This window comes from Anolis carolinensis, chromosome 4 (genome assembly GCF_035594765.1).
Source record: "Anolis carolinensis isolate JA03-04 chromosome 4, rAnoCar3.1.pri, whole genome shotgun sequence".
NCBI lineage: Eukaryota > Metazoa > Chordata > Lepidosauria > Squamata > Dactyloidae > Anolis > Anolis carolinensis.
This window is the reverse complement of record NC_085844.1, coordinates 30,222,033-30,366,211: the sequence shown is the minus strand read 5'-3', so window position 1 is coordinate 30,366,211 and position 144,179 is coordinate 30,222,033. Positions and strand designations below refer to the sequence as shown.

Sequence of the window (144,179 nt, the reverse complement as noted above, 5' to 3'; positions counted from 1 at the left end):
GGTGACTTTGGGCCAATCACACATCATCAACCACCCCATGACTTAGGGTCATCATACAATGGAAACAACAACCAGGCTGTTTGGCCTGATCCTGTATGATCTTGTTTATCACACTTGCCTCTTTTTCTTTTTAAAAGAGACTCAAAGCTTGGAAGCTAAGCAGAGTCAACCCTGGTTAGTATTTGGATGGGAGACTGCCAATAAATAAGAGGTGCTTAAGGCTAGATTTCAGAGAAAGGAACTGGCAAAATCATCTTTGAGTATTTCTTGCCTCAGAAAACTCTATCAAATTGATAAGGTTACCATAAGTTAAAATATGACTTGGAGGCACATACACTTTATGCTCAATATTCTTCTACCTGTTTTGTTTTGCATGGGATGAATGAGCAGTGAGGTGAGAGACCCTCTTAAGTTCAATCAACTCTGCGGGGAGTGATTTTGACCAGACCAAAATATATTAAACTTGTTTCAGTCTGTCAGTGGCTAAAGAAAAAAGCAATGCGGGGGAACAAAACAAAGAGGCAGATGAGCTGCTTGGCTTAATGTTTCCAATTCAAGCATTGACCTGTATTGAACTGTTTCCTGGGACTCAAAGCACGCTTTGCCTTTTCTGGAGAAGAAAGAATCACTTCCCTGTGGTTTCAGCCATCAGTCTCCCAGCGCAACCTCTATTTTCCTTTGAAAGTGTTCAATAATTTGTTTGTTTCAGCACCCACAGAGTCATCATAAATCACGATATACTTAAATGCTGTCTTCCCCAGTGTGCTTTCTATGGGTGTTTTGTAATCAGTGTATGTAGGTTATCGAGACTTTTCAGTCCTCCCCGCCTTTTATAAGCCAGTTGGAGAGTTATTCACAGTGCTCACTGAAGAGAGGATAACGTTTGGGAGCTCATACTGGGAAAGGCTTGAAAAAGATAAATTTTCAGCAAAGGATGTTGGGCTTCAGCAAAGATTTAAGATACAAACTGGGTAGCTTACTTGAAACTTCAGATATCAAAGATAAACTTCGTAAGTGTACAGCCTTTGAGTAAACCAACATACATTACCAATCTATAAGAAGATTTTAAATGGTTTAAAAACTGCTATTAGTTTATCACACCAACAGAAGCAAAAATCCCTAAGCCTGCATAATGTATTTGCATTAAACAAGCCTGTAAATATTTGCTTAATGAATCTACTTCTAACATTTATGTAGAAGGTTAACTAATGTGTAGACTACTCAAGCTTCTGGAGGTCCTAATGGTGACCCCCTCATTGTAGCTTATTAGACCTCACACTGCTCCATTTTAAAAAAAATTGTAGTAAAAAAAAAAAATACTGCTGAGCGATTTCAGCTTACCACTAAATGGGGTTTTGGAGCGTGGCATGCAAGATGCAAAATGGGTTTGAAGGCAATGAATAGAAGTTTATTCTTTCTGGCCAGAAAGGATGTCAGTACCGAGTCTGCATTTAGTCAATTTAATGTAATGTCTAGTCCAGCTACATGTAAATACAAAGACACAGATTACTTGATTGAATGGGCTGGTCTCACCCACAGTAAGTTTGCTGATGCGTATCAGTCGATGGCTCCGATCTCATAAATGGAATCAAGGAAGTTTCCCAGCGTACGTAAATGGATTTATCAATGAAGAAAAGGTTTGCCAATGGGAGGGAGTTATGGTTTACTGAAACACAATGAAAATCCCATCAATGGGCCTGGGCACCCTCAGACTTGCATACATTAGCCCATTTCCTGTCCCAAGGCATGAGATTAAGCAAGGCAGTTTTACAGATCTGCCGTTTCAGCTATGCTTTAAGGCAGGTCTGCACAACCTACGGCTCTCCAGCTGTTTTGGCTTCCAATTCCCAGAAGCCCTAGTCTGCTTGTCCAATGGCTAGGAATTCTAGACATTGGGAGCCAAAACAGCTGGAAGGTTGCAGGTTGTGCAGGCCTGCTTTAAGGATGAATTCAATTTGATACAGTTTATACAATTTCATAAAAGTGGGTTTCATATACAAAGGGAAATATAGCTGGCTGGACTTTTCTGGAGTTGAGGGGGAGCGGTATTTCAGCATTATGAAATTGGTAAAAAAGGAAAAATAAAGTGTATTCATGTTTAATTCATCTCTGTTCATATGTTTAATTATGAGGGGAGTCAATTTTTCAATAGCACTACTCCAGAGCAGCAGAAAACAAGATTTTTCCTCCTCAATTGGACATCCTTTCAAATATTTAAGTATGGCTATCATGCCCCCCTCAACCATTTCTTCTCCAAGCTAAACACAACCAGATCCCCAAGCTATTCCTTATAGAACTTGGATTCCAGACCTTTGATCATGTTGGTCATTTCCTCTGGACACTTTCTGACTTGTCAATATCCTTCTTGAATTGTGGTGCCCAGAACTGGACCCAGTATTCCAGGTGAGGTCTGGCCAGTGTAGAACAGATGTCATAAAGATGCAGCTAATTACATTTGCCTCATTTATTTTTGTCATATTTTTTCCTGCCAGGTATGTGAAAAGACGTTGGTGGGATTTCCTGCTCCAGGTGCAAAAGCGACTTGGCAGGCCTTGAATACTCTATGCCCTGAATGGGGTGACAGGATGACATGTGTGGCACTGCAATTAGACGTTTCTGCTTTGCATGCATTTGAATAGGGCACACTTTGCAAAGTTAACAAAGAATATGGGTTAGAAATAGAACAAAATCTTGCTGAATTTCAGTTACGTTGTAACAGCTGCGTGCATATATGTAATGACCCTGAAATCTTCCATTGTCAGGTTTGGGTTTTTAAAATGAAACAGAAGGGCAAGTTTTGTCGCATCAAATGAAACTGGAACAAAGTAATATAATCCTATATATTTATCTTTGGCATAGAGAGCACTGAAGTTAGAATCACATTGCTATTATATATACTGTAGTTTCTTCTGAGGTGCATCTATACCAGGCATGGGGAAACTTTAGCCCTCCAGGTGTTTTAGACTTCAACTCCCACAATTCCTAACAGCCTTCCAGGTGTTAGGAATTGTGGGAGTGGAAGTCTAAAACACCTGGAGGGCCAAAGTTTGCCCATGCTTGGTCTACACTGTAGGTGCCCCCTTGTGCCAGTAGGACTGCTGACCGACAGGTCGGTGGTTCAAATCAGGGGAGAGCAGGTGAGCTCCCTCTGTCATCTCCAGCTCCCCATGCGGAGAGATGAGAGAAGCCTCCCAAAAGGATGGCAATATCCTTTCAGACTGCCAATTCTCTCACACGAGAAGCGACTTGCAGTTTCTCAAGTTGCTCCTGACACAAAAAGAAAATCTACACTGGAAAATTAATGCAGTTTAACACCTCTTTAACTCCATGGAATTGTGGGAAATGTAGTTTGCCAAGGTCTTTAGACTTCTTTCCAAAGAATGCTGGTGCCTTGTCAATCTACATGTCCCAGGATCCCATTGCATTGAGGCATGGCAGCTAAAGTAGTGTCAAATTGAATTAACTCTACAGTGTAGAAATCCAACTTTAAGGGTTTGTTTGTTTGTGGGTTTTTGTCTGTGCTTTTTTTGGTGCAGCAGGTTGAAAGAGGGTGTGCCCATTGGTTATATATCCACTTTTACAAGGATACCAGGTGCAAGATAAAGGGTGAATACAATAACAGTGCTTCTAGTGGATAAATTTGCATCCAGCGCAGACGGAATGGTTTTTACTTCATTTTTATCTGGAACATGTAAACACCATAAATGCCATTCAAATACTTTCTTTGCTCATTCCATCTGGTGCTTGTGGTTTGTCACTCCAGGCAACAAGATGGAACAAACTGCGTTCCTGGCAGTTATTATTCGGGGCAAAAAAAGGAGTGGCCCCAATGCTGTGGAATTTTTCTTTTTCGTTTTGTTATAAAAGTACTCCCACATTGCCATATGGCCAAGAAAAAGGGATATGTACCCATGTGTACTCCAGCAAAGGCCATAGGAAGCACACTGTGCACATCACTTCATAGCAGGACTGAGGCTCCTTCTACACTGCCATATAATCCAGTTCAAAGCAGATAATCTGGATTTTACATGGCAGTGTAGAAGAAGCCAAACAAAAGACCGAAAGGTTCAACTGGCTTAATTGGAAGTTACTTCAATTTCACATTTTTTGTACTGTATTTATTGCCATTCAATTATTTACCGTAATAGGAAATCAGAGATGTCTAAGTAAGTAGCACTACATCATTTTGAGTGAGCTGTCCTATGTTAACTCTCTGTATGTTGTTATCTTATGTTTTGGCTATTTATTTTTATTGATTGGAGAAGGCCCCGGTGGTGCAGCGGATTAAACTGCTGAGCTGCAGAACTTGTAGACCAAAAGGTTGACAAATTGAATTTGGGGAGCAGGGTGAGCTCCCGCTGTTAGCCCCAGCTTCTGCCAACCTAGCAGTTTGAAAACATGCAAATGTGAGTAGATCAATAGGTACTGCTCTGGCAGGAAGGTAACAACACTCCATTCAGTCATGCCAGCCACATGACCTGGGAGGTGTCTATGGACAATGCAGACACTTCCACTTAGAAATGGAGATGAGCACCAACTCCCAATGTCATGGGGAAACCTTTACCTCTATCTTGAATTGATTAGGTCAAATGTTGTTTTGTTGTATATTTTATATGTTCTGTTTGCACTGTTGTAGCCTTATAAACCGCCTTGAGCCCCTTTTAGGTGATGGGGTGGGATACAAATGAAGTTGTTGTTGTTGTTGTTGTTGTTGTTGTTATTACATGGAGGGTGCATCTACACTGTAGAATTAATGCAAATTGACACAACTTTGACTGCCATGGCTCAATGCTATGGAATGAGATTTCTAGTTTGGTGAGACACCAGCTTTCTTTGGGAGAAAAGGTTAAAGGCCTTGGAAAACTAAAACTCCTAGGATTCCACTGCATGGAGACATGGCACTCAAAAGTGGTTTATTTATTTCGTGTCAAAAGCACTGCATAAATAAACAAGTATAAAACTGATAAAATACAAGCAGTATTTTATACAATTTTTTAGGCTTAAAAGTGGTGTCAAAACTACATTAATTCTGCAGTGCAGATCAGGCATGGGCAAACTTGGGCCCTCCAGGTGTTTTGGATTTCAACTCCCACCATTCCGAACAGCCTACTCTTGAAGTCCAAAACATCTGGAGGGCCCAAGTTTGCCCATGCCTGGTGTAGATGCACCCACAAGTGCTACATTCCACTTTAATTGCCATGGCAGCTTCCTGTGGGATTAGCAGCTCAGGAAGGCGTATTTAAAATTCCCAGGAATCTCTCAAACATCACTAAACTACAAGTCCCAGAATCCCACCCAACTTTGCTGCGAGACTTACACTGGATTGACAAATGGGGGCAGAGCTTCCTGCGTAATCGTTCATTGGCTGGGGAGAAAAACAAGGGGCGCGGCCTGTCTGTGATTGACAGGAGGGGGCGTGGCCGCGAAGCTTGCATGGCGTCTGCAGTGAGGCCTGGCCTTCGCGGGAGGAGGCTGCTTTTTCCCGCGAAATATGTGGGGAGGAGGTTGCCGGCGGTGGCCGTGGCTTCCAACCGGGCCTCTGCGGAGGAGGGGCAGCGTTACTGCGTGGATTTGGTGCGGTGAGTTCAATGAGGATGGATAAGGATTCCCTTCCCCTCACTTTCCTCGGCTGCTGAAACATATCTCAGTGCTATGGAATGCAGGGAGTTGTAGTTTTGTGAGGCACCAGCCCTCTTGAGGAGCTTGTGAAACTACAACTCCTATGATTCCATAGCTTGAAACCATAGCAGTTGAAGTGCTGTCAAATTCCCATTCATTCTGCAGTGTAGATGCCTCCTAAGAGATATGGGGTGTTTTCATTCCTCTTTGGGTGCATCTACACCAAGCCTGGGCAAACTTGGGCCTTCTCTCCAGGTGTTTTAGACTCCAACTCCCACCATTCCTAACAGCCTCAGGCCCCTTCCTTTCCCCCCTCAGCCACTTAACAAAGGTTTTGCCATGTCATCAACTTTCCCCATATTTTTATGATAAAAGCAATGAAGAACAGACATGTATAACCCAGGAACAGCACCCCGTAATTCCCAGGCACAAGTACATGGCCAAACATGTCTGCACAGATGGCCAGGCATTCTCTATAAACCAGAAACGGAACTTATACAATGATTCACATATTCACATCTTGTTGTTTATTTGTTCAGTCGCTTCTGACTTTTTCTGACCTCATGGACCAGCCCATGCCAGAGCTCCCTAGAATCATAGAATAGTAGAGTTGGGAGAGACCTCATGGGCCATCTAGTCCAACCCCCTGCTAAGAAGCAGGAAATCGCATTCAAAGCACCCCCGACATCTCCACCCGCAGCTCCTTCAAGGTCAAGTCAGTCTATATGGCCATCTTCCAGAAGCATTTTCTCCTGACATTCTGCCCACATCTATGGTAGGCATCCTGTTGGTCTGTTGGAAACTAGGCAAGTGGGGTTTATATATCTGGAATACAGTGTTCACTACTTCACGGTTCACTTTTCACGGATTCGCTATTTTGCGGTTTTTCAATAAACTCTAAAAGAATATTATAAATCATAAAAAATTACAATTTACAGCCTAAGGAAGGGAGGAAGGAGAAGCCGAAGGGAGATAAAAGGAGCCCAAGCGGCAACAGAAGGAGAAGGAGGCAATTTATCAACACACAATTGGTTGATAAAGACTTAAAATAGTGTATAACTACTAAAATAATGTATAAATATTAAAATAAATATAGTGTCCCTACTTCGCGGATTTTCACCTATTGTGGGTGGTCCTGGAACGTAATCCCTGTGATAAGTGAGGGAACACTGTATTCAGGGTGGGAGAAAGAACTCTTGTCTCTTTGAGGCAAGTGTGAATGCTGTAATTGGCCAGCTTGATTAGCATTGAAAAGTCTTGCAGCTTCAAAGCCTGTTTGCTTCCTTCCTGGGGGAATCCTTTGTTGGGAGGTGTTAACTGGCCCTGATTGGCCAACAGACCTCACAACTTCTGAGGATGCCTGCCACAGATGTGGGTGAAAAGTCAGGAGATAATGCTTCTGCAACATGGCCATACAGCCTGGAAAACTCACAACTACCCAGTGATTCCGGCCATGAATGTCTTCGACAACGTAAGAAGGTTCTGTAGGTTTGTTCTTGAATTTATTTGTAAGTTGGAATATGTACATTTTTAAGTGTAACTCCAGCTACAAATATGTATATTTTAGCTTTGGATAGCATAGGGAAAGGTTAACCCCCCCCCCCCCCCCCCTGTACAGTTTTGAAAAATGTGGCTTGTTGTGGGAACAAGGATTGGTGATAAAGCTTCAGTGGAGGCACCTTTCCCCCATGAAAACTCTTTCAGGAGTGAATTTCCTGAGGGGTAGATTTCTCTCACTTCTTGTTGTCTCACCTATGTTCTAACTATGAGCCATTTGTAAATCGGATGTTTGTAACTCAGGGACTGCCTGTACAGTATATGTATGAGATATATATGTATATATGTCAGGCAGCAGTTTGGCTAATGCATATTGCACTACATATCTTCCAAGCCCTTTTCAAGAGCATCTCCATGTAGAGTGGATATTTGAGAGTCATTGAGGCTGATCTAAGAAGAAATACAGCAAGCATAACAGATGAAGCTAGATGACAGCAGTCCTAGCCATAGCAGCCCTATGGCTCTCCAGGATCTGGTCCTATGTTGAGCAGCATGAAAACTGTGGGAGCGATTAACCCCTACTTCTCCACTGCAATTGTTGTATGCCAGTAGCGAATAATGGGGGACAACGCTTTTCATTTTTTTTAAAGGGGCTTGGAATATATCTAAGTATTGGTGGGAGACCACTAATGAATATGAAGTGATGTTGGCTATAGTTTATGGATGCAACTATAACACAACTGGCAAAACCATCCTGAGTATTCCTTGCCAAGAAAACTGTGAAATGCACGGACATCATAAATCAACAGTTGTACACACATACTTGCACTTGCCTGAAACAGTAATAGTCATAGCACAGGGCTAGATCAACCAATGTTGTGACTCAATATAAAGTCACTTTCTATGTTGTAACATGCATGTTCTTAAATAGCATGTGGTACAGCAGTTTACTACTATCTCTGTAATGTAAGATCTAGTCAGTTTTGCTAAAATAAAGTTATTTATAAATATATTTATTATTTATTTACAGTATTTATATTCCGCTCTTCTCACCCCGACGGGGACTCAGGGCGGATTACAATGAACATATATATGGCAAACATTTAATGCCATCAGACAAACAACATACAGTATAGACACACACAGAAGCATTTAACACTTCCAGCCTTACGATTCCAGACACAGGGGGAGCTGTTGCTTCACCGTCCACTAGTGACTGTACTTCCTCATTCCTTTCCGGCATGTTGCTGGCAGTTTTGTGGTGTTGTAAATTAGTTAAATTAGCCTCCTGCATAAAGTGTACCTCAATTTCCTACTTGACAGATGCAACTGTCTTTCGGAAAGCCAGGCTATTTAATGGTCAGGGGCTTAACCCGACCCGGGTTTCAAACTCATGACTCATGGTCAGTAGTGATCTATTGCAGCTGGTTACTAGCGAGCTGCACCACAGCATATTTTAAAATATATAAAATTAAATATATATTTAAATTTTATAAATATACAAAACAGTAAATGTTATAGTCTTAAATAAGTTGTTAGTAAGCATCCTGTGTTCCCAAAGCAGTGAGATAAAGTTGTGTTTACTATGAAAATACAGTAGAGTCTCACTTATCCAACATAAATGGGCCAGCAGAACATTGGATAAGCAAAAATGTTGGATAATTAGGAGGGATTAAGGAAAAGCCTATTAAATGTCAAATTATGTTACGATTTTACAAATTAAGCACCAAAATGTCATGTTTTACAAGTCTGCCACTTGTTTGGGAGTGTGACTGCACTTGTGATGTTGTTGGGCATGTCTGTCCACTGTGCGTTGTTGCCTAAAGACAGCTGTGGATCCGGGCGAGAGGCAGACTGCGTTGGATAATACAGAACTTTGGATAAGCGAGACTCTACTGTAGCTAATCCAGATTTCTTCTCTACCTTAACATTGTTGAAATTTTACTTTTCTAGTGACATCATATAGGAAAACCATTATAAGCCTAAGAAGAATGAAAGGATGAGAAAAGAGGTTGTTTTTTTGGGGGGGGGGGGTTGTAGAAGGAAAGGTGGTAGTGAGTTATCTGTTGGAATCAGTGATGAAAAAGAATCAAGACCAGGGAATGTTCTGAAGATAAGGATTACGGAATGTTTGTGGCAGATACAGGAATTGCAGTAGAGTCTCACTTATCCAACATTCGCTTATCCAACATTCTGGATTATCCAACGCAGTCTGCCTTTTAGTAGTCAGTGTTTTTGTAGTCAATGTTTTCAATACATCGTGATATTTTGGTGCTATATTTGTAAATACAATAATTACAACATAGCATTACTGCGTACTGAACTACTTTTTCTGTCAAATTTGTTGTATAACATGATGTTTTGGTGCTTAACTTGTAAAATCATAACCTAATTTGATGTTTAATAGGCTTTTCCTTAATCCCTCCTTATTATCCAACATATTCACTTATCCAACATTCTGCCGGCCTGTTTAGGTTGGATAAGTGAGACTCTACTGTAATAAGGATTTATTGTAAGGGATTTCAGGCTCTGAAGTCAAAGTGTTAAATGATGGTAGTGGTGGAGTTCTGGTCAAAAGTGAAGAGGCAGATAGGAAATTCAACTGTAAACACTTCTCATGGTTCTACGAATTCAAACCACAAATCCCCATAGTGAGGTTTTAGGGAGGGAAGTGTACTTGAAATAACATCCTATATGCCTTGAACTGGAGATACTTTTTATTTACTCAATTTGGTTCAGTTTAAGTGTAGCTGTGACAAAAATATGTACCCTTGTGTCAATTTTCTTTTGTTTCTCGGTTTAGGAAACGTGACTATGAAGGTTTCCTCGGTTCGCTGTTATTGCCGGCAGAATCTCAACTATCTGCTTTTGCCCTCAGAGCCTTCAATGTAGAACTGGCTCAGGCAGGTATTAACATATCCACTGATAAACTGTTGAATTCAAAAAGCAAACAAACTCATAATATTGATTCTGTGTGTGCATGTGCCTTCAAGTCACTTGTCAACTTAAGGTGATCCCATAATTTTATGGTTTTCTTAGGGGAGGAATACTTTGTCCTTCTCCAACTTCATATTGCGCTGATCTATTTATTCAGCTTTCTATTATCTATTCCAAATTGTTTTCTTCGGTTCCTCTGGCTCCCAACAATGTTGAATCTGCCCACTTACATATAACATATAGCTACTTTAATTTTATATTTTGATATATCGCTTCATACTAGGTATGGGCAAACTTTGGCCCTCCAGGTGTACCGGCTCTTAGGAATTGTGGGAGTTGAAGTCCAAAACACCTGGAGTGCCAAAGTTTGCTCATGCCTGCTTTATACAGATTGGTCTCAAAGATCCAACCTCTAGGAATCCTATCATTCACTCTGCCCTTGTTTCTTCAGTTTTTCTGTTTGATTGTGTTACTGGGCTTCAGGGCGATCCCTTTAAAATGTGGATTTATGTTAGTGCCAATATGTGGATTCTTTAGTTTTTTTGTATGCATAGCCTGATGTCACTTCAGTCTAGTCAGCCAGCCAGGTTTAAAAAACAAAAACAAAAGGTTTATTAAACAATATAGAAAAGGATGATAAGCTACAATTGTTCTTTAGCTTCCCCAGTGACACAGGTTGTTAATTCTCCCTTTCTGTTTTTATTCAGAACCCTGTGTATCTAACTCCACATCCTGTCAGAGTTCTCCTCAAACTCTGGCTGAAATAAAAACCCTCTGCCCCTCTGCCTTTAAAAAACATGATGCACCCCCCCCACAGCCCCCCTTCTTAGCTTCTCTGGACTGTGATTGGCTGCCTTGAAGCAAAGTCTGCCTAGCAGCTCTTTCACAAAAAATCATGTTCACACCATTATAGAGCTTGAAAAAGTTACTTTTGTAGACGGTGACTTCTAGGCTCCCACAGTCAGCATTGTTACTAATCATGTTGGCTGGGAGTTCCTTTGACATGTAGTTGAGAGAAACAACTTTGCAAGCTTTGTGGCATTTTGTGGGTAGAAAACATGGGGAGAGACATTTTGCATTCTGCTTGTGAATATATCATCCTGAGTAATTTGGTGTTTTGGGCAGACTTGGCTATCTTGTTGTTTGCTCTTTACTGCAAGTAGTTTACAAACACTTTAAATAGCAGTGGTTCCTATAAATAGCCCTGGGGAATTCCATTCTTTGCTTGCATGACAAATTCACATTTAGCCCCTCCCTTCTAGACGATGCCTCTGAACAAAGGGCTTGCTCAGACATTTGTACATATTAAACTTTGCATTATTCTACAGCTGAAATCTTGTAGAGCCTCCATCTCCATAGTCTTGTTAAATAAATTTGTTTGATAACTCACGCTTAGGATTTTAAGTGTCTGATAAATAAGTGTTGTGTAGGTAAATCCTTGTTTTTCTTTTAGTGATTCACAGTTTTAGGACTTCTTTGCATGTAATTATATTTAAATATTTGTTGAGTAGCAATAGACTGTAACTTTGTAGAACAGGCTTTGAATCCCAAAACCCACTTGGTGACACTTTCTCAGCCTCAAGAGAAAGACAGTAGCAAACCTCCTCTGAACAAATGGTGTCAATTGGTTTTCCATAAATTGGAAATGACTTGAAGACACACAGCAATAATTTATTGAGTGCCATTCAGCCTGCCAAGGTGATGTACCACAAATAAAAACAGACATAAAAATTGAAAGCACTATTTTAAAACTGACTAAAATAATTAGTTAAAACTATTGTGTGTGTTTAAAAAACTTGGTACGCTCTCCCTGGACAAATCCTGCTCAATCAGTGATAGAGTTGCAATACATTAGAAATTATTTGAAAGTGTATACAACAAGAAGACTTTTTGAAAACTATCAGGAAAACCATCCTGGCTTTAAAGACCAAAGATAGCATGGAAGAGTACAGTATTGGCCACTTAATGGAAACTCAAAAGGAATGGAACCAGCTTGATCTCTCTTGGGAGGAAGTTCCACAACTGCCCTACTTTTAGTGAAAGTCCTATTTAATTATTCTCCAACCTAGCTTCTTGGATGATGGAACATATATCATCAACTCTACTGAAGAGTACAAATTCCCGGTGGATGATCTTAGAGCTTTGAAGGTCCAAACCAGTATATAAACTCAAGCTTAGAAGCAGATAGGAAACAATACAGTTGCTCCAAAGTCAGTGATCTGTTGTCTCTTCTAAAGCATAGATTTTACAACTTTCTAGCAGCTGCATTTTGCACTAGGTTTAGCTTCCCCTAAAATGTTCAAGGACAGTAACATGTAGAACACAAAGAGTTTGTTGCAGCCTGTCAATTTCTCTAAAAAAGGGATGAGGTAAGACAAGCTGCAACCAATTCCTCTGACCCACAGCAAAGCTTGTTTTTCTGTAGGCTTAGCAATTATGACCTTAATTATGAGAGTTCCCTATTTTGTATCCTGTCTTTCTGCTTGGTGGTGCTCCAGGGAACAGACACTAAAATGCAAACAGGCAAGTACACAAGGATAGATAGAACATCAGCAAAACCTTTTCTAAACAGCCAGCTGAACAAATATTAACATTTACAGTGCCTAGTTTGGAATTTACAGCCAATGAGTCAAAAATGCATTTCACAATGTTTGCTTGCCTTCAGTAGATCATCAGGACAGAGGGAAACACTTGTCCCAAAGATCTTAAAATTTGGTGAACTTGTGTAGGAGTATTGTCTTTCAGATGATTGTGCTCCAGAAATAGCCTAATAGCCAGTAAAGCCACTGTAATGTGTGAGTTGCTACTTGTTAAAACCATGACCAATTATGTTTTGAAATTGAAGTTTCTAAACTCTTTAAAGATGCCTCGCTTAAGAGCGTGTTTTAGTAGTCCAAACAAGATGCAACAAAAGCCCCGTCTGAAATCTCTGGAAACAAGTACACTTGGCACACTAACATTCACTGCTTCAAAGCCCTCTTGGTCACTGCCAAAACTGTATATCCATCTTCAATGCTGAATCCAGGAGTATGGCAAGAGTACAGAACTTAGTCTTCAAGAGGAGGGCAACTCTTTCCAAGAAAAATTATAGAGTTCTGTCCCTGGTTAGAATTTCTATTGACCAGGAAATTATCTGTTTTTCTTGTATTAAGTTTCAGTTTATTCACTCTCACCCACTTATTCTCTACATAAAACGAATTCAAACCATACGTGTCTTCGTTTGAATTAAGTGGAAACTAGGCATGTGCATACATGAGAGAGGATGATAGCTGTCATCATATTGGTGAATCACATATCTTTTAGTTTCAGTAGCCCAACACACATTTTGGTGCCTCAATGTTAGCCCTGTTTTTGGGTATATTTGAGCTGCTGATTCCAACCAGTTTTTTCCCTTTTCTAGTTTTTGAGATTCAGAACATATGGTATCTACCAGTCACCATCTCCTCTCCCATAGAAAACAATGATAATCACATCTAAGAAATTTGAGCTGGTGCAGTTTATCCAATGCAGTTTTCTGAATCAGCCTCCCAAATAGCCAGAAGAACAGAACAGGCCCACGGCTGAATGTATTTCCTCCACAACATTATAAATATGTCAAAAGCATTTGACTTTGATAATATAAATATTAAATAAAATAGATTGGATATCCATCATGATCAGCTTTACAATACAAATCTGGTATTGTAAGAGGACGAAAGGAGAAAAACTCTGTTTGCTTAACTTTATTCCTTGTGTCAAATGTTGTATAAAATTAAGAAATGTCAGTATCACTTCAATTTTTGCTCCAATTTCAGATTAAAGACTCCATAACTCAGAAGACCATTGGCTTGATGAGAATTCAATTTTGGAGGAAAACTGTGGAAGATATATACCATGACAATCCACCCCAGCAACCAGTTGCAATAGAGTTGTGGAAGGTATAAAATCCAAACTTGTATTCAAATTTTAATTATTGCTTTTTATCACAGGACAATGATGCTGGCAAGACCATACTTTCTGGGGTATTCAAGCTAATTCCGATGTTTTAAAATGGAAAAGACAAGACTATGTATAATGTGCTGCAGAGTAGAAGCTTGGATCATTTTCTGTAGTCAAAAGCTACGAAGAGGGGCATCCAAATGTTTTAATTAATTTGTTGAATTTCATGTGGATTTGATATCTAAATAATCTAAAGAATAGGGTCCTTGATCATAAAGACAGAGTGGGGACTTGGCTTCATAACTCCCTATAAAAATTACTAATCAGACTTCAAGAGAATTGGGAGATTAAAATTACCATATCCTATCCTTTTAAGAGCCAGTTTGGGTGAGCAAGTTATCATTCCAAGTCCAATTTAAAATGCTGAGATTATCCTAGAAAAAGAAATTGGGGCCAGGTTATCTTAGAGGGTGTTTTTTCCTATATACACTCATGCAGTTGCTGAGATAATCAAATGTTGACCAGCAGATAGCTTTCAGTTATAGGGCCTTTTTAGGGAAGGTGTCCTATTCAGAAAGGGTTGCCTGGCACCTATATTATTTTGGAAGGACAGAATCTTACTCAGTTTACCAATCTTAAAATCTTTTCATGCTGGAGTAAGGGAACCTTTTGCCTATTGAGTATTTTATGCTGAGAGATACATAACATCTTGCCATTGGCCATGCTAGGTGGAAGTAGTGAGAGTTGTAGGTTTGCTGGAAGTCTAATTGATGTGCACCTATATTGCTGCTTATACTGTGCTGTGTTCATTCTGATAGTGTTGCTGAATTTAGCTTGGATTGGTTTGATGTATTCTCTTTAATGTTTGAGCATTCTCTTAATCTTATGATTTTAAATAATTTATTGTTAACTGTGTAGGTAATATTTGCTTACTTCAACATGAAAGAAATACATATTTCCCAGAACGTTTTGTCTCCACATTCAAATTTATTTATATTATATTTATCGTGTTAGAAGCAAACCGAGGGTACAAATTGTAATGTATTTGAAAACAAATTTAAAACCACCACCACCACCACCACCACAACAACAACTTGGTATTATGCTAAATGTCCTTTGACCAGTAACTGGCCACTTGGAGTGCCTCTGATGTTGCTGTAAGAAGGTCCTCCATAGCGCAATGCTCAGGCTGCATTGTAGTAGGTGGGCTGTGATTTGCTCTTCTCCACGTTGTGGACTCCACTTTGTGGACTCCACTTTGTAGCCCCATTTCTTAAGGTTGGCTCTGCATCTCATGGTGCCAGAGTGCAGTCTGTTCAGTGCCTTCCAAGTCACCCAGTCTTCTGTGTGCCCAGGAGGGAGTCTCTCATTCAGTATCAGCCATGGGTTGAGGTTCCGGGTTTTAGCCTGCCACTTTTGGACCTTCGCTTGCTGAGGTGTTCCTGTGAGTATCTCTGTAAATCTTAGAAAGCTATTTCTTGATTTAAGGCATTGGCATGCTGGCTGATATCCGAAGGGGATGGGCCAGAGATGTCAATGGCTTGGTCCTTTCATTGCTGGCTGCTACTTCCTGGTGGATGTCAGGTGGTGCAATGCTGACTAAATAGTATAATTTCTCCAGTGGTGTGGGGCGTAGACATCCTGTGATGATGCAGCATGTCTCATTAAGAGCCACATCCACTGTTTTAACGTGGTGATATGTATTCCACACTGGGCATGCATATTCAGCAGCAGAGTAGCAAAGCGCAAAGGCAGATGTCTTGATTGTGTCTGGTTGTGACCCCAGGTTGTGCCAGTTAACTTTCGTACAATGTTATTTCTAGTGCCCATTTCTAGCAGTGCTTCTTGTCAGTCAGGGCAAGGTCCAGGGAAACTCACAAGTATTTTGGTGTTCTGCAATGCTCCAGTGGGATTACTTTCTACATTCAAATGGCCATTCTTAAAAAGAACGTTAAAGACAGCTGAAATAGTATTGATCAATGGCTTGAACAGAGATACTTAACACACTACAATCAGAATCTTCAGTGGTGTTAATGGAAATGCTGGAATTTTGGTGCCTTCTTCTTTATTTATAGTCTTGATTTTTCTATCCATACGGAGACTCAAAGCAGCTCACAACTAAAAGTATTTCAATACAACTTAATATATACAAATATACAAATTTTAAAACATTGTTAAACAACATTAATATTAAATGAGTCCTGGTTAAAATCATAAAAGCATATAAAATCACATCACAAAATCACAGCAGCCCTTGATAGTCTTAAAACATCTTTATTTGTAAAAGCCTGTCTGAATAAAAAGGTTTTAGCCTGCTACCGGAAGGACAGCAGGAGGAGGCCATTCTGACTTCCCTTGGAGGGAGTTCCAGAATCAAGGAGCAGCCACTGAGAAGGAAGGCTCTCTTTCTAGTTCCCACCAATCGAGCTTGAAATGGACCAAGAGAAGGGCCTCTCCTGAAGATCTCAGGGCCCAGGCAGGTTCGTACAAGGGGATGTGGTTAGCCAAATAGCCTGGACCTGAACTGTCTAGGGCTTTAAAAGTTGTAACCAGCACTTTGAGTTGTGCCTGGAAACAGACTGGCAACCAGTGGAGCTGCTGCAATAGGGGGGAGTTCCCCGCTTCCTGTAGCCAGCCCCAGTTAGCAACCTGGCTGCAGCTCTTTGGACCTGCTGAAGTTTCCGAGCAGTCTTCAGAGGCAGCTCCACCTAGAGTGCATTACAGTAATCCAGATGGGATGGAACTAAGGCGTGTACTACTGTGGCCAGATCCAGCTTCTCAAGGAATGAGTGTAGTTGGCGCACAAGTTTTAATTGCACAAAGGCCTTCCCAGCCATTTCCAACACCTGGCCCTCCAGGTTCAGTGCGGAGTCCAGGAAGACCCCCAAACTGCGAATCTATGTATTCAGGGGAAAGTAACTCCATCCAGCACAGGCTGAATCTTTATTCCCTGATCTGCCTTCCAACTGACCAGGAGTACCTCTATCTTGTCTGGCCTCATCCATGCCATTATTGATAACAGGCACTGGTTTGGGTTCAGGAAAGCTTCCTTAGTTTTAGGTGGAAAGAAGTAGTAGACTTGGATGTTATCCGCATGTAGGTGGCACTGCATTCTAAAACTCTGGATGATCTCTCCCAGCAGTTTCATGTATATGTTAAACAGAATGGGGGCCAAAACAGAACCCTGAGGAACCCCACAGGTCAACGGCCAGGGGTTCAAACAGGAGTCCCCCAGCACCACCCTCTGGGTATGGCCCTCCAGGAAGGAACAGAGCCACTGTGAAACAGTGCCTCTCAGTCCCATCCCAGTGAGACGGTCCAGGAGGACACCATGGCTGATAATATCAAAAGTGCCCGAGAGGACCAGGAGAACCAATAGGGACACACTCCCCCTCTCTATTTTTCTGAGTAGGACATGCACGAAGGCAACCAAAACTGTTCCATAGCCTCTGTCTCCTAATCCGGTGCCAACCACTGTCCCATGCTGGTTGTACGTGTTCTCGGTGTATGTACTGGTCTGCACTGTCCATAGGTGGCAAGAATGCCTTTGTTCTCTCCAGTTGCTGGGTTCTCCCTCCAGGAAGGGACTTGGATAGATGTGCCAAATTTCTTTTCAATGCCTACCTCAGGAGCTTGGCTTTTGTTCCCTTTTTTCTTTCCAAACAGCTTGTTTACTGTGCGTGTGTTGGCTATGGACTTGTCCAGACTTGTCCTTCTGATTGCCCCTTTTATAAGTCGTAATTTCACTCTTTGTGAGTCAGAAAACAAAGGGAGTCTCGGCAGAATGGTGTTGCTTAAGCAGTTAATTTTTTTTCATAAACAGTATAGACTATATTTTTATTCCTTGATTTCCATGTAAACCACACCAAGCACTTCAGTACTCCAGTTGATATTTGGGATAATGTGAAAGAACATTTTGTAGTGCTGCTTTTCAGGTTTTTCTGGCACAGAGTCACCTGGCTATTAAAGTGTGGGCTGTAGTGTGTTTATTCATTTTCAAGATTTCTGCCCCATCTTCTGGTAAAATCATACCAAAGTAAGATTAATGTATCTGAGTGGTGACTGGAAACAGGAGGCTATATTAGATAAGGTGGTTTCTTACATCCAGAGCAATAAAATGCAGAGTAATTAAGTTGTAATTAAGGGCCAATGAGAGAAATCTTGGCATAATAGGTTGGCTTTTCTGCAGATTCCAAATATTTTGCTGCCCTGGTGGGGCTTGTGGTACATCCAGAATAAATAGCCCCTTTTTCTTGGAAATATACTTCTAGTAAAGGGCAGTTTGCTATATGTAGAGCCTGGCTTCCTTCAGGAAAATTAACTTGATTTACATGAATGCCTATCAGACAAGTTTGCTTATTAGTATACCAGGCAGACATCAGCAATTTGGATGTAGTAATCAATACAGCTACTGTTTATCTTTTCTTGTTAAAGCTGTTAGTACTTTCATAAATACATGGGATCTATACTGTATTCAGATGGGTTAAACGACATCATACAAGTTCCATAGAATCATAGAATTCAAAGAAACCACAAGGGTCATCCATTCCAACCCTCTGTCATGTAGGGACACACCACCAAAGCATCCCCGACAGATGGCCAGTTCTTAATGAAGCTAAGGAGACTGCATTCACATTCCCCATCCAAGGGGAATCATGCCTGTAAAGATGCTGCTGATCCTGCTCCTTAGAGTCCTGTGCTTCCTTTCCTCTGTATCTTTCCCTACACATGCATCTCCTTCACCAGTTTCTTTGACATGCCAACCATACATAGCACCTTTGCCTTTTAGCTCCCTCTGGCTGCTTCCTCTGTAAAAGCTTCCTGCTAGCCTGAGTTGTGTAGTGGTTTCAGCATTGGACTATGACTCTGGAGACCAGGGTTCAGTTCTCTTCTTTGTCATGGAAATTCATTGGGTGACTTTGGGCAGAAAACCCAGTGATAGGTCTGTCTTAGGGCTGTCGTAAGTCAGCAACAACTTTTAAGGCACTCAATGTCCAACAATAAAGCCTGAGTGGACAGTAAGCTTTTGTCATGCAAGCCTGAACCTCTCACTCAGAGTCAGGAACACCGTGTTCATCTGTCAAAGGTCACATGCCTGGGTAGATGTTTGGCTGTGTGTCTATCTGTGAGGGCCTCTGTTTTTTCAGTTTCCAGTGCTCCGTTCTGTCTACTGGCTACTTTTGCATCCTTTTCTTCTTATTCTTTTCTACTTTGTGTGACTGCTGCTTTCAGTGTTGTCTTTGTGAGGTTTCGGGCTTGTACATTGAATCTTCAATGTGTAGTGCCTGCGGATTGCTTCTGGCTCAGCTTTGTAATGACATATGTTAATTCTCCCCTTGGAGCCTGGGCTTTGCTGTGAAGCTTCCATAATTCATCTTTAGACTTGGTAACAAAAATCCTGTCTTTTACTGTTCTCTTGGAGGCATTGTCTTTTTTGTGTGGTATTATGTTAGCATTTTTGTACTATATATAGCATGTCTTGTACTTTCCCTTGCACATGATGGACATATTGTTGGTAGCAACAATTGTATGTGGAGTGCATTCTTTAGTAACTTTAATGAAACTGGTATGTGTCTTTAGTGTTTCAGATACATATCACTATGAAGAAAAGATTGTTTATAAAACTAGGTTTTGTAAGTCTAAGGAGATATTCTAACCAATATATTCTGAGAGTTATTGTCTTAGCCATGTTTTCTCTTTTCCTCTGTCAACTTGTAGTGTCAGCTTTATGTAAATCCAATGTTTAGCTAAAAACCAAGTATTTTTCTGGAGCAAATTGAAGTAATATTTTTAGTCTTTTCTGGAAGCAGTTCTTACATTGCTGACTACTTTATATGGCATGACAGAAGAAGACTGTATTGACTGCTATAATGAAAATACTCTAAAAATATGATCCATTATTAATAATAGTTAATTCCAGAGCTTTGCTCCCCCTCCTCCTTTATTTTTTGTGTATGTCCTGTTTTGGCCTGATGATACCTTGATTTGATTTTTCATTGACTAGGCAGTCAAGAGGCAAAACTTGACCAAAAGATGGCTTATGAAGATTATTGATGAAAGGGTGAGTTTTGCTTTAGAATCCTAGGAAACCCGAGTATATTTTACTTATTTTTTTAAATCTTTTGTTCTATGAATAAAGACTAGGATCTCTTTGGTTCTTGCACTGACTGAAGAAACTCATCAAGAAAACATGTGTCCCCATGTGCTTTGTCCTCTCTGTTTCCTGTTTCCTTCCAACCTTTTGTGCTATTCAAAATTGTGGTCTGGAGAATTTCCCAGGTCTCCATAGCATAGTGGAAGCACACAAAGTCATTATGGTGAGAAACCTCCTCCAAGATCTGGCTTTTTCTGTCAGTGCAAGTAGCAGTTGGATCTTTGTTGTTTTTAAACCTGGAAAACCACAATTGGTCTTCATTCTGATATGCAGCTTTGTTTCCCCTCAAAAAGCCTTGCAAACTGCTAACTCCTGTGAAGTGATCTAAGGATTTCTAAAAGATGATTCTGAATATTTCCCAGTGTCATAAATTCAATTTTTTGGGAGGAACCATTAAAAATAAAAGTAGTGATCCATCTATCTATCCTTGATGGAAAGCCACTATAAATGCCTTCATTTACAAAGCTACTGCATAAATGGATGCTTGTAGATATTGACCCTCTATTGTCATAAACAACTTTCATGGTAAGTTGGTTTTGATGTATGAAGTTCATTCACATGCTTCTGTGTTCAAAATCTTAGGAAAAAAATCTGGATGACAGAGGATATCGGGATATCAGTGAGCTTGAAGCATATGCTGAAAATACACAGAGTGCTCTCCTTTATCTCATATTGGAAACACTTGGTGAGTATATGTTTGGAAAGTGTCTTTTAGTGATATATATACTTTAGATGTTTCTGGTTTTGAATGCAATTTCTGATGTGAGACTGCAGTTTCTTGAAATATTGCAAGCACGTCACTTGCAAATGCCATGCTGGAAATGGGGACTTGAAGCCTGCCTGAGATCTACTATTGTATCTCATTGATTTGCAATAGGAAAATCATTGATTTTTGGCACACAATTTTTTTAAGTACAATAGCAACAGGGAATGTACTATCTCTCTCTCCCTCTCTCCCTCTTTCTCTCAATGCTTTTTCTAAATTTGTTAGCTGGAACTTGGGGATACAACCAGGATCCTAATCATATTGCTTGTTGTGAAAAGAGTTTTAATTTCCCTGTCTGCAATAATACTTCACTTGCAAATATCATGCAAATATATACCCCATAGCATATATTTTTGCCCTCAGTAAGCTTACAAATGTGCAAAATAAATGTACTCATTTAGTATTGCTTGTAGTTTAAATAGTTCTTTAAAGCATTGACCATGTTTTTTCAGAGGATATGGATTACAGTAAGTGTATATAGGATTTCATCCATAGACCTTGGTACTTCTCAATGTCTTGCAGCTATGCTATTCCAAATATAACATTCTTCCATTCAGGCCAACCTGGATTGCTCTTAGTCCAAGAACCACTGAAAGCATGTCTGGTGAGGACATGAGAGAGGTCTTATCCAATGCACTACTTTTAAATTTTCAGATTTCCTGTTAAGGAGGGATGAGGTCACTGTTGTCTTTTTGCTGGCCTTTTACTTTTGACAGGCATCTGAGCTGATCTGTGACTGAAGGGACAGTTGGGTGTTGGCTTTTTTATTTTTATAGTTGCAGTTTTGTTTTCTTCATTCTGCAGTTGTGTCTTAATCAGTATTTGGTGTGTAATCTGTATTTTATAATTAACCAATCTGAGTTCCTTTCTGTTGGGAAAAATAAGTGAGAGAAGGGGCTAAATTACCATTTAAATATTTATAGTTTGTTGGAATGTCTGCTTCTGTAAATACAGGCGTGAAAGACATCCATGCAGATCATGCAGCCAGTCACATTGGGAAGGCACAAGGCATAGTAACCTGCTTAAGAGCTACTCCATACCATGCTAGCAGAGGGAAGATCTTTCTACCCATGGACATATGTATGCTGGTAAGACAATATAACTGGGATTTCACACAAAAACTTGGAAAGCGTACCTTTTGTATCAAATCTTCCAGAATAGGTCGACCATACTGACTAAGGGTTCTGGAGGCAGTAGTATAAAAGTAACATTCCCAAGCTCTGTCCAACTCTAAATAGTTTCATGTAGTTGCTACATAGTGTGTTTCCATCATCATTTCATTTGTCAAAAGAGCTTATCTTGAAGGCGTAGGTTAGCCTCATGATTTCAGTAAGACAAAGAAGCAAAAAATGGAAAAGATTTAAACCTAGAATTCAGAAGAAATCTTACTGTTGTACTTACTGATACAAGTGGTTGAGTGGATTCAAAGGATGTGATTGTGTGTTGACCGGGGGAGGAAAATTTGTGCGGAATAGTCAATGTGCTTTCTCCAGAAACATAAGTGAATCTCTCTTCTAATCTACCAAACTTTGTCTATATATGTATGTTCCTCACTTTTATTGTCTGCTGTGCTTAAAGTAGTTGGGTATCTTTACTATATACTCAAAGCCAGGCCTTCCATTAAACTGTGTGAGGAAGCTGCTGCATTTAGCAGGCTTTGAAGTGTAGGGAGCAGCCAAAAGATAGTGGAGAGCAAAGCTTTGGGCGTCATGCCACCTAACATATGCCCATAAGTGGGCTTGCCATCCAAAGATTCAAGGAAGTACACTATTCTGTGCCCAGTTTTGAAAATTCAACTGCCTACCCAATCAGTTTCAGTATGAGGAACTGTAGTGGTGCTGATGAGAGTGCATTATTATCAACATGGTTGTGCATGGTTGTAATATGCCTTTAAGGTAGTAGTTTATCTTCTTCCTAATTGATTTCCTATAAATGTTTTTAACTTCTATTTGTTTTTGTATCTCTTCCCTAATCACTTTCTTCTGGATATATTAGCATGGTGTTTCCCAAGAAGATTTCATAAGGTGTAATCGGGAGAAAAAAGTGCAAGATGTCGTATATGATATAGCTAGTCAAGCACATGTTCACCTGGAACATGTAAGTTTAAAGTTTTTGTTAAAATCTCTACAACTGTCTTTTTTGTTTCTTGACATAGTAAATGGCCTCCTTCATCGGGCTATAATGTTCCTTATAGTAGACATGATTGATTTTTTATTATTGGCTCCTTAAAGCTCATTGTTTGTTTTGCAGCCTTTTGTGTTCTCAAACACAAATTGTAACTATAGGGTTGAATGGAGAACAAGCAGAGGGCCAGGGGTTGCTCTGTCCACTTGTTTCTTTTGAATAAGAACTGCCTTCATATAATGATCTAAGGCAGTGGTTCTCAATCTGTGGGTCCCCGGATGTTTTGACCTTCAACTCCCAGAAATCCGAACTTCTGCTAAACTGGCTGGGATTTCTGGGAGTTTTAGGTCAAAATATCTGGGGACCCACATGTTGAGAACCACTGATCTAAGGGAATGGGGACAATTTTATCATGTTCCATACTCGCAGGAAGGAAGACGTTTGCTGGAAGTAACTTCTGATTCTGGAAAAGAACTCTTCTGGCCCAAAAGCAGCCCAACAAACACCCCAAAATGGCATAAACAGTATAAGGAATTTTTAAAAAATTCTCCCTCTCCCCCCTTTGGTATGTGTATATATGCATGCGAGCCCTTTGGACTCGTAAAAATGAAGCAAGAGAGCCACATGCAGCATGCGGCCAGCACTTTCTCCATCCTTTCCTAGGATAAGCTACTTACCCTCCGTAGATTACAACTTTCCAAAAGGAGAACATAGCCATGCTAATTGGATTGGTTAGCACTGATCTACTGAACTTTCAAGATTTGATACCAGATGTGCAAACCTAGAGCTTTTGATATACAATCCTCCATTTGTAAACAGTCGACGCATACTTATAAGTGGATGGAGAACACTAAACGCATTTGTGGCAATGGCAGCTGATGGTCCAGACAGTAAAATTAATTGCTTAAATACATGATAGCCTGGTCTACATGTGTATGTTATTTCAGGATGGCCAAGATTATACCCCTCTGTCTGCAATATTGTGAAAGTTACCCTGCGCTTACATGTTCTTTGCTCTCAAAGGTGCAGCTTACAGGAAACAGAAACTTAGGGCAAATGACAAGAAGGGGAAGGAAATTTGATGGGGGAACCGATGCAGGGTGCCAACCTATACTGTGGCCGTGGGCCAGACTGCAGCCCTCATGGTTTTTGCTTTCTCCAAGGCAAAGCAGCTAGTTTGAGCCAGCCTTTTCTACAAAGTGGCTTGTTATTGTGCTCCAATTAAAGGTATCCCTGAGTGACATCTGCCCAGATATTTTTCAGAGAGCCTGTCTGGAAGTTTGTTATAAACAACTGGTACTGTCTGAAATCCAGGCCAGGTGGTATTTCTTGTTTATGATGCTTTCCCACAAGCTTTGTAATTAAGATTTGAAAGGAATTGGCTCTCTTGTGTCTGGGCTGTTATTCTAGCCAAAGTGGCACACAAGCAAACTAGGAGGATACAAAATAATAGAACAAAAAGAAATGGGCTATATAACTGATACCCCAGTTCTGACATATCCTAGATTGCTTGGCAAAACCATACTCATTTTCTTTTGTCTTGTAGTCAGGACCTATCCAGTTTCTGCTGTAATGTGATGCAGTGTGGATAGGCTTTTGTTGCAAGCTCAGCTGTTTCTATTAACTGTCTGCCTGTTTCTCCCCCTTGCAAGCTGCTCTGCTGCTGATTATCTGCTAGGTGAAATAATTGTTCGGCAAATATTTATTAATAGGTGCCTTTCCTTGATGTGTCATTCTCATTTTAATAACTGAAACATATGTGTTTTAAAGGTGTCAGTTGTAGTTGAACAGATGCCTTACAAGAAGTGAACTTGTTCAGTGTTTTAGTAAACTTACACACTCAGGGCTAAGTCTGTATACCCAGAATGAGCAAAGTATTCACTTACTTAAGTAAACATTGGCTTGAAACCTGTTTCAAGCTCCTTTTACTAAGGAGCTTGAAACAGGTTTCTTTTCATTCATGGCCAGCAGAGGGCAAAATAAACCTTTCCTTAAGAACATTCAAATTTGCATGCATTTTGGCATCCTCAAAATTCTAAAGCTAATCTTGCCAAATGTTGCAATTTCTTATAATAATTTAAGTTTCCTTCTTCTTGTTAGGTTTAAGTCACTATCTCAGGGAATCTAGGAGGTTCAAGAAAGTAACTTCTGAGAGAGGGGTGGTGTGGATGCCATATTGCTGGGGCAGAGAGGTGGGCGCAATAGTCTTAGCTGCCTCCTGGTCTCTCTCCCCCTGTCTCTGGTATTACCTTGGCATTGGCTACTTAAGCAGGCCTGTCGTGAATTATCTGGATACCATTTCCTCAGCTTAGCATCTTTAAAGACCCCACAGATCTCCTTTACTGTGAAACAATCTGGGGAAGCAGCAGACAAATTCTGATCTCTGGGAATGTACATGAGTCTACTATTTCATCCAAACAGGGAACATGACATTCATATTTCAGTATTTTCACTGTCTTTCTATTTACACTGTTCTTGGATTCTCTACATTTGTCTTCAAAGGTCTCCATGGTCATATCCCCCTTTTTATTCCTACCTTTGTATCTCATGTGATTGCTTGCTTTTCCTTCTCTACTATCAACCATCAGCTGTCCAAAGACACCTCCTTTTTTCTTGCTGCCATCATCATCACCATCATCAGCCAAAATCATGTTGGGCAATTGCATGTTAGTAACCTATAGTTACGCCTTCACAACTGCTATGTATTCATGATCCCTGTGCAGTCCCTACTTTAGGGGCTATGAAGGGACCATGAAAGTTCCCTAAATCCCACTTCCCAATAAGTATCTACTGCACATGACAGGGATCCATACTCAAGTTGATCAGAAAGCAGTTGCTTGATATTCTCACCTCCACTCACTCAAGTTATCTTCAGCATGAGAGGGATTTGTCATTTTTCTGCATGTCGCACAGGAGATTGCTCATGGAGGGGATGGGAATGTCAGGCAGTTGCTCTACAGTAAATGAAAACAGATCCATGTCGATCCAAAGGCTGCTTACTGATAAATATGGTTTATGATTTGGGGGGGGGGACACACACACACACACTAGAATTCACTATATAGCAGTCATTACAGTGCTACATGGTATAGTATGGTAATATAGAATTCTGCTGCAATGATGACACTTCTAATTTCTATTTCTTCTTTCTCCCAATGCGATCAGATACCTTTGCCCTTTTATACTTGATGCTCCTTTCCTTGGAGATATTCCCCACAAATGCCCGTGTGATGCTACTTTCCACATTTCCATCACATCACTTCTCAACTAGAGTATATATTTTTCCCCTTTACTCTTGCCTTCGAGCTGTCATCCCTTCATATCGCCTTTTTCTTTGCCTAATTTTAGACACTAAGCGCCTTGGGACCAGGGACTTGTCCTTTTGGTGACCATTCAAAAATACAAATAATCGGATTTGAACTTCCACCTTTTAATGCACCTACTATTGAAAACTTGTCCTGCACAGGAATTTTGAGAAGCCAGAAAACTCAGATTCCATTCGATAACTCTCGGAAGTGATTTTCACTTCCGAGGGGTAGATTTATCTCACTTCTTGTTGTCTCACCCCTCTTCTTAACTATGAGTCGTTTGTAAGTCAGATGTTTGTAACTTGGGGACTGCTTGTACTTTTACAAAAAAATTAATGATATAGCACAAATGGGCAACATCAAAGAAGTCTAGATTCCCAGCAGTCAGTGGAATGAAAAGCTTCATCAGCTCAAGAATATTTTCTGAAATTCAAATCCATTAAATGTGGGTTGAGTAGAGACGTTTTCCTGCCACACTACACCTGTTACAGCTAGTTAACACCCCAGCCTCTTGAGGACAGTCTTGTTCAGTTTACCACATCTCCTTTCTGGTTCCAAGCCAGCTTTACACTACATTCCAAAAATTCCCCGCATCATCCATGTGGTTATCCACCGAACCTGGCCTTCAACAACATCAAGGGTGATCCTTAAAATTGAACTTGTCACCTCATCACCATATCCACAAGTTTTGTATTTCTATGGCTATCCATACATTCTGTCCATATAAGACCATTCTTAGACACCATGTCACTCTGTGCATCTGAGGAAGTAGACTGTCAATGGATGGCTTATGCTACAACCTCTTTCCTCTGGTTAGTTTCAAAGGTGGTCCATGATGATAGTCCAGGTTAACACAACAAGGCCTTTGAATTTTACGTCTCAAGGGTCTGTCACTTTCACTATTACTGGTCCTTACTTGGTGACTCCTGTGGGATGCGATCCAGAGGCTCCCTACTAAGCAACCTCAGTCTTGCCTTTCTTGCTCAGATGTGTACATCAGCTCTATCAAGTATGTCCTAGTGAGCAAATGTTCACCCCAAGGCTTTACCCTCTGCTAATTTTTAAAAAATGATGTTCCAGCATATGTGTGTGTGTGTGTGTGTGTGCGTGCATTTTGATAGTATGTGAGAGATGAAAGAAGGTACATGCATGGCACAAGGAGAATATATTTTGGGGTCAAAAATACAGATAAACTTGAAATATTGTGCTGCATTTTCCTAGTCTGTTGCTGACTCTTGCTCTGAAATACATTTTACATCTTACTGTAACATTAAGATGGGTTCCAGTTCATGACAAATCTTTGTAACTTATTTTTTAAATTAATATCCTGCATTCCTCTCAGAAGCAGATTAGAATTAACTAAAACACAATCTCAAAATATACTTGTCTGCGTTTGGTGCTTATTTACACTCAGTACATTGAAATTTGAACATATTTTCTGACCTTTTTTCTCCAGGCTAGGTCCTTCAGGAAAAACGTTCCTGCTAAAGCATTTCCTGCTTTTCTCTGTACAGTAAGTAGCCCTACTGCATTTTTAACTGTATAAAAATAGGTTAGATTGGCAGTGAAACATTGATAGCACGTGAACTCTGTAAATACTTCCTGCAAGTACAGGAAGTATTTACAAGAGTGCTTCCATCTAGATTACTCCTTTCTAACAGGTGTAGCCCTATGAAATGCAGATCTTTTTTCTCTATCTTTAGGTGTAAATATAAATTAGATAAGTTCCTTTCATTGCTACTTTTGATAGGATAACGTATTAGTGTCTAACAATGCGACATGCTGTTTTGTTTTGATCATTGTAAGTTTGTGTCTCATCTGTTCCTGTTTGTTAATACCTTGGCATATCACTATAAAACAAGATTTTTCCCTTCTTTTTCAGGTTGCTATTGAGGATTATTTAAGTCAAATACAAAAAGTTGACTTCAATGTATTTCATCCAAACTTGCATCGGAAGAACACTTTACTACCTTTGCATTTGTATATTAGATCATGGAAGAAAACTTATTAAATATTATTTAACAAGAGATTCCTGTTTATAATACCTTTTTGAAAACATCATTCATTCTGTCAGTTGTTTTGATATCATAGATGAGCTTACCTTACCATTACTCTATCCGTGCCTCTTATTCCTTACAATTCTGTCAGAAGTATCTTAAGATTTCCCAGCTGAGGCAAGATTTGAACCTGTATCTTCCCCTCCAAATGCACAACTATGTATTTAGCTTGTGGTGGTAGGGAGCTAGGTAGTAGGGGATGCAGTTTTTTGTGGACATCATTCCAATCATGTTACTTACACATCATTTAACCCTTGAGGCATTTAAACATGGGATACGGGACTGCTGGCTTTTCTAAAAATATGTGGGGTATCTATATGAAGCAGAAGGCCACACGTTGTCTTTCTCTGTCTAAAAAAGAGCATATGGCCTCATAGAATCATAGGGTTGGAAGAGATCACATAGGCCATCTAGTCCAACCCCCTGCCATGCAGGAAAAGCACAATCAAAGTATCACTGACAGATGACCATCCAGCCTAAGTTTAAAAGCTTCCAAGGAAGGAGCTTCCACCACACTCTGAGGCAGAGAGTTCCACTGCTGAATAGCTTTTACAGTCAGGAAGTTCTTTCTAATGTTCAGGTAGAATCTCCTTTCCTGTAATTTGAACCTATTACTCCCAAGTCCTAGATTCCAGGGCAGCAGAAAACAAGTCTGCTCCCTCTTCCTTATGACATCCTATCACATATTTAGACATGGCTATCATGTCTCCTCTCAACCTTCTGTTCTGCAGGCTACACATACTCTGTTCTTTAAGACGCTCCTCATAGAGCATGGTCTCCAGACTTTTGATAATTTTAGTTGCCCTCCTCTGGACACCTCAGAATTAGCCTCTGGACACCTCCGATACAGTACTCCTTGTATCTGTTTCTCAAAATCAGCAGTGAACTGTCAGCCACATCTAGTTGTTTTGGTGATGTTGTTTAGCTTTGTAGTGAATTTTTGACAGTCCATATTCCTCCTGGATGGTTCTAGGATAGAAAATTGACCCCTAAAGTGACTCAGCAAAGTTTCCCCACCCCCATTTAAAACATTCTGCCTTTCCTTTTGAAAACTAATTGGCTAACAGTAGGTTAAAATAAAAACAAAATTACAAAAGAAAAGAGCAGAATAAGAACAAAGGAAAGAGTCAAATTTTGTTAAACTAGTTGAACATTCGAGCAGAAAGAATTATGTGTAGAAGATAAAAAATACAAATCACTAGATAGCACAGCTGCTTAATACTATTTACCTTAAAAACTTCTGAAATTATAGAAGGTTTAATCAGCCTTCCTCAGAATAGAGTTCTAGAATCAAAACGTAGCAATTTGAGAACAAACTGAAAATCCAATAATACTTGTCCAGAAGAGCCTTTCTCAAACATCCAGTCTGGAATAGTCTCAGGGCAAGACACTTCATCTTCACAGCCATTCCCATTAGCTGGGGATGATGAAAATTGCAGCACAATACATCGAAAGGGTGCCATTTAGAATCTGTGCTCTGAATTTTTCTTAGAAGATAAATAGCAATACAGAAGTAATTTGTATATTTCTGGTTAAGCCTTATGGAAGTATTGGGTATTCAATTCTTGGTTCTAAAAGAAGCTTTAGAGGCAGCAGGAAGGGTACAGAAGTGTAGCAATGGCAGAATGTTTCTTATAGGCAGTTAAAACAACAGTGCTCAATTTGATGCCCTACAATTTGGACCAATTAGTTATAAGTGAGGATGCTGGTATGAAATAAAATATTCTTGCCGTGTGAGATTATAATTAATGACAAAATACATGTCAGACTTGTCTTAAAGTGTTTATGAATATATTTAAAGAATCTGCATGGATAAGAAGTATCAACTCCTTTCCTCAGCAAACTTTCAATAATAATAATAATAATAATAATAACAGTAATTAATAGCAATAAATATTTTTAGATTTATTACCCACATATCCTTTTGGCTTGGGGTGGAGCACAACAAAATAGATGACATTGTGTTTATTCAATTTCAACACATCATTGTCCTTACTATGTACAGTTGAACAAATTACTAGCAATGGATGTGGATATTGTTATGGGAGAAAGAGAAGCTGTTTCTGTGAAATCCAGTAAAAAAGAAAGATCCAAATGCACAGAATGGGTTAATTTGATAAAGTGGAGTCCATTTAAGCCTTTTCCAGGCTACATACTATGTTTTGCAGTCATTCTCATCTTGCTGAATGAATTTTAGCATGCCGTGTCCCCACTACCACCAACTTAATCAGGATTAATCTCCCTGACTGCTTTGTTGTGTAACAGAATCCTGGGCTTTTAGTGCACTGTATGCGGTGTAATGAGTTTCATCTTAGAGGAAGATCTATTTTGCCATTTCAATCAGATGATCTGTTACTGTGCAGAATGAAACTTTGTACGTCCAAAAAGAATTCCTTATTGGGAAAACCTTTATAGGCTGTGTTTTATTAACTGAGGCTTTGTTTAGAAGACACACATGTTGAAGCAAAGTGGCAGGTTGCTGTTTTAATGATTTATATCTTACTGAAGGGGCTAATTCCAGGAGTTCCCTTCTGCTTCCTCAGCATGGTTGAGAATATGGCAATCTTTGTTTTCCTTTTTGGGTATGGTGAAACTGACCCCACATTTGATCCCCTATATTAAAAACAGAAAATGTATTGAAACACTGGCAGTGCAGTCTCAGGCATGTTCCACTGATTCCTGCTGTGTTTAGTAGGATTTGTTCCCAGGTGTATAGGATTGCAGCCTTGGTCTTTCTACCCAATAAGGTCTGGTTTCCATTAAGAGTGGCTCAGTTGTTTACATGCTGAGGACTATAAAGGTTTTGATTCAGGGCTGGATTTCTTTGTCTCTGAGCAACAGCCCTGTTTTCTTTTAACTTCTGCAGTGAACTTCAGGCTTGTATAACAATACACACCCTATCGCATCTGTGGTCATTCTTGGCACTTGTTCTGTTTTGCTTAGGAAATAGACCTTTTTAAAAAATACTGCAGCCTTGGTGTTCCATGATCATACAAGCAAACCTTGGGCTGTCAGTTGCACAAACAAGATCAAAGTAGATCAGATGTGCTGGTCCTGCTAGTCCTAAATGAAAGTGAAGGAATTCCAAAGGACACCATGGAGATATTTAGTCTTCTTGAGAGGGCTTTACTAACCAGAGAAAGCTCTTCAATATCGGTAATAATAACAGTAGCAGCAGCAACACAGAGTAATAGTTCTAGCCTCCTCGCTTTTTCCAAATACTGTACTGATAATTCTTGCTGATGAAACAATTTTTTCTTTAAAAGGGGTGGATTGCCAAAAACTTCAGTTGAGCTTGAAATTAATCCTTCATTTCTCCCCACATTTTTTAAAAAGCAGTTGATACATATATGATGTTTTCACTGCTGATTGGTCTAGATATAGTCTAAATAGTAATATTTACTGGAGAAACAGTATTTTTATGTGGAAGACCTTGCACATAAACATGTCCGGGTTTAGCTACAATTAGTACTGCAGTTTATATTGATGAAAACATGTTACAGCTGCAACTAAATCTGAGCACCTGCTCCCAGCTGAGCACCTTTCATGTTTGCTACGTAAGATTAAAGTACTGATTTAAACTAACGCTATTTAACTGAATGACTAAATGAGTGCTGATACAGTAAAATAACATAGAAAATTGCACAGAACAGAGATGTTCATAAAACATTAGCTCAAATATCTAGACTCGAGAGCCTGTCGAATCAAGTAAAACATTAGACCAGCCTTTCAACTTAAAAGTTGGGGTGAGAGGTGAGGTTGGGATATGTTTACTGTTTGTCCACTGTTTGTCTCTTGGTTCTTGACCAAGTTTACAGGAGCAGTAACCAAAACTCAGTGGCAAAATATATGGTTCATCCAGTCACATCTCTGGTGATCAGGATGATGTTATATGAAATGTGTTCCTTGCCTGAGACCCTGGAGTAACTCTTACTAATGAGTCCAGTTCTGGGCATTACAATTTATGAGAGACATTGACAAGCTGGAACGTGTCCAGAACAGAGCAACTGAAATGATCAAAGGTCTGGAGACCAAGCTTTATGAGGAACCTCTTAAAGAGCTGGGTATGTTTAGCCAGCAGAAGAGAGGGTTGAGAAGAGACATAACTATGTTTAAATATTTTAAAGGCTGTTATAAGGAAGAGGGAGCAGGCTTGTTTTCTGCTGCCCTAGAGACTAGGACTTGGAGCAATGGGTTCAAATTACAGGAAAGGAGATTCCACCTGAACATTAAGAAGAACTTCCTGACCGTGAGCTGTTCTACAGTTGAACTCTCTGCCTCAGAGTCCGGCAGAAAGTCCTTCTTTGAAGCTGAGGCTGGATGGCCATCTGTCAGGGGTACTTTGATTGTGCTTTGATCCTGCATGTCAGGGGGTTGGACTAGATGTCACGTGGTCTCTTCCAACACTATGATTTCATTATTCTGATTCTAACACCAATCAATACCAGAAAACCACAGCACACATCAACTCCAAGATTACTCTGCTTAGGACTTTCCTCAATTTCGGATGCAGTAGATTACAATTCCCATCTGGTTCAATTTGAAAGGAGTTGTAATCCAACACATTCAGAGGGCACTTGTTAAGGAAAGCTGCGTTGGGGGCAGAAGTGATGTTGCCCATCACTATTGGACTGTACAGATAATCTGTGCTTGAATAAGAGCCTCCTGCGCTCTCATCCTTTACTTTCTCCCTTCTGAAAAACAAAATCTTCCCCTTTGAGCAGAAAAACAAATAGGAGAGGCAGCTGTGATACTGTAGATGTGACCAACTTTAAATTCAAGATAAGGTTCTTTGCGGTTCTCAGGAATCCCTCAGAGCAGATTTGGAAAAAGCGATCCAATACCCCACTAGCAGCTTGCAATGTTGAGAAGCAGGAGAGGGAAATCTCACCAGAAACTTTGGGGGGGGGGGAGTTTTCTTATTGTACTTAATAGGTTTCATAATGTTCCTATGCAATTGCTTTGGAAGAATCTTACTTGATTAAGGTTAGCATCAAGCATTTTTTTAGGCAAAGGCTGTTGCTTTGACTACCAATGCCTGAGGAATAGGTCAGTGTAATGTGGAACTAAAGAGTGCTTTGATGACACACAAAAAGCATGCTGTGTTTTCTGAACTGAAGTTTATCCATTTATTTTGGTAACAGGCAAAATATCGTTTAACATTAATAAACAAGATGCTTTTTTTAAAAAAAGAGAGAAGTTGGCATGCAGAAGTTTGAATACAAGGTGGTGTAAAAGAATTCTTACACTACTTGCATGTGAGACCTAAAGGATATCTAATTATCATTAGGAGACTGGGATTCTGAGATGCTGCAACTCAGCAGCAGTCCCAGTATTTCACATACTGCTATACTGAGGATTTTGTACTATAAAAGCGACATTGGGAGTTATAGTTGATTTCCTCAATTTCCAGGTAGAGTGCATGTTTTCCAGGTGAAAAGGTTTCAGGTTCAGTCTCCACAGGAATGGGAAATATCCCTGCATGAAACCCAGCACAGCCATTTCCACTCCCTGTAGATCAGGTTGGGCAGGTGCTGAGGAGTTAGAGGAAGTTTTCACTTCCCTGGAACTTTAAAGGACACACCTTCCTAGCTAGAATATAGGTCAGGACTGTATCTTTAATAGTGAAAGATTCCTGGAAAAGGAAGATGTAACATGAATGGGGCTACATGGGGCTGCCTTTCAATATGAAGTAGAAATGGTATAACAACTGGATAAATCCAAGGAGTTATATTATAAGAACTCACACTTCCTTAGATCACTCTGAAAGAACCCAGTTGAGCTATCAAAGGTCTGAATTAGTATATAGGGACTCCTAATGCTTTTATTGTCTATAGTAGTTTGATTTGTGAAATCAGTGGGGGAAAGTATGGAGATGCTATATGATGGGATTGGAAAAGTGGGAATATATGATTGTGTGTCTTCAAGTTGTTTCTGACTTAATGTGGATCCTAAGGCAAATCTATCATGAGTTTTTCTAGGCAAGATTGTTTGGGAAGTGTTGCCTTTCTTTGAATCTGAGAAAATGCTCATTCTTACAAATTTGTGTAACCCAGTGTGATATAGTGGTTCAAGTGTTGGACTTGGATTCAGTTGGAAGAAAACATGAAATAACAAAATATATGCAGGGAAGAGGGTATATCTTGTGATGAAAGAAAACAACGATGGTGTTGGCAAGAGTGACAGAACAAGAGCACATGCTTAGAAATGAGTTAGTAAACAGGATGTGAGCTCAAGGACTTATGCAAGTTTCTAGTCATGCAAGATCACGTTGTCACAGAGACTCATAAGTTACTGTGCCAAAACTTGATAGGGTCTGGGGCTACCTAACTCTCACATGTATTTCTTTCCTCTTGGGTTATCTCAGAAATCTTAATATTCAGTTATATCTTGGAAAATTATAATAATCATCTATATCCTGCCTTTTCTTCAAGATTGGGACACAAGAAGACATACAATTTAAAATGATTACAATATAATTAAAACATACAAAAAGTGAAGTATTAAAACATAATTAAATATTAAAATGATTTTTTAAATTCATAGTACATTTTAAAACAATACATTCCCTGCTAACAAATAACCTGCCTGAATAAAAAGGGAGAAGTTCCTTTTGGACTAAAACTCTCAGCATTCCCTAGTCAATATGGCCAGTGTTTACCATTCCCCATCTGGTATAAGAGAGCCAGCATGGCATAGTGGTTTTAGTGTTTGGCTAGGACCTTTGGAGAACAGCGTTCAAATCTTCACTCAGTTGTGGAAACCCTACTGGCTGATAGGAATTGTGGGAGTTGAAGTTCAAAATACTTAGAGGGTCGAAGTTTGCCCATGCTTGATCTAGCATGTCAGCATTGACAGTAATCAGTGGAACCTCAGAATTTCAAGGGGAATTTTTTCCTGTCCTGTCTAGAGACGGGATCATATTCATGCAACATACAGTCTAGAACAGAGGTGCAACACTCCCTGCACCTGGAGAGGAGGAGCTGCTCATGCTACTTCATCCCATACAAATATACTGAGGCATTGAACTCTCAATAATATTTCTTAGTCAATTCATGAATAAATTCAATTCATCCTTAAACTGATGAACATAATTCCGCCTTCTGTTCAGGCCTGCATTCTCCCATCTTAATTTCTTATGCCAATCTTCCCATCTTTTATGTTTTTAATTTTTATTTTGTAGTGCCACATTGATAAATCTCTCCACCTGTGTTTTCTGTATTGGCAATCTTTAAAATGACATTTTTTTAATGAATAAAAATATTGGATTATACTCAGCACAATATTAGCAGTATCTGAATATCTACAATACTGACTAGAGATTAGTGTTAGTGCTAGGAAGCCAAAGATCCACTTCAGATGAAGTCAGTACCCCAAATCAACTTCTGTTTTTGAGAAACACTTCCACACTCCCTTAAAGTGGACATACTAGAGAGAAACTGGTGTACATAGTTTAGTGACAATAATGCTTTTAGTTGGGCTTTTTCTTTACTGAAGTAGATCTATATTTTCAGCCCATTATTTCATTGCAGCAGGACATACTTTGAATCTGCTTTTTGTTTTTGCAGGTTGAACTACCCAATTGTTCTATAAAATTAGTGTGATGTTTATATTACACCATACAGTTAATTTGAAACACTGTTCTCTGAACATATGTGTATTTTGAGGAGCTGCAGTTCTACATTTGTAAGAGGTGCCATTTAACACTGTATCCTGTGTGTAATTTCATGCAGTGTTTAATGGCATCTTGAGGCATCCGCATTCATTCAGCTGAGAATGTTGCACTTCAATAAGCACGCTAGGAATGTAGGAGTTCAGGGTAGGAGTAATTAAGGTATAATTGCTCATTTTGTGATTCTGAAAAGATCTCAAATGCCACTTAGCATCTCTATTTACAGAAACCAATCAAGAAAATTCATACTTTTGAAAGAGCTCTGCTCTGCGATTCAATTTAAATGTCTGGTTGCTCCCTTGGAAACATAATTTAACCTGCTTCATCATCTCATATTCTTTCTGCTCATGCCTAGATTAATTTTTATATATATTATGTTGATTCTCTCCCTCTATATGATTTAACAGAAGGCATTTGCTCATTACATGCAAGCAGAGAAATCCTGTTTCTGAATGAGCTCTATGACCCAGACTTGTTTTCTGTGCCCTATGAGACCACACACCTTCTTAATTTCAGTGAGATCAGCTCATTTGTATCAGGAATTCAGAGAGGTGTGTGGATATAATCCCTGTATGAATGCAGTGAGGCAAATTAGAGGGATGGGAAGTTAACACAACCTCACCCATCCACACCAAAGGAGCACAGGAGGGAGGTAGAGTATCAGGTTCATAAGGTCAAATCCCATTTCTGGTATATGCTATGGGCGTCTGGGAGGTCAGAAAGAGCAGAAATAATTCTCCATCACCTACATGTTTACACGGTTTGTGGAAGGGTTTTTCGTGCATGTTGGTGATTGGATATAAAATTTCTTCCATATCTTGGAGGGACTCTGGTCCATTTGAACATTAGGAAGAGCATCCTGACCATAAGGGCTGTTCAACAGTGGAACTCATGGTCTCGGAGTGTGGCAGAAGCTCCTTCTTTGGATGCTTTTAAACAGGCTGGATGGCCATCTGTCAGGGATACTTTGATTGTGATTTTCCTACATGGAAGGGGGTTGGACTAGATAGCCCATGTGCTCTCTTCCGACTGTGTGATTCTATGTTGGGCCCTCAGATTGAATAGCTTCTCGCATATACATTATTACACAGAGAAAGTTACTTCTCATCCACACTGGAAAATGGTGGACAAGTATTTCTCTGTGGCTATCAGACAGCATATATGGCTGCATTCTTTTTTTCTTTTTTTTTTTTTTTTGGGGGGGGGGGGGTATGCTGAAAATAAATTTCAAGTGCTTGTCTGAAGGTTATGAAGTGAGCTATCCTATATACTCATGTATAACTTTAGAGACATTAGTAAAAAAAATCAACTCAGAAAAACCTGTCGGCACAGGTCAATGTGAGTAGTGCACCCTAGCTCACAGGGAACCATTGTCTACTTTGAGTAGAGCAGCAAAATATGAGTCTCTTGTCTATTACAAAAGAACCTAACAGAAGCACTGATTTCCCCTATTCCTCCCACCATGTCACCACTTCTGGCCTTTCTGAATGCGTGGGTGGAGAAATGGCAGTGTCCGTAGCCAGGGGTGGCTGGCTCTCTGAGGTGGCACTCTCTGTGGAATGATCCTTGACTTGTACATGGCTCATATAAAGATCCATAATATCAGCCCCAAAACCTGCCTTCAACTTATACATGAGGTCAACTTATGCATAAGTATATACACTAGATCTTTCACCCATCTAGATGATCCTCTGCCTTAAAGGGAGAAATTGAATCAGCAATGGGGTAAGAGTGTGTGTAACAGGAAGAGGCCATAATAGAAAACGTCTGAGACAATGAGGTACAGTACAAAGTGACTTCAGCAAGTTGACATTTGCATCAGAAATTGAGAGCAACCTATTTATTCACAGCCAACTGTGTGCTTGTGTATATGTAAATATGAGTAATTGTAATCTTTATCAATGCATGGATGGCATGGAAGTACTTTCTGTGGTAGATGGTTTGTCATTTTTGATAATGGATGAGTGAGAATCTCCTTTGATTTGTTTTTGATGAGGACTCATTAAACTTTGTCAATTTCTTCAGAAACAGGATGGAAAGAACTCCAGGTTTAAAATACTGAAATGCAGGCAAAAGCAAAGCTGAGAGTTCAACTTAGAAATAATGTTTTTAGTATTTTGCCCTTAATAATGGCTTTAATCAACTGTGTCTTTAACCCTCTCTGTGGTACTGATTTAGGGTTGCCAAGGTTTTTTCTCTAGTTGGACCCTTAACAGCTACAAGGTCTAATTAAGTCTTCAAACTTGATGGGACTAGTTATACCTACTTCATATTGTTTGTGCTGTTGAGGGAAAATTTTGCTTCAGTTTGGTCTAAATTCAGATTTGCATAGATTGCTTCCTCCTCACCATCAGCCTGTATTATGCTCTATGTTCCTGGTAATAATGCCAGAATATAATGTTAGAGAATTATATTCTATATTTCTGGTAGTAATGTGAGAATGTAATGCAAATATTTCTAATTAGAGACACAGAAATTCTGTTGTCTTTGTTCCCGTTCCATGAATAACTTTTCTTTAGTTCATATGACTTTTAGAACTGCTAAAACTGTGGTCTCCGCTTTCCTTTTAGGAATTCTATAAAGGGGTTGCACATCTAGATTCCAAGTCTCCAGATTTAGGAGATTATTGTGGGGATGATGACACATGTAGTAAAACGGAAAGAAGACAGGAGTTTTGCATTTGCCCACAGACCAGGTGTTGAGAGCCTGTAGTCTTTCTTCTCCTTTCTTTTTCTCTCTTACTCTTTCCCTGCCCGTCCCCCCTTCTTCCTTTCTCCCAGCCTGGCACTCAGCATGGCATACAAAAGTTAAAATGCATACGGATAAAAAAAAATGTTGTACAAAAGTGTGAAACATAAACCAGCGGTATCAATAAAACTAAAAAAACCTGTTAAAAACAAACCATTAAAAAGAACAATATAAGCAATCCAGCACTCAAAAACAAACCTTCCAAAACATCAAGGTAACCAACTGCCTCTGAAAGCACAGTCAAGGACACCAGTCTATCCTCTCTGAGAAGGAAGGTCCAGAGCCTGGGAGTAGCCACTGAAAAGGCCCTTTCTCCTGTTTCCAACAGATATAGCTGTGAGGCTGGTGGGACAGAGATGGCCCTTCATGTCATTTCTTCATCAAACAATTAGCCCAGAATTCTGGCAAGAGCAATGTGAAGATGGGGAGTGAGGGTGAGAGCAAGGTGGCTGAAAGGAAAGATGGGTCCACCCGCTTCCGATTGGGAAATGAGATAGACTTTTGCCGTTTCAGACCTTAAATGCTGCTGTCCTCAAAATTTGTATCTGGTGGAATCCATTGAAAATATATGTTCCCCATCCTGCTGCTGTAGAGATGAGGACACTGAACATTATGTATGTATGTATGTATGTATGTATGTATGTATGTATGTATGTATGTATGTATTTAATTTGTATATCGCTCTTCTCCCCCAGGGGGATTCAAATTTCAGGGAAAGAGATCTCACCTAAATATTAGAAAATACTTCCTAATGGTAAGAGCTGTTCAACAGTGGAATATGCTGAGTCTGGTGGAGTCTCCTTTTCTGGAGGTTTTTGGACAAAGGCTGGATGGCCATATGTCAGAAGTGCTTTGATTGTGTCTTCCTGCATGGCCAGGAGGTTAGACTGGATGGCTCTTGGGATCTCCTCCCACTCTATTATTCTATGATATGTAAAGAGAAATCACCACTTGGCAATGGTACAAAGGGAGACTTACTGGGGGGGGGGGGGGGTAAGGATATGGAACTGAGGCTTGTCTCTGGAAAAAGGCAAATAGTGAAAATATGACATAGAAATAAGGAAAAGTTTTAATAGAGATAAACCAGCCAACCAAAGGGACGACATTAATATGGTTTAGATAGCTGTGAATGATTAAATGGTCTGGGAGTTAATGTATGATTTAATTGTGTACTGATAAACTTCTTGTTTGTTCTTTTTTTACAATTGTGTCTGGCTGTTCTTATTAAGTTTTGATAGAGGGGCTGGTCACACTTACCACAGTGAACCCATTGAACAACACAATTACTGGTTCATATGGAAATCACCTTGAGGCCCTTGCATCCTCCAAACATTTTCAGATGTGAAAAAGCTCATTAATAAAGGGAAACTCATTCATAAAAAGGGGAGCCAATTCATCTGTCAGAAGGGGAACCAGGTCCGTTGCGGCAAAAAGCAAGGTGGCAGTTTGTTTTAAAAGGTATTCTGGAGTGAAATGGAGTTGGTCTGGAGCAAATCTGTGAGACGTGGATAGTGGGACCCTATGGGTTTCCGTATCCATGGTTTGCGGGACCGCATTCTCGTGTTCCCAAGGCGGTCCTGAACTGCCCCGGCCAAGTCGGCAGAGATCCGCAGCTCGGAAAGGGGTTTATTGTCAGTTTTAGGTTGCAAAAGGAACCTGCATAAGGAGCTCTTTTGCAGGCTGGAAGTAAAAGCAGAAAGCGGATACAATTTATTACTCTTGGTTAAAATGTAGCGAAGGACAATGGAGCCTTGACTGAGAGTGGCTGCCTGCAGTTTTCAGCTACTGTAGCTGCTTTGAAGAAGGGATATAATGTTTCTGAGTGACTGAAGCTTATTTGGAAAAACAGGGTTTCTATGAATCTGTGGAACTCCTGGCAGTAATCAGCTGAGTGTCAGAGCACTGTGAGTGCGGGGGGTTGTGTGCTCGACATCAATGATGCCTTTTATTTGATTCCAGAAGAATTTGGGATATAAACTAGAATTGCTCAGATCTGAAATTATGTGGTATGTTAAATGCTCTAAAAATAACCAAGGTTATAATTGCTCTGCTCTCCCCACAATAGTTGCACTGCTAGCCTTCTCAACCATTATCTTCTCTGACTGTTACAGCCAGCAATATTTTCATTTACCCAAGTAAAGAGAAAGCTACTGGGAACTAGTAGACAAATGAGACATAGGAGGTACAGCTTTCTCAGTGATTCAGAGAACACAAAGACTAAATTAGTTCCATTTCAGTGTAAGGTTGAGGCAATTCATATAGTCAGAATTTGGCAATGGGATGTAGATTATTGATTAGGTATGACTTCTTCAGTACATTTCTGAGAAAGTTTCTTGTTTTTACAAATGAGCAACTTGGTTGCACTCGCAAACTCTATTTCTGGCATGGAGAGTAAATGGGAGTCCATTAGATCTTGGGCACAGGCCAAGGTTCTGCTGACATACAAGGGCTTGCTGTTCTCTTTCTTGAAGGGAAACAACCTCATGCAGCAATTCTGTACTCACAGAAGAGTGTGGGGAAGTCCCTCTGGACACAGTGTAATACATGTGCTGATAAGAGCTTCTAGATCACAGGCGTATCTTTTCAAACACTTACTACTGGTGTTATCTATTAGAGCTTGGAAAAGTTATTTTGGACTACAACTCACAGAATCTAACCGGTAGTCCAAAACTAAGTTTCAAAACTTTATTTTGTAGCAACTTGGTTTCTAAGAACATTGATCAACATCCTGCTCCCAGAAATGGTTAAAGAAATGCCTCTAGGTAACCTGCAAGTAGGGCACTGGAGTACTAGCTCTCCCCTGTTGTTTTCTATCATAACTGGTGTTCCAAAGACTTAATCTAAATGTTCTGCCTATGAACACTATGGCCACTGTTTAACAATGTATATGCTTGAAAATGTGGATGTAAATGTGGATACAGCATTGATAGATTTTGCCACTTTGTATTTATCCAACTTTCCTTTAAAGCTATCACCATGTTTACTGCTTGCAACTCCACAGAGTAAGTATTTTCTTTGGTTTGTCCTGAATATTTAGATTTAGAAGTAATTTTACTGTATGATTACTTTTTAGTGGGCCATGTCTTTGAAAAGAGTCAGTGTGTTCTAGTGGACTAGGACTCTGGTATATCAGAGTTCGAATCTTCACTTGGCCATAAAAATTCACTGGGTGACCCTGGGCAAGTCACATTCTCTCACCCTCAGCAAAGTGATAACTCTCTGAACAAATTTTGCCAAGAAAATCCTGTGATAGGCTTACTGTAGGGTTGCCACAAGTTGGAAATTGCTCAAAACCACACAACAATAGGCTTGTCTACACCACCAACATAAACCAGCTGTAGTTCACACTTATTTGTGATACTCTGCACTGCTGTCCACATCTCAAATCGAAATCAGCACCGCTTTGCTGTCCCCTTCTCCAACACAGAAAGATTGGAGTAGGGAGCTGGATTGGGTTTAGAAATATGGCTGTGGAAATCAGAGTTTGGTTTTAAGTGATGATGTGAATCCTGTCAATTTCCCATCAAAATGTAAAATGGCAAGCATACATTTTGGCAATGCAGTTATAATGGCAAAACTGGGGCTCTGATTACGATGTCCCCATTCTTTGACTAGAATACAACATACAATGGTTCTGTAAATATTCCTATAATGGATTGGGCGATATCATACATAGTGTCAGGAAGGTAGGTTTCATTATGTATTTAAGAATTTATCTGAAAAACCTCCACATCTACTCCTACTTCACATCCTGTCCCAAGGAAACATCAATAAGACATCCTTTTCCTGCTATCCAGATCTAGCAGCTTCTCCTTAAGACAATTTGTTTTTCTAATTGTTACAATAAAACATACACACACACTGTGCATTTCATTAAAAAAAATCTAAACCACAAAACAAATGGCTCTTGGTCATTTATGTTGTGCTTTTGCTCAGTCTGGTTTACAGTTGTCTGTTTTTATATTTATTTTGTGGAACATTGGAAATGATGTGTTGTAGCCAATGGCTGTGTAAATATTTGGTTATGGTGCAAACTCTTTTTGGCCTGACATATATAACTGAATTTACATTCTGCATATGTTCTGCTGTACCAGATAAATTACTCTGATAAATGTGTTTTTGATAAATGTACTCTCATAAAAAGATTGTTAAAAGAAAAGCCCTTACAGAAGATAAAATATATCCGACAAAAAAGATTCTAGATATCTGAATACTGAACTTGAAATTACTGATATAAAACCAACCAGATTAATGACACTATATTAGTAAAAACATGGCATGAGTTTGGATGGATTTACAGCAATGTGTTGTTGTAGTGATGTTTATAGTCGCTTGAAAATTGCTGTGAGTTGAGAGCTAGTAAAACGAAACTATCAGAGGAAGTCAGAAGAGAAGTGAAAAGGAAGAGACAATAAGATCAGAGAGAAAGAGAGAGATAAGAATACAATATATGATACGTACCTAATATTGGAATACAGTTTGAAATGTAGGTTTCATGCAAAAGAATCCCTTATATAAATTAAAGCCATTTTATCCATTGTAAATTAATTGTCAGAAGTAGGACACATGCTAAAATATTACACTGCAGAGTGTTTAGGTACAAGGTTTCACTTACGTTATTTCATTTTCCCTTACTTCCTGTTTTCTAGCCCATCACCCACCATTTCACGCTCAATTCTCATTATACTCTTTTGGGATTTCTTTTTGCTCCCTCGGGTCCTCTATTTCCCACTTCTAAATATTTTTCTACTTTTGCAAACTTTGGCTTTCTCCCAAGCAAACTGTCACTTTGCTCTTGTACTTGGATAGTGGCGTTTTGGTTACATAAGGAAAAAAGACTTGGAGAACCGAGTTTGTTAATAATACTCATGACGACATCTGGTTTAGTCAGATATTAAGCTGGAAAGTCAAGCATTGAGAATGTTTCTTATGAAATACATTGTCTTGCATAAATATACTGTCTTGACACAATGCAAGGGTGCATTTTAACAGAAGCAAAAAAGCACAACTATGCAATTTCAGAAACAATTTGATTTATTGACAAAGAACACAGTGGTGATAAACATCATAACTACTGTTTATGACTATCATAAAAAACAAGATAAATGTATACCATAGTATGAAACTGCACATTTGTCAAAGAATCAGACTTTCAAATAAACTAGACTTGCAGCCGACGCGAGGAGACAGGAATGTGCATATTTCAAGGATGAACTTAATAACCATTTTAAGGAAAAGGCCAAAGGGAAGTGATGTGTGATTAAAAGGGGCTCAACTGAAATGGGATTGGATGCACTGAAGGGAGCATGTCTGAATGATTGGTTGCATTGATATAAAGGAAGCCTTACTCCGGTTCAACACTATAAAACCAAAAAGAATGATTAGAGATACTTCTGTCCACAAACACTTACAGAAATAATGACTGTATTCTTCACGTGTCACACCCCCATACAGTCATCTCCAAAAAATCTTTATACTTAAAATATATTGTTATTAGAGACGTATTTTGTGAGCGGTCCATATATGGCAGCATGCCGCCGGTTCTGAATGTGTTTAAAGTGGTTTGAGGTTGCAGGCATACTCTCTGGGTGTGGCTTGTCATTGTGGTTGCTGGCTCTGTGATGTGTGTTTGTGGGTGCTACATGGACAATTCAAACACTGGGACCGAAAGCCTAATGTAAAAGTACAATATTTCTGTTGATATTTCAATTAGTTGGTCACTTATCATGCTATAGTTCTGTTGTCTGTCTATCTATTTATCTCTATCCATCCAGTATTTATACCCTCTTCGTCAATCACAAAATCTCAGAGAAAAAATATTCCTGGCAATCTAAATAGGACAGGACACACAAGGAACAGAGGATGGCAGTGGGGAAGGAGTTTCAATCTATCAGATGCTGCCTATTACCATTATCCATTTCCTCCCTAACTCTGAGCTCTTCCACACTGATCCTTTATCCCAGGATCTGATCCCAGATTATCTGTTTACCAGGTTATCTGGCAGTGGGGACTTATATATTCAATTTTAAAGCAGATAATCTGGGATCAGATCCTAGTATAAAGGGCTGAGTGGAAGGGCCCTCTATTAACAATCAATTTACAGCTAACCACTGAACATGGCTAGTCTTTACTGGGTTGCTTTTAGCATCTACAGCCCCTTCCACACAGCTGAGTAAAATCTCACATTTCCTGCTTTGAACTGGAATATATGGCAGTGTGGACTCAGATAACCCAGTTCAAATCAGATATTGTGGGATTTTTTGGCTTGATATTCTGGATTATATGGCTGTGTGGAAGTGCCCTTAGATAATCCAGGTCAAAGCAGATAATATAGAATATCTGCTTGGATAATCTGGATTATATGGCAATGTAGAAGGGGCTTACATTTTTCCAATTGTCTATGGCCCCTTCTACATTGCCATATAATCCAGATTTTCCAAGCAGATAATCCACATTATCTTCTTTGGATTATCTGAATCCACACTGCCATATAACCCTGAATATCAAGGCAGGTATCAGGGCAATATCTGCTTTGAATTGAGGGCCCTTCCACACAGAAGGAGCCCCGGTGGCGAAGTGTGTTAAAGCACTGAGCTGCTGAACTTGCAGACAGAACCCCGGGAGCGGCGTGAGCGACCGCTGTTAGCTCCAGCTCCTGCCAACCTAGCAGTTCGAAAACATGTCAATGAGAGTAGATAAATAGGTACCGCTCCAGCAGGAAGGTAATGGAGTTCCATGCAGTCATGCCGACCACATGACCTTGGAGGTGTCTACGGACAACGCCGGCTCTTTGGCTTAGAAATGGAGTTGAGGACCAACCCCCAGAGTCAGACATGACTGGACTTAACATCTGGGGAAACCCTTACCTTTTTACCACACAGCTGTATAAAATCTCACATTACTTGCTTTGAACTGGAATGTATAGCAGTGTGGACTCGGATAACCCAGTTCAAAGCAGCTATTGTGGGATTTTGTGCCTTCATATTCTGGGTTATATGGCTGTGTGGCATGTCCCTGAGTCCACACTGCCATATATCCCAGCAGATAATGTGAGATTTTATTCAGCTGTGTGGAAGAGCCCACACAGCTCTATATCCCAGAGTATCAAGGCAGAAAATCCCACATTATCTGAGTGTGGACTCAGATAACTCAGTACGAAGCAGATATTGTGGGATTTTCTGCCCTGATATTCAGAGATATAGGGCTGTGTGGACGGGTCCTGGGTCTATGCTGCTATATAATCCAGTTCAAAGCAGATAATCTGGATTTTTAGTCTGTGCGGAAGGGGCCTTTATTTCAAATTTCTGTAAACTTTGCCACTCACCAAAGCCTGCTCAGCCTGCTCTCCAGGACTTGGGTTCTGTTTTGGCAACAGAAGGAAAAATATTGTGCAAATAACAGAAACAGAAGACATTCAACTGGAAAAGAAAGTTAAAATTCAAGTTTAGTGTTGACATTCACTTACAGTCATGGGGGGGGGTCATTTGTAGCAAATTACAAACTTGAGCCCTCCAGATGTTTTGGACTGCAACTCCCACAATTCCTAACAGCCTACCGGCTGTTAGGAATTGTGGGAGTTGAAGTCCAAACCATCTGGAGGGCCCAAGTTTGCCCAGGCCTGGCATAGAGGCGCACAATGAGGGAGTTTCTGAAGTGCTGGTGCTTCCCTCTGAGGGGACAATCCTTGGGGCGGCCTACCTCTCTCCCAAGATGGCGGCGGCCCCGCCTCCTCCACTTCTGTGGGGCGGGATGATGGCGCCTCCTCCTCCTCCTCTCCCTCTCCTTCTCCGGGCGGGGCAGCGGGACTTCCAGCAGCAGCAACAGCAGCACCCGACGGAGCGGGAGGAGAGGAAGGAGAGCCGGGCAGGAGGGCGCTCTTCGGCTTCTCCGTAAGCAGCCTCTCGGCGTCGCCTTTTGTGGGGGAAGAGGGAGATGAGGGAGCCCTTCTTCAGCCCAGGGTCCTTCCGAGCTTCGCGGGAGAAACTTTCCCTCGCGCTCCCTGGGGAACCCGCGGCCATGTTGGGATGGGATCCTGCCGCTCGGGGATCTCTTCCGTGAGGAGAAAGCGAGGCCGGTTGGTTGAACGACGCTTTGGCCCAGGCATGGGCAAACCTGGGCCCTCCAGGTGTTTTGGACTCCAACTCCCACCATTCCTAACAGCCGGTAGGCTGTTAGGAATGGTGGGAGTTGGAGTCCATAACACCTGGAGGGCCCAAGTTTGCCCAGGCCTGCTTTTGGCCGAACCAGTGCCCACTTCCGCGTGTGTTTTCGAAGTGTGATAAACTGAGGAGGGAGGGAAACTTCTGGCCCCCAGGAGATGTTCCCCCAAATAGGCACAGCCTCAGCAAGTAGTAATTCTGATAGGTGTGTGTATGTATGTATATGTGTGTGTGTATATATATGTGTTGAAGAAGGGATTGCAAACTTCACTTTCACAATTTCTCTTGCCATTTTGCCACACCTCGCTTACTGCCTCGAAGCTTTATTCCTGTCAGTGTTGTGTACAAAACTAAAGAGGATTGATTTACACACACACACACACACACACGCACGCATATATACAGTAGAGTCTCGCTTATCCAAGCCTCGCTTATCCAAGCTTCTGGATTATCCAAGCCATTTTTGTAGTCAATGTTTTCAGTATATCATGATATTTTGGTGCTAACTTCGTAAATACAGTAATTACAACATAACATTACTGTGTATTGAACTACTTTTTCTGTCAAATTTGTTGTATAACATGATGTTTTGTTGCTTAATTTCTAAAATCATAACCTACTTTGATGTTTAATAGGCTTTTCCTTAATCCCTCCTTATTATCCAAGATATTGGCTTATCCAAGTTTCTGCCTGCCCGTTTAGCTTGGATAAGTGAGACTCTACACATGCATCACACTTCGCTTACTCCTGGGAAGCTTCATACCTGTCAAGGGTGTGTACAAAACTGAAGAAGAGGTTTTTTTTTTCCGTGTCAGGAGCGACTTGAGAAACTGCAAGTCGCTTCTGGAGTGAGAGAATTGGCCGTGTGCAAGGACGTTGCCCAGGGGACACCTGGATGTTTTAATGTTTTACCATCCTTGTGGGAGGCTTCTCTCATGTCCCCGCATGGAGCTGGAGCTGATAGAGGGAGCTCATCCGCACTCTCCCCAGGTGGGATTCGAACCTGGCAGCTTTCAGATCAGCAGCCCAACCTTCAAGTCACAAGGCTTTAACCCACTACTCCACTGGGGGCTCCGTCAAGAGGAGATTCGTAATATGTGTGTATATATAATGTGTGTGTGTGTTTGTGTGTGTGTGTGTGTGTGTGTGTATATGTATATATATATATATATGTTGAAGAAAGGATTGCAAACTTCACTTTCACAATTTCCTTATGCCATTTTGTCACAGCTTGCTTACTACTAGGAAGCTTTATTCTTGTCAATGTTGGTTGTGTAGAAAACTGAAGAGGATTGATTTACACACACACACACATATATATACACAGTCTCTCACACACACACACATACACATAAATACATGCATCACACTTTGCTAACTACTGGGAAGCTTAATTCCTGTCAACCTTGTGTACAAAACTGAAGAGGAAGAGATTCATAATGTGTGTGTATATATAGTGTGTGTGTATGTATGTAATGCTGAAGAAGGGATTGCAAACTTCATTTTCACAATTTCTTCTTGCCATTTTGCCACACCTTACTTACTACTGGGAAGCTTTATTCCTGTCAACCTTGTGTACACAACTGAAGAGGAGGGAATTGGAGGCTCCTTCTTTGGAGGCTTTTAATCAGAGCCTGGATGGCTATCTGACAGGGGTGCTTTTGAATGCAATTTTCCTGCTTCTTGGCAGGAGATTGGACTGGATGGCTCACCATGTCTCTTCCAACTCTATGATTCTATGAATTAATTCACACACACACACACACACACACACATATATAAACAATCACTTATATATACACACATGCACACATCCATACATCACGCTTTGCTTACTACTAGAAAGCTTTATTCCTGTCAAGAGGAGACTCAGAATATGTGTATAAATATAATATGTGTGTGTATGTATCTATTTGTGTGTCTTCATAAATACGTATAATATGTGTGTGTGTGTATATATATATATGTTGAAGAAGGGATTGCAAACTTCACTTTCAAAATTTCTCTTGCCATTTTGCCACACTTTGCTTACTACAGGAAGCTTTATTCCTGTCAATGTTATGTACAAAATTGAAGAGGAGGGAATTCATTTACACACATACATATACACAATTACTTAGATATACACACATATGTACATGCATCAAGCGTTGCTTATTACTGGGAAGCTTTATTCCTGTCAAGATTGTGTACAAAGTGGATTGATTTACAAACACATACACAGTCACATATGTATACACACACATACATGCATCACACTTTGCTTACTACTAGGAAGCTTTATTTCTGTTAACATTGTGTACACAACTGAAGAGGATTCATTTACACACACACATATATACATAGTCACATATATACACACATACATACATGCACCCACCCTTTCATATACACCTTTGACAGGATAAAAGCTTCCAATAGTAACAAAGTATGGCAAAAATACAAGGGTAAACTTGAGAGAGGTTTGCAGCCACCTGCCCACCCACCCCCCATTTAGAACTTCTAGCTGTTGTGGAAGGCAAACCTCACTTTGGGTTTCTCTTGTCATTTCGCCACACTTCATGTACTTACTGGAAGCTATATCTATATCTGTCAATATATATCATATATACACACATAGACCCCTCTTCAATTGACTGACAGGGCTGTCTGGAAGGGCCGCTAGAATTGTAGTTTAAGATGATAACTCTGGCAAAAGCCTGATTATAACGCTTAAATGTTAATGTATTTACTTAACTTTTGAATAGTCACCATAGTTCCTATGTTTGCTGCTAGAGAGCATTTACATTATGGGGGAGGGGGGGGAATACCCTGTACAAAAGAGGCAGGATGTCCTGTATTGCTGTTGTACATAGACGACCATTTAAACCTCGACTTAAAATTGTAGTTTCAGGTTGAATTTGTAGCTCTGACGTAAATCCTTATTATAAGTTTTAAATATGAATGAGCTTACATAACCTTTGAATAATCACCAGAGCTATTATATTAGCTGCTAAAAATTGTGTACATTTTTGGGGGACATTCTATATTAAGGAGGCTGGGCATGGCTTTGCAGACCTCCTCCTCGGAACAGTAAAGAAAATGGTGACAGAATGTGATGCTTTTATCTCATTGCTTTTCCTCCCCCCCTCCCCACTCATTTTGGAGCCTGAAAAGTTAATTTGAAGCAAGTCCTCCCCAGTCATGTTTCTGTTTGAAAAGCAGTGCCTCCCACTTTCCACTCCTCAATGTCATTTTGTCTGTATTTGGACTGAAAACCAAGTGTCCTCCCCGCCCTTAGCAAAAAAGGGGAACCCTTTCCTCATTTTCCAGACCTCAAAGAGAATTCCCGCTTAGTTTTATCCGTTCTCTATATTCCCCATGCCATGGCTTTTCTTCCTTGTTATTTTATAGCCCTGGAACACATATCACGTGAGACTGTTTGTGGTGGAAGTAAAAGTGAAAAGAAAAGGCATGTGTATTGGCTTTCTGCTTCCAGGCTAGAGAGATTTCATGGTGGTGTGTGATTGTTTTGCATCAGAAGAAGGCCGGGAACTTCCTGAGCCTGTCAACAAGATTGGCTAAGCAAGTAGATTCAAGTTTGAAGGAAGTTAGCTGTGTAATGTCTTGGGCCTGCCCTAGGTGATGTTCACATCCTTGCTTTTTTACTCCCTTTTCTTTTAAATATTTTGTTTGCATCCTCATGCTAATGAGTTAAAAAGTGATCAACTTTTAATAAGAAATTATATTTATTTTTAGATCTTCTTGTTGTCTGCTTTTAAGTTGTTTCCAACATGGCAACGAACCTATCATTGTTCTTTTTTCTGGTAAGATTTGTTCAAAGGTTGAGAGAATGTGATTTGCCCCAGGACTTCAGTGGTAATTCAGTGCTCAAGCCACTATCTATCTGTAATTTAAATTTTATTTACTTCTGAATGTAGAAGAGTAATACCTGCTAAAAGAAAACTTAAGATTGTTCCTTACATTACTATACAAATGCACACTTTAAAAAGTTTGTATTATTAGTGTGATCATGCCAGGAACAAATCCACAACATGATAAAAGTGCAGGTATAATCCACACATTCAACTGAATTCTAAAGAGAACCCCAGATTTTGTCATTTTATATAAAGGACAACACTTTAGTAGTCATTGAACATAATGGGTTTTGGGCATGGTCAGATTTGATATCCATGGGGGTCCAGGAACCAAGGGCTCTCATGTTTGCTTAAAAAAACACAAAAAATAACATAAATGGGTCAGTCTGTTCCAGTTTCCTGTTATTGTGATAATCAGCTTCTTTTAAAATGTTGCTTGGCCTGTAAATAATTTTCTTTTTCTGTATTTACTGTATGTGTATATATTTCTATAAACATATATAAGCAGACAAATATATTCCTGATTGTTGTTGGTGTTGGTGGGTGTTGATTTCCAAGTCACCTACCCTAACGTCAGCAGCTCAGCTCAAGCCTTGCAGATTCAGAGCTGTGGTTTCCTTGATTGAGTCTATCCACCTGGGATGCGATATTCTTTTTGTGCTGCCTTCTACCTTGCTGAGCATTATTGTTTTTTCCAGTGAGCTGTGTTTTCTCATGATTTGACCAAAGTGCGACCGTTTCATTGTTCAGGCTAGAATTGCTTTTTTTTTTTCTTTTTTAACAGTCCACAGTATTAATCTGTAGTACTATTCTCTGCAACTGCATTTCAAATTAGTTGATTCCTTCCCTATCTGCTCTTTTCAACTTTCTTGCTTTCACAACCATACATAGAAATGGAAAGTATGATGGCTTGTTTTCTTAATGTAAAATTGTTTTTGCACTTTTTTAAACAGTTATTCCAAGCTTAATAGTTTCTGCTAGTAGAATGGTGTCATTTACATATTTTAAATTGTAAATGTTCCTTTAATTTTCACACTCTTTAATCATGCTTTACATATGATATATTTTATTAAGTTGTTTTTATTTAGTTATTTGCAGACTTGTGAAGCTATAATTGGTTATTTAATCTCCAAAAAGTGTATTTTTCTGCAAGGACTAGGATTCTAAATGTTTGGTTAGATGATGTCCAAGTCAGATAGTTGTGTTATTAAGACAAATAAAGTATACCCTTGAAGTGTTCAGGAAACAATGACAAAGTTCCTTGAGTCAGACTGTGTAGTACCTACTTATCATAGCAATAGCAGTGATATCACAAATTCGGGTAGGCTGAAATTGCAGTGGGAGACTCAGTGATTTCATAGGCTTAGCATATATTGGTCCTCCCAGGAAGGAGGAATTGTGAAAGTGTGGGTGACTTACTGAAGCCCAATGTGGGTATTACTTGTCCAGCAGAATGAATTTTAAAGTAACCCATAATCTTTTCAATTAATGCTATTCCCTTCAAAGAGTAGAAAACACATATTGGAGCTTCATGGGTATTTTTGAAAAAGTTTCACACACATTTTAAATTCCTACCAAGATCTTACACTATGCATTGTGTCCTTCGCTATGCCCCAAACATTCTTATGCAGGTGCATATGTGAAAAACTTTACTAATTCAATCACAGTAAATCTATTTAATCAAAGAGACCCGTACAAGTCTCAATGTCTCAGGATATAGGGCAGTATAGATCCAGCCTAAGAGACCAAGGATCAGATCTCCATTCAGGCAAAGAGACCTACTGGCTAACTTTGGGCAAGTAACTCCTTCAGTCTTAGAGGAAAGCAATGGCTAATCTCTGAATAAATCTTTCAGAAAACCTATGATAGGGTTTCAGTAAGACAGAATTATTTTGGAGGCATATAACAAACAGTAATGGATATGTATGTGTAATGCACTGTGGACTAGGACAGTGCTTCTTATGCTATGTGGACCCTCAAGTCTGTACCCATTGGGTACAGTTGTTTCTTTCTTTTCTAGATACTTGTTAGAGACCAGCGGCCAATTGTGCAGGTAATAACTAGTGTTAGTCTTAAGAGAACTTTAAATAATGCTGTACTAGGATATTGATACTGGCATTAAATAAGGGAAAACATACAATAACTTCCATCCTTCCCTAAAATAGGCAGTCAAACTGCATTAGTATAAATCTGGTACTATTTGTGAGAGGAACTCACAGCCCAAACTTATTTTATTGGAGCTGCTTTGTTTCTTATTTGGAACAATTTGCAGATCTATAAAAGCTTGACTCACCTTTTACTGAAGTAGATTTTTCTGCTTAAATTTCCTTTGGCATTGAACAATCCTTGTGCAGAAAGGACAGTTCCATTGTCTGAGAAAGTATATATATATACAGTGTATATATTTGTAATTGGATGCTGTTCTATTCTGCTTTGGTCAGACCTCTCTTGGAATACTGTGTTCAGATGAAGGTGACTAAAAATCTAGAAATGGTGCCCTTTGAGTAGTAGCTTAAAGAGTTGGGTATGTTTAGCCTACAAAAGATAAGGATGAGAAGAGACATGATAGCCATAGTTTAATATTTGAAAGGCCGCCATAAGGAAAAGGGAGCAGAGCAGACCTGTTTTCTGCTGCCCTGGAGACTAGGACTTGGAACAATAGGTTCAAATTCCAGGAAAGGAGATTCCACCTGAACATTAGGAAAAACTTCCTGACCGCGAGAGCTGTTCCAGAGTGGAACTCACTGCATCAGAATGTGGTGGAGGCTTCTTATTTGGAGGTTTTGAAACAGAGGCTGGAGGACCATCTCTTGAGGGTGCTTTTATTGTGCTTTTCCTGCATACGAAGGGGTTGGATTGGATGGCCCATGTGGTATTTTCCAACTCTGTGATTCTATGTATACTATAAATACTTTTAATAATTTCCTTATGGATCTTTATTCACTGGATAACAAAACAAAGTTGAAATATTTTCCTTGGATCTGTTACATGGTTTATTTTTCTTGAACTTTATTTTGGAAAGTCAAACTGATGCTAACTCTATTAGTAAAACGTCCATTAATTGTGTTACCATTTTTAAAAAGCCACTTAAATTAGCCCTTGTATGTGATGTCTGTTTGCATTTTTTCATATGCATTGTTTGTATGTGCTTTGAAATTGTGAGTTATAGTGACCCTATGAATTTCCTAGCTTCAGACAATAGTTTTTCTGGTTCCCAGTCTTTTGATTTGTAATACAAATCTATTTTCACATTGTCCCTAAATTATGCAGCATGTTCTTCAGATCTTATTATGAGACTATGGTTAGTTAATTTTTGATTTTAGCACTTACCATTTTTTTTCAAATCAGCAGTCAAATTGTGACATGATTTGTGTCACAATCTGCTTCTGGTATTTGCAGAGAGAATGAAGTTTCTCCATCTTCTTCCCATTATACAGTCTATTTGATTTCTGTATTGACTATCAGGTTGTGTCCATGTGTATAGTTATCTCTTTGATTGCTTGAACAACTGTTGGATTCACAAAATTAACTCAGTCTCTCTTCTGCTTCATGTTTTGATCCTAAGCCAAATTTCCTATAACCTTTGATTCTGTTTTGTTTTTTACTTATGCATTCTAATTGCCCATGAGTCACAAGTCCGGTTTTGGCATGTATCCAGTACAGAATATTTCAGTTTTTTCTGTCTCTGCAATTGGAGAACGCTCATCAATTTGGGCAAACTTTTGTTGTATTTTATGTGTGTTGTGTTGCACTTTTGTTGCCATGTAAGCCGCCCAGATTCTCTTCTGGGAGATGGTGGTGGAATATAAATAAAGATATTAACTTGAATTATTATTGTATTGATTGGTTTTTACTGAAGCCTTGTTATGATTTAGTAAGACATTGCATTATATCCTTTGACTATTTTTGTTACATCTCTACCCACTATTAATGCCATGCCATTTACTGAGGAAAACACTTTCCTTGAAGTTTCTAGTCTTTGAAGTGTCTTAGGCTAAAATGTATGTTTTTGTGGTTTTTTTTCCAGTAAAGTATATATCCCCTTTCCCAGTTTTCACATCTATATTTAAGACTGAGGTGTTCCTTCAAGCATAGTTAAAAGGTTCAGTTTTAACTGTGCAAGATAAGGGGATATAAATATGGTATAGAATGCTTTGGGATCACTAAACTGAACCAAATAGTGTATATTAACTTGGAGTCTTTGGCTAAATTTTTCAAATTCTCCATGCCATCAAAAAATGAGCTCAGTAAATTATATTCATTCACACACACAAGCACACACAGGATTTGTTTGGCACTTTTTCTAGAACAGGGATGAGGATTGTATTCCCTTCCAGATCTTGTTGCAGTTCTCATTAGGGTGACTCCCACTTCTGGGGAAAATATAGGATAGAAATAAAATAAATAAAATTAACTGTCCTAGCCTTCAAAGCCAATGTTGAAAGATGATGGGAGTTGCAATTCAATCTATGATGGCATTTTGTCTTCTTTCTTTTAGAGAATAATTCCATTAGTTTTTATTTTAATGCCTACTATTTACCAAGTTACTATAGCAGCTTACAAAACTTAAAAATTAAAACAAGTTATAGTGAAAGCATTAGATACCACATTTATGTGATTCCATTTTCAAATCCAGTTTGTGAATGTTTCAGTAATGGCATCATTTGTTTCCATAACCTACTTAAATTTGTTATGATGATGATACTTTGTCATGTAATTATTTTTCTTATAAGGACTCTAATGAAAATGTATTCAGGTGAATATGCTGCACCTACAGTGATTAATGTTGGAATGAAATGGAGAATATGTGTATATACCGTATGAAGTCCCTATATGTTTTGATGGCTTTGTAAGGGCGGCATTTTTGTCTCATGCTGGTGATAGATATATTGAAAAGGTTTTAGCAGTCACATTGTAGGTGTGACAGATTTTTACTCTTGGAGTGACTATTCCTGCCATTAGAGGGATGTTCTGAATGATCTTTTTGTGAAGTATTGGTCCTTCTCTTCTACAGATAAAGAATTGAAGGTTACAGACTACTTTCTTTTTCAGTGACTATTAAAAGCTTGGTTGAGTTTCTGTAGTGAAACATTAAACCTATGAAATAGGATCTTTCATGATCGTCCCCTGAGAGTGTTTCAGAGCCATGGAGAAAGCAGATGTCATGGCTATGAGTGTTTGTGTGTGACTTCAGGTTGCCTGTTGACTTGGGGTATTTGAGCCCATGGCTATTTCCCTTTCTCTTATACTGGATAGGCCAAAAGTCACTAAAGGATTTCAGTATTAATAACTACTTTATTTTTTGTTTTTAATTTACAATACCATAGTATCATATGCATGAAATACATTTACATTATGTGTGACAAATCAGATCTCATCCAATATTATTCATCATATCTATATATATAAAAGGATAAAAAAAATTCGGCCTAGGACAAAACAACAAAACTACACATCCCAGAAACACTAAATTTGGCAACACAACCCCTCATCCATGCCTCTACGTTCATACAACAAAAAGAAAAGAAAAATAAAGTCCTAATTAGAGGTAGAGGAATAATTGTTTTTTATCCAATTGCTGCCAGTTACAAGGCTAAACTCTGCCCACTTGGTCTCCTAGCAACCTACTCAGCCCAGGGACAGGCACAGTTAGTCCTCAGGCCTCTTCCACACTGCCTATAAAATACAGATTATCTGATTTTAACTGGATTATATGGCAGTGTAGACTCAAGGCCCTTCCACACAGCTATAATACCCATTTATAATCTTATATTATCTGCTTTGAACTGGATTATCTTGAGTCCACACTGCCAGATAATTCACTTTAGTGTGCATTTTATACAGCTGTGTAGAAGGGGCCTCATATAATCCAGTTCTAAGCAGATAATATAAGATTATAAATATACAGTAGAGTCTCACTTATCCAACATAAACAGGCCGGCAGAACGTTGGATAAGTGAATATGTTGGATAATAAGGGATTCAGGAAAAGCTGATTAAACATCAAATTAGGTAATGATTATGCAAATTAAGCACCAAGCATTATGTTATACAAGCATTATAAGCACCAAGCATTATATTCTACTGTAATATGAAATAATTACTGTGGTAATCCAGTCCAACCCAATTCTTCCATGGAGGACACAATCCAAGCACGCCCAACAGATGGCCGCTCTCAATAATAATAATAATAATAATAATAATAATAATAATAATAATAATAATAATATCATACAGTCATATGGTTAGGAGACACCCCTAAGGATCATCCAGTTCCACTTCCTTCTACCATGCAGGACGACACAAACCAAGCACTCCTGACAGATGGCCATCCAAGGTCTGCACAGTAATAATACAAATCGAATAATAGAATCAGATAGTTAGGAGAGACCCCTAAAGGCCATCCAGTCCAACCCAACTCTGTCATTGGACGATACAATCCAAGCACTCCCAACAGATGGCCAGCCAGCCTCTTAATAATAATAATAATAATAATAATAATAATAATAATAATAATAATAATAATAATAATATCATACAATCCTAAGGTTAGCAGATACCCCCCTAAGGACCATCCAGTTCAACTTCCTTATATCATGTAGGAGGACACAATCCAATCACTCCTGACAGATGGCCATCCAATATCAGCACAATAATAATACACATCGAATCATAGCATCAGACAGTTAGGAGACACCCCTAAAGGCCATCCAGTCCAACCCAATTCTGCCATGCAGGACACAATCCAAGCACTCCCAACAGATGGCCACCCAGCCTCTCAATACTAATACTAATAATAACAACAACAACAACATCATACAATCCTAAGGTTTGGAGTGACCCGTAAGGATCATCCAGATCAACTTCCTTCTACCATACAGGAGGACACAATCCAAGCACTCCTGACAGATGGCCATCCAGCCTCTACATAATAATGATGATGAAGATGATGATGATGATGATAATAATAATAATAATAATAATAATAATAATAATAGAAGCATAGAATCCAAGAGTTTGGAGAGATCCCTAAGGGCCATCCAGCCCAACCCTTTATACTATGCAGCAGGACACAATCAAAGCATTCACAACACATGGACAACGTATAAATACTATACAATACTACACAGGGACATAGACCCCCTCTACCCTCACCACTTTCACAGTACACAAACAACCAAATGCATACTAAACATAAAGACAACCATACAATAGACATTCAATACCACCGTTACCTCAACAAGTTCTCACCAATACCACCAGACAATACCACAGCAACGCGTGGCCGGGCACAGCCAGTACAATATATATTAGACCCCCTTTAGCCCACCCTGTACATATGAGACCTTCAGATGTTTTTGTGTGTTCAGGATTGTTTTCATTTCCTAGATTTTTTCGCCTGTGGTAACATTACATTCTTGTTGTGTTCCTGTAAAGCTCTGCCTTTACAAATAGTTGACATGCAGTTGGATAAGGATTTATAATTCAGAAATAGCAATTTCTTTAAAGGAAGGCTGGATCAATTCAATCTTTCTTACGAACTATCAGACTGTATAATACTATGCAGCACATCATTAAAAGAAATATGGATAAGGTACAAGTGCTTTGAGGACATCATTAGGACCAGATGGGCAGTGGTTCTTGCTTTTTCAGAATTCTCACAGGAGCAATACAGTCAATCTAGCATGAAATACACATGGACTTTTCTTGCTCTACAGTTAGAATTGTAAGATGCCTTACCTTACTTTGTTTCAAAATGGATGAGGTAACTTGGAATTAAGCTATGTTTGTGGGCTTGTTCGTTGGCCATCTCTACTCTGTACCATATCCCATTTTTGTTTTTGATTTGGTAAAAAGGCTTTTAAAAACCCCACCATGGAAGAAATAGCTAAATCAGCTGAGAACCATAAACTTGTTGTAACACTGGAGAGTTTGTAATCTTGTAAAGTCTTCAATGCAAAACAATTTTTTGTGTGTGAATCTTTCCAGGAATTTCCACAGCCAAATAAAGGAAAGCTGCTTCCTTGAAAATTCTTACGAATAGGATATTTTGTGATACTGAGAAGCTTGAGAGAATTTGGCTGAAGTATGGTTTACTAGTACAAAACAATCAATAGAAATTGATTGAAAGCCCCCACATGCGAGCTGCTATTACTGCAAAGAATTTTTAAAAATTAATTGTGCTAAATGTATGGTATTCTACATGATGATTATTCCATTTAAACTGGCTTGTGTATCTTGTGTATCAACAGGTCTTACATAGATCTTTGGCATAGTAGTTACTTAGGTGATCTCTTGTTGTCCGAGCATGATGGCCCTCCAAGTGTAGTGTTTTGGTGGTGGATATGTAGGTGACTGTAGAGCCCTGTTCTTGACCCGCATATTCTTCCACAGTGAGGGCACCAATTTCCAGTGGAAGGCGGTCTCGGTCAGGTTTGGTTTGACATGCCTTCCTCTTGGCATGTTTCTCCCTCTATTCATGCCTCTTCAAATTCCACAGCACTATACACACAGACCTTATATTGGTGTTCAGTCTGCTGAGCTGAGCTATGAAAGTGGGAGTAAGGGTGTATGGCTGCAAATTGAAACCTCAGTCCCACTGTTTCTGATTTGTCCTTCAGGACACTTCAAATCAACTTTAGGGAGGGGGCTTTAAATGGTTCAGCCAGACAGGTCCTGGGCCTTACCAAACTACAAACCCCAGAATTCTTCAGGAGGCAGAAACCGGATTTGAAGTGGATTCATGTTCTTGTGTGATGAGTCAGTAAGTCTTTGATTTGCCTGTACTGAGTCAGGAGATTTGAAGTGGTAAGTCTACTTTTGTTCAATCAAGTTGAATTGTAGCCCAGGTACATAGAATGCTACTTAGGTATTAAAAAGAAGAATACATGGATTGTACCCTCAGACTAATTTTGGAGGATGTATATATTATAAAGTGGCATAGGGTTTAGGATGTGTTGTAAAGATTTTCATTCTATTGTTTCTCTTAGTGGTATATATAGTATGTCTTGATTTCCTTTGTTTCTTCCACACACTGGTGCATTGAGCTGAGTATTAGAGGTCCAGCAAGGTCACTCAGTGAGTTTCATAGTTAAGCCAATATTTGAACTTTCCCCTCTTCTGTTAATGTAATTTTAATCTTGTACTAAACTAACATGCTATTATCATTATTTAAATTCGTTCTGCAATCCACCTGCATACTCATGCATGCCTAACTAGTATATTTGGTATGTACTATGGCAGAGAAAAGAGACAGGAGCAGTTTTGGAACATTGTTTGTTCTACGGTACAAGTACAGCAGATCTGCCATATCTGTTGACTTAACTAACAGTGGATCCATTTTTTTAAAATACAGGGGTATTGGCATTGGATGTTCTTGCTCATTTGTTTTTGTGTCCTCTGGAAGCTATTTTCTATCCTGTGATTGGTGGCTGAGGCAAGCAGCTTCTTCAGGGACACTCCCAATTGAGAATGAATGAACCAATAGCTCCAAGCTGTGACTCCCTTTCCATTTTACTCCAAGATGAAATTTTCCAGAGAAGATGAGAAGAGCAGAATTATTGGGTGAGAAGATGAATCGGGGCTTGGAAATATAGCTGGGTTATCTTCGTACAGTGTGAGGAGTGAAGGCCTGGTGCAGGAGAAGATACAGAGAGGAGCAGGGGAACAGAAAGAATGCATTGATGAGACTTTGAAATGTGTCTGGGGCATCTTGGTGGAAGGTGGGAAGACTTAAGGCCAATTACTGTGTTCCCAAAGAAGCTGCTCACTGCTGAATGAATGATCAGAAGTACCATTGCCTATGATGCCCTGTCCCCAGTGTTCAGGATTTGTTGTGCTGCCTCCTCTTTTATCCTTCACCCACGTTCACATAGGGATTTTTTTTAACAGTCTTTTATCCTGTTTCCCCGAAAATAAGACATCCCCAGAAAATAAGACCTATTAGAGGTTTTGCTGAATTACTAAATATAAGGCCTCCCCCGAAAGTAAGACCTAGCAAAGTTTTTGTTTGGAAGCATGCCCAACGAACAGAACACCAGAGCATGCAGAATCGGGAAATGTATGTATCATAGATTGCTGTATATGGAAATAGTGGTAGTAACAAGAATATCTTGATAGGATTCACAGTTTGTCTGGTTATGCTGGTTCGTGTTGACAACTACTGAACAGTGTATAATAAATGTTCATTTTTTTTGGTTCAATAATAAATATGAATTCTTCTTCATGGAAAAATAAGACATCCCCTGAAAGTAAGACCTAGCACATCTTTGGGAGCAAAAATTAATATAAGACACTGTCTTATTTTCGGGGAAACACGGTAGGGTTTGGAATTTGGTGCAGGGTAATGAGACAGGGGGAGCCAAACTGTCGTGTTTTTGTGGCAGCGCGAGTGTTTCCCCATACTTTTAATGCCTAGGGCTTGTGAGGCTGGCAAAATAGGTATTGGAGGGGCCATTCATTACTTGTGCATTGCACTTTCCCTGTCTCAAAGTTAAAGAGGAAGACAATGACAAGTTCAGGAGTATGAGGAAGAAGTCCTTTGGGATAGGTGCCAAATATACATAGTTAGCATAAAGTAGATCAGATTGGGAATTCAGACTGAAACAAGATACAGTAGAGTCTCGCTTATCCAGCCTTCACTTATCCAATGTTCTGTATTATCCAACGCAGTCTGCCTTTTAATAGTCAATGTTTTTGTTGTCAATTTTCAATGCATTGCAATGTTTTGGTGCAAAATTTGTGAATACAGTAATTACTACTAACGTTACCATGTATTGAACTACTTTTTCTGTCGATTTGTTGTAAAACATGATGTTTTGGTGCTTAATTTGTAAAAATCATAAAGTCATTTGGGCAAACAGAAGGTCAGCTGCCTGTCCTCCCATCCTTTTTGCCTTGTTTTTATTTATGTTGCACTTTGAAATGGTCATATGACTGGTCAAACAAATAAATTATTATTATTATTATTATTATTATTATTATTATTATTATTATTATTATTATGTCATTTGATGTTTAATAGGCTTTTCCTTCATCCCTCCTTATTATCCAACATTTTCACTTATCCAACATTCTGCTGACCCGTTTATGTTGGATAAGCGAGACTCTACTGTTCAAATGGGCTTACAAAAGGGTAAATTTTGGAGAAAAAAAGATAAATAACAATTCCTCATTAAAACCAATTACTAACGAACAGTTTCATTGCTAGCCATTTGTGTTCTCTGCTGCTGGAGGTCTTCAGAGATTTGACAGATGTTCTAGCTTTGGATTTTAGTACTGAACAGTTGTACCAGGTTACCCAATCCCCAGATGTTTGCCTGCAATCCTCAGGAAGGATGTTCTACAAATGTTTGGCTACAACTCTCTTACGGTGGAGATGTATATATAGGACATCAGATTACTTTGCTTTATCTAAAATTTATTTGATGATCTTCTTGGGCCCTTTGAACTTTTTATTACAACATTTGAGAAAGGAATTTTAATTTTGAGGATAACGAATAATGAATTTCTTTGCCCAGCTTAGCAATTTTTCTCAAACAAATGTTTTTCTTTTTCATGTATTTCATTCAAATTGAGAATTTATTTCAGCAGAAAGTTGTTGCAAGCTGTTGCAGAAAACAAACTGATAAGTAAAGTTTCCCCACAGAAACATCTTCTATTTAAGTTAGAAATTTTCATACATTTACCTCTGGTACCTTGCATTTTAGTTTCTTCCTCAAAAGACATATAATGACAAAAAGTTAAAGTCTTTTCTATTCTTTGTGTATTGCAGATAAACAAACAGATAATCAGTTTCTTGTTTCGTCTTCCATTTTTAATAGGACATTATCCTCAGATCAAACTTTTTCATTCTCCTAGATTTCTACATTTTGGCTACAAACTACTATGAAATCAAAACTATTCACGCATATATACAGATTTAATGTGTTTAAGTCCTTCTTCCACCAGTGCCAACATAGTCATTTTTTAAAATGTAGTTTAAAGGGTTGTAGAATTCAAAGACATAGCTTTCATAGTTTTCGAAAGCAGATGCTACCTACTTCATTCTATCAGTCTACAAGATCACTTTTCACCCTTTTAAATGATTGTACTAGTAATGATTACATTTTCTAATAAGTAACTTCTATTCCTCCTTTTTGTTCAGAGAAAATTTAAACCTTTGTTCAGGGAAGATTTAAATACAGACGTGTATAATAGATGTTTTGTGGTTTGGGGATGAATGTATAAGACTAGTGGGACAGATATAAAATTAACTGTAGAACTGTGATAGTAACATACAGTATTTGGGAAACAAACTCATGGTGCTTGGATTTCATTTTTATGTGCATTTTGAAATGTTTGTATTAAATTCCCCCAAATATTTTGTGCCCCAGTGTTATTGAAACATGTTTGTGATTTGTTTGTGGGTATGTAACTTGTATTTTTAAAGATTAACTCTAACTATAAATCCTTTGTATTGCATTAAAAACATAAGGCTATTCCTGAAAAGGAATAAGACCAGGTGACTTCACAACCTCTGAAGATGCCTGCCATAGGTGTGGGCGAAACGTCAGAAGAGAATGCTTTTGAAACATGGCCATACAGCCTGGAAAACTCACAGCAACCCAAAGACCACGTTGCTTTGTAGAATCCATGCAGTATCCAAATTGTTTCTAAATTGCAGCTTAATTGTTCATTAGTGTCAATCTCTTAATGATTGTAGGAAAGCAGGATCAGAAGGGTAGAGTAACTTGGCTATGTATTCAGTCATTTTAAGTTATTAGTTAATTGAAAACCACTAATCAGAGCTATGTGGTCAGTGATTTGTGTTAAAAAGTAATGGATATTATGGGAAGATGGTTTTCAACAACATGCAATAAGTGGCAACATTTGGGAGGAAACGTTTGGGAGGAAACATAGCTTCTCTTGGCTAAAGGATTGCAGTGATCTAAAAGTATTTTCCTTTGTTTTAGGATTATAAAAAATGGTGGATCGCTTGGCAAACAGTGAAGCAAATACAAGGCGAATAAGCATAGTGGAAAACTGTTTTGGTGCTGCTGGACAGCCTTTAACTATTCCTGGCCGTGTACTGATTGGAGAAGGAGTACTAACAAAGCTGTGTAGGAAGAAGCCCAAAGCACGGCAGTTCTTTTTATTCAATGATATTCTTGTCTATGGCAACATTGTCATCCAGAAGAAGAAATACAATAAACAACACATCATTCCCCTGGAAAATGTAACTATTGAGTCCATCCAAGATGAAGGGGATCTCCGGAATGGATGGCTTATCAAGACCCCCACTAAATCTTTTGCTGTGTATGCTGCCACAGCCACTGAAAAATCTGAATGGATGAACCACATAAATAAATGCGTCTCCGATTTGCTTTCTAAAAGTGGGAAGACTCCCAGTAATGAACATGCAGCTGTCTGGGTACCTGATTCCGAAGCTACTATTTGTATGCGCTGCCAGAAAGCAAAATTTACTCCTGTCAATCGTCGACACCACTGCCGAAAATGTGGGTTTGTTGTATGTGGGCCGTGTTCTGAAAAGAGGTTTCTTATTCCCAGTCAATCTTCCAAACCTGTGCGAATCTGCGACTTCTGCTATGATCTCCTTTCCACAGGAGAGATGGCTACATGCCAGTCTGGGAGATCAGACTCTTACAGTCCATCACTGAAGCCTCCTTTAAATGATATATCAGATGATGACGATGATGATGACAGCAGCGACTAAGCCATGAAAGAGAGTATTTTCATGTTGCAACTGGTATTTGAACTTGAATTTCTGTATGAGGAAACCTCTCGTAACAGACTCTTTTGAAAGAGGCCAGCCTAGCCATAAAACTTGCCTGAAAAACCTTCAGCTCAAATGTGCCTCAATATGAGAATCTCTTAGATCTATCATTACTTTTTTCCCCAGGGACAGACAGTTGTGAATATATCATTTTCCAGCATTGTATACTTGATTTCCTCTGTAGGGGTGAGTTAATCATTTTTCCCTTCCCCCATTTTTCCCATGAAGCAATTGAAAAATCAAGCACAAATTTTGTTTTCTTTTTCTACCAAGAAACAATTCCTTGCTGTTTGTCAATGTCATCTTACGGTTTACTTTTCATATTAAGGTGGAACTAAGCCTGCTCAAAACTGTGGTATTTTGGTTAGCACATTGAATAGGACATCTTAACGAGATTTTGAAACTGATGACCCTTTGTAAAATAAATGCATACTGTAATGCCATTAACATTTTAAAATATTATGCAAGATGTCATACACCAAGCAGTGCCTTGTAATGACTGCACTGTTGCAGGAAGAAACTAATGTGTTTTACTCTCTGGCATGCAGCAAACTAAGAAATAGTTGGTGCTATTGACAATAATTGTCCCTTGCACACAAAAAAAATCATCAGGATGTTGGATTAAAACAGATATAGCACTGTTGTGGAGTCCCTATTATGAGCTCCCATAAGTGTGGTGCATCCACAACAGGAACAAAACTTCTGGACTTAATGACTTATAAGAAAGTAGATCTCTTTCAAATAGTTCTGATATTTTACTACTTTCAAAATTAAGTGTTTATAGTTATCAGGTATTGGTGATTGAGAACTGTATTGCTTTGGATAATGGTATGTGCTGTAATGTTTTTGATTTCATATTTATAAAACCTAATTTGTTGAATATGTCACTAACCTTTTAAGCTTGAGGAGCGGGTTTTTTTAAAACAAGCAGAATGTGTTTTTAAAGCACAACATGAAAAAATGTCCCAGTCATCCAGCCGAAAAAGATGCTTTCAAAACGTCCATCCTCTGTACACAACTGACCTCGAGATAGAAATGAACTGCAGATGACTTCATTTAAAATATATATCCAGGAGCAGGACAAATAATGCAAAATGTGTTTCCAATAAAGTATTTACTTTTTACTTTTAACAACATTCTTTTCTATGATGATGTTAGTTTTAGAGAAATACCAATTTAGCTCTGTGAAGTTTTGTAAAACCTTACCTGAGACATATCTATATTTTTATATAACTATAGTATATTCAATCAGTTTATGTTCAGTTTCCTGTGATAACTGTGCAGGAAGTCAGGAATTTATATCTGAAAATTTATAAAAAGTGTTGAATGTTGTTTGTACAAAAAAAAGAATAGTATAGACAGTTTCTGCACTGTGTGCCTCATCAGGCAGTAGTTTGGGTCTATTTATTGAATAAACAATAATTTCTGCATCTTGCACTAGTCTCCCAGTCTGTAATCTGGCTGCTGTAGTACAGATGTCAGTGTTGGAAAAAAGTGAGGTGATTGTATCGGTGATGTGGAACAATTTGCATTTACGTTGAGTGTATGTTGGGAAAGGTTTTGTACAGATTGTGCAGCAACAGCGCCCAACAGATTATGCCTGCTCAGAGCAGTAGGACATAAATTCAACAATTATTTACCAACTAGATTAGTCAATTGCTGAATGTTAAGTCAACATTTATTAAAATCTCCTTTAGCTGGGACTAACAACTAGATTTTGATCTGGCTGTCCAGCTGATATTCAAATATCTGCATAGTGGTAGCATCGGAGGGACTATAATTAGTTCACATGGCAGTTCAGAGAGGAATATGTTTGATCATATTTTCTGAGAAATTCCATGAACCCACACAACTGGTCATATGACCTATTCAGACAAAGCTTGTGAAAAGACAGTGTTTTAAATGAGCCATCTAAAATGTGATAAAATGTTTTGATTAGGTTGACCATTTTACAGTATGCTCGAAGATATACATAACAGTAAGCCATGGTTGCATTTTACAACAAACCTTGGTTTTTCATACTCTCCTTTCTCCTTCAATGCACGCATTGACTGGAAGGTTTATTTTTAACTTACATGAATTTAGTGTGCTGTTTTATTACCAAACCTTGATTAACAGGGAGCATGCAAGTCTGAATCTTACTGAGGCTAACCCATGTTTTTGGCAGTTTCTCTAAGTTTCTTTGCTTTGTTCTGCAACAGGCATAATCAAACACTAAAAACCAATGGAGCAATTATTTGTAGTTGATGTCTGGAAATAGAGGATTTTAAAGAAAACCACAGTATGCAGTGCTTTTTGTGTTTTTTTGGAAGAAGTCCACATAAATAATTGAGGCTTCCCATCCAAGTTAGCATTGGTAGGAGTTGGCTATAAGGATAATCAGTTTGTTTTGCTGAAGGGATTAATTTGAAGATCTTCCCTTAGCCATATCACAGACATGAATTATGCTGAGGTAGTTCTGCTTTCTTCTACTTATCTTCTATTTTCAGAAGACCGAATATTCAGTATTGAATGTCATGCTTGTAATTGCTCAGTTATCTTTTAATGCTGCACAAATGCTTTAGCACTTTCTACTTGCAAGAAAATTAATTCTTCATTTGGCAAAAAATTTTGCCTGTTGACCTCTATCTCCATCATTATCTGTGAACTGAATTCACACTATAATTCAATTGATCCTTAAAGCTGTTACCAAATTGGCATCATAGGACAAAATAATTCTAGGAACCAGAGTTTGGAAATAGGTACCGCTTTTGTGGTATTGGTCTGAATTTCATTATGTAAGATAAATGTTTTTCTTCTGTGTTAGTCAAACTATTAAAAGGGCTTAATAAATGGTTTTATAACTTGCATTCATCAGGCTGAATTGTTTTCTTTGTGAATGTTAAACATGTTTTTCCTTTAACCCACATAATGTCTAAAGAGCAAGAGGCGTTTGTAGTGCAGCATTGAAAGAAAGACACCAGTTTAAGTAATGCTTAGGAATAGACTTGTAAATGTAAACCTTTCCTTGGAAAGCTTTGATTCAGAATAGTATAATTTTCATATAAGATGTTCATATTTATTCCTAAGAAGAAGTTGACTATGGGCTTGGAAAATTGTCTAGTAGTATGAGTTGCTGGAGGTAATGTAAATTACTGTAATGTGACTTGCCTTACTGTCCAGAACAGTGGTTCTCAACCTGTGGGTCCCCAGGTGTTTTGACCTACAACTCCCAGAAATCCCAGCCAATTTACCAGCTGTTAAGATTTCTGGGAGTTGAAAGCCAAAACATCTGGGACCCACAGGTTGAGAACCATTGGTCTAGAGCAGGGGTCCTCAAACTTTTTAAGCTGAGGGCCGGTCCACAATCCTTCAGACTGTTGAGGGGCCGGATTATCATTTGAAAAAAAAATACAAACAAATTCCGATGCACACTGCACATGTCTTATTTGTAGTGCAAAAACAACAACAACAACAAGAACAATGAAAGAACAATACAATATTTAAAAATAAAAACAATTTTAACCAACATACATTTATCAGGATTTCAATGGGAAGTGTGGTCCTGCTTCTGGCCAATGAGATAGTCAAGTTAATTAGGATTGTTGTTGTTGTTGTTGTTGTTGTTGTTGTGTGCCTTCAAGTCATTTCAGACTTTGGGCAAGCCTAAGTCTAAAATTTATTTATTTATTATTTATTTATTTACTACATTTATTTCCTGCCCTTCTCACCCCAAAGGGGACTCAGAGTGGCTTACAAATTATATGTACATACAATATATTATATTATTAGCGTAGCACAATATTAGCATTATATATTACTATATTGAACTATACCACTATACTGTAATATTATATGTAATATAGAATATATAATTAATATTATTATATGGTATTATTATTAGTGTTATATTGTATTACATTATAATATTATTATCAATATTATATGTATATACAATATATTATATTATAAAACTGAGGGCGGGGGCCAGGTAAATGACCTCGGAGGGCCGCATCCGGCCCCCGGGCCTTAGTTTGGGGACCCCTGGTCTAGAGAATCCTATCTTAACAGATAATCTGTGAGGATCAGATCTGACTGAAGTAAAACTAGAAAAGAGAACTGAAAATAACTTTTACTGAAATTATTAGGTCATTGTTAAAAGATACTGAGATATTAATTATGGAGGTGGGCTTTTAGAAACAATATAATAAATAATAAACTATTTCTAGACAGCCCTCTCTCTCCATTGTATTACATGCATATAATATAATTTGTATTGCATGCTGCACACTAAGTAATTTGTCTGGGAAAGAACAATCCTAGAAAGACTCTTGCTCTTTGTTTTAGCATATTTCACAATTACAAATGTTCCAAAGGGTATATGTCACAGAAATGAAGTTGTGTAAAAGCTGTCAAAACTACTTTTTAGCTCAGCAGGAAATAACAAAAAATGCCATGTAAAAACCCAGCAGAAACTACAATACATTTAATGCTAGAGTTTTTTATTGGGAGAAAAAACAGAAACGCAAAGCATAGTATTTTGAAATTAGGTTTATAAAACAAAGTGTTTATAAAGGTTAGTTCATAGTAATAAAAAAGATCATTGTGCTTATTTCTTTTGTGGCGGGGGGAGGGGGGAGGTCCCACAACTGTCTAGAAGCTGTGAGATAACTTAGTCAGAAACTGATCTTCTTCCCTAAGAGAAGGGGAAAGTGGAACTTGGTGGTACTTTTCTCAGACATTCGGTTTATTTATGTCCCACAGTGTAGCCCAGGGGTCCCCAAACTAAGGCCCGGGGGCCGGATGCGGCCCTCCAAGGCCATTTACCTGGCCCCCGCTCTCAGTTTTAGACTTAGGCTTGCCCAAAGTCTGAAATGACTTGAAGGCACACAATAACAACAATCCTACTTGATGATCTCATTGGCCAGAAGCAGGCCCACACTTCCCACTGAAATCTTGATAAGTTTACAGTATGTTGGTTACAATTATTTTTATTTTTTAAATATTGTATTGTTCTTTCATTTACCAATATTGTAAATGAAATATTGTAAATGAATGATATGGTAATAATATATTGTGTATACATATAATATTAATAATAATATTATAATGTAATACAATATAATATTTATTTATTTATTACAGTATTTCTACCCCGTCCTTCTCACCCAATAGGAGACTCAGGGCGGCTAATAATAATAATACAATATAATAATATTGTATAATATAATAATATTAATTATATATTATATATTAAATGTAACATTACTAATAATATTACGGTATAATGGTATAGTACAATATAGTAATATATAATGCTAATATTGTGCTATGCTAATAATGTAATATATTGTATGTACAATATATTATATTACTAACATAGCGCAATATGCTATGTGGGGTATAAATGTAGTAAATAAATAAGTAATTGTTGCTATTTTTTTTTTTGCACTACAAATAAGACGTGTGCAGTGAGCATAGGAATTTGTTCTTTTTTTTTTCAAATGATTATTCGCCCCTCAACAATCTGAGGGAGTATGAATCGGCCCTCCACTTAAAAAGTTTGAGGACCCCTGGTGTAGCCTTTATGAAGTTAGTTCCAGGCTTGAAGAGCAATCATTTCCCCCCACAGTATCTTAAAAATTGTGAAGATATGAGAGAGGTTTGGATACATAAATAATTGCAGGAATTGATGCAAATCACAAAATACAACTGGCCCTCCACATTTGTGAGTGATATTTACGAATTTGATTATTTATGGATTTGATTACAATGTTCTTCCTACGAATATCTAAGTTCTTCAGTACAGCTTTGTGGACAACTTCCACTGGATGCTGGAGGACCTGGAGATTCCTAGAGAGGTTTTCTTTTGGGTAAAACAATTGTTTTTTGTTTACATTTCCCCCTCTTGTGGGGGCTCTGCACACTTATCCCTGGTGAATGTGGCTAACTGTATTGTGCAAAATATTACCCTGCTGGTTGGAAATTGCTCTATGAAGTCTGAGAGGAGAGTAGGAAGCGGCTAGATGTTTGAAAGATGGTTGATCACCAATATTTTTCTTCTGCCCTTGTCTTTAGGTGCCCAGATGGAAAATGAAGCATCTTGTACTTGGTAAAATTTCACTGGAATATCTGTTCCCCCTTTCACTTTCATTTTAGGATTGTAATGTAATGTAATCTACTGCGCTTTAATATTCAGGTACTTCCTTTGGCTTTCAGTCCTGTTTTGTTTTCTTTACTATCTTGCCTTATGGAAAGTTCTCATAAACTTGGACATTTGCACACTGATCTTTAAGTTCACCCAATGAAGGTGTTGTGGTGATGAAAATTTTACCATTTCCTTTGGCCAACATGATTATCTTCTCTTTTTGAATTACAGCTAGGTGTGTCTCCTCCAGTCAGCTGAGCCAGAACAGAAACAGAATTTAATTAGGAATTCAGTGTGTCCTGCTAGTACAAATATGAGAACACAACATGTGTCTTACTTGCACTGTTTAGTTGGAAATTTTATATTAAAACTCTGTAGCAAGATGTTGCTCTTTGTAATCAGAGCATTCATAGAATCCCTTCCCATCAAAGAGAAAGGAGATTACATTTAAAAGGGGCCGGGCTGTGGCGCAGCTGTTGAGCAGCTGCCTTAAATCACTCTGACCATGAGGTCATGAGTTCGAGGCCAGCCCGTCGCGGGGTGAGCACCCGTCAATTAAAAATAAAAAATAGCCCCTGCTTGTTGCTGACCTAGCAACCCGAAAGATAGTTGTATCTATCAAGTAGGAGATAAGGTACCACTTATAAAGTGGGGAGGCAAGATTAACTAATTTACGACCTGGAATGAGGAAGTGCCGTCAGTGTGGATGATGAAGCAGCTGCTCCCCCCTGTGGCCAGAATCGAACATCCCCTCAGAAGAAGGTTAACTTGCCTCTGCGTGTGTCTCTCAGTCTCTGTTTGATGTGTTCATAGAATCATAGAATCATAGAATAGTAGAGTTGGAAGAGACCACATGGGCCATCTAGTCCAACCCCCTGCTAAGAAGCAGGAAATCGCATTCAAAGCACCCCCGACAGATGGCCATCCAGCCTCTGCTTAAAAGCCTCCAAGGAAGGAGCCTCCACCACAGTCCGGGGAGAGAGTTCCACTGTCGAACAGCTCTCACAGTGAGGAAGTTCTTCCTGATGTTCAGGTGGAATCTCCTTTCCTGTAGTTTGAAGGGCATTGAATGTTTGCCCTATGTGTGTTATAATGTGATCCGCCCTGAGTCCCCTTCGGGGTGAGAAGGGCGGAATATAAATACTGCAAATAAATAAATAAATAAATTTAATACATTTTTTGTGTGATGCGGTGCTATGGGTTGAACCCTTGTCCCAGCAGGACTGCTGACTGAAAGGTTGGCGGTTCAAATTCGGGGAGAAGCGGGTGAGCTCCCTCTGTCAGCTTCAGCTCCCCATGTGGGGACATGAGAGAAACCTCCCACGAGGATGGTAAAACATGAAACATCCGGGCATCCCCTGGGCAACATCCTTGCAGACGGCCAATTTTCTCACACCAGAAGCAACTTGCAGTTTCTCAAGTTGCTCCTAACACAGAAAAAAATGGGAGTGGGAATTATGTGGTTTGCAATCTGCATTCAGACTGGGCGGAGGTTCAGTCCTGGATTTTCACAGGCCTCTGCAGCTCCTGAAATACCGCTACCCATTTTATTTTTCAGACATATATTACCTCTGTGTGGTTTGGTCTCTAAATCCTATTTCACTGATGACTGAAACAGACGAGATCACTTTGAAAAATGATCAGAACTAACTGGAACATCATTTCTAATTTCCAAAAATTGTGGAAGTGTGGTACACGTGGGGCTAAATTGAACTGAAACCAGTACTTTTGACCCTTAACTCATGCTCACTCCTCCCTTTTTTACAAAGATATTATCCCCCCCCCCCCCCCCCCCCGCTGCCACTGCCTCCTCTATTTATTTGTTCCTTGCTTTTCTCCCAGGACTGTGAACCAATTAGGCAATTTGGCCAGCACTAGGCATGTTGGAAGTTTTACTGAAAGTAAGGAAAAGGGAATAAGTTGTACATCTAAACTGTGTTAAGTTGCCCTTCTTTTAGATACTTCTAAAATTCAAACATTTTTTTTGTTTCTGACATGTATAGACCAATATTTGGGTTGAAAACAAGTCAAAACGTCTCTTTAATGTGAGTATGCATTAAGTCCCAACCAAAAGGCACAATGTTGAGCTATTACTATAATTGTACCAGTTCCATTTTCCAGTGAAGAAACAAGAAAACAACAATTTATATACACAGGGAACAGGCAGAGGATTGGGGTATAGTTTGGTTAAAAATGTGTGTGTGTGATTATAATTACAAGAATCACCCAGCCAGCATTACTATTAGAAATTCTGGGAGTTATAGTCCCCAAAAGTAATGCTTTCAAGCTTTTGGTTGGAGGAAATAAACTGAGAATATTAGTGTCTAGAACTTGTCCGAAGACAAACTTCCAACCCAGATCTCTGCTGTAGATTTATTTCTTGACCAGATACATAAATCATAGGGAACTGCAGTTATGTGTTCATAAACTCCTTTTGCAATCCTTACAGACAGCCTAGTTTGGGTGTGTTTAGAGTCTAGTGTCCTTTGTGTAAACAGGGAAGTCACAAGAACTTGATCCTACAAGCATTTTCTGGGGCCAAATTCCATTCTCTTTCGTCAGAGAATACTGACAAAGGAGAAAATATGGAAAAGTCAAGCTGTAACACTTAGGGAAAGACTACAGTTTGCTACTCACTTTTGAAAATTGTGTTATGAAATTACTATCCTGCTTTACCTACGAAGACTTGGCCACCTTTTCTTAAGCTACTAGTTTGCTTGTAATGAGAAATTGCTGGTGTTGCCTCAGACTGGCTTAAGAGCTAGTGTGATTTGAGTCCTGGGCTAAGAATCTGGGAGACTAGGGTTCAAATCCCCACTTGGCCATGGAAACTTGCTGGGTGACCTTGGGCAAGTCACATTCCCTTAGCCTTAGAGGAAGGCAATTGCAAACCTTGTCTGGGAAAAACCTGCCAAGTAAATTCAATTATAGGTTCACTTTAAGCTTACTAGAAGTTGGACTTGGAAACACACTGCAATAACAACAGATAAATCAGGGGTCCTCAAGAATCTGCTAATAGTATGTTCTGCTTCTGATGCTACTGATAACAAAGCTAATGCAATTCTAGGATGCATCAATAGGAATATAGTGTCTAGATCAGGGGTCCCCAAACTAAGGCCCGGGGGCCGGATGCGGCCCTCCGAGGTCATTTACCTGGCCCCTACCCTCAGTTTTATAATATAATATATTGTATATACATATAATATTGATAATAATATTATAATGTAATACAATATAACACTAATAATACCATAAAATAACATTATTATTCTATATTACGTATAATATTACTAATAATATTACAGTATAGTGGTATAGTTCAATATAGTAATATATAGATGCTAATATTGTGCTATGCTAATAATATAATATATTGTATGTACATATAATTTGTAAGCCACTTGGGTGAGAAGGGTGTGATATAAATGTAGTAAATAAATGCAGTAAATACATAACTAATAAATAAATAAATTTTAGACTTAGGCTCGCCCAAAGTCTGAAATTACTTGAAGGCACACAACAACAACAACAACAACAACAACAACAACCCCCCTAATTAATTTGACTATCTCATTGGCCAGAAGCAGGACCACACTTTCCATTGAAATCCTGATAAATGTATGTTGGTTAAAATTGTTTTTATTTTTAAATATTGTATTGTTCTTTCATTGTTGTTGTTGTTGTTGTTGTTGTTGTTGTTTTTGCACTAAAAATAAGACATGTGCAGTGTGCATTGAAATTTGTTTGTATTTTTTTTTTCAAATGATAATCCGGCCCCTCAACAGTCTGAAGGATTGTGGACCGGCCCTTGGCTTAAAAAGTTTGAGGACCCCTGGTCTAGATTGAGGGAAGTCATAGTACCACTCTGTTCTGCATTAGTCAGTGCTCACCTATAATACTGTGGCCTTTTCTGGGCATCAAAATTCAAGAAGGATAGTTTATTTATTTTTCTATCATGTCAGAAGCAAACCGAGGGTACAAGTTGCAGTGTATTTGAAAACACAAACACAAAGTTTAAAAACAACAACAACTTGGCATGATACTACATGCCCAGTAGCTGGCCACTTGGAGTGCCTCTGTTGCTGTAAGAAGGTCCTCCATAGTGCATGTGGCAGGGCTCAGAATGCATTGTAATAGATGGTTTATGGTTTGCTCTTCTCCACACTCGCATGCCATGAACTCCACTTTGTAGTCCCATTTCTTAAGGTTGGCTCTGCATCTCATGGTGCCAGAGCACAGTCTGTTCAGCGCCTTCCAAGTCACCCAGTCTTCTGTGTGTCCAGAAAGGAGTCTTTCATCCGGCATCAGCCACTGATTGAGGTTCCATCCAGGTTTTAGTCTGCCACTTTTGGACTCTCGGTTGCTGAGGTGTTCCTGCGAGTATCTCTGTAGATCTTAGAAAACTATTTCTAGATTTAAGGCATTGGCATGCTGGTTGATACTCAAACAGGGGATGGGCCAGAGATGTCAATGCCTTGGTCCTTTCATTTCTGGCTGCTACTTCCCGGCGGATGTCAGGTGGTGCAATGCCGGCTAAACAATATAATTTCTCCAGTGAGGTGGGGCATAGACATCCTGTGATGATGCGGCATGTCTCATTAAGAGCCACATCCACTGTTTCAATGTGGTGAAGAAGGAAAGAGAGAGGGTGGAATGTGTCCAGTGAAAGTCAACCAAAATGGTATATGGAATGGAAGCCAAGACCTATGAAGAACACCTGAAGGAGATGGGCATGTTTAGTTTGGAAAAGAGAAGTCTGAGAGAGGGTATGATAGCCATATTTACATTTACTACTTGTAAAAGAAAAGAAAAGAGGCTGGACATGACTCTTTAGGAACTCATGGTGTAAATACCTCCAATTCTGAAAGAATGATTTCAGTTAGTGTCCAAGTTGCAGTGCGGGCTTTCAAATAAAAGACGGTGAAGCTTCAAATAGGATTAGGATTAGGGTTCAATAGAAAAAGCTATTCTTGCCATGGGGAAGGTGCCTTAAAATTGGACAAGAGTGTTTTTGGGTTGCTGTGAGTTTTCTGGGCTGTATGGCCATGTTCCAGAAGCATGCTCTCCTGACATTTTGCCCACATCTATGACAGGCATTCTCAGAGGTTGTGAGGTCTGTTAGAAACTAGGCAAATGAGGTGTATATATCTGTGGAATGTCCAGGGTGGGAGAAATAACTTGTCTGTTGGGGGAGAAGAGTGGGATACTAAATAAATAAATAAATAAATAAATGGTACAATTAATCACCTTGATTAGCATTGAAAAGCCTTGCAGCTTCAAAGCCTGGCTGATTCCTGCCTCTGGGAATCCTTTGTTGGGAGGTGTTAGCTGGCCCTGTTTTTTTATGTCTGAAATTCCCCGTTTTCAGAATTTTATTTATTTATTGTCCTGATTTTAGAGTGTTTTTAATTGTTATCTACATGCCAGTGGCCAGTTTCAATTGAAATTCAAAAAAAGAGGAATTTCTGAGAAGTAAAAAAGGGAGTTGCTATGACTCACCAGAAAATAATCTTTTTACATCACAACTGAACAGGCCAGACCTCCTTAAAGCACTGTTAAAATTCCTGATATGGGAAACAAAGGTGTGAAATTGGAAGAGGGCTCTCTAAGGTATTACTTGTAAAAATTAAGGGAGTGGCACCATGGAGTTCTTGTGTGGTATTAATACTCACTTGGGCAGTAAGTACTAGTTATACTGCAGTTTCTTCATATATTACAGAGACAGTGATATGCTGTACTTATCATGCAAGGGAAATGAAACCCCATACTGATGTGTCATTGCTTGAGGAAGTGGCAAATAAATGGAATTTCATTTTAAATTGCAGGATGAAAACAAATATGAAACTGTTAGGGCATCTTGTGATCATGCATATTTGCCCAAGAGGTGCCTCATCTTGTATTAAAAGTTAACAATGTGATATTCTATCCATGCACATTTGCTGAAAAGGGAAATATTATTTGAGATCCTGTATCATGGAATCGTAGAATCCTAGAGTTGGAAGACACCTAGTTCAGCCATCTGCCATGCAGGAAAAGCACAATCAAAGCACCCCTGACAGATGGCCATCCAGATATATGTATTGCTTGTCTTGTATGGAATTCTAGTTACAGCTTAATCCAAGGTTGTATAAATTACTTCATGGGCCAAAATACCCAGAATTCCTCAACCAGCATGGCCAATGAATGGAGGGGGACCGGAAAGCATAGCTTGCCAAGGCGCTGATTGGCGGTATGGAGAGTAAGCTATAATTGGGGCTCTACCCTTCTTGCTATTTCAAAGGCGCCATCTACTCTGACCATTTAATGCAGTTCGAGGCTAACTGCGACGGCCAGACAAGAAACTCCCACAAAAGCACACAAAAGACATGCCTTTGTGTGCATCTATGGTTTGTGTAATCACCATCCAGGCTGGTTCCAGGATTAATAATCTCCCCAGTAAAACCGTTTTCTTCAATACTGGTTTGTAATTGCATTAAATGGTCAGTGTAGATATATTCAAAGTTGGTTTTTTTGGACATTTTTAGATATTGTAAAAGTTTCGTATTTGAACTTCAACCATCAGAATCACTCGGCCAGTATGATCAGTGTCGATGCTGTCTGAGAAATTCATCATGTTGTTTCCCAGCAAAGTAACTTCTCCAACCTCTTTTAAAGAATTATCTATTACATTTTGATGAGGAATTCAGTCTCCTGATTTCAAAATCCTCAATTGAGTGATACATTTGTTGAGATTAACAAATGAAGTTATGGCAGCCACAGTCAATAAATATCTTTTCAAGCTTTGTCCCTGCACCAGAGATTTATTCAGTCTTGAGCTGACCTTTCAGCATTGTTTTGGGACTCTTCAGTTTCTTCCCACATCAACTACTTTTTTGGAATTACCAAATACCCCGAAAACTTTTGTTTCTGCCTGATCTTGAAAGCTGAACAGACCAGCCTTGGTTAGTACCTGGATGGGAGACTACTAATGAATATCAGGTGCTATATTTCAGATGAAGGAACTGTCCAAACTAGTCTTCTGAAATTTTGAAATTCATGGGGTTGCCAAAAATCAACACACATTCACACACACAGCTCTGTGTAAATAATCTGGGGAATTATTTTGTGACATTGTGGGTAATCCTAATAAATATATTGCCCAGCTGTAGATTTTGGTTTGTTTGTTTTTGGCCTCATAGACTAATCTGGATATCTATGTATTTTGAAGCAATATTTTCTGGGTTTTTTTCATGTCAGGAGTGACTTGAGAAACTGTAAGTTGCTTCTGGTGTGAGAGAATTTGCCATCTGCAAGGACGTTGCTCAGGGGACGCCCAGATGTTTTTATCATCCTTGTGGGAGGCTTCTCATGTCCCTGCATGGAGCTGGAGCTGATAGAGGGAGCTCATCTGCGCTCTCACTGGGTTGGATTTGAACCGGCAACCTTCAGGTCAGCAACCCAACCTTCAAGTCATCAGTCCTGCTGGCACAAAGGTTTAACCCACTGTGCCATTGGGGGCTCCTAGTATTTTCTCTTAAGGAAAAACAATGTCAGGTCTCAGTCTGTAGAATAAGATATTATTTGTGTTCTAAGTCATTTTCAAACTTTTCAAAGCCAAATCAGTATCCTAGCCAAATGGATTTTGTTGAAGCTAATGGGATTTGTAGTGAGATTGCTAGTGAAATTCTGTTCTCAGTTACACTAATGTAAACTAAAACTAATTCCAAAGGATTATATTGGATTAATTTGAATGTCCGGCATTTCCCTTTCGCACATGTCCACCGCCATAGCAACCCCCTCTCCTTTTTGCATAGAAGCAGCATTGTTAACCCTCTGGTTTTTTTAAAAACCTCTGATAAAATTTAAGGGATCTAGCCAATTCTTTACATACTTTGATAAATATAACCTCTACCCCAATTCATAGTTGTGCTTTTTTTTTTTTTTTTTTTTTTTTTAGGAAAAGGCCATTAGACGAGATTATTTAAAACATGCTCTAATGCAGGGACTATATTCTTATCTGTTCATGCATGGGGATTTATGTCTGTAAACTCCCTGCACATCTGGATGACGAGAAACATAATAGCGGTTGGGTTCCCTGGCCTTAAAGATCCTAATACTTTTTTTACAAATTTGGTCCTGAAAATATCCTAAAAACAGAGCGATGGTACAGAATTAGGGAAATGGGGTATTACACAATGAAGTGTGGAATACAGTACTTTCAAAATTTAGTGCCTTCTGAGATAGGAAACTCATTTCACAACCATGGGCTAATTGCTCTTTCTTTACCTGCATTCTACACTGTAAAATTAATGCAGTTTGACACCAGTTTGACTGCCAGGTCAAAATATTGTGGAATCATGGGAGGTGTAGTTTCACAAGGTCTTTAGCTTTCTCTGCCAAATAGAACTGTTGCTTCACCAAACTACAAATTCCCAGATTCCATAGTATTGAACCCTGGCAGTCGGATGGCATTTTTGCAAGTCTTACTTAAGACAAACCATATGCAATATAAGATTTGATGTATCAAATCCTTATTCTTACTTTCATATACACCCTTAAAATAATCAGCACCTGGGGGGAAAACTAGAGAATCTATCAATAAAGAATTGGTTATCGGAAAAGCTAACCTATAAATTAAGATTGGCAAAAGGAAAAATTTTAAAAAGATATATTTGGTAATACATGGCAGCCATTCATCAGCTTCACATGTAAAAGCCATGGTGAATCCAAACCATCAAATGGCTAAGTAAGATTGTGCATGAATAATTAATAAAGTATTATCCATTGCATATAATTATAATAATTATATGCAACTGATAAAATTAGAATAAGTAAAAGTTATAGAACGGACAGAACTGTATTTCTTTAATGCTACATGAAGAAAAGGAAAGGAAAAAAAAAACTCCATTATTTCTATACTGTAGACCAGGCATGGGCAAACTTAGGCTCTCCAGATGTTTTGGACTTCAACCCCCACAATTCCTAACAGCTGGTAGGCAGTTAGGAATAGTGGGAGTTGAAGTCCAAAACACCTGGAGGGACGAAGTTTGCCCATGCCTGGTGTAGATGCACTTTTAGTCAACCCTTTGTGGGCATTAAGTGGCCAGGAGGAAAAACATGTATGCCACCATGAGATCATAAAACACGTGCTATATAACTACTGTGTAACTAATGCATAAATATATGGAAGTCTACTTTTAACAGTGCTCTCTCCCACATATTTATCTCAGTCCATGTTTTAATTGCTTGTTCCTCTTTATTTATCATATGCATAAATGCAGTAGAAGTATAGACCAGTGTGCTGTAGTAGTTTGAATGTTGGAGATCAGGGTTTGAATCCTTCCTTAGCTGTAGAGACCGACTGGGCAAACCAAACACTCTTGCCCTCTGAGAAAAGTGATGGCAAACTGACCCTGAGCAAATTTTTTCCCAGAAAGCCCTATGATAGATTTGTCTTATCAGAAACTACTTGGAGGCACACTGTAACAACATAATCAGAAAACATGTGAGTCATATTCTACAATCTTCTTTGTTTTGGACACTGTGTTACTTTTGAATGTGAAAGAACTGAGCCCACACTCAACGCTTTACTACTGATAAGAAACTGCAACTGTTGAAATGAAATAAATGCTTCTTTCATTAGCCGCTCATTTTCTAGTCCTTTAGTAGTTTTGGCAGGCTGACAGGCCAACTATGCTCTGCATTTAGCATAATAGACAGAGAATCACAGAATCATAGCATTGGAAGGGGCTTTGTGGTATTTAAAGAGTGCAGTCATGTCACTCATCAATCTTTTTACCAAGCTGAACAGGTCCAACTTATTCAAATCTTTCTCATATATTTTGTTCTCGATATCTCTTATTATCCTTGTTGCCCTTCTCTGAACTTGCTCAACTTTTCTATACTTTTAAAAAAATAAGGTGCCCAGAACTGAACACCGTACCGCCTCACCAACACAATACCATGTATCAGGGGACTTCTACTTCCTTTAATTGGAAACTATGTTTCTATTAATGCAGGTTAAGATAGCATTCGCCTTCTTTGCTGCAGCATCACACTTCTGACTCATGTTCAACCTATCGATAATAACCCCAAAGTCTTCTTCATACTCAGTACTGCTGAGCCAAGTATCCCCCATCCTATACATATGGATTTGGTTTGATGGATAAGGGTTCAAATCCCCACTCAAGCCATGGAAACTCAATCCAACCATAGTTTGCATTTCTTTTTGTAATAATGTTTTAATTCAACAGGAACTATTTCAGCACACATTTTAATTGTTCTGCTGAAGGCAGCGGGACTTCAAAAGACTTTTGCAAGGAACCAGTTATTCATTTACATTATTTAAATGAGACTTTTCAGAAGCCCAATTGGTGCTGATAAGATTCCCAGAGGCAGATGAAGTAGCTGGAAAAAAATTGGTATATTTTTCAGCAGAAAAATATCTGAATTGGAATGAGTTAGAGCAGCCACTCCTCTCATCTTCCCCTTTCAAATTGTAGCCTCCGCAGCTGTGTTGCATTAAAGTCCCCAAAGAAAATCATGGATTTATACATAACATGTAGTTGTAGCCCAACAGTCTGTAATTTCTGTTCTGCGGGACCAGCCTATTCACCATGGCTTTGATTTGTGCATTTGATTTTTCTGGCTACAATACTATATCCATTTACTTAAAAGAAATCTGTGTTAAACTCGGGGAAGAGAGCACTTTTGGAAATAAATAACAGGACTGTGTTGCTGAAAAACAATGCAGATTATCCTGGATATTTCTGAACTGGAAAAATTTCCAGTGTCCTAAACTGATTGAAATCTGATTTAGTACATTTAGATGGTATGAAGTTTTGGTTTAAAATTTGCCTCCCTGTTTTTACCCTATTTACATAAAAACCCAACAACCTGACATTTCTGTGTATGCATGAAATTTACTACAGGTTTCCTAAACACAGTTACTTGAAAATAGTTAATTAGAACTTTGAAAACTTTCCATTTGACAATTATTACATATTCCAGGGTACATATTAACAGTGAAAAAATTAGATTTTTTTTCCATTTGTAAACATGGAACCCCTGGTGGCACGATGAGTTAAAGCCTTGTGCCGGCAGGACTGCTGACTTGAAGATTGGATTGCTGACCCGAAGGTTACTGGTTGAAATCCAACCCAGAGAGAGCACGGATGAGCTCCTTCTGTCAGCTCCAGCTCCATGCAGGGACATGAGAGAAGCCTCCCACAAGGATGGTGAAACATCAAAAACATCAAGGTGTTCCCTGGGCAATATTCTTGCAGACAGCCAAATCTCTCACACCAGAAGCGACTTGCAGTTTCTCTAAAAAATTGAAAACATGGTAATTGACAATGTGTATAATACTTTGTAAAACTGTGCTGTTCTTTTCTGAGCAGCATGTATATTCATATATTTGTTAATTAAAATATTTGTATCCACAACACACATTAAAGTCTTCAAGGTGTTTCGTAAAACATAACTAAAATAATAAAATTCAATTTAAAAGGTTTCATCGTGTGAGAAGTGACCTGAGAACATACTGCAAGTCACTTCTGGTGTGAGACAATTGGTCGTCTATATAGACATTGCCCAGCTGTGTTGCTGGGAGTGTCAAAGACGGAACGCCACCAGATAAAGTTCAACACAGTTTATTAAAGTTACAGAACTAAAAAGTGCCCGTATGAAACAAAGGACTAGGCAAACACTTGCCTTCAGTGTAAAAGATACACAAAAAAGACTCTGCTAATACTAAAAGCGGTTCAAAAGATAAACCGGATTAAACAGGAGTTTAATCCGTATTAAACAGAAAATGCTTACTTCAGCCCGGCAATTTAAACAAACAAAAGTTGATAAACAAGGATTCAAAGAAACATAAATAGCTGGCAGCAGATTCCTCTCTGCTACTCGAAAGCTGCAAATGAGTAACTAAGGTTGTTACTCCTCCGTGCAACAAACGGAATCCGGATCCAGGCACTTCAATCAGGGTAGCAACGGTCAGCAGGGTCCCAGTCCGGTCCGAGGTCGAAAGCCAGGTACAGATGTCTTTGGTTCACCAATTCCACCGAAAGCCACAGAAGGGGTAGTCCGAGGTCGTAGTCAGTCAGTCAGTCCAGCGTCAATCCAGAATAGGCAATTAATGTCCGTCAAGAAGACGACGGAGGTCCAAGCTAATAAGATTAAACACAGGTTGCACAACAAAAGCCCACACAGTTCCTCCCGCCGTCTATGCCCAGTGTCCTTGGTAACTTACGTATTCAGCAAACGAAACACACCCGTCTTCAGGAAATTCCCAACAAGAGCCCAAGCGTTCGTCCAGATCACCTTGCCCAACGCAATTAGCCCTGGATTCTAAACCCCATTTTATGCCAGTTTACAACTCCTCATCGCTGTCAGCTGTTACCCTAATTCCAGGTGCCTCATCATCATCATCCTCATCAGAGCTAAAACACCTTTGACTACGCCCCACAGCATCCCCAGCTGTGGATCCCGTTCCATCCCTCCAACTCGTCCACGGGTCCGATCCTGCAACCCGCCAGTCGCCTCCCACACTAGCATTGCCGGTGACACCCAAATCCTCCCTCACACGAGTCCATTCCATGTCATCCTCCTCTGAGCTAACCACCTCTTCCTCCATTCCCTCGGTAAAACCCTCAAAGGAGTCTTCGTCTGTTGGTTCTGCAAATAAGTCCCGCAGCCGTTTCCTTTCTCGCTCCTCAAGAGAGTCTGACTCTCGAGGAGTCTTACGACCACGTCTCCCAGTATCGGAGCCATAAGGCTCAACCATAACAGGGAGGCTTCTCTCATGTCCCTGAAAGCTAGAGCTGACAGACGGGAACTCACCCAGTCTCTAAAAAAAGGTGAAATAGTTTTTAAAAGATAAAGTTAGAACCAGCATTGCATAGCACTTTAAGTGTTGGATAAATCCCTTCTTAAGCCATGGAAACCAATGGATGACCTTGGACAAGTTACACTCTCTCAGCCTCAAAGGATGGCAATCCCTCTTTGAACAAAGCCTGCCAAGAAAACACCCCATGATATGTTTGCCATAAGTTGGAGTTGACTTGCAGACACACAACAACAACAACAATAATACATGGATTCAAAAAGGACTTTATATTGTTGTTTGTTTTTAAGCTATTTGACTTCTAGCTCTAGGGAAAAATATTGGATATATCTCTATAGCTATATCTATATATCTATTTTTAAATAAACACACATACAGAGAGAGAAAGAGAGAGATTTAGTGTCAGGACAATGAACCCATATCTGTTTTAACTATAATAAATTTAGTATTACAGGTACTTTAAAGGAACCTGAGCTAAGGTAGAGATAAAGAAAAACACTCTGTTGTTTGTATAATAATTGTATTCCCCTTGGAAAAAAATCAGGACTTTATATAAACACTATACACTTGGACCCTATGATGGGAATCTTATTTGTGGCTGCTCAGAAATACTCTTAGCACATATAAGCTTGCCTGCTAAGTTGTTCTTTTCTATTTTTGTGTTGGTGGGTCTGGCAACTCTTCATTCACAATTCCTGCAACATGATCCCAGAGTACTCTCACCCTATGGAACAAGTACCACCAACACACTTCTAAATGTTTATAACTCGGACTTTATAACCTTATTTAAGGGGGGTTTCCTCCACATGTTGCTGCAGGAAATGGAATCTGGGGCCCTGGGCATCTGCTTTACAGAGTTACTATGAATCCAGGGTTGAACAAAGGAAAGAGGAAGCAGGACAATCATAGGTGCATCTACACTGCAGGATGAATGCAGCTTGATATCACTTGAACTGCCATGGTTCAGTACTAAGAAATCACGGGAGCTATAGCATTAGCCTCCTCTGCCGAAGACTTCTGGTGCCTCACCAAACTGCAACTCCCAGGATTTCAGAACATCAAACCATGGCAGTTAAAGCGGTGGTCAAACTGCATTCATTCTGCATTGTAGATGTACCCCATGATAGGGTAACAGGAACTTTGTACACACAGAAGGGAAATTGAGACTGCAGGTGATTTCATGATGGAATTCGTGAGAAGCCAATCAACGATGTAATATGAGAAAACGGAAAGGAGCAGGCCAAGAAGTGAAATGGAAGAGAGACCTATAGTTTGACGTATGTGTTGCACAAGGTAGCTATTTATATATTGTCCAAAAAAAGAATGACAAGGTGGGAAGACAGATTTGCAGGAAAATTAGCATGTGCGAGTTTAAATGCACAGATTCAAATTTAGGAATTACTGCAGGAATATAAATAGAAATATGATAGTACTCATCATGCCACCTGTTTGTCTATTGCTCAGTCTGCTTTCATGCCAGTAGTTGTTGATGGGCAACTTTAAACTTTCCCTTCTCTCCTTTTTTGGGCTTTCCACCTATCAATTGAATAAAAATCTGATCTTCAAATGTAGGACAGTTCTGTATACAGTTCCAAGTTCTCAAATGTGAAGGATTTGCAGCTGTCTATTTAAATGTTAGCCTGCCCTCTACAGTATTGAACAGGATTTTCTCCCACCAAGAGCTGGTTTAGCATCAGAAAGAGGCTGTCATGCATGAAACATTAGATGCACCTACACTGTAGAATTAATGTGGTTTGACACCACATTAATTATCATGGATCAGTGCTATGGAATAATGAAAGTTGCAATATTTTCTCAAAATATTTAGCCTTCTCTGCCAAACTACAGCCCCCAAGATTCCATAGAATTGAGCCATGGCAGTTAAATTAGTGCCAAACTGCACCAATTCTCCAGTGTAAATGCACCCTTTTGTTGTTGTCCTTTGTCTTCAAGTCTTTTCTCACTTATGGCAGCCTGAAAGTGAACCCATCACAGGACACAGGACTTTCTTGGCAAGATTTGTCCAGAAACAGTTTGCCATTTCCTTCCTCAAAGGCTGAGAGAATATAACCTGCCCAAGGTCACTCGGTGGGTTTCATGATCAAGAGGGAATTCGAATCTGGATCTCCACAGAGTCTATAACTCAAGCTACTACACTACACCGTTATGTTTTTAAGGTGTCACAGTACAAAAAGAAGAGAAGGGGAGGAGGGAAGAAAAAAATCTCGTGACACTTCAAAACTGATTGAATAAAGTAATATTCAAACCTCAGGTGTAAATGCAGTTACAATACACTGGAAATTGTCTCCAGGAAAGGGATTCAGCTGAACGGATATACAGTCACTTGTTCCAATCTATTAAGAGGAGTTTGAATAGAGTTGGTTTCTTATTACCGTTACTAGTGTGGTTTTCATTACCATTATATGTATAAGCCTTTAAAAAAAAGGGGGGGCTGCTTAAAAGCAGAATTTATTTCTTACACATATCAGAAACAGGTAGCCTATCAGCTTTGTAAACATCTGTTAGATGCTTTTATATTTGTGTATAATATAACATGAATCTAATGGTGTATGGGCGCATGTGCCAAGTTATGTTATTTTTTATAATTGTTGTGATCCTATGATAATTTCATTCTTCCTTTTCTCTTAATTTATAATCTGCCATTCCTTCCGAACTGAGATTAAAGGTATCTGCTGATGCCAGAATGCTTGTTAACCCATTTGAACCATGACAATTGTCTGTTGGGGTATCTCATTTGACTCTGATCCCACCTTCATAATGTTGTTATGGGCATTTATACTTTGTGCTTTTGGTAGTAGTCCCCCGTCCAAGTGCTAACCAGAGCTGACCCTACATAGCTTTCAAGATCAGATGGAATCTGGTGCTATACTGAGAACCAAATTGTAACTCTGAACAAATGTATTTAGCCGTTACAAGCTATAATTTTCAAAAGAGGTGAGTTACTTATTAAAAATATTGTTTCAGATTGTTTAAAACTGTCTAACTTTAATGTATGTGGCCTTGGAATTTTGGGATATAGGGCAGAATAAACAAAAGAAGAACCACAGAACTGCAGCACTATATATATAATATATCTTGAGTGTTCATCATGCTCAATTATATTATACTGAGCCCCATCTATAAAATATGAGGAATAAATCTATTAAGAAAAAAACATTCCTAACTATTAGGAAGAACTTCCTGATCATAGGAGCTGGTCAACAGTGATGTATATTGCCTTGGAGCGTGGTGGAATCTCCTTCTCTGGTGGTTTTTAAACAGAGGTCAGAGGGCTATCTGTTGGGAGAGTTTTGATTGTGTGTGCCTGCATGGCAGAATGGGGTTGGACTGGATGGCCTTTATGATCTCTTCCAACTCTATGGGTTTTTTTTCCATGTCAGGAGCGACTTGAGAAACTGCAAGTTGCTTCTGGTGTGAAAGAATTGGCTGTCTGCAAAGACGTTGCCCAGGGGATGCCCAGATGATATTTTTACCATCCTATGGGAGGCTTCTCTCATGTCCCTGCATGGGGAGCTGGGGCTGACAGAGGGGAGCTCACCCCAATCTCCTCCAATTCGAACCATCAACCTGTTGGTCATAGTCCTGCCAGCTCAAGGGTTACCTACTGCCCTAACTCTATGATGCTAAGTCATTACTGGGAGCAATAAACAAATATAGTAAATGAGATATAGAACCAACTTACCCACAAATAACAAGAATACTGATTTTAATAATTGTAGCATTACAGAAAAATAAGAAGTAATAGTTTCTGTGTTGTTTACTTTCAGATTCCAAATTTTCATTTTAAAAGACATATCAGAAATATTTGCATGTCAGTTCTGATCTGTTACATAGCATAAAATGAAACTAAAACAAATGGAACTTGCTTGTATGATCTTGCTATTCAGCTTCTTGCTCAGGCTGCTAGTTTTATGGCTTCTGCTAGTACTGTGCTGGAACAACACTAATTTGACTATAGACGTCAACCCCAGAATGCTAGAAGCTGTTTTATTCCCGTCACTACCTCATCATTAAAATCTTGAATGGAATACGATAATGCTCAACTATGTTTCAAACATACTCTACAACAGATTTTTACAACAGGCTCATTGTAAAAACTGCTCCAGTCAAATCATTAGCTTTGTTATATTTTATTTCTTCTAGATTTGAGATGCCTTCTATGACTGTCTTCATTTTCTTTCAGCTCTTTTTATTGTTATTTAGTGGAGGGTGCTGTGAAAGTTAAAGATTTTTATGCATACTTTCATCCCAAATCCTTATGTGAACCTGTTCTTGCCCATCTCGTTTTCCAGGCAGCAGGACCTCAAGTCTTCCACTTGCCATTCTTCCCAGTTAGGTTAGTTCACAAAGGAACTGCAGACAAGGCAAAGTGCTCCATCTATATTTGGAATAGCAACAAAGTCTAATTGTATGAAGAACACACTGCATTTATCACACAATAATACTGAGAAGGAGCAGAAGTCTTCGGAGGAAAATGGCTGAAAACGACATAATCATTGAATGTGTTCGCTGCAAACCCAGCGGAGTTGTCTGTCTGTAGAGAGGTCTGTTAGTCCGTCTATAGATCTCCAAGCGCACTGGCAAGCATAGGCCCGCGATCCCTTCTTCTTTAGCATCTTTGCTCTCAGCTTGCTGAATTCAGGCATATTATTCCTAAGAATCAAGAGCATTCCACTTTAACTCTCTTAACATTACTAAAGTATCACAGATATCTAGAAACAACCTAATATTAAACACAGTGCACTTCTCTTCATGCAAATAGTGTGGCTCTGATTTCTGCCTGTTCTCACTGTATGCCACATTACAGTTAGGTTTTTGTCCAAGCAGCTGCAGTGGAAAGGGCAGAGAAAAGCTCTCTTCTGCAAGCAGAAGCTGATTTATGAATTCTTTAGGAACAAGTGCTTGAATCAATATTTCAGTATTAGATGTTCACACAGCAATGAGGGTATAGGTGACTTTATTTGGTGTTCTGAAGGAAAGCATGAAAAGAATAAATCCATGGTATGTTACAGACAATCTAATGTGCATGTTTTTAAAATATCTGAAATATTTTATTGCTTGTGTTGTCATATATTGTAGTGAGTCACTTTGGGATTTTTGGATTTGAAAGGCAATATAGAAATGTCTTAATCAAAACAAAACACAAGAAGTCATCCAGATTTTATATTAATAGCTTATCCTCCTTTGTTGCCATGGCCCATATATCTGCAGTCAGAAATAAACCTCTCTCTCTCTGCTTGATATAATGTACTCTTTAGTATATTTAGGACAGTATTGTAGGGAATAAACAGCCAGAAATAACATGGCCAGATTGCCTTTGCCTACAAACATCCAGGTGGGTAGCATTAATCATTTTTCTCCATTATTTTCCTATTAGAACTAGCAATCAGGGCATGAAATTGGCCACAGATAGAAACAAAGATAAATATATCTTACCTGAGCCACTGCCATCTAAGCCTTTGAGTCATTTGAGCCATTTTCCAAATCCAATATATTACCAAATTTCCACTATTTCTGTATGCCAGTCTTTCCCAACCTGGTATTTTCTAGGTGAGTGGGTTACAATTCCCATCCCCTCCACCCAGCAATGGGAGTGGTATCAAAAAAGAAGAAGAAAAGCTTAGAGCTGTATTATGAAGGGCACCAGATTGGATAAGACAGCTATATACTATGAAGGATTAAACTGAGATATAGACTAAATCATGGAAACACCGAGTGTCTACTGTGTCACATGGTTTCATGCAACAAATCCACAAAGTGCCAGTGGAAAACACACTGAATATTCCTAACAATATTGTCAACAAAGACACACCTGAAAAAGAGGTAATCACATGATTTGTCCCACTGATAGTCATCATAATGTGAAACACGGAAGTCACAGGCAGTACAACGTAGCCGATCACATGTTCTGTTGAAAGGATGAAGAGGTTAATGTAATTGATGTCTTCAAACAACACATATTTTTGAAAATATACTGGCATGTTAGGAATCTTGTGACAATTTTTTCTTAGGAAACAGGGCACCGAATTTCACAATGGAAGCACTTGGAGACAGAGGCAAACCATGGGTTGCAACTGCTAGAACTAGTCTCTTGGGCTCCTTCCACATAGCTGTATAAATTCCACATTGAACTGGATTATATGGCAGTGTGGATTCAAATAATCTAGTTCAAAGCAGATACTGTGGATTATCTACCTTGATATTCTGGGTGATATGGCTATGTGGAAGGGCCCTCCTTTCCTCCCTTCCTCTGCCTCTCTCATGCAGCTGCAAGATGACTGGAAGCTTCTAACCATATTAGTGCTTCTTTCTTCAGCACTACTACTTTTCCTGATATGTGCATATAAGTGCATTGAATATACTAATCAATCAAAACTTGTAAGAAGAAATAAGAGGTTTTTTGTTAACTAAGTATTGGACCTGATTCTTTATGTCCATATTAAGCTGCCTTCCCTAATTTTTCTAATACTTGATAGCTTTAGTATACTCAGGAGTTTTGAAGTTTTGTCTCTTTTGTAGTAAGTCTATACTTTTTGTGCATTCTCTTATTTCAATTTTAACACAGTGTGACTGCTAGGTAACTCCAATGCAAAATAAAAACAACATGAACACTAGTTACTGTAAATAATTCCCAGTTTTAATGTTTGATCTTTCCTATTGAATGTGGCCCCCTGGTGGCCTTCTCCTTTAAAAAAAAAATTCAATGTTGCAAATTAATATGTAATATAACCATTTCTTAGCTGCATCAGAAGGAAACAGAACGAAGGACAGATGGTTAGGTTCATGTCAATTTCCTGTTTGTTTATTTGTAGAGCCATTCAATCTCTCATTTCTATGTTAATCTCTATTACATTTTAAAATAAAACACCACAAAAGTAAATTGAGCACTTTTTCTATGAATTGCAGTAGTAGTACTGATAACCTGTTTTTTCTGTCCCAAAGGAAACTCAATGTGGCTAATACTAAAAATCATAACAATGTACAAAATGAAACCTAAAGCATATACTTAAAACCTAAAGCATATAGGCTTTAATAATGATGATGATTTGTGATGATAATAATGATGATGATGATGATGGTGATAATAGTTATCTGCGTATCCTATGACTTAGGTTTTAATTGACATAGCAAAGTATATATTAGACATTTTGGTATGTTTTAAGTCAAAAACTGAATTAGATACATACAGAATTAGATAGACCAGTGGCTCATCTGCTGCAGGCAGGTTTCCATGCCATGCTAGTTTAACTAAAATTTACTGGGAGTTGGATTTTTGGATCTATAGCCCGCAAAATAACTTTCCCAGCTGGAAGGGTTAATCAGTATTTTTTAATTTAAAAGACCCTTACCTCTGTGAAATACTTGTTCCAATACCATACGGTGCAGTGCTCCCGCCAAGGTACACTGGACAACATCTTCAAGAATTAAAAAGGAAACACAGTAAAAACAGTTTTATTTTGGGGGATTTCGGTAACCTTGAGGACATATCTACCTTTTCAATGAACCTTGTACTTCTGGAACAATTAGGAGACGTGCCAACATCAAACAGAATAAATTGTGTCACAAAGGTAATTACATAGTTCTGGATACAGATCATCATTTCTTTCTTTATTGATGCTTCATAGTGGCCCCTTCCATACAGCTGTATAAAATCCACACTGAACTGGATTATATGGCAGTGTGGACTCAGATAATTCAGTTCAAAGCAGATAATGTGGATTATCTGCCTTGATATTCTAAGTTATATGGCTGTGTGGAAGGGCACACAGTTGCTGAACTTAATCCCTGGACATTTATTTACTTCTGTCCCCATTACTTACCTTTTACCATGGGCTTGAACAGAAGTAATATTGTTTCTGGATGCAGGGCTGGACAACTCAGATGTTTGTTTCTAACAGAAAGAGGAAGATGGGAACCTGTTAACATGAACCTGTGATTTATCAAAAGAAAAGTTATGTTCAAACAACTAGAAGGTGGGAGAATTCTAATGACATCATTATTAATCTTGTTAATCTAGTATCATTATTAGCTATTACATATCTTGGAAAACATTTTTTGAAAAAAAAAACCTGAAGGCGTCTGCCAGTGAATCAGCTCAATTTGGCTGTAATTTAAAGACAAACATTGTCTTGGAAAAAAACAAATGGACCCACAGATCTGAATACTATTTATTTGTCCCACTAAAACACATCTATTGAATCAATGAAATTAATGTAAATATTATCTTAACAACTCACATTCACCCCACTGGGAGCTGAAGGCCAAAATATCTGGGGACCCACAGATTGAGAACCACTGGTTTAGATCAAAGATGGGAAACTTCTTGCAGTTCAAGAGCCAAATTTAATTTCAGAACTTATTCTAATATAGGGGAAGTCAAAGAAGAAGACGAACAAGCACAGTTAAGCTTAGAGCTCTTGACTGTGAATAAAAGAAACATTTCAATATTTCTGAACGGGGGAAATTCATCGAAAAGCTAGGAAATCACCAATATCAGTGTTTTAAGAGGTCAGAATTGGAACTCCATTTGTAGTCCTTGGCTTAGAAGCTGCCCATCCTTATATAGGGCCCTTCCACATAGCCATATAACACAGAATATCAAGGCAGATAATCCACAATACCTGTTTTGAACTGGATTAACTCAGTCTACACTGCCATATAATCCAGTTCAATGTGGATTATATATATATATACACACACACACACACACACACACACACACACACATATATATATATATATATATATATATATATATATATGCATGCCACTCTTCTCAAAATGCTATGACCTCTTTCCCTTTTTTTCTGAAGTATAGTGTTGACTTACCACAAGACTTTGGGCAGAGCTCTTCTCATCAATTATATCTTTAATTATGTCATCTAAATCTTCTTCTTCACTAGCATCTTTGGAAAATCTAAAAAAAGGAAGAGAAAAACATCATAATTGTCCAACTCCAACTAATCTTGATCTCTGTAGAGGAGATGAAGAACACCAAGCTATATAGTGAGATGTTCTAGGTTTCTTGGCAAACCAGGGGCATCTCTACACAGATGGAACTCTTGGTTAAGAAATATAGAAATAACATTTAGTATCCTCTCCATTAATATTGTTCTAGGCATGAATCCAGATGATGACTTTTAGTTTCTTGCATGTAGGAACCAAAGGTAGCTCCCAACAGTTTTTATGAAGGCTGATTAGACTTGTAGGGTTGGAAAGGCATTTATCCTATATAGTCATGTAAAAGTCAAGAACATTTCATCAAAAAATTAGCCCAAAAAACCCCCACAGCTGGCTTATCCATGGGTCAATTAGAGTACTGTATCTTAACTCTTACTTAAAAAGGAACCATTCCCTCCTATGAATAGAATGGCCAATGTCAAGAGATCAGTCTTGTCCTGGAATAACCTAAAAGAAGTACTGTAAACACCCGAAACTGTCTCCACTATGGTAGCATTTCTGGCTTTTTTGAATGCCTGGTTGGGAAAATGTTGGAAGCAGCCCCTGAGACAACTCTGATGCTTTCCTCTCTCCGTTGAATGTCAACACAAGTCATATCATACATGAAAGGAGATTCCACCTGAACACTAGGAAGAACTTCCTCACTGTGAGAACTGAGACAGTGAAACTCTCTGAGGCTCCTTCTTTGGAGGCTTTTAAGCAGAGGCTGGATGGCTGTCTGTCAGGGGTGTTTTGAATGTGATTTCCTACTTCTTGGCAGGGGGTTGGACTGAATGGCCTGTGGGGTCTCTTCCAACTCTATGATTTTATCAAAATCTATAATTTTGTCTCCCAAACCTTTCCTCAACACATATATGAGTATACATGGTAGTCATGCACAGCATACCTAAATCACATTGCATTCTGCAGCTGTCACTTGCAATGCTTTTTTCCTTAGGTTTCAGAAACTAGGTGAACAGCAGAAAAGCAGCGAAGAAGTAATTTGGGAAGCAGCCAGATGGACTGGAGGAGTGTGTGAGAGAAGGACACATGGTATGCCTGAAATAAGTGAAGAAAGGAGATGGCAGTGTTTCTACATAGAGTGAGCACAGAGATCCAATGCACTGCTTCTTCAACTGTGGGTCCCGACCATGTACAGTATCAGTTTGTTACACTTCCTAGTCCTGGTTTCCTTCCCTCATGCCTCCTTGACTCAATGGGGAACTAAACAGAAACAACTTAAAGTTCTCTGTTTTAGCAATATTTATGGTTTCTCTTGCTTTTATTGGTTTTGGTTTTGTTTGTTCCTCAAACTTGCAAAATCAGAGCTTCCTTGTGGCTCCTTATATTTCAGGGCTTTGTAGTCCATTTGGAACAATTGAGTCCTCTCCCGGGTGAGAAAGGCAGGGTAAAAGAATCATAAATAAATTAATTAAATAAAAAGAAATAAAATTTGAAAAGAAAATATAACAGTTCAATCTGTAATTACATTTTGAATAAAGTATACTTTAAATATGTCAAACATAATACTTTTATGTCAAACCAAGTTATATATACTGTACCCACAGTTTCATTTACTCATATCCAACAAAGTATGTCTTCTGAAGACGTTTTCTGGGGTTTTCAGCATGATTCAATGGTATTCTTGGGCAGAAGGTTCATTCATTTCAATAGAGTTCACTATTATTTGTGAGATTCGGGAACATAACTCCGCATTTTATGTTCCTAAATTAACAAATTGACCTTAAAACTCTAAAGAGTGTTAACATTGTATTTTTCAATTTTTCTAAAAACATTAACTTTCCTCCAAAACATTTTACCTGTTGTTCAGAATTTTCACAAACCTTGCACCTCTATATGTCTTTGTGTTGCAGGGTAGGAAATAAGATCATCCATAGATGCAGAAGGACAGAAATGGGATTAAGAAGTCATCATGTATGGACTGGAAGAATTTGGTCTTGTATGGACTGGAAGTGTGATGCATGTATACAAAACCAGGGACCTGCCCTGCCCCACAAAGTATCCCTGGTGGCTGCTGTGGCATAGAGATATAAAGGCCTTCTAGAAAGATGCAGGACATTATTAACATTGGTCCCATCCAGACAGGTCCTATATCCAAGGATCTGATCCCAGGTTTTCTGCTTTAAACTGGATTATGTGAATCCACACTGCTAGATAATTTGGGATAAACAGAAAACCTGGGATAAGATCACAGGATAGTGGTTGTCAACCTGTGGGGGTCCCCAGGTGTTTTGACATAAAACTCCCAGAAATCCCAACCAGTTTACCAGCTGTTAGGATTTCTGGGAGTTGAAGGCCAAAACATCTGGGGACCCACAGGTTGAGAACCACTTGTCTGGAAGTCTAGGACTTGTCTGGAAGGGCCCATTGTTCTCAACTCCTCACAGTCATATATACCCAGAATATCAAGGCAGAATAACCTACAGTATCTGCTTTGAACTGGGCTATCTGAGTCCACATTGTCATATATCCCAGTTCACAGCAGACAATGTGGAAGAGGCCTCACTGAGCTATTCTGACTGTGGCTGTTGGGAGTTGCAGTCCAACAACATCTGGAAGGTCAGCTTTAATGGAACATTTACACTACACACATTCAACATTGCACAAGGTGTTGAGAGTGTATCTACACTGCAGAATGAATGCAGTTTGACACTTGAACTGCCATAGCTCAATGCTAGGCAATCATTGGGACTATAGTTTTACAGAGTCTTTAGCCTTCTCTGCCCAATAAGACTGGTGCCTCCCCAAACTACAACTCCAAGAATCCCATAACATTGATTCATGGTGCATTCATTCCACGCTGTAGATGCACCATAAGAAATGAATGACTTATTTATTTATTTACTTATTTATTTATTTACAGCATTTATATTCCGCCCTTCTCACCCCGAAGGGGACTCAGGGCGGATCACATTGCACACATAAAGGCAAACATTCAATGCCATGACATAGAACAGAGACAGAGACAAGACGCAGGCACAGGGCTGGCCTCGAACTCATGGTCAGAGTGATTTGTTGATTTGTTGCAGCTGGCTTGCTTTCCAGCCTCCGCCACAGCCCGGTCAGTGTTTACGTGGAAGTAAATCTCAAGAGGATTTTCTTTTAAATAAGTATCTTCAGGATTGTAGTTTAACATAGAAGCTTTTGAAAAATAATAAAACAAAATCAGAGATCAATAGAATTGTTTGGCTTACTAAATGGGAATTGGGACTCTGAGGGCCCTTCCACACTGCCATATAACCCAGAATATCAAGGGAGATAATCCACAATATCTGCTTTGAACTGGGTTATCTGAATCCACACTGCCATTCTACAGTACAGATAAGTCATGGGCAAACTTGCCCCCCCCCCAGGTGTTTTGGACTTCACCTCCCACAATTCCTACCGGCTGTTAGGAATTGTGGGAGTTGAAGTCCGAAACACCTGAAGGGCCCAAGTTTACCCATGACTGAGATGGGGCTTAGGAAGCAGGCACGCGCATGCGCAGTGCTCTCTTGGCCTTCTGCATCAGTCATTCTGTCTATATGAGGATCAGGTCCACAAGAGCCATCAAGTGAACGGAGATGAGATGGGACGCTGAAGGCAAGTGTGCGCATGCGCACGGCTCACCTGGCTCTCTCTCCCGTCGCGGCCGCCTCAGCCTCTTCTCCTTCTTCCTCTTCCTCTTCCTGGAAGCGCCCCTTTTCCCGTCCCTTGGCCCCATTCCTGTCCGCGCAGTCTCGCCGCGAGAGGCGGCAAAACCTGCTTTCCACCTCGTCCAGCAGCTTATCCAAATCGTCCGCCATTTTGGCCTCTGCTTTCGGCTCTCCTTCCCGTCCCCGTCGTTGCCATGGTAACGGGCGCACTTGACAGGCCTTGGCCACGCCTCCTTCGGCCTGGGAAGGAGTTGTTCCAAAACATTCGTTCTTTTAAATATTCCCAGAAGGTGAGGGTAATCCATAAATGACAAAGCATAGCAGAATCTACTAATCTCAAAATAAATATATATGTATTTATTTTTTAAAAAATAAAAAGATGACGTAGTCGGCAGGATTCGAACCTGCGCGGGGAGACCCCAATGGATTTCTAGTCCATCGCCTTAACCACTCGGCCACGACTACAGAACGTATAGGAAAGGTTCCGAGCATCAACTGAGCTCCCTCTTAAGGAGGCTGCTGCGCAGATTCCCCACAGTTTGAAGTGGTAGAGTTAAGTATTGCTGTCAACACGAATGGACTGTGATTCCCAACAGAGACAGATGAGTGTAGGATAGAGAGTAAGCCCCAATTTTTGGATTCAAAGTATGGGGCAGATCTCTGATCATAAATCCATATTTTACATAAGTCACAAATATATTGTTGGAACTTCAACAATCGAAGTTATGCGGATGATACCACACTATTAGCAGAAAATAGATCTGTGAAACCATTACTGAAGCAAGTCGAGAAAGTGAGCCCAAATTCCAGCTGTTAGGAATTGTGGGATTTGAAAGCCAAAACACCTGGCGGGTCCAGGTTTGCCCATGCCTGGAATAGATAATGCAGTTAAGAAATCAAAAGAAGGCTACACTAGTGTAAAATTTCTGAATCCAGATTATCTGGGTTGTTGTGAGTTTTCCGGGCTGTATGGCCATGTTCCAGAAGCATTCTCTTCTGACATTTCACCACATCTATGGCAGGCATCCTCAGAGGTTGTGAGGTCTGTTGGAAACTAGGTGAGTAGGGTTTATATATCTGGGTGGGAGAAAGAATTCTTGTCTGTTTGAGGCAAACGTGAATGTTGCAATTGATCATCTTGATTGGCATTGAATAGCCTTGCAGCTTCAAAGCTTGGCTGGGGAAACCTTTGTTGAGAGGTGATTAGCTGGCCTTGATTGTTTCTTGTCTGTAACCGTAGAAGAACACTTGATGAACCAACCTGGACACAACATATTATTTGAAAACACAGAAATGCTGGACCACTCAAACAACCACCATGTCTGAGAAGCCATTGAAACCAACAAGCATGTGGACAATTTCAACAGAAAGGAGAAAACCATGAAAATGAACAAAATCTGGCTCCCAGTATTAAAATAATTCTAAAATTAGGACAGTAAATAACCAACAAAACTCAAAAACAGAGGAATTTTAGACAAGGAACAATCAGGGCCAGCTAATCACCTTCCAGCAAAGGATTCCACCAGGCAGGACACAGCCAAGCTTTGAAGCTGCAAGGCTATTCAATGCAAATCAAGTTGATCAACTGCACCATTTACATTTGCCTCAAACAGACAAGAGTTCTTTCTCCCACTGTGGACCTTCCACAGATATATAAACCCAATTTGCCTAGTTTCCAACAAGCCTCACAACCTCTGAGAATGTCTGCCATAGATGTGGGTGAAAACGTCAGGAGAGAATGCTTCTGGAACATGGGCATACAGCCCGGAAAACACAGCAACCCATTGGTTCCAGCCATGAAATCCTTCGACACCACATTATCTGCTTTGAACTGGATTATAAGAGTCTACACTGCCAGTCCAAAGCAGATAATCTGGATTCAGAAACAGGACAATATGGCAGTGTATTTGGGATTGGTTTAAGAGCTGTAATTTTTCTATAACTTTTGAGTTTCCCAAGCTCTGAATGTAGGGAGCAACAGCACCACCTTCTTGACAACATGCTGAAGAACATGGGAATTGCAGTGTGTATCATTTCACTGGTTACTCCCCATTTAAACCTGCAAGATTTGCTAGAAAGGTGAATATTGACAGCTAAAAGTCATCAGGGTCATTTTCATGGGAGGCAGAATGTACATCCACATTATGGACTATGAAGCCAAGATAATCTCAGAGTACATCCAACAGTGTAAAATGAATGCAGTTTGATTGACACCGCTTAAACTACCATGGCTCAATGCTATGGAATCTTGGGATGTGTTCACTATTATCTGTGGTTTCACATATCCTTGCAAAGTCCACTAATGTATCCCCGTTAAATACAGAGTTTGCTGAGATTTCAGCTAGGACTGCAGATAAGGAGGTTCTGCTAAATCAGATCAACCCAGATTAAGACCAAGCTTTTCGGGTTGAAGGAAACGCTATAGAGGTTTATTACGATTCCAGTGTGGAACACATCTCACCATGTTAAAACAGTGGATATGGCTCTTAATGAGATATGCCGCATTATCACAGGATGTCCACACCCTACACTACTGGAGAAATTATACTGTTTAGCCGGTATTGCACGATCTGATATCCATTGGGAAGTAGCAGCCTGTAATGAAAGGACCAAGGCATTGATATCTCCAGCCCATCCTCTGTTCGGATATCAGTCAGCAAGCCAATGCCTTAAATAAAGAAATAGCTTCCTAAGATCTACAGAGATCCTCGCAGGAACACATCAGCAAGCAATAGTCCAAAAGTGGCAGGTTAAAACCTGGAATCTCAGTCAGTGGCTGACGCCGGATGAGAAACTCCCTCCTGGGCACACAGAAGACTGGGCGACTTGGAAGGCGCTGAACAGACTGTGCTGTGGCACCACAAGATGCAGAGCCAATCTTAGGAAATGGGGCCACAAAGTAGAATCCGCAACATGCAAGTGTGTAGAAGACCACGTACTACAATGCGGTCTGAGCCCTGCCACATGTACAGTGGAGGACCTTCTTACAGCGACACCATGGGCACTCCAAGTGGCCAGCTTCTGGTCAAAGGAAATCTAGCATAATCCCAAGTTTTAAACTTTGTTTGTGGATTTTCTATACATTGTAACTGTATTCCCAATTCACTTCTGACACTATAAATAAATACATTATGATTTGGCTAAATAGGATGCAAGTACAAGCAGTATGCTTTAAAAGGTACAAGCACGAAGAAAAGTATATTACATTTTATACAGTTTTCTATTTAAAAAAGAGCTGTGGGTTTTTTTTTGTATGAGAGGAAAGGAAGCACTCAGATTCAGTACCCAGAAATCTAATGCAGAAATGCATGGCAAGGGTTCCACATCCATTCCAGATGTCATCAGTGGCATTTCCCAAAAAATATAGTGACTATAGAGACAGTGGGTACAGATGTGTGATGTGTATCATACAGAAACTCCAGGAACAAACAAACAAAAACATATCTTATAGTGAATATAAAACATTGCAGCTAGTATCAGAATTTCAGGAGTTAAAAAAACATGATAGGAAGAATACCATCTGGATTAACCAAAATGATAACTCCTACCAAATCTTGAGGCTTTTTGTCATTCTGAAAGAGCCTTGTTAAGTGTATGAACATGTAAAGTGTAAGAAATAAAAACTTACTATGTTTAAAAGGAAAAGCTAGCTTTCTATGTTAGCACATTTGAGAATATGGAATTTTATTTCTGACAACTATGTGCTAGGGCCAAATGTATTTTGAAAACAGAATATCTACTGAGCAAAATATTTTCATCCATTTCATTGCCTTAATGTGATGAAGTCCATTGTCAGCCGAATGTACTGGACTTAACTTGGCATTTGTAAGAAACCAAAAGGCAGAGCTTGCAAGTAACACGTTAAAAGTAATGATGTTACCTGCAACATGTCAATTCTTTCTTTCCAAAAGCAATTAGAAATCGATATGTTGTACCCTTTTCAATTTTTAAAAGAAAAAAAGCACTACTCCTTTAAAATGACATAGCAATCCCTGATAATCAAACCATTAGATATCTTGAATGTAAACAAGAAAAATCTACCTTTACTGTGGGGTACTATACATGTCTATTCAGGGTTATTTATTTATTGTGTCAGAAGCGAGTTGAGGGTACAGTTATAATGTATTTTAAAACACACAAACAAAGTTTAAAACTTGACATTATACTAGATATCCTTTGACCAGAAGCTGGCCACTTGGAGTGCCTCTGGTGTCGCTGTGAGAAGGTCCTCCATTGTGCATGTGGCAGGGCTCAGGCTGCATTGTAGTACGTGGTCTGTGGTTTGCTCTTCTCCATTCTCTTCAGGATTAATATACATTACATAATTAATGCAGATGGACACCACTATAACTGTCATGGGCCATGGAATCATAGGAGCTGTAGTTTTACATTATCCTTAGCCTTCATTGTTGAATAGTACTTATCTTCAATGAAAGCATTCATTTTGAACGTCCTGAGACACATTGTGAAATAACACATCCTGTGTCTCTGAAATCTGTTGAAAAGCTTGCAAGGCATTTCAGAGAAATAAAACATTCATATAACTATTTTATATTATTATTATTATTATTATTATTTTATTTTATGACATAGCAAACAAGATAGATATGCTGGATTTCGTATCACAAAATCACAAGTCGAACACTTCCCAAGTGTTTAGGACTGTGTGATGTATTTTCGGATGATGCGGGTGGCCTTTTGCAGTTGGCAGATCGTAATTTTGTCAATGTCTATTGTTTCCAAATGCTGGCTGAGATCATCATCATCATCATTATTATTACTAATCATAATAATCTTTATACACTGCTTTTCTCCCTCACTGGATCCAAAGTGGCTTACAGCGTCTTACAATCATATAAACAACAGTCCAAATACATCAATGATAAATATAAACATCATAAAATAAGCAATGTAAAAAACAAAACTACAATATACATTCACATTTACGTGGCATCGTCAAGTTTATCAATATCAGTAATGATATTGATAAAAACACATTTAGCTGTGTACACAAATAAGGTATGTGTTATGATTGAGCCTCATGGCTCTGCTTCTGGCAGACGTGGACGTAAGACTCCTCGAGAGTCAGATACTCTCGAGGAGCGCGAAAGAAAGAGGCTGCGAGATATCTTTGCAGAACCATCTGACGAAGAGTCTTTTGAGGGGTTTACGGAGAGAATGGAGGAAGAGCTGGTTAGCTCAGAAGAGGATGAGATGGATTGGACTCGGGTAAGGGGGAATTGGGTGCCACTGGCAATGATGGGATGGAAGATGATTGGGGACCTTCAGGACTAGACCCATGGACAAGCTGGAGGGATGGGACGGGATCCACAGCTGGGGATGCTGTGGGGCGTAGTCAGAGGTGTTCCAGTTCTGATGAGGAAAGTGATGAGGAAACGCCCGGGTTAAGGAGAACAGCTGATAGTGATGAGGACTTGTAACTGGCATAAAATGGGGCTTGGGAGCAATAGCAAATTGCGTTGGGCAAGGTAATCTGGACAAACGCTTGGGATCTGTGTGGGACGTTTTCCTGAAGACGGGTGTGTTTCGTGTGCTGATTACGTAAGTTGTTTTGGAATTTGGGTTCAGACGGCGGGAGGAATTGTGTGGGCTTTTGTTTGTGCAAACCTCTGCTTAATCTCAATAGCTTTGACCTTCCGTCGTCTTCTTGACGGACGCCATCTGCTACTCTGGATTTACGGACTGAACTGACTACGGGCTTGGATTCTCCTTCTGGACTTGGAAAACTGCAAACGTCTGCTTCTGCCTATCGACCTTCGGAAAGAACTGGGACTACTCTACTGCTTCAATCCTCGGCTGTTGTGTTTGTATTGGAAGTTTGCCTGCTGGGTGTAGGAGTGACTTCTAAGTTACTCAAAACATAGTACTGGCAGCAGAGAGGCATCTGCTGCCAATTAGTTACATTCTTTTGAACTTTTTGTTTCCCAGCTTCTGTTTTGTTTGTTCCCAAGCTGAAGCAAGCTGTTTTGATTTTACCCGGATTAAACTCCGGTTTAATCCGGTTTATCTTTTGAACGTTTTTCTTGCCCCTTTTTGCTTTTTGAGGCTAATGTTGCCTGGCCCTTGTCTTTTACGGGCATTTTGAGTTCTGTAAATCCAATAAACTCTGTTATCTTTGATCTTGTGGCGTTCTGTCCTTGACAGAATGATTTTCTTAGAAAGTATATAAATAAATGAATACAAAAGATACAGGCATTATGAAAGAAGATGCAAGAGAATATGTAGGAATATCTATGGAGCAAAGGAAAAAGGTAGTGTAATCTGATACTAAGAAAGGATAGGATTCAGAAAAAATGCAGCAAAATGAACATAAGGATTTTCACATCTTTCAATTTATCCTATCTCTCTAGAATTTTATCAGGTACTACCTGATGGTAACTAAGTTGTGTGTGTCTGTATGTGTGTGGAGGGGGGACGGGACGACTACAGATATAACTATTAGCTGTTCTTTGTGTGTGTGTCTCTCTCTAGGTAATGCCTCTCAAGGTGCATGGTCTTCAAAGTCCAATGGCTTTCCCTGGCACATGGCCATCATTGTCTGTTTCCACACATTCATAAATGTGACAGAAATGGAGTGATGTTTGTTATTTTGTGTTTGATCGGTAACCCAAGGAAACAATCAGAAGAGCCCCAGCGAAATGCTCGAAACAATCACTGTCTCTTCGAAGATGAATGACAGAAGGCCTGGTGCTGCTTTTCTCTTGCCAAGATCACTCAACATTTGTCAGCCTCCTAAAAAAAGAGTGAAGCCTACAGGCCTTAACAGCTACAGGCAAAAGTCTTTCAGTTACAAGGTGTTTTACAATCCCCTTGGTACTGCAAGTAATGAATTGCAAGCCCTCTTTCTGTTCTCTCGTACTTGAAGCTTTTCATACTGTCTCTGTGCTCCCCTCCCTCCACATCTCCAGGCTCCCATAATATCACTGCCTTATAATGACAGATGTGCTGGTCGGGGCAGTTGTGAGCCCTTCAATAGCCGAGCCCATGGAAGAAACTGAATCACACCGATTCAGTTCTAAATCTCCCTCCCGCCCAAGTGCACCGAGTGCTCCCTTGGTTTAGGTCGCGGTGTCATGTAGGTAAATTGAGTCCAGAAGTTGTGGATCCTCCAGTGGAATTTTTTACGTCCATCCCTCGCAGCTGTGGAGAGTTTAGACTAATCGCAATTCTCCTTGGTATCCCATCATCTCTGTAATTTGAAAAAGGATCAGGAGGAGCCCGAAGGCTAGAAAAAAAAGAATTCCGAAGAAACGTTTTGTCTCCAAATACCTCATCACATGTGGAAAGGGAGGACCCATTACTTCAGAGCAGGGGCTTAAGACGTGCCGAAGTCAAAGATGTCTCTGGTAGTCTTTCCCATGTCCTACAAATATGCAGCACATTTCTTGAGTTACAAAACTGCAACATTTGCCTTCCAACCTGGATCCTGACTGGCTCAAGCAAGGTGATTCAGTGACAGGTATACCCAACAGCAGGATCAAAAGGTGCTTGATCACCAAAACTTGAATTATCTCTGGCCAAAATGTCCCAGTGGCAGATGCAGGCATCTAGCAGCCCATGGCATAAATTCAAAAGTTAAGTCCATAGTTTAGATCTCCAGAAAGTGTTTTGCTTCCACAACTGACTGCTGAAAGGCAGAGAAAAGTCTCATCTACACTGATAATTTAATGCAGATCATTTAAGGAGCCCCCGATGGCCTAGTGGACTAAAGCCTTGTGACTTGAAGGTTGGGTTGCTGACCTGAAAGCTGCCAGGTTCGAATCCCACCCGGGGAGAGTGCGGATGAGGTCCCTCTATCAGCTCCACGCGAGGACATGAGAGAAGCCTCCCACAAGGATGGTAAAAACATCAAAAACATCCGGGCGTCCCCTGGGCAACGTCCTTGCAGACGGCCAAGTTGCTCCTGACACGAAAAAATAAAATAAAATAATGCAGCTTCAAGTTATCTCCAAAACATGGCAGCTAGACTATCCATGCTGTGAAAGCACACTGGAGTGTAAGTCCAGTAATCTGATGCAAGCAAAATTGGGGGAAAGTCAAAAATGATGGCCTTAATGTGCACTGTATTATAAACTACATCACACAATGAAATCAGCTTCACAGAATGTGAATTGCTGTGTGGATATCTAAACCGTTCCACTGATGCACAGGGCTCGGGCTGTGGCGCAGGCTGGAGAGCAGCTGCAATGAATCACTGCAATGAATCACTCTGACCAGGAGGTCATGAGTTCGAGGCCTGCTCGGAGCCTATGTTTGTTTGTCTTTGTTCTATGTTAAAAGGCATTGAATGTTTGCCTATATGTGTAATGTGATCCGCCCTGAGACCCCTTCGGGGTGAGAAGGGCGGAATATAAATGCTGTAAATAAATAATAAATAAATATCCACATTCTAGAGGGGAAAGTTGGACCCCCCCCCCCTTGCATTCTCTGCAGATGTCAAGTCGAAGATACTATGGATCCTGGAACTTGTTTAAGATCAGTCTCCCTCTCTGTGTGTAATCACATCCAGGTCTGGGGTTGGAATCTATTTATCCCCACAGCAAAACTGCAGGTGTCAGTACCAGTTTCAAACTGTCCTAAGTGGTCAGTGTAAATGTGCCCAGAGAGACACAGACAGAAAGAAAAAGAGGCTATATTGACATAGATCATTTAATGCAGTTAGATCAGTGGTTCTCAACCTGGTGTCCCCAGATGTTTTTGGCTTTTAACTCCCAGAAATCCTAATAGCTGGTAAACTGGCTGGGGTTTCTGGGAGTTGTAGGCCAAAAACATCTGGGGACCCCAGGTTGAGAACCACTGAGTTAGACTGTGGTAGCCAGACAACAACCTCCCACAAAAGCACGTGAAGCCTACTGTGTGCTTTGTGTTTTGTGTAACCATCTGGGCCTCAAACTGGTTCCAGAATTTCCCATTTAATTATCTGCATAGCGAAACCATTTTCTTCACTACTGGTTTGAAACTGCATTAAATGATCAATGTAGATGGAGACAGAGAGCCCTTCCACACAGCCCTATATCCCAGAATATCCAGGCAGAAAATCCCATAATATCTGCTTTGAACTGGGTTATTTGAGTCCACACTGTCGTATATTCTAGTTCAAAGCAGAAAATGTGGGATTTTATCCAGCTGTGTGGAAAGGGCCAGAGAAAGAGAGAAATAGAAAGGGGCCAATGAGATGAGAAGATGGAGACAGCTTCACCTATTTGGTGGTGTTGATTTCAACCCTCAATGCTGCCAAGAACCAAGTTTATCATTAGGTGGGCTGAGACAGGATATTAACACCAGAAAATTTCATTACTTCCCCACACCAGCAGATCCTGGCTGCCTCTGCCTTGACTGCCTTGTTTTGGTGCTTAATTTGTAAAATCATAACGTAAGAAGACGTTTAATAGGCTTTTCCTTAATCCCTCCTTATTATCCAACATTTCCGCTTATCCATCGTTCTGCCGGCCCATTTATGTTGGATAAGTGAGACTACTGTACATTCTGTGCTGGTCATATAGACTTCAGAGGAGGATTATTCCACATGCCTTAGATATTGCTGATGTGCACTGTTTCTTTCCATAAAGTTTCATAAAATAGGGCCATCCAGCCTCTGTTTAAAAGCCTCCAAAGGAGGAGCTTCCACCAAACTCTGAGGCAGGGAGTTCCACTGCTGAACAGCTCTTACAGTCAGGAAGTTCTTTCTAATGTTGAAGTGGAATCTCCTTTCTTGTAATTTGAACCCATTGCTTCGAGTCCTAGTCTTCAGGGCAGCAGAAAACAAGCCTGCTTCCTCTTTCTTGTGGCATCTTTTTAAATATTAAACCATGGCTATCATGTCTTCTCTCAACCCTCTCTTCTCCAGGCTAAACAGACCCAGCTCTTTAAGCCTATCCACACAGGGCATGGTCTCCAGACCTTTGATCACACTGCCATATATTCCAGTTCAAAACAAATAATGAGGGATTTCATTCAGCTGTGTGGACATTTGCCTCTATGAAATTTTGACAGGTATGAAAATCTATGGGCATTGTTTAACATGCAGTGCTGATTTAGATCTGTTTGGCAGCAAAACATGTCAAAATGTCTTAAAAGTAACACTGCAACCTCACTGGTTTTAATTCTGTTTTATTAAGCGTGTTTTTATATCATATGTTAATGTTCAGATTTTATAATTGGTGTATGTTTTTGTTTATTGATGTATTGTATACTGCTATTGCTTTTATTTGATATTTCTGTGAGCCGCCCAGAGTCCCCTTCGGGGGAGATGGAGGCGGGATATAAATAAACCAATAAAATAAAAATATAGTATTCTAGTTTTAGATGGGTATGGAAGAGGGCATAATGATGTTTGTATGTGTGTATTAAAGATCAACTTGTAATAGACATGTTGGTTTTGGCATAGAGCCATTTAAGAATAATTTTTAAGACAATTTTTCTGTTTAAGATTTTTAAAATATAGTAAGAAGCAACACAATGGTATCATCAGCTTTTTAGTTATTAACACTCCTTTTTGAATCAAGTGACTGATATGTATAATAATTTTTTTCAGTTCAGTAAAAACATGCAATGTAAGGGATTTACAGCTAAAGTGAACTTTTAAAAGCACGCTAACAGTATTAATAGATGAGCAACAGTCATCCCACTCCACTGGCCTGAAGTAGAAATGTTACCCTACTACATATTTTTTAGACTTACTGGACTGTAAATTCCATGGTGGCCTTTCTGGCTGGTGGGATGATGGGATTTGTATCCAGCCAACTGGGGCAAGATTGGGCTAAACATTTACCAATTTCAGCCTGCTATATGTTGCTTGACTGAGCAAATCTGCACAGCGTATGTGGAGTGCACTGTATTTGAACTGACAACACAAGAGGTTAAAAATATTGCCACCCGTTGCCAGTCTCTTAAGCCGTCCAATATGCCTGTTTATTAAAAGGCCTGGAATATCTCCCTGATGATTTCAGCTTGCCCAGGAATAACATATTTTAAGTGGTTACAGCCACACAGGAAAAATTATTTTTGGATAAGTAGGTCAGCCCTGTAACCGCACAGGTGTTTCGGCGTGTACAAGACACAGCAGGAAAATATTTTTAAATAAATAAATGTTGCAATGCAAATTAAAGAAAGGGGGAGGGCAGGGGAAAACCACCTCTCAGCCCCAAAACAACCCCTGCCCATGAGCCAGTATTCTTTTTTAATGAACCTGGCACTGTTTCAACATTTCTGCTCATAACCATGACTGTTTGATCTCTATGAGGCATAGCAAACAATTGTAAAAGGGTTTCTGCCAGAAAAAAAAGCACAGTTGGCTTATGCTGGTGTATATCAAAAATCTCCCACTTCTAAATCAGCAATAATTATGAGCACCATCAAAAAAATAAATACGCCACACCTGCTTTCTCTGGCTCTCTGTTGTGACCCTCTAGGCTGGGGATGGCAATGGGGGAAAAGAGAAAGAGAAAAAGGGAAGAGAGTGGTGTCAAGACTGAATACAAACCAAATCTGCTGCTTGAGAGCTTTAGGAAGATACAAGGTGCAGCTACACTATATAATTAATGCAGTTTGATCCCACTTTAATATCATGGCTCAAGGCTAAGAAATCAAGGGAGTTGTGGTTTTACAAGGTCTTTAGCCTTCTCTGCCAAAGAGTGCTGGTATTTCATCAAACACCAAATCCCAGGATCCCACAGCATGGAGCCATGGTTGTTAAAGTGGTATCAAACTGCATTATTTCTACAGTGTAGATCAGGCATGGGCAAATTTCAGTCCTCAAGGTGTTTTGGACTTCAACTCCCACAATTTCTGGCCTTGGGCCCCTTCCTTTTCCCCCTCAGCCGCTTAAGTGGCTGAGGGGGAAAAGGAAGAGCCCCGAGGCCAGGAATTGTGGGAGTTGAAGTCCAAAACACTTGGAGGGCCAAAGTTTGCCCATGCCTTGTGTAGATGCACCCATGATCAGGAGATGCCACTTGCTTTATGTGGCTCAGTTTAAAGACTTAGAATATTATCGACACTATACGATCTCAGCCATTTGAACATATTTTAACTGTTATAGTTAAAATATAGCTAACTGTTATCCTTTATGATTCTGGGATTTATAATTTGGTATTTTGAATCCTCTGCTAGAGAGCTCTAATGCTATAGTTTAAGAAAGCTCTAGATCTTAAACTTTTTCCTGATAATTTTTTTTACATGACCCATGTATATATGTATATAAAATAGGTATAAAAATCAAACATTGCTGGTGCCTCGCCAAAACTACAACTCCCAGGTTTCCATAGCATTGAGTCATGGCAGTTAAAGTGCCATCAACCTGCAATTCTCCAGTGCAGATGTACCTTTGATCAGTGTGAATAAATTTGCAGCACTTCTAAGTACAGTAGAGTCTCACTTAGCCAACACTCGCTTATCCAACGTTTTGGATTATCCAACACATTTTTGTAGTCAATGTTTTCAATACATCATGATATTTTGGTTCTAAATTCGTAAATGCAGTAATTACTGCATAGCATTACTGCAGATTGAACTACCTTTTCTGTCAAATTTGTTGTATATCATGATGTTTTGGTGCTTAATTTATAAAATCATAACCTAATTTAATGTTTAATAGGCTTTTCCTTAATCTCTCCTTATTATCCAACATATTCGCTTATCCAACATTCTGCCAGCCTGTTTACGTTGGATAGGCGAGACTCTACTGTACATTTTCCTGGAAACATGTCTTCTTGGAATGAATGGAGCTGCTCTTCTGGAAATCTGATTCTCATGAAGTTGGAAAGGATATTTATACATAAGGCATGATAGCCACATATAAATATGTGAGGGGAAGTCATAGGGAGAAGGGAGCAAGCTTGTTTTCTGGTGCCCTGGAAACATGGAACAATGGCTTTAAACTACAGGAAAGGAGATTCCACCTGAACATTAGGATGAACTTCCTCACTGTGAGAGCTGTTCAGCAGTGGGACTCTCTGCCTCAGGGTGTGGTGGAGGCTCCTTCTTTGGAGGCATTTAAGCAAAGGCTGGTTGGCCATCTGTCGGGGGTGCTTTGAATGCAATTTCCTGCTTCTTGGCAGGGGGGTTGGACTGGATGTCCCATGAGGTCTCTTCCGACTCTAGGATTCTATGATTCTATAAAAGCAGAAGTTTATTGCAGTGCTTTTGAAACAGCCAACAAATCTGTTTTCTGAAAATATTTCTGAACAAACATGATTTATTTTAAAAATATACATGTAATCTGATAGGATAAGAATATTGATAAAACAAAACCAGGTATAAAATATTGTGCTTTGGATGGAAAAGTAGTGTTGCCAAAAAAGTACAATCAGTTCAATTGATTTTATTCAGAAGTATAGCATATGTTCACCACCAGGTGGCACTGCAGGGCGGTATTTAAGTGCAGTCTTATTGGAACTACATGTGAATCAGGAGTTAGTCTTGCTGTGATGACTAGTTAGACAAAAAATGGGGACCTTTTCTCAGAATGTGGCGGCAACATCATAAAATACATAAACATGTTGTCTGTTCATCTCACAGATGACACACAACTTCTGGCCTCAGTCCTTTAGTGTAATTGTGTAGAGTGTTCAGGCATAATTTTAAGATCAGGGCGATGTTGCAGTAATTGGAAAACACTTGGAAAAGGTCACTGTGCAAAACACAGGAAAATTTAGTGGTCAGCAAAGCAAGCATAAATTATTTGGATTCTTTGAAGTTTTGCCCGTTGCTGGGAATTGCTTAAAAGAAAAAGTAAATGGGTGTTATGCTTTTTCTTGGTGTGGGTATCCAGAAAGTAATGTTTCTGAAATGCCCAATAGCGGTCACACTACATTTCAGTATTCTTATGCATGAAAAAAATGAGAGCCAGCATGATGTAGTGGTTTGCGTGTTGGACCAGGACTCTGGGAAATCAAGATTTGAGTCCCTTCTCAGCCATGAAAATCAACTGGATAGCCAAGGGCAAGTTGCTTTTTTGAACTGCAGTGGCAAACCTCCTCCGAATACACCTTGCCAAGAAAATCTTGTGATAGGGTTGCTGTGGGCTTGCAGACTTGAAGGCACACAATGACAATACTCTAAAAAAAAGTTGTGTTGGGTTACGATCCCATTGTTGCTAGAATAGGGATGGGCAACATGTGCCTGCTAGATGTTGGACTCCAGCTTTCATAAATTGTAATCCAGGGTGATAAGGAGCCTCTGGTGGTGCAGCAGATCAAACTGCTGAGCTGCTGAACTTCTTGACCAAAAGGTCAGCAGTTTGAATCCAGAAAGTGGGGTGAACTCCCATTGTTAGCCCCAGTTTCTGCCAACCTAGCAGTTCGAAAACATGCAAATGTGAATAGATCAATAGGTACCGCTCCGGCAGGAAAGTAATGGCGTTCCATGCAGTCATGCCAGCCGCATTACCTTGGAGGTGTCTAGGGACAACGCCAGCTCTTCATCTTAGAAATGGAGATGAGCACCCACCCCCAGAGTCAGACACAACTGGACTTAATGTCAGGGGAAAACCTTTACCTAACCCAGGGTGATATCGTGTTTTCCCGAAAATAAGACAGTGTCTTATATTAATTTTTGCTCCCAAAGATGCGCTAGGTCTTATTTTCAGGGCATGTCTTATTTTTCTATGAAGAAGAGTTCACATTTATTGTTGAACAAAAAAATTGAACATTTATTATATACTGTACAGTAGTTGTCATCACAAACCAGCATAACCAGACAAACTGTGAATCCTATCAAGAATTTCTTGTTACTACCATTATTTCTATGTACAACAATCTATGGTATGTACATTTACTGATCCTGCATGCTCTGGGGTTCTGTTTGGCGGGCATGCTTCCAAACAAAAACTCTGCTAGGTCTTACTTTTGGAGGAGGCTTTATATTTAGCAATTCAGCAAAACCTCTACTAGGTCTTATTTTCTGGGGATGTCTTATTTTAGGGGAAACAGGGTAGGAGCCGCAGCTTAACAACATCTGGAAGCTCCAGCAGTGGCAACGTGTGGGCTAAGCAGGATTGATGTGGTGTGATTAGTTGTTGCGAGTGCTGGAAAGAGAATGTCTATACAGCAGCAAACAATTCCGATTCAGGACAAAACGCCAATGGCTAAGGAACAACCAGGCTTTATTGTGAGAACACTATTAAAGAAAACTCCCTAAGGGTGCATCTTGACAGGGCAGAAATGGCAATGCTGATACAGAGTGTGGTACGTCAGATTAGCACCTCTGGAGGCTAAACTGCATGTCCTGAAACTGGCTTAAGAGTTGGATGGAGGCTAAACGGTGTTGCCTCTAATTGCTCTGGTGGGTGGATGGTGGCTGCATGGCCGAGTGGAGCTGGAACTGGTTTGGTGCCACTTTCTGGTGACCCTTGCCTTGCCCTCTTTGATTTGCCATTTGTGGTAGCTGCCGAGTACAAAAATGGTGTTGCATATTGCTTGGCAACCAGAGCGATGATATCAATACTGACAAAGCGCTGTGACAGAAGGGATGGGGAAGGAGGAATTGCCTCTCCTTCCCCGTTCCCCTTTCCCAATTGCCTTGTGGCTCTGGATATCAGCACTGCAGGCACTGAGTGATGAACAGTGCAATTTTTGTGCCCAGTTGGCACTGCAAAGAGCAGATCGAGGGGGCAAGATAGGTGCCATTCCCTGTCCCATTGCTGGGGAAAGTGTGATGGCAGTATAACCTCATGTGGTTGCTTCCCTATTAGAAAACAGGACAGTTGGCAACATGTGCCTGAAGTCATAGGTTGGAAAAGCTTCTGAGTAACCCATGACTTCCGTTAATATGGTTCATGGCTGTGTCAGACATCCTTGGCCTTTGTTACATCAAATAAATTCTGTGTGTCGTGCAATGGCACAGAGCTGATTTGGCTCCCAATTTGGGCATAAAGAGCCAAAGAAGATGCTTCCTAAATATGTTAAATTATCACAGAACTTAGCTAGTTTCATTTTTGGTAGAAGTGAGAGAATAAGGAGGCAGGAAGAAAAAAGTGAGGACTAAACTAGATAGACCAACAGTCTGATTTTGTATAAAGATGCTTCTTGATTGTCCATGCAGAGAAAACCTCTGGAAATGAGAGAGAAATCAATCAAAAGTGAAGGAATTCCAAAGTCATGGTGGATTTACACCAGCAAGGCAGGAGCAGGAACATCTTTTCATTCTTCCCCCCCTTTTTAGCTGCCCTTTTCCTTTAAACAAGTATATCAGGTCCACATGGGTGTATTTTTCTGAATTTAGTATAGGTAGGATCAGAAAGAGATCCCTTTCTTTCTCATGCTTGTTTGCTATTCTTTCCTAGGACACAGTTTTTCTGGATTTTCTGGACATCATAATAAAAATGGAATAGTTACTACCTTTTGATGACAACTAGGGACCCATCAACATTTAATGAAATGTGAAGCTACCTTCTAACTGTGGTGGCTAAACAACAAATGGAGGCCGTGGCTAGCACAGCAGGTTACACCGCCAGCTGCAGAATATATTGTCGACCAAAAGGTCAGTAGTTCAAGCTGCAGGTCGGGGTGAGCTCCCACCATCAGCACTAGCTTCTGCTTACTTAGCAATTCGAAAACAGCAATGTGGGTAGATAAATAGGAACTGCTTCAGCACGGAGGTAAAAAGCACCCCTGAAAAACATACCAGCAATTCAATCAGGATGGCATCCATAGATGACAGGCTCCTCAGTGTGGAAAAATGGAACAACAGCACCTCCCCATGGCCAAGTCGAGCACAGCATCCAGATGCCGGAGATGAAAAAGAGGGAAGCCTTGCCTGTCTATGTACTGTCTGTCTTTGTTGTTAATTGTATAATGGCACTGAATGTTTGCCATATATATATTCTGTACTCTGCTCTTGTCCCCCTCAGGGACATAGAGCAGAATATAAATAAAGTATATTATTATTATTATTATTATTATTATTATTATTATTATTATTATTTGCACAAAAGCATGTTTCCCTGAAAGCCCTTAGTGTGCATCAGTGTCCTGTGGTTTGTGTCATCACCAGCTGGGCCTTAAACTGGTTTCATGATTTTCTATGTAGTCATCTGCACAGCAAAACCACTTTTTCTAATATCAGTTTGAAACTGCACTAAATGGTCAGTATAGATTGGGCCTAGGAGAGCCAGGTCAGCCACATCTCATTCCCTAAGACCTCATGGTCATGGTAGACAAAGAATGGTTAACTGATAATGAAAATATAATAATTTAACTGATATGGATGCCTCTAAGATGATAGGTGGAGCCCCGGTGGCGAAGTGTGTTAAAGCACTGAGCTGCTGAACTTGCAAGCCAAAAGGTTGCAGGTTCAAATCCTGGGAGCGGAGTGAGTGCCCGCTGTTAGCTCCAGCTTCTGCCAACCTAGCAGTTCGAAAACATGCCAATGTGAGTAGATCAATAGGTACCACTCCGGTGGGAAGGCAAGGGCGCTCCATGCAGTCATGCCGGCCACATGACCTTGGAGGTGTCTACGGACAACGCCGGCTCTTCGGCTTAGAAATGGAGATGAGTACCAACCCCCAGAGTCAGACATGACTGGACTTAATGTCAGGGGAAACCTTTACCTTTACTTAAGATGATAGGTGAAAAGGACACTGGATAATAGATGTGAAGTATGGCATATATCTGTTTCTGGTGACTAATGACTCCCATGTTAATGAGGTGATGGATCACTCCCAACTTTGTAAAAGAGCTGTCCAATGTGCTGATCTGTTGTAGGAAAACAATTTAGAATATTGGTTAGCTCAGGTATGGGCAAGCTTCAGCCCTCCAGGGGTTTTGGACTTCAACTCCCACAATTCCTAACAGCCTACTAGCTGTTAGGAATTGTGGGAGTTGAAGTCCAAAACCCCTGGATGGCTGAAGTTTACTCATGCCTGAATTAGCTCCTTCGAAATTTGGAAATCTCAGAGTATGTTTATCCCCAATCCCTTGATTTGGAATCTACCAGCCGCTCCTAATATTTGGTCCCTTTTGTGAACCAAAGAAGCTGCTTTAGACATTATTTGTCAAATGAGTGCATTAGAGGCTACTGTTATGGGCGTCTTGGAGGTCTCGGATAGAAAATGTTTTATAGCTTTAGGTTCTATATCTTTTCTAAGTTCCCATTCTCTTGATTGTGGTTACGATCCAATTTATTTAGATCTTGTTGTATTTGTAATTTTTAATATGTGGTTTGTTCATGTAGGATATGAACTTGCTTGCAGCATTTTCTTTCCAGATTATACCTTTTATAGTTTTGGCAAATTTGGAATCAGATTAGAAAAAGGATTAAATTATAAGTGTATCTTACTGGAGATGATGATTCTTTCACAGAGTTTCTGGCTTCTCTTTGGATGAAACTAGAATCATTTCATTCAGTGGTAAGGGTGGGCTGTGCTCAGGGCCGGCCGGAGATATTTTTTGATATGAAGAGGGGGTGCTGAAAAGCGCCCCCGCCACCGGCCCCGCCTCCCGCGCCCTGGCCCCGCCCAGCGTGCCCTGGCCCCGCCTCCCACGCTGCGTGGGAGGCGGGGCCAGGGCGAATAGTGAGGGGGCGGGGCCAGAGTTGGCCCCGCCCCCCGCCAGCGTGCCCTGGCCCCGCCTCCCACGCAACGTGGGAGGCAGGGCCAGGGCACGTTGGGCGGGGGGGTGGGGCCAGAGCTGGCCCCGCCTCCCACACTACTCCCGCTCGCCCGTCTGGCCTTTTCTAGCAGGCCAGACTTCAGCGGAGGTCCCTGCAGGCCGCAATCGCGGCCTGGAGGGACCTCCGCTGAAGTCTGGCCTGCTAGAAAAGGCCAGATGGGCGAGCGGGAGTAGCGTGGGAGGCGGAGCCAGCTCTGACGCCGCTCCCCCCCCGCCCAGCGTGCCCTGGCCCCGCCTCCCACGCTGCGTGGGAGGCAGGGCCAAGGCACGCTGGGCGGGGGGGGGGGGCGGCGTCAGAGCTGGCTCCGCCTCCCACTCTACTCCCGCTCGCCCGTCTGGCCTTTTCTAGCAGGCCAGACTGCAGCGGAGGTCCCTGCAGGCCGCGATTGCGGCCTGCAGGGACCTCCGCTGAAGTCTGGCCTGCTAGAAAAGACCAGACGGGCCAGGGCGCACTGGGCGGGAGGCGGGGCACCGTCAGGGCGGTGCCCCGCCTCCCGCCCAGCCTGACGGCGCCCCCCCGGGCCTGCGCCCGAGGCGGCGGCGTCAGGTGCCTCAATAGTGGGGCCGGCCCTGGCTGTGCTCCAAAACATCCAAAGATTACAAAGACACAAAGCAATGGAATACGGACATAGTTTTTTTTTTCCACAACAAGCATATAGAAAGGGTGTGGAACATATATTTCTGCAGTCAGTATTTAAGTCTCAGTACTCAGTGGGAGGTTCGAAATATGCTAGAGTGGCCGCAATACTATTTGATAAAACCTGTTCTTTTGATGTTAAGAGAGTGGAAAGGGACCCAGCGGGCAGATTTCTCATATTGCAGGGTCTTGGGCAGGAAAGGAGTCATGCTGGGCACTTTCTACTCTCCAAACACAAATCAAACTAAGTGTATGCAATCATTTCTACAAACTTTAAGGGAGGCAGCAACAGGAGAAATTACAACTACAGCAGATGCAAATGAGGTATTAAATAATTATTTTGACCAATTTTATCATCGAAGGAGGAAGCATTTAAAAAGATCCCTGCTTTTGCAATTCATTAAAGAAACCAACTTGGTAGATCCCTGGAGGACCATGCAGCCTTATGATAGGGAGTGAGGGTGCATCTATACTATATAATTAATGCAGTTTGACACCACTTTAATTACAATGGCTCAAAGTTATAGAATCATGGGAGCTATAATTTGACAAGATCTTTAGCCTTCGGAGCCCACAGTAACGCAGTGGGTTCAACCACTGAGCTGCTGAACTTGCTGACCGTAAGGCTGGCAGTTCGAATCCGGGGAGCGGAGTGAGCTCCCGCTATTAGCCCCAGCTTCTGCCAACCTAGCAGTTTGAAAACATGCAAATGTGAGTAGATCAATAGGTACCGCTTCTGCGGGAAAGTAACAGCACTCTATGCAGTCATGCCAGCCACATGACCTAGGAGGTGTCTCCGGACAATGTCGGCTCTTCGGCTTAGAAATGGAGATGAGCACCAACCTCCAGAGTCGGACACGATTGGACTTAATGTCAGGGGAAACCTTTACTTTAGCCTTCTCTGCCAAAGAGTGCTGGTGCCACACAAAACTGTCAATCCCATGATTCCATAGCATTGAGCCATTGCAGGTAAAGTGGTGTCAAGCTGCATTCATGTTACAGTAGATACACTCTATACCTTTCCCTCTAACATTTATTATACTTATTTATTATAATTATTCTTGAATTGATTATTTCTTTTTATCTAAGTCACTGCTTAGAGAAATATCAGATGTAATAATCAAACCCATAATGTATTCTCATCATTTTTCACTGGTTTTGATTGACAATTTGGTCTAGAAACATATACAACAAAACTTTAGAGATTTAATTCAACTCATTTGACTGATAAACTGTTCAAAATGTGTATCATTGACATCATCAAATTGCTGGAGAGGTTGAAATGTCCAGGGTTCTGATATTCATATGTGGATATAGTACCCCCAATGTTGTAGTAGTTGTTTTTTTTAAAGACCTAGTGTTAAATCAGATTTCAAGTATCACAGCCAAACCTTTTTAGAGCTACACAATTTAATAAAATTTCATACATCGTAATGTTGCATTTCTTTCTGAGAGAAAACTGTGAGAGAAGAAACTGTGAACCTTTCAAAATGCAAAAAAGAGGCCCGGAGTGATGGAGAAGAAGTGTTTGGCTTGTTTGGTGAAGTTCCGAATTTCATCATATAGTCATTCTGTTTGGCAGGGTGAATTAAGGAGGTAGAAAGCTATAAACATCTCTCATTTTAATGGCACATTTACCCATAAATCTAATGTTAGGAACAGTCTCAGAATTCCCATGATAAACACTTAGCAGTTCTTTGAAGCTTATGATATAGCAATAAATATAGTCTGTAACCATAAAATTAAGGTTATATGATCTGATTACTTTTTATGTTGCATTAGCTCTATGAGCAAAGAGAATAAAGTTCATTTTCTTAATATTTGAAAATTTAATGATGAAATCACAGCCTACAACAATGATAGGTAAAAAAAAACAAACATATGGCTTGTCACCATCCTAAATGATTCCTTAATATGATAAAGCATAATGGCTGTGATTCTACTTTGGGATTGTGTACAAATAAAATATAAAGGACTTTTATCGTATATACCGTGTTTCCCCGAAAATAATACAGTGTCTTATATTACTTTTTGCTCCCAAAGATGCGCTAGGTCTTATTTTCAGGGGATGTCTTATTTTTCCATGAAGAAGAATTCACATTTATTGTTGAACAAAAAAATGAACATTATATACTGTACAGTAGTTGTCATCACAAACCAGCATAACCAGACAAACTGTGAATCCTTGTTATTACCATTATTTCCATGTACAATACTCTATGATATGTACATTTACCAATCCTGCATGCTCTGGTGTTCTGTTTGGCGGGCATGCTTCCAAACAAAAACTTTGCTAGGTCTTACTTTCGGGGGAGATCTTATATTTAGCAATTCAGCAAAACCTCTACTAGGTCTTATTTTCCGGGGATGTCTTATTTTTGGGGAAACAGGATATATATATATATATATATATATATATATATATATATATATATATAATATCTTTATACACACACACACACACTAGCTTGGCTACCCGGCATTGCCCGGGTTATGTGAAAAAGTCAATTTTTAATTGTATAAAATGCATAAGGTTGTGGATTAACTACAACTAACATCATTCCAGGTTAACCCCCTGAAACTCCATCAGTAGTTAAAGTTTGTTATGTTGGACAAGTTTGCTCTGGATGCATCATCAGTGGGGTTCAGTGTGCTCTCTGGCTGTAGGGTGAACTACAATTCCCACTATGGTCTATCAGTCTCCTCAAACTCATCCAGTAGGTTGAGTTAGTCATGGGAGTTCTGTGTGCCAAGTTTGGTTCAGGTCCATTGGTAGAGGTCACAGTTTCTCTGGTTGTGGGTGAATTACAACTCCCAGAAGGGAAGGTCAGTTCCCCCCAGAACTCTCTTCAGTAATCAAATTCTGGCATATCAGGTATGTGTGAGAAGTTTGGTCCAGATCCATTGGTGTTTGGGTTCACAGTGCTCTCTGGATGTAGGTGAACTACAACTCCCCCAAATAAAGGTGAATTTTTCCCAAAGACCTCCAGCATATTTTTGGTCATCCAGCCTATTATAGTTTGACAACAGAGTGGAGCTTTCTGGCTGGGAATTCTAAATATGCCTTCTTAAATTACAAATTGTGAGATTTCATTGGATGTCATTATGGCACTTAAAGTGGATTCTTCCAAAAGGCCTTCGATGATTAATTATTGTAGGTTCGAACTATCTGCCCACTCAACAATAGGATACTTTGCCATTTTTACCTTGCACTTTATTGACTACTTTAGCTGTGAAACTACCTCTCCCATTTTGAAATATTCTGCACTTTGGCCCAGATCCGTGTTTTAGTCTCCTATTTTTAACATTTTATGCTGTATGTTGATTTTTATGACTGTTTTATTGATGCTGATGTTTTATTGTTGGATATTTGTTCATTGTTTTATTGCTGTTTGTGTCGGGCAAGGCCCCATGTAAGCCGCTCTGAGTCCCTCTGGGGAGATGGGGCGGGGTATAAAATAAAGTTAGTAGTATATTATTATTATTATTATTATTATTATTATTATTATTATTATTATTATTATTATTATTATTATTCAGAGTGCTATAATTCTGTTTTATGAAAGCTTCTTCCTCCTTCCTCTCTTTGTCTCCCCCCCTTTCTTTCTTTCTTTCTTTCTTTCTTTCTTTCTTTCTTTCTTTCTTTCTTTCTTTCTTTCTTTCTTTCTTTCTTTCTTTCTTTCTTTCTGTGAGAGCTTTCCCTCTCTTCATGAGACCTCCCTTTCCTTCTCCTTTCCTTCCCACCCAGAAGGCTACCAGGGAAAGGGAGAGACTGCTCTTCCCTTTGGTATGATGATCTCTTTTGGAAATTATGCTGAAGTTACAGGCTGTCCACCTCTTCCTTGGGCTAAAGCCTTTGTAATAAAACATCTGACAATGGATAGTGGCACCCCAGGCAGTTTACCATATTTCTTTACACACTTATTATCTTAGGGACCATTTCTTCATTATGTATGAGAGATTTCTGGAGGCCAATCATAAGGTTAAAATTAAGTTGTCTGTACATTTATAGGTCCCATTGTGCTTCACACATTTCTAGATGGCTTTCTGGAACACAATGATGTGGTTTTATTAAGTGTTAGCTAAACCCTCTGGTTGTGAGAGTTCATAACATTTTCAGACCTTGAAATGCTACTGAGCAATAACAGCATGCAAAAAGCAAAAACAAAAAAATCTCTAGGATTTGTTTTTGTTTTTTTTAAGTGTGTCTTCTTGGAGTGTCAGTCATGAGGAATCCCAAGGAGCATTTCATTGTAAGCTGTGATGTGGAAATGATGATTCTTTGCTTTGTAAAAAGTCATGCAAGTGTCAAGTGGTAACTTACATACCAAAGGAGGTGGGAGAGCCAGTCTTTATACATTTTTATATTTGATGTCAAATAACTGTTTCAATATGTGACTTGTCACAAAAGGGATTGTCAAAGTGGCTTGCACAAAAACAATCTCTAATAAATAGCTATGGGTTGAATTTAGGTCATATTCATGCTTAACATCACAAATATTGAAATCAATGGGATTTAAGCTTAAAAGTGCTGTAGGAAGAACTGCTATATTCACTACACCCAGACTTACTTACTTACTTTACTTTGGCAATTCCCCATTGTCCGAGTATTATGGCCTTCCAAGTGTAGTGCCTTGGTGGTGGGTATGTAGATGAATGTAGAGCCCTCTTCTTGACCTGCATGTTCTTCTACAGTGAGGACATCAGTTTCCAGGTGGAAGGCGGTCTCAGTCGAACATGGCCATACAGCCCGGAAAACACATAACAACCCTGTGATTCTGGCCATGAAAACCTTCGACAACACTCTCTGCTTCATTCAGGAAAATGCTGCAGTAGCAGCAGCACTACACTCAGACCCCACACTCCATGGGAAACCATCCTTCTGTCATTTTTCCATAAACTTGTATCTCTAGTAAACGGAAGGAAAATCTACAATTCTCTAGAAGTTGCTGAACTATATCTCCCATCATATTTCCCCATAGGCCAGACCAAATATGTTAATAGGAACTGGAGTCTATTAAATCTGAATGGCCACAAGTTCCACAGCCCTGCTGTAGCCTACAAAGGATAGATTTGATTCAGTGCCTTTATTGTACATCTTACACATGCTTTCGTTGTATTGTAGGGAATGTTTAAGTTACAAAAACAGCGGGTTAACTGGGAACGACAAAGGTCAAAACGGAGCCTTATATCATCTAGTTTATAATAATCATTATGACTGTGCTTATTTTCCAGGAGAATAGGAGCAGGATCTATACAGCTGCACCTGCAGCAAGACTATATTTTCTTTGTGCCTGTGACAGAAAATGTGAATCATGGATTCTTGCAGATTTTTCCTGCATACATCATTGGCTCCCTCTGATTTATAGCTATTCCTAGAGGAACGTGCTATGACCTTGAGTAATAAGTATATTGTGATGCTCTGGGATATGAGAATGTTGTACTTATAATGTTTAACAAAAAGAGGTTTAATGCTGTAGATTACTCAGCCCTGCAGCCACTGAGAACAAGTGAGAGGGAATGCTTCCATCTTGACCATAAAAGCTATCAAGCTGCATTCCCCACATATGTTTAAATTTAACTGGTTCCACATTAAGGCGAGGCTCTAAGCAAGCCTGAAATCAGCAAAGGAATGAGAGGACTTGAACTCAGCTCCACCATGAAGACAACCAATGGAGAAGTGCAGGAGCCCATCTCTCTCGCAAGACGTTAGGCAAATACCACTCAGAGATCAAGAGCTGAGGCAGTACCAGAAGCTGGACAACAACTCCCAGAATCCCCAGCCAATACAACCAGTTTCCAAGCTCTGGAAAATAACCCAAGGCCTGATTAATGCTCTGAGGACCTTATGTTTTGCTTGTAGTTTAGGGAAGCTGAGCAGCTCTTTGGCTGAATTTCCAAAGGCCCCACCCTAAACTACATTTCTCAGAATTCTGCAAGAGGCAGCCAGACGATAGGAAAGTGGGAGCATCCACTTTAAAGTACTAATATAACATCGTCCTGATGTCCTACTTTTTCAAAGATATATAACTAAATATGAAAGTTACGGTTTTTCATGCCATTTCCAATTTCTGTGTTCGATTGTGAAAAGTGGACCATGAAAAAAGCTTGTAGGAGAAAGATCAATGCAATTGGAAAGTGGTGCTGGAGAAGAATTCTGTGGACTAGTAAAAAGACAAATAAATATTCCTAGAGTGAATCAAGACTGAACTCTCTCTAGAAACGAAGTAGACTGAATAAAAATGGCTGTAAGTAAAGGTAAAGATTTCCCCTGACGTTAAGTTCAATCGTGACCGACTCTGGGGGTTGGTGCTCATCTCCATTTCTAAGCTGAAGAGCTGGCGTTGTCCATAGACATCTCCAGGTCATGTGGCCGGCATGACTGCATGGAGCTGTAGTTTGGCCATATCATGAGAAGACACTTGATAGAAAAGTCAATACTGCTAGATAAGGCAAAAGGGAGTAGGGGAAGAGGAAGACCACATTCCAGATGGAGAGGCTCACTCAAGGAAGATACCTCCATAAATCTGCAAGACCTGATCAGGGCAGTTGATGGTAGAGTAATTTCGGGATCTCTCATTCAATTATTCATTCATCATAAGATAAAGTTGACTTGACAGCAGTTACTATAGGTATAGGTAGGATGTTAGAAATAATCGTTTTGCCTGATTGCCTGTATCGTCTCACATTAAGCTAGCCAACATGTATCGGATCATGGACTTACCATGAATGGTTGTTCATGCTGTCATATATATATATTTGAAATCCCTCCTGACTGACCTAAAATTATCTGGATGAGAGATTATGGGAGTTGCAGTAAAAAAAAAAAAAATCTAAGTTTGCTGTGCATTGTGACCCTAGAAACTTTTAAAGAGACTCCAGGTCTGAACCCTAGATGATTGCTATGCAAAGTGCTTTCTTTTCAACCCTCAAGGAAGGATTTTACCCACATCTTTCATTAGTTGTAGCCCATGGATATGGGAGCACTCATAAGTTGTGCTTTCTTGATGAATCTCAAAAAGGATATTGCAACTTTTGGGATTGGACATTAACTTTCCTGGAGTTCCCTTTGCAATGGCATGATTGAACGGCTTTACTTTAATGGCCTGCTGCTTTTATCTGATTGCAACTATTTTGTGGCTTAGTCATTTATGAAAATGTTTCTCTGGGATGGGCGGGTGGATGAAATAATTGCAAATAAATGGCCATTCTTTCAATTGTAAGAATATTTGTTAGCCCTTATTCTTGATTTATCATGTATTTTTGCCAAATAATGTGCTAATGGATCAGAATTTGCTTCTCTTGTTCCTCAATTGGAATCTAAAATGGCCAATCCAATTTTATTTAGTCATTTTGACTCAAGGGAGCAAGATAGCTTGAACTTACATACTCACTTAGATTGGAAATCAATGTAGTGTTACACTATAACACTGGGCTTTGGGTAGTTACTATTAAACAGAAAAATAAAAAGCAGTCACTCAATGTGTAATTATTAGTTTGGCATTTCCCTAGGGCTTCACCAGGACCTGGTTTGTTTCTGCTTTGTATTAATGAACTCCCTTGCCAAATATTTCCAAATCATATAGCTTTAGATAGGACATGTTCCAGAACTTATAGCATTTTTGCTTCGACTTTTATAGTATTGCTGGTGTAATGAAAATAATACTTTGACAACTTCCCAATTAAATTGTAATATTCACCTGTAAATAGTTAAATAAAATGTCTAAGCAATTTACTCCCTCCTTAGAAATATTAAATAGAGGTGGGATTTGAAGCTATTTGTATTCAGATCCGTTTTTACACTTCATTGTTATTCAGCCTCTTAAATCAGTGATTTGGACAGCACACTGAACTAATTTATCATTAGATTCATGAGCTATACTGATCCTAAATTCTACATATGGCCTCCTCTCCTTTTCCACACTAAGGGAGGAGATTGGATGGTTCCATTTTCTGCTGAAAACTTACTACAGTTTTCAGATAGATCTGGTCTCTGGCTAGATAAATTCTAGTCTACTCAAACTGGCCAGGATCAAACTGTAGTTTCTAATCCTGTGTTGTTCACCAATCAAAAACTAATTAGGAACCAGCAACCTTAGTTGCCCATATGTATTTCTCTTACAACTCCCATCAGCCCTAGCCAAATGCTGAAGGATTGTAGGAGTTTATTTCAAGACCATCTGGAAGGTGAGATGTTTTTAAACTGTGTTTTAAATCATGAGTGGGCAACCCATGAGGGGGTCCAGAGGCCAATTTCCCCTCATTATCTATGAAATCTGAAAGCCATAGGCACATTTTTTTAACATTTCAGAATCCTGCTAAGAATTACTTGTAAAAAAACCCCAAAGGACTTATTCAAAAGTCTAGATTTAAATCTTCTTGAGAATGTCGCTCCCTTTAGACCCCATTTCTCAAAACCTTCTAATGTACATCTGGGAGTTAGTAAGGAAATGTGTAGAAATCAAGACAGATCATGTCTACTTATCATGTACTCTGGCCTTTAAGTTGTAATGTTATCAGCTGAAAGGAAATTCTGATGTGTCTGGCGTGATTTCTTTGTAAGATATTCATTTATAACATCAGTTTATCACCAGGCATTCATCACAGCAGCTTGATGCATCTTGGCCCAAGTAGGCAAGTATTTAGGGCAGGAAAACATGCAAATGTGAGTAGGTACCGCAGATCAATAGGTACCGCTCTGGCGGGAAGGTAACAGCGTTCCATGCAATCATGCCGGCCACATGACCTTGGAGGTGTCTATGGACAATGCCGGCTCTTCGGCTTAGAAATGGAGATGAGCACCAACCCCCAGAGTTAGACACGACTAGACTCAATGTCAGGGGAAAACCTTTATCTACCGTGTTTCCCCGAAAATAAGACAGTGTCTTATATTAATTTTTGCTCCCAAAGATGCGCTAGGTCTTATTTTCAGGGGATGTCTTATTTTTCCATGAAGAAGAATTCACATTTATTGTTGAACAAAAAAATGAACATTGATTATATACTGTACAGTAGTTGTCATCACAAACCAGCATAACCAGACAAACTCTGAATCCTATCAATAATTTCTTGTTACTACCATTATTCCCATGTACAACAATCTATGGTACGTATGTTTACTGATCCTGCAGGCTGTAATGTTCTGTTTGGTGGGCATGCTTCCAAACAAAAACTTTGCTAGGTCTTACTTTCGGGGGAGGCCTTATATTTAGCAATTCAGCAAAACCTCTACTAGGTCTTATTTTCTGGGGATGTCTTATTTTCAGGGAAACAGGGTAACTGAAATTTCTTAGAATATCCTACACAGCATTCACACTGAGCTTGTATGAGCCTATTCCCCATCCTTCAAATAGTGCACTGTCACCTCTTCCACATGAACATTATGTAACTTGAAGAATGGGCAACTTACTGTTGTATTGTTTTGTAAATACATAAGCTGATTAAAAATGCTACAATAAAGGGGGATGAGGGGATAAAACTGACAAATATATTCTCCATGTTTTCATTGATCTTTGGAGCTAGGCACAGATCAAATGAGATACGAATGAGTTGAAGGCAAAGAACAGAGGCTTTTATTCACCTCAGTGAAAGTGGAGCTAGGCACACCACGCTCCCAACCCCATGGTTCTTGCTGAGCTGAAATCACATAACATTACTAAGCCAAACAAACGGCAGTGTTCCAGATGTTGCTGTATCACAGCTCAGGTCAGATCTAATGATGAGGAACACAGGAGTTATAGTCCAGCATCTGGAAGACCACATAAAATGATAAAATGCTGGATTTAGCCCACGGGCCTTGACTTTGACATATGTATGCTAGTACCTCATTAAAGATGTACTACATTTCCTAGCCTACTGAGTCCACCAGCTCCCATGAGTCAATGCAGAGGAACTTCTGGCAGGGCTCTGTGGATGATTTAGGGCAAAGCCCGTGCATGCCACTTCTGCGGCAACACGGGGAGATTCTCATATTGCCACAGGAAGCAACGATGGGAAGCTGCATGGTCAGTGCTCTCACCCATGGGATCAGCTTCCTCAGGAGTCGGACGATGTGGGGCGTGAAGCATCAGGTTCCCCATGCCCCCTGATGAGGGTTGGTGGATTTGCCATGACGCATGCTGATTCCAGCAGCCATGTCATGAGGGCATAGGTGAACAGCTAAGTTCTAAGTTGGTGCTGAAATCAGAGCAACGACAGGCCCATTTGGGCATGTAAAGAGAAAGTATTCCACTTCTCTTGCCACATTCTAGAAAGCCCTATCTGAGGTTTCTACTTGCTGTTTTCCTTCCCTGGCAGATCTAATGAGGTAGCTAATAGCTATACATAGAAAGAGATGTTATCTCAAATATCTCCATATCTCCATAATTAATAGTTAAAGAGTTGCGTAGGTCTATGACTACATTTCTGTAGTTTAAGCTTTGTCCTATAAAGAGTGGCACCTGAATTCAAGAACGATGCATCTCTCCATCACGTCACTCTTTGACAGATGTTTGCACCTCACCAAAGGATGCTGCTTTAGCCTATTGATTGTTGGTGATGAACTTCAAATGACATAATTCATTTAACCTTTCCCCTCTTGCTGTGCTAGTGCAAAAGTAACTGTAAATCTTGTTGACTATTACTTAAATGTGCGTTGGCAGCAAGTCAAATTTCAGCTCTCACAACATGGGAACAATGTGTGCTGCACAGCTAAAACCCATTAGCTGTCTCTTTCATTTCTCATGGTGCTCATAGAACACGCTCAGGTCCCAAATGGCCAGCTTTTACAAATATTAATACAGGATTAACTGGCTCTAGCTCACAGTAATGTATTTAATTACATTCACTCTTCAGCAATATTTCATGATATTCTATAACCCAGGAAGGTAATTAATTTTGCCAGTTGAAGAAGTAGTGGGATGCAATGGGACAAGTTTTCCTACTCCTCCAAGGAAAATTTGGCAAACTATTTAGAGATGGCAGATAAGATCTCCCCCCCCCCCCCTCTTCTTGTGTCAAATGACATGGAACGATTCCTCGGAAACATCTGTATTTCTAGGCAACAAACTGACTTTACATGCCGAGTACTGCTTTAAACAATTGCATGAATCCAGAGCTTGACAAAATTATTTTTTATTACAGCTCCCAGAACTATTGGGAGATTCTGGAAATCCCAAGCAAAGAGTAACTTTTAATGAGTCTGGATGTAGCAAAAAGTTAGGAGCAAAGATCAAAGGTGCAAATAAGTTTGACCAAATATCTAAAATTGACATGAATCAATCTCATTTGTATGAGCTTCTGATCGGAAGAGACACATCCAGTCCAGATCCACAGTAGAATGACATAGTCTAAAGTACTTTGGATATTAAAAATAGGTGTTAACGAGTCAGACTATATTGTCTCCAAGATAACTATATAAGAAAAACACCCGAGGTGCTGAGAAGCAAGGAGAGTTGGACGTTGCTCACTGAGACACCATTGTTCAATCTGGGACTAAGATTAGACTAGTACTTTCCAATCACTGTTTTTATGGAGCAGAATTATGTAGGGTCACTGAAGTTATATAATCAGTTATTTCTTTTTGGTGCCTCTTTGATCTGTGTTACTGGCTGTTTGTGAAATACTTGGAATAATGGGTAGGTGTTTGTTTATTGTCATCTGAGTCGACTGAGTCTTTTAATTTAATTTTATACTGTTGAATGTGTATCTGTGTATATATTTCCATTCAAGTCACCTGCTGACTTATGGTGACCCTGTGAATTTTTACTAGATTTTCTTAGATAAGAAATATTCAGAGGTGGTTTTCCAGTTCCTTCCTCTGAAACATAGCCTACAGCACTTGGGATTCACTGTTCGTCTCCCATTGGCTTAACTTTCAAGATCTTTATGCACCTGAAAAGGTTGGTTCTCTTCAAATATATTATCAAATATAGTGTAGATGTGCCCAAAGTCTGAATCACTAAATTGGGCTTCAATCTGAATTAGGAGCCCCATGTACAACCAAAGAATTCTCTGTTTTCAAGGTCTATTTAATATTAATTGCTGCAAAAAGCTTAGAAGATAATGTTTGGTGTGGAACATAGAAATAACACATTATGCACACACAGACACACTGGTAGAGTACTCCTCATAATGCAAATAGTAGCTCTGAGGAAGGATTGTATTCGGTGGTTAGACTATGTCTGTGGCCATCTCAGTCATGTACAATACTGATTATCTTTTTAACAGCGTTAAAGCACAATGATATAAAATGTGGGGATTTGATGCAACTTGTAGTTTGAACCTTACTTTGATTGCCTCTGCTATTGTTGAAAAGACCCCTTTCCTGTGATCTAAATGGAGACAATCCTCAAAGGATCAGTAGAAATACATAGAAGCCCAATTGTCATGAACATGGCCATGATAACAGGAGCTCAGGTTTCAATGCACAATAGGAAGATGAGCCATAGTCAAGAATAAACTAACAGAGAAACCCAAAAACTAGAGTACTTAAAATCCAGCTGTAATAACAAAAGTGCAAAGTGCAAACAGATAAGGGTGAATCACTGCTGAGTTCAAAAGTTCAATTAGCCAAAATGAACCTAGAGAAACAACATAGTTGAGTCAGGAACACACAAAAGCCAAAGTCACAATCCAGGGTCAGAAATGCCAGTATTCTAAAAAACAGTTGAGTCAGGTTTCATGCCAGGAAACAATGACACTAGTCAAAGTCACAGTCCAGAGTAGGAATGCCAGTAGTTAAAAAAGCATCAGAGTTAGGTTTCCATACAAGGGTAACTACAAAGCCAAGGTCAGAGTCCAGAAGTCAGAATTGTCATTTGTCCAGGAGTTCTTGAAAAGAAACCGAGTGGCAACAAAACCAAGGTCCAGAGCAAGGATACAACAAAGCCAAGGTCAGAGTCCAGAAGTCAAAATGCCAGGAGTTCATGAAAACAATCAGAGCAGGAGCAGAGCAAAAATACAACATTGTCTGCTACCCCAGAACTGCTACTCTCAAGCCCTTTATCTTGAGGTCTCACCTGTTCTCTGTTTCATCATCACAATGAATCTCTCAGATCTATGATATCTTCCCCATTCAGGAGGAGGTACAGTTAACACATCACCAGGTTGCTGAAAATGCTGGGAAATGTCTGCTTTTGCTGATGGCAAGCCCAGGTACCCAGGAGATGATTTTTCATCTGTAACAAATGACAAATTAATGTTGCCTTATAAAGAGACCATAATGCAGAACGTTATTTGAAGCCAACAAGGGATTGAGAGTTAATGTTCTATTGTATTTACATTTTAATTTTACCCTATTATCAATTAAGGATATATCAGTTTTAAGACTAGCATGAGTTGCTGTTTTTTTTCCAAAAAATAATCTATTGGATTAAATCAGATTTAAATAGACAAGAAAGATAATATATTTTTTTATTTCTGTAACCTATGGAATATCTTCATATAGAAATTGAATGACATCATGATAATTTTTATAACCTCTGTTGAAATGGCAACTCATAAACTAGATCAGGGCTTCTTAAACTTTTAGACTCGTGACTCCTTTCCACTCAAAAAATTATTACATGACCCTAAGTAGATATGTATATAAAATAGGTATAAAAACCAAACATGTACTGATAATAAACCAGCATCTGCAAGGCTTGCTAAACAGGCTGATTTTCCTTTTTGTGGCTTACAGCTGAAGCAGTTTCTGCAGTTTATATTGTAAACACTACATGTTGTTGCTAACAGATTTGTGTAAATGAGTGGCATTCAGAAACCTTTTACTGTTCCCAAATTTTTCATAACTCCAGAATTGAGCTAAGGGGATCCCATTTGATGTCGGGACCCACAGTTTAAGAAGCCGTGGTCTGGATCACTTAGATTTTTAAAAACATTATCTTGAAGAGTTGGAAGGGCAATAGATATCACTTTTGGAAAAATAATAAACTAAAGTTATAGTTTTATAAACAATGTAACAACAATACCATCAACAATAATTTGCTTAATAAGCTCAAGGCAAGATACAACATAATTAAAAACCATTGATAAAATCCAAGATAATTAAAATACATATATTAAAAGACATAGAGCAAAAATAAAAAAGGCGTTTGATAAGATGGAATGGGTATAGATATCAATATGGGCCTGGTTACAAGGTGATTTCATTCATTTACAGTATTTATTAGAATTGTTTATAGACAATGTTTCATCATAAAACATGACATGGAGATTTGAAAAATGAAAACAATACAATCAATCCAAAAATATAACTTGCAGACGGGCAAGTCTCTCACACCAGAAGTAACTTGCAGTTTCTCAAGTCACTCCTGACACGAAAAAAAGTGCCCGGGAGCATCCCATTATTAGGTGTGCTTTTATGAAATAACAGAACAACTGTACCAAAGCAGTGCTCATCATATTTTTAAGTGTTGATATTACTTATCAATAGATGTTATAATATATATCATTCACTTGGATAAGATCTGATTCGGACATGGCAAAGCATACATGCTTATAAAATGTGTTGGGGTGGTTTCTTGAAGTGATGACTTGTTCTACAGTCATACATACAAAATTTTATTTTATGTTAATTTTATGTTAAATAATTGAAAAAGATAATATATGCTGTTTGATTTTGTATTCCTTCATGGTAGAATGTTGAACTGGATAGCTCTTGTGGTCTCTTCCAACTCTTTGATTGGATTCCATTCCATTCTATTCTGTTCTATGAAGCAAACTTCTTTGTAACAGCAGTATACAATAAATGTATTTTCTAAATAGTAAAGCTGTTTACTTCTGAGTAAGCATGCACAGGATTAGACTATGCATATTGACTCCTGGGATGAACAAAGCACAGCATAATCCTAAGAAAATTTACTTAGAAGCCGGGTCTATTGTATTTCAGAAAGCTTTTCTCCAAAGTAAATATATGGAGGTCAGGAGAAGAGGGACAACTGGAAAATGGAAGAAAGTTAAACTCCTGGCCATTTTCCAAGCTCAGACAAGACAGATATGAAAGATAACAGTCTGAAGGAAAACAGTTATGACTTAAGGAAATGATATTTGGATTCAGCAAGTGAAGGGATCTGAAATCACCATGGATGAGAAGAATACCAGCACTTAAAGGGAACAGTATCCTTAAATTATTCATAACGTGTACTATGAGCAATACAGCAATGCCAGAAAGATATCTATCCTCAACAGATCCTACAGTTCAGGATAAGACACCATATAAGGGGGAGGGGAGGGAAATGAAGAAGATGAACATTTCTTTGTGACAAATTATAATTGCACCATTTAAGGTCAATTGATCAATCTCTTCAATCTTAGGGTGTACCTAAACCAGCGTAGAAAGGTCACTTCCAATTCCTCCCCCAGAAGAAGGCTATTTTACCCTCCCTTCCCAAGACACCAACACTTCAAAATAGCTTTGCAGAATTGTGTCCTTTAGCTGCGAGTGTGATTCCCTACTTTGAATCTGATATATAGATATATAGGAGGGCTTGAGAGGCACTGGTGCTATCCATTTGCGAACCTTTGACACTTCTTACCATAATTTTTACTTCCCAGCCTAATGATTTAAGTGCAAAGTTATGATTTCTGCATTATTAGAAACAACAGAGTAAATGCCCAATACGTCACGCTATCCTCTATCAAGAAATTAGAAGAACTTTGGTGAGATGGAGGTAAAGGGGTTTTCCTGCCTGCGAGGAAACATGGATGGACACCAATTTGAGGAGAACTGGCTGCTACGCTTGGTCCCTTTAAACCTGTCTAGAGCTGTAACCTGAGAAGCCCAGCAATGCTGCTAGGATCAGTTATTAGTAAATGCATAAGCTGTTGCTGAGTGTGAAGCAGGCGCTTGGAGCTCAGCCAGTAATATAGTGTTGGACTTGTTCCTCCAAGTGTGCCATAGAATTATTTCCCTCAAGACAGTCCACGTGCTCAGCTGGATTTGACAGAAACTGTAATAGAAAATGACCAGCAGAACGTAAGCAATCCAATATCTCCCCAGGCTTCCCCGAGGAGTGTTTGCTTGCAACTGTTGCTTTGCCAAAGGCAACAGAGCTGTGATTCTTGACTGTTTTCTATCAGGGATGCCTCCAGCAAGCAGCGCTTGAGTTGACTTGGGAGAGTCTCTGGTGCCTTTGAAGTCATAGAGGATTGTGTTGATTAAAACAGACCTTGAAAGGGATGTTCAAGCTTATCCAGTAAACTCACAAAATCCTTTTTACACGAACATGAGTATCATGGGAGCCGTTTTCCTGTGGGTTCGTCCCATGGTGCTACTATAGGGTTTACAGGCCTGCCTGCTTGGGCACAGCCAACTGCAAGCAAAATAATCACCCAATTCTCAGGTGGACAATGATTTTGTGTGAAGGAAGACTCACATGTTTCCCATCCCACATAGTAGTGGACAGATCTGTTAGTTTTCCTTTCCCCTTCATTTGAATGTTTAAACCTCAAATTCTTTCTGTTTTCAGTAGATGTTTGCAAATGTTGACAAATTCTTCAGAAATAACTTAATGTGAAAATTCCCTCCTCATTTGTACCAGCCAGATGTTACTCCAATATCCCCATGCATGTGGGATATATTGAGCCTGGTGATCAGATCATGATATGAATAAACATAACCGTTTAAATAATAAATGTTATTTATTTACTTTTATTAATAAAATGTTTAGAACACTTTTTGACTTATTTTTTTACTTTACAGCATCAGTCTTCTTTTCTTCTCCCCGGCCATTTTGTCAATTACTTTTTCTGGTTTGATAGTGATGTCCCGATGGATGGAAATCATTGCTAGTCCACTAAGTCTCTGGTCTTTCATTAAACTTCTAGATACACTTTTCACTCTCTTCATGGTTGAAAACAATCTTTCCACACTGCATGTTACTGGTAGAGTAGCTAACATAGTCAAAGGGAAATTTATTGACCAATAGTAGGTTTGTCACACAGTTCCAACACTTTAAATACCTCAGTATCTTTCTTAATTGATGGTGTAATATTATATGTTGTTCTTGATTAGTCAAAGAGTTTTACAGAATGATCTTTTGCATCTGCTCTCAACATTTCCAAAGACTTTAACAGTGACTTAGCATGGTTTATGGCAGATGCCATATCAAGACTTTTTTCCTGAAGAAAAATTGATAGGGGCAAAGTAAGGCTGAAGAGTTGTTCACAAACAAAACAGGCTAACAATGAAATCACTTTTTTCAATTGCAGTCAAAAAATTTGAAGATGAAGAAGATATTTGGGGGGGGGGGGGGCTGAAGCTCCTCAAGACTCCCCCCTGGCTACATGCCTGGGTATAGCCATTTCCAGCATGGAAAGGATCAAGTCATATCAGTTTGCCATACAAGTAATAAAATGCCCATCAAGAAAAATGAGATAGTATTTTTAATTCATAGTTGGGTTCATAGGAATCCAAGTATATTACAGTTGGAAATATAGGTACATATTCAGACTTGACAAATCAAATTATAGTACAACCCCTTTATCTATAGATCCACAATTTCACTTACTCATGTGCCAAAAAAAATCCCCTTTGGAAATGTTTGTGGGCTGTCCTGTACAATTCTATGATAGACTTCTAACCCAAATATAACCAACATACAGGGTTGGCTAATATTCATGGTTTCAAGCATCCACGGGACATGTTGGAATGTATTTCCCAAGGATACAGGGGCCACACTAGACTCAAAACTCTGAACTTAGATGGACAAATGGCTTTCTTTCACATACCAAAGAATCTCACATTCTTCCCATCCCAAATATGGAAAAATAGCAAATTTTGTTAAATTAGTATGAAAAATTAAACAAAACAAAATTGCTTCTCATTCATAGAACTTGCAGAAGCCCATAAATATTGGAAGAATATGAGTTATAAGAATAATCGAAAGGAAGGGGCTCCAAAACCAGGGTGAACTGTATCCTAGAGAGAGACCTCGGCCGATTCTTCTCTGAGTCTGAATCTCTCCTGTCATCTGGCAGGTTTACTTGGCAGCACCAATGATATGATGATGACCTCCAATACTTCATAGATGAAAAACAGGACACATGAAGGCAAACAATGTTACTTTCTCATCACACCAGAGCATGTATCCACTTCAAATCCGGTTTCTGCCTTCTGCAGAATTTTGGGGTATGTAGTTTGGACCTATCTGGCTGACCTGTTTAAAGGGCCCTCCCTAAAGTGGATTTAAAGTGGATCCAAACTCTAGTGTGACAAGATGATAATTATTGAGGATAGAGATACCAGCTAGGGGAAGCTGCTTGAGTGTATTGGGAAGGACAAGACTCCATTTGTTTCCTCCATTCTCTCCTTACTAATTAGTTATTTCAGTTCAAGGATGAATCTACACTGTAGAAATGATCCAGTTTAACTGCCATGGCTCAGTGCTGTGGAATCATTATAATGGTTTTGAGCTTTCTCCACCAAAGAGTGCTGATGCTTGCCAGACTGTAACTCTTATGATTCCATAGTATTGAGCCATGGTGGAGGAAGTGGTGTCAGTCTGCATTAATTCTCCAGTTGTAGCTACATCCAAAATTACTTTACACCTTGAACACAGTTTAAACCATTAGAAATAGGCTGAACACAAACGGAGAGAAATGGGACGATGAAAGAGAACCTGGGACATTTTAAAATCAGCTGAAAACATAAGATGTTAGAAAATTAATAGGGACTGTTCTTGACAGATCGAGCCATTTAGAACAGGCACTGGCAAACTTTGGCTCTTCAGGTGTTTTGGTCTTCAGTTCCCAGAAATCCCAGTAAGCTTACTGGATGTTAGGAACTGTGGGAGTTAAAGTCCACCTGGAGGGCTAAAGTTTGCCCATGCCTGATTTAGCGGGAATGTGATCATTTGAATATTCCACAGTGATTCAAAGTAGCACTATTTTGGAGGATTGTGGGAAATTCAAATGATAAAACCACCTAGAAAGTATTGATTTTTATTACTTTTTAAAATGGATCCTGGTTCAGATGTCAGCCTTGCTTAAGGAGGTAACCAGAACTGGATATGTTACTTTTTTGGACTATTCCCAGTTAGTACTGTGGCCATGCTGGTTCAAGGATTTTGTAATTTTAAAGGTAACTTTTCCAAGATCCTGTTAACAGAGGACAGCACACCAGATTTTGAATCTGTTATTTGTACCTCTTCATACCTGTTGCTCTATAAGTGTCTAAATTATTCAATCAGAAATGCAGATTCTGTAAGCAGTTGCACATAGGTAGTCTTCGCATCCATTTCACATATTTCTCCCAATTTATTCTCATTCAGAAATGCCTGTTTGAGAATTCTGATGTTTTTTAAAAGTCAAGATGATTATCAATGCATGCTAACTGAAATAGTTTCAGCCCTGTTTATAATTTATTACAAACTTTTGCACACTTTTTGCTTTGACCGCATTAAAAACCCAACAAGAAACTTGCACCCATTTGGAGAGAAAAAAAACCCAACTCATTGCTCTGTGATTTTCAGAACATTTCCAGCTGTTTTACTGTGAAGTTATTTTCAAAATTTGAAATGTGTACCCAAGAGGAGACCACAGTTATGGATCGCTGAGCACAGCAAGGGCCTGATGGACGCGGCAAGTGAAGGGGAGGTTAAAAACATGCACCTGCAAACACTACAGGAGGCGAAGTTGGAGAGACAGTCTCCATGCAGGCAGGTGGCTGGAATTTTGTAAAAGTTGTGACTACGTTTTGAAGTGCAAGGTGAGGGGGTGGGCAGAGGGTGAGGAAAGAGACTGCCCAAGATGTGTATTTGGAAAATATTTCACAAATAAATATTTCATTGACTAGTATTTCTTGAGTTTATTATTTTTAGATGGCTATCTCAAGAAAGAGGCAACGTTTCTGGTTTTTAAATGTTTAAAGGGGTATCAAAAAGAACCAGGAGGGTGTAAGAAGAATCAGGGTTGAAGTAATAAGGAGGCCCCTTTCTTAGGTGTCCATCCCCTGTTTGAACGATTAACCAAAGTTCATTTTAAAGATGAAAAAGCAGAAAAATGACAGTCATGGGTCCCGTTAGTGCTCATCTGCAGTTAGCATCACATCACACAAGTACACAGGAAAACTGAGGCGTATCTACACTGCACAGTTATGGCAATTTGATACCACTGTAACTGCATGGCTTCGTCCCACTGAATCCTGAGACTTATATGTTGGTGAGGTCCTTAGAACTCTCTAGTACAGCGGTTCTCAACCTGTGGGTCTCCAGATGTTTTGGCCTTCAACTCCCAGAAATCCTGAGTTGGTAAACTAGCTGGGATTTCTGGGGGTCGTAGGCCCAAACATCTGGGGACCCACAGGTTGATAACTACTATTCTAGTACATTTCTTAGCTATGCCATTAGAGCTAACTCGCCTCAAGCCATGAGGAGAGGCGGGTAAGAAATAAAATTATTATTATTATTATTATTATTATTATTATTATTATTATTATTATTATTATTTCTGGACAGACAAGTCTTCAAGAACCTCATGGGCTGACTAATACTAGGATTCTCTAGAATGAAGGCATGATATTAGAAGTACAGTATGACCACCGTATCAGATAATCCTGTGGATATATGAAACTGTACAAAACAATGAACTCTATATTTTGACTATAATTGGGCCAAAAGCATACCATAGAATCAGAAGGCTTTTGTGAGAGGGTTGAGATTACAAGGAAAAGGACAATGAAACTGGTAATCTACTTATACTGTGTCTTAATGCAGAGGGGTATCTGCAGACACACAAGTGAGGTTTGGTTCTTGGGAGATAAATATTCCCAACATTCAGACCAATCTGGAACTAGTCACCTTGACTCAAATCTTAAATGACAGCTGACATATAAAATGCAAATATTCATGTTTTACATTGAAGGAAATATGTTTTAAAATGGCTAAAAATTTTATTTGCTTTTTATAGTTGAAGTTTACTGAATGTGTACCCCTTACACAGACAAATAGATTGTTTGTGTGCTGTGTCCCTTTATACGTTTTTAAAGAAAGGAAATGTCAAGAGATGATGATGATGACAACAATGACGACGATGATAGAAATGTTCAGTTAGTATTCCCATAGGAAAGGACTACACATATATGTGCCTTCAAGTTGCCTGTTGACTTATGACGACCCCATGGATTCCAAAGGATTTTCTTAGGCAAAGAATGATCAGAAGTGGATTTACCAATTCATTCCTCTGAAATATAGCCTGTAGCACCTGGTAAATAGAGTGACATAAAATGGTATTGCTGTATTTCATGTGTGAAAAAGCAAAGATGGTAACAAACACCACTGAAGTGGAAATGCAATGATGATACAAAAAGAGTGCATTGCCATTGCACTGCCTTTCTGAGTATGGGAGAAGCTGTTTGCAAATGAAATAACCTGAAACAAGTGACTAGTGTGATCAGCTCCTATATGCACAATACAATGCATCACAGTACAAAGGTGTGTGTGCATGTGTATGTATGTATATATTTCTTCAAGTCATCTGCTGATTTATGGGGATCCCATGAAGTTCATAGGGTTTATCTATGCAAGGAATACTCAAAAGATAATTTTGCCAGTCTTTCCTGTGAAATATAGGCTGCAGCACTTGGGATTCTTAGGTGGTTTCCTGTCCAAGAATGAACTGAGTCTGGCCCTGCTAAGCTTCCAAGGTTAGATGGCATCTGGTGCCTTTAGAGATTTACTTGGGAAGGATTGCACTTGTCAAAAAGCAGACAAACAGGTGGATGGGCTTTTGTGAGAGAGCGCTTTTCCATTTGAAGACGATCCAAAAATGAAAATGCTTAATTTTACTACACTCTTTTTAGATCATTGCAATTAAAATGGCAGCATTTTTTTCACATGACCCTACTTGCATAACATGGAAATTAATGCTATAAAGAGGATTTCAATGAAAAATGTTTAAAATCTGATTGACACCTTTTGCATCTTGCAATTACATAAACTTGTACTACATTACAGGAGTTGATGCCTCATTTTCCCATCTGTTCCTTCTGCCATCCCACCAGTCTAAGGAGGCAACAAGGAAAGATTACATAGTGGAAACTTATGCAGATTTTCCATTGCTTTATTAGGTGTGCCTGATGCAAAACCTTCTAAATAATGGCATTTGCTGTAAGTGTTCAGATTAGTGAAGTTCAATGTGATCATGTATTAGCAGTGTCTGGATTATTTGGTAATGCCTTGTCTCTGTTGGCAAAGTCTGGTGGAAATTCCAGAAGCATTGGGGAGGTAAGGATGCTCAACCAAGAAAGTCCTACAGCTGTGTTACAGAGCATCTGAAACTAGAGATCTAATTATAAGCAGGCATGTCAGAATGACATATCTCTTTGGAAGCACTCTTCATTAGTTTAAATTAGTGTTGGGAATCGTATGGCTCTCTGGTTAGTGTTGGATTCCCAGCAACCCTGGTCAGCATTGCTAAAGAGTTGCACTTCAACAAGTGTTGGAGGGCTACACAATTGATATCCCTGATTTATCTTGATACTGATGAACAGTATGATCCCCATATCCACGGGACTGGTATCCATGGTTTTCTTTATCCCCATCCAACAAAATATCTCTTCCCTAGGCATTTCCTAGGTCCTCCAGTGTGACTTTGTGATATTCTTGAGCCAGGGTTCTCTATTATCCATGGTCTTGCTTATCCATGTGATGTCTTGTAATTAATCCCTGCAGATACAGGAATTGTACTGTATTTTCAGCTGTTGGTATCTTAAGGTTTTTTTAGCTCAGTGTGGATATTTTTGTGATCTTGTTTATGAAAGGAATGTCTTTTCACGTATTTAAAGTCATTTTAACAATGTTAGCTCGCTAATATGGATTTCTATACTAAGAAGGATTTGATACATTGATAAGTTTTTTTGTTGGTACTCATATACTAAATTGATTACTTTTTTGGTTAGACACTTTAAACATTGTTTGGAAAACGGCATAAAATCACTTTTCAGAGGTTTAGCCGCTGCATGGTCACCAGTCAAACCATAGGTAGTCATGGGCACATCTACACTGATCATTTAAGTCAGTTTTAAACTGGCATTGAAGAAGGTAGTTTTGCCATGGAAATGATTACATAGGAAATCCTGGAACCAGTTTGAGGCCTGGATGGCGATTACGCAAACCACATAGCACTGATGTAGTACATTAAGGGATTTCTTTCATGCGTTTTTGTGGGTGTTTGTTGTTTGGCTGCTGCAGTTTGGAGCTAGCTTCGTACTGCATTATATGGTCAGTGTAAATGGAGTTTGTATGATGAGGAAAAGTTGTATTCCTCAGTGAGTCCTGTCTGGCGGGGAGGTTGTTTATTTCTCTTTGTTAGTGTATTCTGGCATTGAATGTTTGCGATTTGGGGAGACAGGACGGTATATAAAGTTTTGTTATTATTGTTGTTGTTTTCAAGTAGAATTGTATTTCTGATTGGCTTCCATGAGATTTTCATATAATGGTGGCAGTAGAAATAGAAGCATCAAAGAAGTGTTGTGTCTTGTCCACCACTGCTGTACAACAGCTTGATGTTGCTATAGCTTTCAAGGGAAAAAAAGGAATTTCTATTGATTAAAAGATACTTTAAAAAACAAAAGAGAAAGCCTTATGTCTGACCTTTAAAGCAAGGTTTAACCAGAAGTGTGCATTTGCTCTTAACATTGAATGAGACATAATGTTTGTTGTATGTCAGAGTGTTGAACAGACTCCCAGGGCAAGTGGTGGAACCCCATTGCTTGCGACTCTTAAAAGTGGATTAGACAGCAGACTCCAAATTACCCTGTAGGGAGCAATCTTGCATTGACAGTGTGATGGAATAGATGACCTCATAGTACAGCTGTGAGGGGAAAAAGTCTAACATATGAGTTTTTCTTCTCTCATGAAGCTACGCTGTGATAAACCACCAAAGAATGAAACTAGATATATAGTATAGCCTTAGAATGTAATGTTTCCTTTATTAACCTTTAGTGCTGAGTTGTTTTATATACAGTCTTGTAGACTTATAATGCTACAAATGGCAGAAGTGTTTTATTCCCCATTTATGCAGCAGGACAGGAAAAAGGAGATGGGACAGAACTCTCTCTTCCCAATAGACTCAAGCAAAAGTGAACTGCTACTCTTGTCCTAGCATGTGTATCATTTCTCTTTAATTATTAAAATCTGGAAAAATGTATTCTATAGCATGTTGAGGAATCAGGCTTCAAGGCAACCAGGAGGAGGACAGGGAAGAGCCAAGAAACTGCAGACCAGTCTTGTTTGACTTCAATATCAGGAAGATACTGGAACAAATGAAATAACTAGTTTGTAAATATCTTGATGTGGCAATAATGGTGGTGGTGGTGGTGATAATGATGATCAACTCTTTATTTCTATCCCACCTTTCTTCAAACTGAAACTCAGGGCTTTAATAGCATGAATTTGTCAAGAACATAATCAGAATGCATTTATTCTATGGCTGTGAGAATTCTATCTGCCTCACTTATGTTGATTTCAGAAAGTAATTAACTTTTCTCAGAACATTTTGCTTAGAGAATTGGTTACATGTGGGATAGGTGATAGTACAGTAGAGTCTCACTTATCCAACATAAACGGGCCGGCAGAACGTTGGATAAGCAAATATGTTGGATAATAAGGAGGGATCAAGGAAAAGTCTATTAAACATCAAATTAGGTTATGATTTCACAAATTAAGCACCAAAACATAATGTTATACAACAAATTTGACAGGAAAAATAGTTCAATACGCAGTAATGCTATGTAGTAATTACTGTATTTATGAATTTGGCACCAAAATATCACGATGTATTGAAAACATTGACTTCAAAAATGCATTGGATAATCCAGAACGTTGGATAAGCGAGACTCTACTGAACCACCAGAAAGAGTCACATTCTAAAAAATTACCAATAAACCACATAATGTCAAAATGAAGGGAGGTTTTAATAAGGCACTGCTTTGAGTCTGGCAATGATAGAATCATACAATTGGAAAAGGTTGTTCTGCTCTTGCAGTAAAAATTCTTCTTTGGACCTCATCACAGGCAATGTGGGCTCCACTACCATGTGCTGTGGAAACAGAGTCCCACAGAGACCATCACATTATGTAAGGACACTTTCGGTGGGACTCTGCAGGACTCTGTTTCTGCGGCACATGGAAATTGAGCCCAAATGGCAAAAGAGGGGAAAAGATAGGGAAAGGATGTGCGGTAGCTGGCCATCCTAAAAGACAGGTCTTGACGGTAGGGAACCAAGTAAGATGGTTCCCTCCGCTTTCCCCTACTCCCCGCGCCCCCCAACACACACTCATGAGATGAGGTCCTTAATGTTTAGTCAGAATCTCCTTTCTTGTAATTGGAATCTATTGATTTGTGTTCTAATCTCTGGAGCAGCAGGAAGCAATTCCTTGAACATGGCATCCCTCAGGTATTTAAATAAGGCTCTCATATTACCTCTCAGTGTTCCCTTCTCTCAGTAAAACATCTTCAACATCTTAATCAATGACTTAGATGAAGGCAGGGGATGAGGAATCCTTAGCAAGTCAGTAGGCGAGTTATTTAAGATAGATGGTTGGCACTTCAGAGAACAGGAATAATATTCAAAACAATCTTAATGGAATGGAAAAGAGATCCAAAACTAACAAAATCGGTTCAGAGACAATTGAGTTATGAGCTCCGCTTGGAGAGAGGGGTGGGGAGAGAATCAAATGCAGATGTTTGGGGTGACTGATAGCTGGATTGGCATTATATGTACAAAAGAGTTTGGAATTGCATTTGATCGAGCTTGAATAAATCAATAAGATTGTGTAGTTTCCAAAAATCCCAAGCTCTAATACAAATTTAGGGCTCCTTAACAGATGAAAATGACCAACTCTTGGAAAGTAATAGTTATATTTTATTCTAGTCCTGTCTCATCTGGAGTGTTATGTTAATTCCTTAATGCCATGTCCTAAGAAGGACATAGATAAATTAGAATAAATTCAGAAGAAACGATGACAAGTTCTGTGAGAAAAGCTTGAAGAGACTGGATTCATCTTGATTGGAGGGGAGAAGATTAAGTAGGGACACATGAGTCATTTTGAAATATCTGAAGGGCTAACTATCATATATTTTTTCTGTGTTGCTGCATTGGAGGAAAAGTCTAATGGGCTTAATGAGTACAGGTTTTACTTAGATATTATCAGAAACTTAATAGAAAGAGCACTTCAATCTATAGGAGCAACAGCCTGGAACAGGATAAATATCCACACGTTTGAAGGGCTTATGCACATAGACCCTCACCTTGGACTTTGGAGAGCTACACTTACCCTTATATTCCCTAACATTTTCATAAAAATGGTAATTTTGGAAATGTCCTATTGTGTATTTTAGGCCAGTAATAGCAACTCACCAGAATGCGCATTTAACTAGGTTTTCATCCTGACATGTCCAGGTGGGATATTTATTTACACTCAGAAGTGACCAGACATCAGTGCATTTGCAACAAAGCCCCCCACCAACACCTAAACAGAACTGGAACAAAAATGAAAGGGATTGTGAAGGTCATTTTTCAGTTAACCTTTTAAAAGAACATTTGGGGTGGGAGAAAATACATTGAAATCCCCTCACCCCCATAACATGTTCTCCTGCTCTTCAAAGAGATGTTGGGTAGGACTTCCTGCAACTGCAAGTAGTTGGACTAGGTAGTCTATTCTACCCATGATTCACATAGAAAGTGCATACAAATCAAAGTAGGAAGTATTTAATTAGATCAGTGGTTCTCAACCTGTGGGTCCCCAGATGTTTTGGCCTTCAACTCCCAGAAATCCTAACAGCTGGTAAACTTGCTGGGATTTCTAGGAGTTGTAGGTCAAAACACCTGGAGACCCACAGGTCGAGAACCACTGAATTAGATGAACAATGAGGGCAGAATAATCCAAACCAGGGTAGATCCTTTGAATCAACGAATGTGTGGTAAATTGATGCTGATGTGAATTTCATTTATTTAATGGGTCTAGTCTGTTTGGATTTACAATAGCATTGAGACCATAGCCTAATCTAGTATAAGGCTGCTACTTATGCTAGGTGCAATACTGTGAGCTGTACAAATGACACAATTCCTGGCCATGCCAAATGGGCGAGTTCTTGGAATTTCAATACAAACACCTTTTCAAGATTTGTTCAGCTACTTTTTCTGAGCCAAAAAGCGGTATGATGAGAGAAATGTTTGGGTGTTGGGATTAGAAATGTGGCTGTTTGAGAGGCAAGAGTAACAATATCCAAATTAGCTTGTTCTGGGAGCTGGCTAATCAAAAGGATTAGCTAATCTGAACTTTCTTATAAGGGATAAGACTGTAAAATGTTCTGTGGTGATTAAATATGCGTAGACAAGTCCAGTCAGTCAAAGTCTTGAGCAAGAGAAAGTATCATAAAATTCCCCTTTTCCTAGTGTTTGGTATGTTTGTCCTTTTAGCTCAAAAATTCAAAAAATGCCCTTGTATGCATGTTTGTTGAGGTGGCTTTTCTAGTACACTAACGACAAAAGACAGCTTCTCACCGAACATATAAAGTCATCTGTTATTTTTCCAGCTCGGGAAATTGTTAGTTTTTTAATGCTGCTTTTTCAGCTGGAACAATTTAGTGAGCCAGGATCAATGTGAAATGCAGTACATCAATCATCTCCTATGGATCACAAACCAAAAGCCAAAGGGGGAAGGGGGTTTGCTCATCGGCACAAAATCAGACACCTTCCCAACTGTTGCTCACCCCTTTCTTTTACACACAGAAGAAACAAAATATTTACACAAATTGTTTTGCATCACTTGAGTTATATTATCACATTTAAAACATCGCATTTCCACTGCATGTTGTTTGCCACCTGATTGTCTACTACCCTGAATCTCAGCTATACTGACTCATTGTGTGTTGATAGTATTGGGCATTTTATTCATTCTAGATATACTGTAGTTAGCCCCCTGTATCCTTGGATTCTTCATAAATTCTTCATCCATGGATTCAACAACTCTTGGCATGAAAATAGCTTCAAAAAACCCAAAAGAAAAACCTTGATTTTTGCCATTTTATATAGGGGATAAAATTTTACTATACCATTGTTTATAATGTGACCTGAGTGTACACAGATTTTGGTATCCATGAGAAGTAGGGGCTGGAATCAAATCCCCGTGGATACCAAGGACTCACTATACTGCTTTTTTTTTGTCTTTCTGCAGATATTATGTTCTTTCCATGTGCAACAAGTTCCCGCAATGTGAGGCGTGGGATCAGAATCATGCAGCCTATCTGACATTGGACTGGATCTTCCAGCATTCTTCACCATTGGCTAGTTCTGGCTAGGACTGTTGGAATCTGTAGTTTGACAATGTCTGGAAGGCAAAATGATTCCCAATGCAATAATAATAATAATAATAATAATAATAATAATAATAATAATAATAATAATAATAAAAGTTTATTTATATCCTGCCACCATCTCCCTGGAGGGGACTCGGGGCGGCTCACAGAAATATCAGATACAAAACAATAACAATGTACAATACATCAATAAACAATAACATACACCAGTAATACAGTCTTTGTCTTGTGATAGGCTCGCTAAGCTAGATGTATAGGGTGTTTGAAAAATAACTCCCTATTCACCATTTAATTTAAATGGTGAATAGGGAGTTCTTTTTCAAAGACCCTGTATTTATCAAATATAAATGGTAATCCACCAGGACTTCATGCTTTTGCCCCTTGCCTCTTAGGACTGCACTTAGCATCCACAACACTTAGAAGAGACGTTATGTTCACCTTGATAGTTTAAAATTGTCA

General features: G+C 39.4%; 3 protein-coding genes and 1 non-coding gene across 8 annotated transcripts; 2 read left to right on the top strand and 2 right to left on the bottom strand.

Annotated features, from left to right (window-relative positions):
• Positions 1-5,396: 5,396 nt before the first annotated feature.
• On the top strand, positions 5,397-28,350 carry ndufaf6 (NADH:ubiquinone oxidoreductase complex assembly factor 6). 3 transcript variants are annotated; one of them, XM_003219498.4, is made up of 9 exons: positions 5,397-5,579; positions 9,920-10,019; positions 13,848-13,970; positions 19,976-20,032; positions 20,708-20,810; positions 21,846-21,979; positions 22,887-22,988; positions 27,780-27,836; positions 28,206-28,350. In XM_003219498.4, the coding sequence occupies exons 1-9, from the start codon at positions 5,434-5,436 to the stop codon at positions 28,332-28,334; spliced, it is 951 nt and encodes a 316-aa protein (XP_003219546.2). In that variant the 5' UTR covers positions 5,397-5,433; the 3' UTR covers positions 28,335-28,350. The 3 variants fall into 3 exon arrangements, with proteins under 3 accessions (XP_003219546.2, XP_062836230.1, XP_062836229.1); XM_062980159.1 differs by having other exon boundaries at positions 5,544-5,579; positions 9,920-10,023; XM_062980160.1 differs by lacking the exon at positions 9,920-10,019 and having other exon boundaries at positions 5,453-5,579.
• A 16,789-nt stretch (positions 28,351-45,139) lies between these two features.
• On the top strand, positions 45,140-67,438 carry plekhf2 (pleckstrin homology and FYVE domain containing 2). Of its 3 annotated transcripts, none has more exons than XR_010005909.1 (2): positions 45,140-46,689; positions 50,353-61,791. XR_010005909.1 is itself a non-coding variant. In XM_008108381.3 (2 exons), exon 2 carries the CDS (start codon positions 63,780-63,782, stop codon positions 64,527-64,529), a length of 750 nt encoding a protein of 249 aa, XP_008106588.1. In that variant the 5' UTR covers positions 46,476-46,689; positions 63,769-63,779; the 3' UTR covers positions 64,530-67,438. The 3 variants fall into 3 exon arrangements, 2 of the variants coding, with proteins under 2 accessions (XP_008106588.1, XP_062836231.1); XM_008108381.3 differs by lacking the exon at positions 50,353-61,791 and adding an exon at positions 63,769-67,438 and having other exon boundaries at positions 46,476-46,689; XM_062980161.1 differs by lacking the exons at positions 45,140-46,689; positions 50,353-61,791 and adding exons at positions 46,769-46,874; positions 63,769-67,438.
• Positions 67,439-87,252: 19,814 nt separating this feature from the next.
• Positions 87,253-96,361, bottom strand: cfap418 (cilia and flagella associated protein 418). The gene is made up of 6 exons (XM_003219499.4): positions 96,134-96,361; positions 92,393-92,480; positions 91,384-91,454; positions 90,913-90,978; positions 89,376-89,471; positions 87,253-88,216 (listed from the first exon to the last, which is right to left on the bottom strand). Exons 1-6 carry the CDS (start codon positions 96,307-96,309, stop codon positions 88,057-88,059), a joined length of 657 nt encoding a protein of 218 aa, XP_003219547.1. The 5' UTR covers positions 96,310-96,361; the 3' UTR covers positions 87,253-88,056.
• Positions 96,362-96,542: 181 nt separating this feature from the next.
• Positions 96,543-96,624, bottom strand: trnas-aga (transfer RNA serine (anticodon AGA)). Its single transcript has one exon. It is a non-coding gene; the product is annotated as a tRNA-Ser (tRNA).
• Between the last annotated feature and the right edge of the window lie 47,555 nt (positions 96,625-144,179).

What these genes read in the sequence shown, in the direction of transcription:
- cfap418 (XM_003219499.4), bottom strand. Translation starts at nt 96,309, where the DNA reads ATGGCGGACGATTTGGATAAGCTGCTGGACGAGGTGGAAAGCAGGTTT. An exon ending in GGAACAAGTATTTCACAGAG is followed by an intron (nt 89,472 to 90,912) that starts GTAAGGGTCTTT and finishes TCCTTTCAACAG; the next exon opens with AACATGTGATCGGCTACGTT. An exon ending in TGTGATTACCTCTTTTTCAG is followed by an intron (nt 88,217 to 89,375) that starts GTGTGTCTTTGT and finishes CTTGATTCTTAG; the next exon opens with GAATAATATGCCTGAATTCA.
- ndufaf6 (XM_003219498.4), top strand. Translation starts at nt 5,434, where the DNA reads ATGGCGTCTGCAGTGAGGCCTGGCCTTCGCGGGAGGAGGCTGCTTTTT. An exon ending in TACTGCGTGGATTTGGTGCG is followed by an intron (nt 5,580 to 9,919) that starts GTGAGTTCAATG and finishes TTCTCGGTTTAG; the next exon opens with GAAACGTGACTATGAAGGTT. An exon ending in TCTCATATTGGAAACACTTG is followed by an intron (nt 20,811 to 21,845) that starts GTGAGTATATGT and finishes CTGTAAATACAG; the next exon opens with GCGTGAAAGACATCCATGCA.
- plekhf2 (XM_008108381.3), top strand. Translation starts at nt 63,780, where the DNA reads ATGGTGGATCGCTTGGCAAACAGTGAAGCAAATACAAGGCGAATAAGC.